We start from the raw sequence: 123,882 nt of genomic DNA, 5'->3' as shown, positions 1-123,882 counted from the left end.
AGAGAGGGCGAGCGAGAGAGAGGGCGAGTGAGAGAGGGCGAGCGAGAGGGCGAGCGAGAGAGAGGGCGAGCGAGAGAGAGGGCGAGCGAGAGAGAGAGAGAGCGAGAGAGAGCGAGAGCGAGAGAGAGCGAGAGAGAGGTGGGGTTTCAAGAGGCCGAGCGAGAGAGAGAGGGCGAGAGAGAGAGAGGGCGAGCGAGAGAGAGAGGGCGAGCGAGAGAGAGAGGGCGAGCGAGAGAGAGAGAGAGAGAGCGAGAGAGAGAGAGCGAGCGAGAGAGAGAGAAAGGGCGAGCGAGAGAGAGGGCGAGCGAGAGAGAGGGCGAGCGAGAGAGAGGGCGAGCGAGAGAGAGGGCGAGCGAGAGAGAGGGCGAGCGAGAGAGAGGGCGAGCGAGAGAGAGGGCGAGCGAGAGAGAGGGCGAGCGAGAGAGAGGGCGAGCGAGAGAGAGGGCGAGCGAGAGAGAGGGCGAGCGAGAGAGAGGGCGAGCGAGAGAGAGGGTGAGCGAGAGACGGTGAGAGAGAGAGCAAGAGAGAGAGAGGGAGGTTTTGGGGTGAGATATAGGCAGGTAGGAATACAGGCAGGCCAAGGGGTCTGACTACCTAATATCATGTACATGAACACAAGGGCATGCACGCAAGTCAAAGTTCACCTGGTTCAGTTTCTGTTTCTTCTTCTCCTCCTCATCCGAGTCGCTGCTGGCTGAGCCCTGCTTCTTCTTCTGCTTCTTCTTTTCTTTTAGCGTCTTCAAGTAGAGTCTTCGGCTCCTCCTCCTCAAATGGAACACAGGCTGAGGAGCTCTATACGGGGAGACACCTGTCAATCATCTCATCCCCCACAAAAAACAGTGCAAATCAATCCCAGAACAACAGCAAAGGACCTTGTAAAGATGCTGGAGGAAACAGTAAAACGAGTCCTATATCGACATAACCTGAAAGGCTGCTCAGCCAGGAAGCAGCCACTGCTCCAAAAACCGCCATAAAAAAGCCAGACTACGGTTTGCAACAGCACATGGGGACAAAGATCGTACTTTTTGGAGAAATGTCCTCTGGTCTGATGAAACAAAAATAGAACTGTTTGGCCATAATGAACATCGTTATGTTTGGAGGAAAAAGAGGGAGGCTTGCAAGCCGAAGAACACCATCCCAACCGTGAAGCACAGGGGTGGCAGCATCATGTTGTGGGGGTGCTTTGCTGCAGGAGGGACTGGTGCACTTCACAAAATAGATGGCATCATGAGGGAGGAAAATGATGTGGATATTTTGAAGCAACATCTCAAGACATCAGTCAGAAAGGTAAAGCTTGGTCGCAAATGGGTCTTCCAAATGGACAATGACCCCAAGTATACTTCCAAATTTGTGGAACAATGGCTTAAAGACAACAAAGTCAAGGTATTGATCCTATAGAACATTTGTGGGCAGAACTGAAAAAGCGTGTGCGAGCAACGAGGCCTACAAACCTGACTCAGTTACACCAGCTCTGTCAGGAGGAATGGGCCAAAATTCACCCAACTTATTGTGGGAAGCTTGTGGAAGGCTACATTTGACCCAAGCTAAACAATTTAAAAGGCAATTCTACCAAATACTAATTGAGTGTATGTAAACTTCTGACCCACTGGGAATGTGATGAAAGAAATAAAAGCTGAAATAAATCTATTACTATTATTCTGACGTTTCACATTCTTAAAATAAAGTGGTGATCCTAACTGACCTAACACAGGGAATTTTTACTAGGATTAATTGTCAGGAATTGTGAAAAACTGAGTTTAAATGTATTTGGCTAAGGTGTATGTAAACGTCCAACTTCAACTGTAACATGTATAACTGGACTCAGCTTAGCAATGTCTTCTCTGATATGCAGGAGGTGTTCAGAACAAGGTTAAGGGTAGAGAAAGCTTGTTGGACACTAAGAAAGCTTTGTTGTAGAGCATTTAACACAGAATTAGCAGAGGGGGCAGCTGAGTATAAGACTGTATCATCTGCATATAAATGGATGAGAGAGAGCTTCCTACTGCTTGAGCTATATTGTTGATGTAAATTGAGAAGAGCGTGGGGCCTAGGATTGAGCCTTGGGGTACTCCCTTGGTGACAGGCAGTGGCTGAGACAGCAGATTTTCTGACTTTATACACTGCACTGTTTGGGAGAGGTAGTTAGCAAATCAGGCCAAAGACCCCTCAGAGACACCATTACTCCTTAGCCGGCCCACAAGAATGGAATGGTCTACTGTATTAAAAGCTTCGGCCAAGTCAATAAAAAGAGGAAACCAAGTCTAGATTTAACTTAAGCCTGCAGCTTTGATATGTGCTGAGATAAGGACAGTGCACCGTCTTGCCATACTCCCAAGTACGTGTATGATGTGACTACCTCAAGCTCTAAACCCACATAGCTGGATGAGTCACCTAGCTACCATTAAACGAATACGTGGATTTCATTAAGTGCTACATATCCTTGTAGGGATATGTGGTTGATGGTGGAACTAGCTGGCTTGAAGTTATTGACAAAAACAAAAAGGTTGTTGGCAGGCTGGTTAGCTAACTTTGGCGACGAAGGTATGACGACAAAACTAGACCGTACAACTCACTCTAGATAAAATGCATGTTTTGCTTACCTTGACAGGATCACCAAAATTAGAAAACTTTAGAGACCTAGACTAGATTTCCTGGCTATCGACTTGTGTTTCCAACATGAACATCCCTATTTCACAAACCAGGAAGTGACGTCATATTAATTTCAACTTCAGGCAGACAGAAAGCGGAAGAGAGTCCCAACTCGGCGCAAAATCGGTCTCCCTCCATCAGTTGGCATTTTTTCGTTGTTTCGCCCACCATGCAAGGGTTTTTGTATGGAGGTAGAATTAGGTCAACAACAAAAAAAATCTGGATTATTTGCTACGTAAGGTTTATTTGATCCAATAGAAGTTTCGTAAGGCTTAAGTTCTTACGATTGTATTGATATAAGTAGGACACGTGATATTCCGGCAACTTTGATAAAAAACACTTTATATCGGCGATGTCTGGATGGCTATGCATATTCATGTCATTAGGCTCGTGGGATAGCGTACGTCGCCATTGAATACAGGCGGTTGACGTCAACACCCCTCATCAAATATTCATTAAAAAAGGAGACAGCGCTTTGTGGACAATAACTCCCATTGTTAGGGCGGAGAGACATGCATCTTGTCAGTATATCCATACTCTTTGCATATGACTTCTCCAAACCGCTGCGGTTGCGCTGAGCCAGATAGTTGTATGAAGTGTTCGCCACTGAGTCTAAAGTTTATAATGACACATTTGTCCTTTTAATAATAATAAATTTAATAATTTAAAATAAGTAAAATCAGCAAATATTTTCAGCTTATCTGCTTTTCTTTTTTCAAAAGGGAAGAAAAAGTGAGCCTTAAAAAAATTACAAAAACAAAATGTTCTATTGTGAAACTTTACTTAGAATATTTTTTTATACACAAAGGAGTACAGTTCAGTTCATGAGTCTTCTCAACATGGCAGCAATAAACATATCCCCTGTTTCTTCAGAAAATCTATTTCTGTTTCATCTCTCTAAAAAAAAAAAAAAAACAGGAGGGGCCAGAGAACTCTTCGAAGTAGACCCGTTGGCAAACATCATCATCACAAAACGGAAAGGAAAAAAAACTATATATGTTTGATACATACAAAACAAGCCAACCAAAACATATATATATTTCTCTGCCTGGATGTCAAGTCAAGAGTGAGGCAGAAATATTTGTTGACACATTATTAGGCAAGCCATGTAAAAATGGTAGTGCTTCTGTTAGGGAATTCAGTACATCATTTTGTCATTTAGTTGGTGTTGCACCCAATTGATTGTTTTAAAGGCTGAATATTCAGGGTTTTAAGGCCAATTGTCCAGTGATTCTCATGTTGACATTCTAAATTCTAAACATCAATTTAACCAAATTGTAGAATTCATGAAAATGTTCTAATATCATTTAAAAAGCATTAGTTGAGACTCATGGGAAGGTTTGTTATTTCATGGAATTTAACCATAACCAGCAACCAAACAAACTGGACCCGTGTGTTTTGTGCGTTGGAAGTGTGCTGCTACATGTTTGAATGCAGAACATATACAGCAGAACATTACACAAAATGTATGAACTGAAGGTCTCGGAACAACCTTTCTAGAATGTGGAGAAGTTTCAGAATGCTTCACAGCTTCATTGTGATGATAAACCATCTTGTTGGAAAAGCTGCCCGATGAATCAACATTAGTTATGACAGAAAACATGAGACATTCTGCTTGGCTCTTCAGTTAACCAACAGAGATGATAAACCATGTATTTTAGTGATGCAGACAACCAGCCTTCCAGTGAGACGGTGCAGTCTATATACTAAGGGGTTTGTGTTAAAATGTTTACAGCACCACAACAGTCAATTCAGAAGTATAAAACTCTACTTCTTAAAACTCAAAAACACTGTTCTTTAGGCCATGAGACAATACATGACAAGTATCGCTTGATTCTACAACAGCAGACAAGTGCGTGCACTCAAACATACACCACGTTCACTCACGATATAAACTTTCACATCACCTCCCAAACAGACAACACATTTTTCTGCCAGATGTGATCATTGAATGACCTATGATGATGGAGCATGGTGATGGAATCAAATAACTAGAATTTGTTCTAATTCTGTGGATGGAACGGTAACCTAAAGCCATAAAGTAAGGTCAAAACATTGATGTACACACAACTAACAGGAGTGATGTTCTGAACTCTTGGAATGTTTCTGTTTGTCCAGCCATAAGCATCTTAACATAATGAACAATCTGGGATCTTAATTATGGATTGAGAGTTTTATCATCATAATCTTTCGCTGTAGACAAAAAGTGTTTTCTTTACCGTTTACAAGAGATGCACTTTAGATTTCAAGATTGGGTTGATTTGTAACACAGTTATATATCCAAACCAGAAGTTGGTGATGCCGTTTTATAATCAGTGATCATTGAGAGCATATCGTTCATTATTCTTGATAACTGGTGTCAGGGAAATTGCAAGATTATGTTATAATGCTTGTATTTCATTATAATGGTTGTTTAATTCGACAGAATAGAGTGTTCTGTGAACTATTGTGTGTGTTCTACTGAGGGCCTCTGAGATAACACTGACGGAGGAGATTTACGATGTCTTTGGGTGATAAAACCTAAAGAGCATTCCAGATAACATGAGTTAATGTTTGTGCTCTATACCGTATCAGGAAGAGATGGTTCCAGTTTGGAGTAGGAGGGCCAGACACTGGTCTATACAATGAAAACTGTTGACACAGCAGATGCTGTCTGCTATGTATTATAGATATCTTTCATACAAATCTTAACCTTGTGACCATTCTATGTATCTGTTGTTCGTCATATAGGTTGAAAGCGGTGTATCTTGGCAATAAAAAATCTTTGCACTTTTGTTTTATCACTCTCAATGGATCATTAGAAATGGTGAATTGTTGAAAGTCATTGCAAAGCTCTTATTATTAAAGATGTAGTTTAAGTATAACTCTGACTTGTGTGATACGTTTGTCTCTCCTCATGTGATAGACGCGATCATGACATGCAGGTTAAAATAACAAAACCAACTGTGACCCAACTATATTCATTTTGGGACAGGTCAAAATACACATGAAACGTTCATGGACAATAAGTTGGATAGCTGTTGTTAGCTAGTTTGTCCTGGAAGATGAACAGTGGGTTGTTATTTTACCTTCTCATGCATGTGTGTTCCCATTCTTAGGTGGTCCTTTGGAGAACCTTGACCCAGGTCATACAACAATTGTGTGTATCTCCATTCCGGCGTAAGTTATCTTTGATTAATATCTCCAGGTTTCTCCTTTCAAGCAAACATGTAGGGTTGTATCGTCATGTAAATCAATAAGGAGACAGGAGACGTGAGATTTACAGCGTGTCTCAAATAGAACCAAGTTCTATTTCAGCGTTTGGCATCAAAGACATACAACAGGTGGACCAGAGGCTGACCAGAGCAGATACTAATAACATATCAACAGATGGACCAGAGGCTGACCAGAGCAGATACTAATAACATACAACAGGTGGACCAGAGGCTGACCAGAGCAGATACTAATAACATACAACAGGTGGACCAGAGGCTGACCAGAGCAGATACTAATAACATACAACAGGTGGACCAGAGGCTGACCAGAGCAGTCCTCCCAGCCCTTTAGCACCAGTTTATATCCTACACTGTGCTATGCTGGGCATAGGAAGGCAATGCAGTGCGAACACAAATGCAGCTTTGTATTTCGCTTGGCACCACCAGGACAATCTCTTTCTCATTGTCAGTCCATCAGAATGTCACTAGAGAGATGAGAGCTAGAGAAAAAGTATTTTCGTATAGATGGAAGAAGGAATGGAAGACAAGGTGGAGGGATGTAAACAGAGTTCATTTCTCTTCATCCTCCACCCTTCCCCACTCCTCCTCCTCTACCTCCCCCTCATCGTCTGGCTCCTCCTCCATGTAGTCCCCCCAGGTGTCATACACATCTCCCCCTTCCTCCTCTCCTAGTCTGCCCTCATACTGCTCATCTTCCTCCTCAACTACCTCCATCGCCTCTCCTTCCTCCTCGTCCTCTTCTTCATCCTCCTCTGCATCCTCTTCTAATCCATCCACCTGTCCGTCTTCCAGGTCTCCATCCTCCTCCTCCTCTTTCACGTCCTTGTAGGAGGGGGGAGAAGGAAGGGAGAAGTGCAGTATTTGACTATCAGACATGTAGGGACTGCTAGGGGGTCCGTAGGAGGAGGTATTGGAGTTCTGGGAGGTGTTGAGGAACAAGCTCCCTGTAGGGGGCAGTAGCGAGTCCTGGGTCAGGTCTGGGGCAACTGTGGAGGGGATAGAACCAGCAGTGGTGGAACCAGGCCTGGGTGGGACCAGACCCAGGGGGTGGGGGAGAGGCATGCCCCCAGGAGGTACGTACTCCCTGATCTCCCCTGGTTCCAGGGGCTCGGGTCCACAGGGGTCGTGATCGTTGCAGGCGAGCCGCCCATCTATCTTAGAGATGAAGAGCAAGCCCTCACGGTGCTGCGTGCAAAAGGAGCTGGGACACATCTCACAGAAGGAGGCCGCCTCATGACCGCAGATGTCACACTGGTGCCAGGGGCACTCCCAACGGCCTTAGAGTAGACACAGAATCAGTGTTACAACAGAGATCATCAGACACATTCCTGTACCACAGATCCTTACACTCTTTCAGGAAACTCAAGCTTTGAGGCTTGAACAAAAAGCAAAAACTACTAAAATGACTTCTTTCCTTCTCCGATGTACTAAATCAACTACAAATAGATAATACAATAGGCCTAGGGTTTCAAGCTCTGGTTGATTTCATATTTAATGATATTGAATTGTGTTTGGTTGTCAAAGCAACTAAATATGAACATTTAAAGGAGATGCATCTTCTGTTTGTATAATTCCATCTGTGCCAGTGACAGTCTGGCTTTAATTCCAGTTGGTCTACAAATTAATAAATGATATGTTGGATTCACGTTTCCATCTCAATCAAAAATCAAAGTTGAAAGAATTAAAGGCCAGACTAAAATCAGTGGTACAGATGGAACTATCCAAGCAGAAGAGACATGTCCTTCAAAATGTTGATATTTGGTTGCGTTGACAACTCAACACATTTCAAATTCACTTTTAAAATACAATAAATAGCCTATTAACTTCTCAACAAGTTACCAGATTATATGTTGGATTCATGTCTCCAACTCAATCATGAATGGGATAAAGCCAGCGGCTCAGATAAAACTTTCCAAAACGTAGATATATGTCCTTTAAAATGTTGATATTTGGTTGCATTGTCAACCAAACACAATTCAATATTAGTTAAAGACGGTACTTTGGCGACTAGTAAGTTTTTTTTTTTTTTTTAAACCTCACGCTTTGAGCTAGATGTGTCAATGTGTAGTTTATACATGCAAAATTACTGTTTTACCTGAATTAGCCACGAAATCCCTAGTTTGAATGCGACTGTTTTCTGAAATTCTCCCTACATTTACCCTCAGGTGGACCAGCACTCTAGCAATTTGAGTTTCAGACAATTAGCTCCAGCCCCTCACCATTTGAGTGACAGCCAGCAAGACGCACAAACAGTAGAGCGAGACAGCAATGGCACAGTAGAGCAATGACACAGTAGAGCAATGACACAGTAGAGCGAGAGAGCAATGGCACAGTAGAGCAATGACACAGTAGAGCAATGACACAGTAGAGCAATGACACAGTAGAGCAATGACACAGTAGAGCAATGACACAGTAGAGCGAGAGAGCAATGGCACAGTAGAGCAATGGCACAGTAGAGCAATGACACAGTAGAGCAATGACAGAGTAGAGCGAGAGAGCAATGGCACAGTAGAGCAATGACACAGTAAAGCAATGACACAGTAGAGCAATGACACAGTAGAGCGAGAGAGCAATGGCACAGTAGAGCAATGGCACAGTAGAGCAATGGCACAGTAGAGCGAGAGAGCAATGGCACAGTAGAGCAATGACACAGTAGAGCAATGACACAGTAGAGCAATGACACAGTAGAGCAATGACACAGTAGAGCGAGAGAGCAATGGCACAGTAGAGCAATGACAAAGTAGAGCGAGAGAGCAATGGCACAGTAGAGCAATGGCACAGTAGAGCAATGACACAGTAGAGCGAGAGAGCAATGGCACAGTAGAGCAATGACACAGTAGAGCGAGAGAGCAATGACACAGTAGAGCAATGACACAGTAGAGCGAGAGAGCAATGACACAGTAGAGCAATGACACAGTAGAGCGAGAGAGCAATGGCACAGTAGAGCGAGAGAGCAATGGCATGCTGGACTTTCAGAACTACTGACTAAACAGTATACAAAAGTACCAGAGAATATCTTTATGGCTATCTTACAAACTAAAAATGAGTAAAACATGTATGGCCACATTTTGAGAATACTGTAACGACATATTTATTGTTATGTAATCATATAAAGCTGGTTGAGCTTTGAGATGGTTGAAAGCATAGTGATAAACACATAGGAAATTCAACTACATTTTGGCTGTATTTTTGAGTGGGTGAATATAGGTTTTAATCTCATTGATCAACGTCTCAACCAAATATGACGTAATTATCCACATTGAAATGTGGTGGAGTGCCCAGTGGGAAGTTACACACCCCACCCCAAGTCCAAATCCCTTGCTGATGAGTTCTAATGACACAAAAATCTACAGACTACAACCTCTTAGGCAAGTCCCATACAAAATCACACACAATAGAACAGCCATTTTGTGTCAAAGAGTTTCCATGGGGGAGAAGGTTTCTCACCCCTTCACTCACCTGCAGGTCTCTTCGCCAGGTTGAGACAGTCTGCATGGTAGACCTTGGGACAACCTGGCTTCTTACAGGACACGATCTGTCCTCCGTCCCCACAGCTGAAACACCCGTCCTCCCTCTCCTTCGTCACCTCCAGCTGAGGCTTCTTCTTCACCAGAACCTTCTTCTTGCCCTCCTTTAGTTCCCTTCCTTCCCGTGCTTTAGACAGCTGGTTCTGGGAGACAGACACACGTACACACAGGCCATTACTTTAGACTGCTATATTCACCAGTCTGCCTTTAGGCTGCTATATTCACCAGTCTGCCTTTAGGCTGCTATATTCACCAGTCTGCCTTTAGGCTGCTATATTCACCAGTCTGCCTTTAGGCTGCTATATTCACCAGTCTGCCTTTAGGCTGCTATATTCACCAGTCTACCTTTAGGCTGCTATATTCACCAGTCTCCCTTTAGGCTGCTATATTCACCAGTCTCCCTTTAGGCTGCTATATTCACCAGTCTACCTTTAGGCTGCTATATTCACCAGTCTGCCTTTAGGCTGCTATATTCACCAGTCTGCCTTTAGGCTGCTATATTCACCAGTCTGCCTTTAGGCTGCTATATTCACCAGTCTACCTTTAGGCTGCTATATTCACCAGTCTACCTTTAGGCTGCTATATTCACCAGTCTCCCTTTAGGCTGCTATATTCACCAGTCTACCTTTAGGCTGCTATATTCACCAGTCTACCTTTAGGCTGCTATATTCACCAGTCTGCCTTTAGGCTGCTATATTCACCAGTCTGCCTTTAGGCTGCTATATTCACCAGTCTGCCTTTAGGCTGCTATATTCACCAGTCTACCTTTAGGCTGCTATATTAACCAGTCTACCTTTAGGCTGCTATATTCACCAGTCTACCTTTAGGCTGCTATATTCACCAGTCTGCCTTTAGGCTGCTATATTCACCAGTCTACCTTTAGGCTGCTATATTCACCAGTCTACCTTTAGGCTGCTATATTCACCAGTCTGCCTTTAGGCTGCTATATTCACCAGTCTACCTCTAGGCTGCTATATTCACCAGTCTCCCTTTACTCTTTATAGTATAACTCATCATCACACAGTAAACAACTAAAAGCAATTACTGTAGATCTCTTTAGATAAATACAAATGTTTTGTATGTTGACATTTGTCAGTGTCAGAGCCTTACCTTTGGTCGGACCCCCAGGAACCCGGAGCAGTTGGGCGCTCCACATTTACACACCGTCTTCCCGTTACCAAGACACTCCAGGTTGTAGTTGAAGGTCAGCTCCACACCTAGACACAAATAAAAACACACTGCCAGGTTCTGGACAGGTAGCTTTACAAATTACAAAGATACTTTTGGTCACAAGCCCTAGTGCCTGAGGAATGGAAATGGAACCGGGCCCCAGGAGTTAGTTACAGAAATGGAACCGGGCTCCGGGAGTTAGTTACAGAAATGGAACCGGGCTCCGGGAGTTAGTTACAGAAGTGGAACCGGGCTCCAGGAGTTAGTTACAGAAGTGGAACCGGGCCCCAGGAGTTAGTTACAGAAGTGGAACCGGGCCCCAGGAGTTAGTTACAGAAGTGGAACCGGGCTCCGGGAGTTAGTTACAGAAGTGGAACCGGGCTCCGGGAGTTAGTTACAGAAATGGAACCGGTCCCCAGGAGTTAGTTACAGAAGTGGAACCGGGCTCCAGGAGTTAGTTACAGAAGTGGAACCGGGCTCCGGGAGTTAGTTACAGAAATGGAACCGGTCCCCAGGAGTTAGTTACAGAAGTGGAACCGGGCTCCGGGAGGTAGTTACAGAAGTGGCACCGGGCTCCAGGAGTTAGTTACAGAAGTGGGACCGGGCTCCAGGAGTTAGTTACAGAAATGGAACCGGGCTCCGGGAGTTAGTTACAGAAATGGAACCGGGCTCCAGGAGTTAGTAACAGAAATGGAACCAGGCTCCGGGAGTTAGTTACAGAAATGGAACCGGGCTCCAGGAGTTAGTAACAGAAATGGAACCAGGCTCCGGGAGTTAGTTACAGAAATGGAACCGGGCTCCAGGAGTTAGTTACAGAAGTGGAACCAGGCTCCAGGAGTTAGTTACAGAAATGGAACCGGGCTCCAGGAGTTAGTTACAGAAGTGGAACCGGGCTCCAGTAGGTTTATTGGTACTTCTTCTGACCTTCGGGGATGTCCTCCAGGGCAAAGAGCCCCACCCTGGTGTCTCCGTTTACCGTCCACTTCTGGGTCTCACAGTTGGGCTGGCAGCAGTGATTCATGAACCTCGCCTGGTTCCCCTTGGGTCCAGCGTCTATGATCCGGTCCTTGTCCAGAGTGAGCATGTAGAAGTTACAGATGTCATTCTCTTGAGCATGTTTGATCCTGGCTCTGCACTCCTCCTCGTCTATCACCTCCCCCACGTACTCATTCACAAATGCACCCTGAGAGAGAGGGAGGAGAGCACAGACTCAGGTTATAATCGAGCTGATACACAACCCCATTTACACCAGACACAGCGGTATGGAGGCTAAATATACTACTGTATGTCCACATCTTAAAACAGGATATTCAAGGATAAGCAGGTAAAAAGAGCCTTGGAATTGAATTGAAAATACTTGATTTATCCCACAAGGGGGTAATTATGTAGGCAGCCATGCACAACTGTAGTGGGACAAGGTTCTCTAAACAAAACAAACACAAGGGGAACTGTTTTGTGTTGTAGTTTGATGCCCTAGTCTGTACCTTCTTGATGTCGGAGACGCCCCGTAGCCCCCAGCCTCGTGACAAGGTCCTGAAGATCTCCACCTGGGTGTACTGTCTCTTGGTGTAACTCTGGTTCAGACACCTCTCCCCTGCCAAACACACCTGAGGGTTGCACTCATACATCAACATGCGGTTGATACACTCTGAGTCAATGCCACACGGGTTCTCATCAGACGCCTTGCAGTTACAGCGCGGCACCTCCGATAGGTCCGCCGTAATGATCTGGACCTTGCCAATTGGTCGGTTCACCTGAAAAGAATAAGCACTTGAGATAAGCGGATGCAATTCAAACTTGTGTGTGAATTATGCATGGTGAAGGTTTAAAGGGGCGGTACCTTGATGTGTCTGTAGGGAGAAGGTTTAAAGGGACAGTACCTTGATGTGTCTGTAGGGAGAAGGTTTAAAGGGGCGGTACCTTGATGTGTCTGTAGGGAGAAGGTTTAAAGGGACAGTACCTTGATGTGTCTGTAGGGAGGAGGTTTAAAGGGGCGGTACCTTGATGTGTCTGTAGGGAGAAGGTTTAAAGGGACAGTACCTTGATGTGTCTGTAGGGAGGAGGTTTAAAGGGGCGGTACCTTGATGTGTCTGTAGGGAGAAGGTTTAAAGGGACAGTACCTTGATGTGTCTGTAGGGAGGAGGTTTAAAGGGACAGTACCTTGATGTGTCTGTAGGGAGAAGGTTTAAAGGGGCGGTACCTTGATGTGTCTGTAGGGAGAAGGTTTAAAGGGGCGGTACCTTGATGTGTCTGTAGGGAGAAGGTTTAAAGGGGCGGTACCTTGATGTGTCTGTAGGGAGAAGGTTTAAAGGGGCGGTACCTTGATGTGTCTGTAGGGAGGAGGTTTAAAGGGGCGGTACCTTGATATGTCTGTAGGGAGAAGGTTTAAAGGGGCGGTACCTTGCTGTGTCTGTAGGGTGAAGGTTTAAAGGGGCGGTACCTTGATATGTCTGTAGGGAGAAAGTTTAAAGGGGCGGTACCTTGATGTGTCTGTAGGGAGAATGTTTAAAGGGGCGGTACCTTGATGTGTCTGTAGGGAGAAGGTTTAAAGGGGCGGTACCTTGATGTGTCTGTAGGGAGAAGGTTTAAAGGGGCGGTACCTTGATGTGTCTGTAGGGAGAAGGTTTAAAGGGGCGGTACCTTGATGTGTCTGTAGGGAGGAGGTTTAAAGGGGCGGTACCTTGATGAGAATGTTTAAAGGGGCGGTACCTTGATGTGTCTGTAGGGAGAAGGTTTAAAGGGGCGGTACCTTGATGTGTCTGTAGGGAGGAGGTTTAAAGGGGCAGTACCTTGATGTGTCTGTAGGGAGGCGTTTTAAAGGGGCGGTACCTTGATGTGTCTGTAGGGAGGGGGTTTCTTGTCATTCCTCCTGTCCTCCTGAAGCTGTCTCATCTCCTTCTCAGCCTGAAGCGCTATAAACCGCTCAGCTGTTTCATTCAGAGCTGAAAGGAAACGGAAGTTAGATTTATCAGCTAGCTAATATATCTCAAATGGTAAGCTTTCAGCCCTGCCATGTGGTACCTGGAAACATCTCTGTTGTTTAAGACTTAGGAAAGGCTCTTTGGTTGTTCTTTCTAAAATGAAGTCTGTTGTTTGCCATATATTCTATAATAACCAGGTAAAGGAGGCTTCTTTCTAACCTTTCTTGTAGATGGCGTCACAACCCTTCCCCATCTTGTCCTTGTTGTTGGCATCTCCCTCCATGTAAGGGAAGACTCTGGCCTGATAGGTCCAGGCGTAGTCCTTAGAACCAAAGAACTGAACAGGGAACTCCCCCACCTCGTGTTTCATACGGAGGATTTTCTCTGGGATGTTCTTAGGAAGACACACTTCCGCAGGCCACCACCTGAACAAAGGAGAGGAGATTTTACATGATACATTGTGAATACAAAACATTAGGAACACCTGCTCCTTCCATGACATAGACTGACCAGGTGAATCAAGGTGAAAGCTATGATCCATTATTGATGTCACTTGTTAAATCCACTTCAATCAGTGCAGATGAAGGGGAGGAGACAGGTCAAAGAAGGATTTTTAAGCCTTGAGACAATTGAGACATGGATTGTGTATGTCTGCAATTCAGAGGGTGACTGGGCAAGACAAAATATTGAAGTGCCTTTGAACGTAGTATGGTAGCAGTTGCCAGGCGCACCGGTTTGTATCAAGAACTGCAACGCTGCTGGGTTTCACACTCAACAGTTTCTTGTGTTTATCAAGAATGGACCACCACCCAAAGGACATCCAGCCAACTTGACACAAGTGTGGGAAGCATTGGAGTCAACAAGGGCCAACATCCCTGTGGAACACTTTCAACTCCTTGTAGAGTCCATGCCCCGACGAATTGAGGCAGTTCTGAGGGCAAAAGAGGGGGGTGCTACAAGGGCTGTGGAAGTCATGACATTTTGTACACCGGTTATTGTCATGCTAAAGACTACCGGTCTCACTGTACTTTACCGTTAATTAACAAACATGTTTAGCATCTCCAGGCCTCCATGCATACAAGCCTCTGATGCGCACCTTTGGAATATCTACATTTAAATAAAGGTTAAATAATGTTTTTTATTTTTTTCAAGTCTAATAAATCTATTTAATATACACCATCACAATAATACAGTTAATGCCCCCTAAAGAAAATCCATGCCTTTTGTGGCTAGTGGCCGTTGAGCCTTTGGGCTGAATATAATAATTATAATTCCCTTCTCCCTGAGTGATGCGCGCTCCGAATCATCTCTCACTCACATGTCTCTCCATCAGGTGACCGGGTCTTTCTCACAGGCTACAAGTGAAGACAGACACATCGGGGATGCAACTGTGTGCGTCCTTATCCAATTCCGAGGTGCATATTGAAGATATTAGAAGAACTGTCCACATTTACTTTGTCAGCCAACAAGATGAGTAGACCTAACGGACAGCAACAGCATGAGCCTATGTCAATCTACTATGTTCCATAGTACAAAAGTCGACCCATTCTATGCTGTGCGAGAAATACATATTCCAAAAATAGTCTGGGACAGTTGTGGGATGCGATAGATCCCAAATGAATACAACTACTAGAATCAAAAAACTTTTTTTACGCAATGTTGATTAAGAATTAGGCTACTTCACATTATAAGCGCAGCAATGTGCACACGGCAGTAGTCTATAAGCATGAATTTTTCATTAGCGCGAAAAAACCATTATCAAAAGTGAAAGCAAATGCAATTATGCATGTAATGCTTTTATTATAAAAGGGGCATTTTTATGGTGAAAGTTAAGAGAATGCCAAGAGTGTGCAAAGCTGTCCTCAAGGCAAAGGGTGGCTACTTTGAAGAATGTCAAATATATTTTGATTAACACTTTTTTGGTTACTAGATGATTCCAAATGTGTTATTTCATAGTTTTGACGTCTTCACTATTATTCTACAATGTAGAAAAAAGTACAATTATGAAAAACCCTTGAATGAGTAGGTGCGTCTAAACCTTTGACTGGTACTGTATGTGTGAAAATTATTTTGACCTAGAATGGACCATTATCATGCACCTGTCTCGAAACAGGGACAGGGGAAAAATACATCTACGCATTTAAATAGCGAATGGAGGGCGTTTCTCCCGTGGTTTATTTTCATGCCAGCCAGGTAGGCTATAGTCCTGTTGTAAAGAGAAACAATGTGCTTAATATTAGTAAAGTTGAGAAATAAATATAGTAGGCCTAGCCTATAGAAAGCTGATGGGATCCTCCTCTTTTTAATAGAGGCCATCACTCTGTTTTCTCACGCAATTGCATAGCCTATAGAAATGTTGAGCAATAAGAGCTCATTGGCTCTCATGGTGTTTGATTAGATTTTCGGTTACATTTGCATTGATGTCAGAGTGATTAGAGGGACACTAATGCTGAGTACCTGGCAGTTAGCAAGTTTGGTAGGGTACTAATGACCATCAGCAGCATCAGAGCTTGGAGAAGCCTAATTACCATGACTCAACAGTCACGTGGAATTTGACTGACTTCATGACACTCAGGACCGCCGGTATGGTGGTAATAGGGTCACCAAAACAGCCCAAGCTGTGTTCTGTCAGAACACTCTGGGTGCTCCAATCAATGTACTGTGTTCTGTCAGAACACTCTGGGAGCTCCAATCAGTGTGCTGTGTTCTGTCAGAACACTCTGGGTGCTCCAATCAGTGTGCTGTGTTCTGTCAGAACACTCTGGGAGCTCCAATCAGTGTGCTGTGTTCTGTCAGAACACTCTGGGAGCTCCAATCAGTGTGCTGTGTTCTGTCAGAACACCCTGGGTGCTCCAATCAGTGTGCTGTGTTCTGTCAGAACACTCTGGGTGCTCCAATCAGTGTGCTGTGTTCTGTCAGAACACTCTGGGAGCTCCAATCAGTGTGCTGTGTTCTGTCAGAACACTCTGGGTGCTCCAATCAGTGTGCTGTGTTCTGTCAGAACACTCTGGGTGCTCCAATCAGTGTGCTGTGTTCTGTCAGAACACTCTGGGAGCTCCAATCAGTGTGCTGTGTTCTGTCAGAACACTCTGGGAGCTCCAATCAGTGTGCTGTGTTCTGTCAGAACACTCTGGGTGCTCCAATCAGTGTGCTGTGTTCTGTCAGAACACTCTGGGAGCTCCAATCAGTGTGCTGTGTTCTGTCAGAACACTCTGGGAGCTCCAATCAGTGTCGGGGTAATACGGCCACAATAAAAACACTAGCGGCAACTCAATATTAGAAAGTGTTCCTAATGTTTGGTGTACTCAGTGTAGATGAGGATTATACACACAGATTCTGATCAATAACAATATGACTGGATTTCAGGAACTGATCAAGATATTTTTTAATACGTTGACACGGGAGAAAAGTGTCACTCAGTTGATTCTGACCAAAAGTATGGATATTGTTTCTAGAGAACAGTGATTCTTACCTGAATCTTACCACTTTAACCCAGAGGATGTCCTTGAAGTGAGGTTTCTTCCCGGCCTTGCAGTCGTTGCAGAACCAGCTCCCCTCAGGCATCTCGATGTTTAGACACTCTTGATGGAAGGCAGCAGGACAGGCCTCGCAACACAGCAGACTGCCCCCTGCAGGGAGAAAGGAGGAGGTGCAGCTCAGACAACAAGTCACCCAGATGTGACCCAATGACCTCAGGATGGGGAGGCACAATGCTTCATTTCACTTCAACCTTTTTTACTCTGTGAGGAGCATAAGTCATCCACATATGATTTCCACCACACTCCTAATCAAATTATTACTCTACCTCTAATAATACCACCAACCCTTGCATAATGGACTCTTCAACACTGAAAACACCCAACCAATCAATCAACCATCCAAAAGCAACCCAACCAGTCACCAACCTAATGAGCAGACGAAGCACCAGCTGACGTTGATGTGTTCGTGGTTCTTGTAGTTCTTGCGGGGGGTGAAGTGGTTGGGACACAGGAAGCTGTTGTTGGCCAGGACTACGCTGCCTGCCGCCATGCAGTAGTCGTTTGCGTGGTACGCAACAGGGCAGCGCACGCAGCGGGTCAGACGACCTAGAAGAGGAACACAGGTCAAAAACCACACACACACACACCAAGCATCTCTACAGCCATGTTAGATCTGTATATAATGGAGACGGAGGGGATGGCTGACGTTTTACGGGCTCCTAACCAACTGTGCCATTGTGTTCGTTTGCATTGTTTGTAACTAATTTTGTACATATTGTTGCTGCTACCGTCTCTTATGATGGAAAAGAGCTTCTGGACATCAGAACAGCGATAACTCACCTCGAACTGGACAAAGCGTTTTTCCTTTAAGGATATACTCCTTTGTCAAGACATGGCGCAAATCCCCCTCAAAAGGCGTAGGAAAAGGGGGAGGCGGGCGCAGTGCCTGGTAAGAATTGCAGACGAGGAGGTAAACCACCACTTCGCTCCGTATTATTTGCCAACGCGCAATCATTGGAAAACAAACTGGACGATCTACGATTAAGACGATCCTACCAACGGAACATTAAAAACTGTAATATTTTATGTTTCAATGTGTCGTGCCTGAACAACGGTTTTATTTATTATTTCACCTTTATTTAACTAGGAAAGTCAGTTAAGAACACTCTTCTTATTTACAATTATGGCCTACCAAAACGCAAAAAGGTCACCTGTGGGGACGGGGGCTGGGACAAAAAAAATGTTGTTGAATAATTATAGGACAAAACACACATCATGACAAGAGAGACAACACTACATAAAGAGAGACCTAAGACAACAACATAGCAGCCACACATAACACAGCATGGTAGCAACACAATATAACAACAACATGGAAGCAACACAACACGGTAGCAGCACAAAACATGGTACAAACATTATTTGGCACAGCCAAGAGCACAAAGGACAAGAAGGTAGAGACAACAATACATCACACACAGCAGCCACAACTGTCAGTAAGAGTGTCCATGATTGAGTCTTTGAATGAAGAGATTGAGATAAAACTGTCCAGTTTGAGTGTTTTTCACAGCTCGTTCCAGTCTCTAGCTGCAGCGAACTGAAAATAACAGAGACCCAAGGTGTGTGTGCTTTGGGGACCTTTAACAGAATGTGACTGGCAGAACGGGTGTTGTATGTGGAGGATGAGGGCTGCAGTAGGTTGTGGAGATGTTCAGAACAGGTTAAAGGTAGAGAAAGCTTGTTGGACACTAAGAAAGCTTTGTTGTAGAGCATTTAACACATCATTTGCAGAGGGGCCAGCTGAGTATAAGACCAAGATCTGCATATAAATGGATGAGAGAGCTTCCTACTGCCTGAGCTATGTTGTTGATGTAAATTGAGAAGAGCGTGGGGTCTAGGATCGAGCCTTGGGGTACTCCCTTGGTGACAGGCAGTGACTGAGACAGCAGATTTTCTGACTTTATACACTGCACTGTTTGGGAGAGGTAGTTAGCAAACCAGGCCAAAGACCCCTCAGAGACACCAATACTCCCCACAAGAATGGAATGGTCTACCGTATCAAAAGCTTTGGCCAAGTTATTAAAAATAGCAGCATAACATTGCTTAGAATCAATGGCAATGGCAATGGAAACCAGATTGTATACCAGAGAGAATACTACAGACAGAATACTACAGACATCAAGAAAGCAAGTCAGTTGATTATTGACACGTTTTCCCAACACTTTAGAGAAACAGCGAAAAACAGAAATAGGCCTATAACAATTAGGATCGGCTTGATCTCCCCCTTTAAATTAAGGACAAACCGTGGCTGCCTTCCAAGCAATGTGAACCTCCCCAGAGAGGAGAGACAGGTTAAAAAGGTCAGAGATGGGCTTGGCAATGTTAGGGGCTGCAACCTTTAGGAAGAAAGGGTCTAAACCATCTGACCCAGATGGTTTTTTGGGGTCAAGTTTCAGGAGCTTCTTTAGCACCTCGGACTCAGTGACTGCCTGCAAGGAGAAACTTTGTTGCAGGGCAGGGGGAAAAAAGGGAGGAGCATTGGGGCTAATCGCATTAGAAGGGATGGGAGACGAGGACATGCTGGACCTGCAAAGAGGCATGGCGGAGTCAAATAGGAATCCTGACTTAATGAAGTGGTGATTTAAAGAGCTCAGCCTTGTGCTTCTTGTCAGAAATAACCACATCAACATTAAGGGACATGGGCAGCTGTGAGGAGGAGGGTTTATTCTCCAGGTCTTTAACCGTTTTCCAGAACTTCTTAGGGTTAGACCCACAGAGTGAACTGCTCCTTAAAGTTAAATGACATATCTTTACGACTACGCCCACAGAGATCCTATTGAGTTAATAGTGCACAAATGTTGGTGCAAGCATGCATATATAGGAGGTCTCGTACCGGGTAGAAATGAATTCTACTTTACCCCTGGTTCTATCAAACAGAGTGGAACTGGAACCTACTTTTGGAACTGCAGGGGTTGAGGGGGTTGGTGATGTGGCAGGACAGACAGACGTGGAGGGAGCAGCGAACCCCTTTATTCTGGGGCTGGGTGGGTGTGTGTTTCAGGATACACTCGTTGTGGTAGAACTTCCCACATACAGGCACCATGCACCTCTTCACACTGTCGCCAGACTTCTTACACACAAAGCATGTGTGAACCCCTGCAATGGAAAAGATACACTCTTAGCTTTGTGATACACCAAAGCAGCTTACATACATTGTGGGTATAGAAACAGAATACCTCTGTCAGATGCAGAGATAACGTCTATGAGCATGGCAGTATTACTGTACAGGTGTAAGAACTCAGTAGCAGTGTTAAGCCAAGGTGAATATGTGTATAGGTGAGGCTGCACCAGGTGTACATGGCTCCTGTAAGATTAGAATGGTGCCAGGTAGTCTAGCGGTGAAGAGCGTTAGACCAGTAACCGAAAAGTTGCTGGTTCGAATCCCCGAGCCGAATAGGTGAAAAATCTGTCGATGTGCCCTTGAGCAAGGCACTAAACCGTAAACCGCTCCTGTAGGTTGTTTTGGATAAGAGCGTCTGCTAAATGAGTCAAATGGAAATGGACAAACATGTGTACAGGGATAGGTAGAGACTCACCTTTAGTGCATTCACAACAGATGAACTTCCCTCTAGGGGTTTCTGATAGGCCGATACACTTCAGGTGGAACGCCCCACAGCACTGGCCCTCACACAGCAGCAGCTCACCTGTCCTCTCACACACCTGCAAGACACACACACACATTTTAGTCTTGTGTTACGATACTCCCAAATCTAATTCATCACTCGGCTATTGGGAACAGTTATTTCTGAACTAATGTGAGAAAGCCTGGAAATAAAACGTAAGAGCTATTTTGACTGTTCCTGCCTCTACAAAATAGAAAGGTTGTGGCATGTTGTTGGTTGACCTACCTGACAGACATTCTCCTTCATGGACGCAGCTCCTCCTTTCTCTCCTGTGTTCTTCTTAGTGCTGGAGACCAGGGACCCTTCGCCAGGTAGGGAGAAACTGTCATTCAGACCAGGAGAGAACACCTGGAGGAGAGGTGTTATTACACAGAAAATTGGTTACGGTGTAGGGGTTTAGCACCCTGTTTTATAGCACTGGTACAATTGTACCTCAGGTGAATGCTGACATCATAGCATGGAACTAGTCATCTTTTCACACAGGTTGAAAAAGGTGTTAATGCTGACCTCATGTTTGGGTGTTCTCTCTCCGTTGGTGTGGCTCTCTCCTCCCACCCCAGGACTGATCTTCTCGGTCTCTTCCTTGGGGGTGAGGAGCACCGTAGGGCTAGAGGGCCAGGCAGGGGAGGATGCCTGCAGAGAAACCATGCTCTCTGGAGTTGTCAAGCTGGATACAGGCACGTCTTTCTTCACAGACTTAACCTGTTATAAAAATGACAGAGTGTGCAAAGCTGTCATCAAGGCAAAGGGTGGCTACTTTGAAAAACCTCAAATATAACATATATTTTGATTTGTTTAACACTTTCTTGGTTACTACATGATTCCATATGTGTTATTTCATAGTTTTGATGTCTTCACTATTATTCTACAATCTCGAAAATAGTAAAAATAAAGAAAAACCCTGGAATGAGTAGGTGTGTCCAAACATTTGACTGGTACTGTAATTAGACCAGTTTCAGAGTGGTACTGTAGCAGTATAGATCTGTTAATATGGCTGTTGATTAGTTCATTCAGCCTTACCTGAGTGTCCCTGACTTCTGGTTTCACCTCTGTCTGTACACTCTGGTTCTTAAACTCCTTCTTCTTTGGAGGACTGACTGACACTTCTTCTATGGTGCATTCCAGGACCTTGTGAGACGGCTTCCTTGGCCTCTTCCTCTCCAGGGATACTGGGGCTGGGGAATGACCAGACATTTAAATACCCCAAATCTACTGTATCTGAAAATATGAGGAGTATTTTGTTTTCATTATCATAACAACTTTCCCCCAACGGAACTATACAAATTACTTCGACTAAGCTGTACCCCCGCACATTGACACGGTACCCCATGTATATAGCCTCGTTACTGTTTGGTATTTTCTTGCGTTACTTTTTTTCTACGTATATATTTTTTCCCACTTTAATTTATTGAGTTAATATTTCCTTAACTCTATTTATTGAACTACATTGTGGATTAAGGGCTTTAAGTAAGCATTTCACGGTAAGGTCTACACTTGTTGAATTCGGCGCATGTGACAAATAAAATTTGATTCGAATCTAGGATCCCATCCAAGACAAACAGACAATCTGCAGTAATGTTTGTAGATAACCTGTAATGTGATTGGAGGACCAAGATTTTCAGCCCACTTGATATGTTTCAATTCTACTGTAGCAATCGGTTTTCCATCCCATAAAAAAACATTACAATAAATCACACAAATCTAAATTGTGTCACATCCAATTCTAAACCTATAGCCTAGGTCTATTTCTATTGTGTCCAGGGGTGAAAGTAAGGGGGTCCGGTGTTGTGTCCCGGGAAAATAAACAGCGGGTACGCCGTACCAGTAAAACATGAGCCAATCACAATAGTCAAACAAAATGTCAAGAAAACTGTAGGCTATTACACCACGTGATCATTACCTCATGTCAACGGCATAAAAAAGACGAGCAAATGGACTAGAAAACGGGTGGTAGAGCCTACGCTCCAAAACGCAATGTGGTTCATCGAGAACACTCACATTATGCCAAGGCAAGAAATGAGTGGCCGACACAGAGACACGCGGACAGCAGTACAAACATAAATGCCGACCTAATGACAATCGCCAAATATTTTGTGTAACAGATGTCTATTTCCACTCACGGCAGCTTGGAGGCTGGAAACACTGAATGTTGTGAGTGAATGAACATGTGGGGGTAGCCTAGTAAAGGAGACCTTTGAAGTGATTGTTTGACAATCAGATGAAAACCTCGTGATTGGTTGTGTTTATGCCACAATAAAAGGGTAATACATTTTAAAAGTTAAATGACATATCTTTACGACTACGCCCACAGAGATCCTATTGAGTTAATAGTGCACAAATGTTGGTGCAAGCATGCATATAAAGAAGGTCTCGTACCGGGTAGAAATGAATTCTACTTAACCCCTGGTTCTATCAAACAGAGTGGAACTGGAACCTACTTTTGGAACTGCAGGGGTTGAGGGGGTTGGTGATGTGGCAGGGCAGACAGACGTGGAGGGAGCAGCGAACCCCTTTATTCTGGGGCTGGGTGGGTGTGTGTTTCAGGATACACTTGTTGTGGTAGAACTTCCCACATACAGGCACCATGCACCTCTTCACACTGTCGCTAGACTTCTTACACACAAAGCATGTGTGGACACCTGCAATGGAAAAGATACACTCTTAGCTTTGTGATACACCAAAGCAGCTTACATACATTTGAAGTTGGAAGTTTACATACACCTTAGCCAAATACATTTAAACTCAATTTTTCACAATTCCTGAAATGTAATCCTAGTAAAAATTCACTGTCTTATGTCAGTTTGGATCACCATTTCATTTTAAGAATGTGAAATGTCAGAAAAATAGTAGAGAGATTGATTTATTTCAGCTTTTATTTCTTTCATCACATTCCCAGTGGGTCAAAAGTTTACATACACTCAATTAGCATTTGGTAGCATTGCCTTTAAATTGTTTAACTTGGGTCAAACGTGTCGTGTAGCCTTCCACAAGCATCACGCAATAAGTTGGGTGAATTTTGGCCCATTCCTCCTGACAGAGCTGGTGTAACTGAGTCAGGTTTGTAGGCCTCCTTGCTCGCTCACGCTTTTTCAGTTCTGCCCACAAATGTTCTATAGGACTGAAGTCAGAGCTTTGTGATGGCCACTCCAATACCCTGACTTTGTTGTCCTTAAGCTATTTTGCCACAACTTTGGAAGTGTGCTTGGGGTCATTGTCCATTTGGAAGACCCATTTGCAACCAAGTTTTAACTTCCTGACTGATGTCTTGAGATGTTGCTTCAATATATGCACATAATTTTCCTTCCTCACGATGCCATCTATTGTGTGAAGTGCACCAGTCCCTCCTGCAGCAAAGCACCCCCACAACATGATGCTGCCACCCCCATACTTCACGGTTGGGATGGTGTTCTTCGGCTTGCAAGCATCCTCCTTTTCCTCCAAACATAACGATGGTCATTAAGGCCAAACAGTTCTATTTTTGTTTCATCAGACCAGAGGACATTTCTCCAAAAAAGTACGACCTTTGTCCCCATGTGCAGTTGCAAACCGTAGTCTGACATTTTTATGGCGGTTTTGGAGCAGTGGCTTCTTCCTTGCTGAGCGGCCTTTCAGATTATGTCAATATAGGACTCCTTTTACTGTGGATATAGATACTTTTGTACCCGTTTCCTGCAGCATCTTTACAAGGTCCTTTGCTGTTGTTCTGGGATTGATTTGCACTTTTCGCACCAAAGTACGTTAATCTCTAGGAGACAGAACGCATCTCCTTCCTGAGCGGTATGACAGCTGCGTGGTCCCATGGCGTTTATACTTGCGTACTATTGTTTGTACAGATGAACGTGGTACCTTCAGGCGTTTGGAAATTGCTCCCAAGGATGAACCAGACTTGCGAAGTTCTACAAGTTTATTTTCTGGGGTCTTGGCTGATTTCTTTTGGTTTTCCCATGATGTCAAGCATGAGTTTGAAGGTAGGCCTTGAAATAAATCCACAGGTACACCTCCAATTGACTCAAATTATGTCAATTAGCCTATCAGAAGCTTCTAAAGCCATGACAGAATTTTCTGGAATTTTCCAAGCTGTTTAAAGGCACAGTCAACTTAGTGTATGTAAACTTCTGACCCCCTCGAATTGTGATACAGTGAATTATAAGTGAAATAATCTGTCTGTAAACAGTTGTTGGAAAAATTACTTGTGTCATGCACAAAGTAGATGTCCTAACCGACTTGCCAAAACCATAGTTTGTTAACAAGAAATTTGTGGTGTAGTTGAAAAACGAGTTTTAATGACTCCAACCTAAGTGTATGTAAACTTCTGACTTCAACTGTACATTGTGGGTATAGAAACAGAATACCTCTGTCAGATGCAGAGATAACGTCTATGAGCATGGCAGTATCAAGTCACAGGTGTAAGAACTCAGTAGCAGTGTTACGCCAAGGTGAATATGTGTATAGGTGAGGCTGCACTAGGTGTACATGGCTCCTGTAAGATTAGAATGGTGCCAGGTAGTCTAGCGGTGAAGAGCGTTAGACCAGTAACCGAAAAGTTGCTGGTTCGAATCCCCGAGGCGAATAGGTGAAAAATCTGTCGATGTGCCCTTGAGCAAGGCACTAAACCGTAAACTGCTCCTGTAGGTTGTTTTGGATAAGAGCGTCTGCTAAAGTAGTCAAATGGAAAAGGACAGACATGTGTACAGGGATAGGTAGAGACTCACCTTTAGTGCATTCACAACAGATGAACTTCCCTCTAGGGGTTTCTGATAGGCCGATACACTGCAGGTGGAACGCCCTACAGCACTGGCCCTCACACAGCAGCAGCTCACCTGTCCTCTCACACACCTGCAAGACACACACACACACATTTTAGTCTTGTGTTACGATACTCCCAAATCTAATTCATCACTCGGCTATTGGGAACAGTTATTTCTGAACTAATGTGAGAAAGCCTGGAAATAAAACGTAAGAGCTATTTTGACTGTTCCTGCCTCTACAAAATAGAAAGGTTGTGGCATGTTGTTGGTTGACCTACCTGACAGACATTCTCCTTCATGGACGCAGCTCCTCCTTTCTCTCCTGTGTTCTTCTTAGTGCTGGAGACCAGGGACCCTTCGCCAGGTAGGGAGAAACTGTCATTCAGACCAGGAGAGAACACCTGGAGGAGAGGTGTTATTACACAGAAAATTGGTTACGGTGTAGGGGTTTAGCACCCTGTATTATAGCACTGGTACAATTGTACCTCAGGTGAATGCTGACATCATAGCATGGAACTAGTCATCTTTTCACACAGGTTGAAAAAGGTGTTAATGCTGACCTCATGTTTGGGTGTTCTCTCTCCGTTGGTGTGGCTCTCTCCTCCCACCCCAGGACTGATCTTCTCGGTCTCTTCCTTGGGGGTGAGGAGCACCGTAGGGCTAGAGGGCCAGGCAGGGGAGGATGCCTGCAGAGAAACCATGCTCTCTGGAGTTGTCAAGCTGGATACAGGCACGTCTTTCTTCACAGACTTAACCTGTTATAGAAATGACATAGCAGTCAAAAGTTTGGACACGCCTACTGATTCAAGGGTTTTTCTTTATTTTTACTATTTTCTACATTGTAGAATAATAGTGAAGACATCAAAACTATGAAATAACACATATGGAATCATGTAGTCACCAAATAAGGTGTTAAATCAAAATATATTTTATATTTGAGATTCTTCAAAGTAGCTACCCTCTGCTTAATGACAGCTTTGCACACTCTTGGCATTCTTTCAACCAGTTTCATCTGGAATGCTTTTCCAACTGTTTTGAAGGAGTTCCCACATATGATGAGCACTTGTTGGTTGCTTTTCCACTCTGCATTCCAACTCATCCCAAACCATGTCAATTGGGTTGAGGTCGGGTGATTGTGAAGGCCAGGTCATCTGATGCAGCACTCCATCACTCTCCTGCTTGGTCAAATAGCCCTTACACAGCCTGGAGGTTTGTTTTGGGTCATTGTCCTGTTGAAAAACAAATGATAGTCCCAATAAGCCCAAACCAGATGGGATGGTGTATTGCTGCAGAATGCTGTGGTAGCCATGCTGGTTAAGTGTGCCATGAACTCTAAATAAATCACTGACAGTGTCACCAGCAAAGCACCCCATACCATCACACCTCCTCCTCCATGCTTCACGGTGGGAACCACACATGCAGAGATCCGTTCACCTACTCTGCGTCTCACAAAAATATGGCGGTTGGAACCAAAAATCTCAAATTTGGACTCATCAGACCAAAGGACAGATTTCCACCGGTCCAATGTCCATTGCTCGTGTTTCTTGGCCCAAGCAAGTCTCTTCTTATTATTGGTGTCCTTTAGTAGTGGTTTCGTTGCAGCAATTTGACCTTACAACCTGGAATTAAAATATATTTTGGGGGGGGTTGTATCACTTGATTTACACAACATGCCTACCACTTAGAAGATGCAAAATAATATTTGTGAAACAAACAAGAAATAAGACAAAAAAACTGAAAACTTGAGCGTGCATAACTATTTACCCCACAAAGTCAATACTTTGTAGAGCCACCTTTTGCAGCAATTACAGCTGCAAGTCTCATGGGGTATGTCTCTATAAGCGTGGCACATCTAGACACAGGGATTTTTGCCCTTTAAATCAAGGCAAAACTGCTCCAGCTCCTTCAAGTTGGATGGGTTCCGCTGGTGTACTGCAATCTTTAAGTCATACCACAGATTCTCAATTGGATTAAGGTCTGGGCTAGGCCATTCCAAGACATTTAAATGTTTCCCCTTAAACCACTTGAGTGTTGCTTTAGCAGTATGCTTAGGGTCATTGTCCTGCCTTAAAGTGAACCTCTGTCCCAGTCTTAAATCTCTGGAAGACTGAAACAGGTTTCCCTCAAGAATTTCCCTGTATTTAGCCCCCTCCATCATTCCTTCAATTCTGACCAGTTTCCCAGTCCCTGCCGATGAAAAACGTCCCCACAGCATGATGCTGCCACCACGCTTCACTGTGGGGATGGTGTTCTCGGGGTGATGAGAGGTGGGTTTGCGCCAGACATAGCGTTTTCCTTGACGGACAAAAAGCTACATTTTAGTCTCATCTGACCAGAGTACCTTCTTCCATATGTTTGGGGAGCCCCTCCCATTTCTTTTGGCGAGCACCAAACGTGTTTGCTTATTTTTGTCTTTAAGCAATGGCTTTTTCTGGCCACTCTTCCGTAAAGCCCAGCTCTGTGGAGTGTACGGCTTAAAGTGGTCCTATGGACAGATACTCCAATTCCGCTGTGGAGCTTTGCAGCTCCTTCAGGGTTATCTTTGGTCTCTCTGTTGCCTCTCGGATTACCGCCCTCCTTGCCTGGTCCGTGAGTTTTGTTGGGCGGCTCTCTCTTGGCAGGTTTGTTGTGGTGCCATATTCTTTCCATTTTTTAATAATGGATTTAATGGTTCTCCGTGGGATGTTCAAAGTTTCTGATATTTTTTTTATAACCCAACCCTGATCTGTACTTCTCCACATCCTTGTCCTTGACCTGTTTGGAGAGCTCTTTGGTCTTCATAGTGCCCCTTGCATGGTGGTGTTGCAGACTCTGGGGCCTTTAAGAACAGGTGTATATATATTGAGATCACGTGACAGATCATGTGAGACTTAGACTGCACACAGGTGGACTATATTTAACTAATTATGTGACTTCTGAAGGTAATTGGTTGCACCAGATCTTATTTAGGGGCTTCATAGCAAAGGTGGTGAATAAATATGCACACACCACTTTTCCATTTTTTAGATTTTTTTTTAAATAAGTATTTTTTCCCCTTTCACTTCACCAATTTGGACTATTTTGTGTATGTCCATTACATGCAATCCAAATAAAAATCCATTTAAATTACTGGTTGTAATGCAACAAAATAGGAAAAACACCAAGGGGGGTGAATACTTTTGCAAGGCACTGTAACTCTGTGTTTTCCTTTCCTGTGGCGGTCCTCAGGAGAGCTAGTTTCATCATAGCGCTTGATGGTTTTTGGGATGGCACTTGAAGTGCCAAAGTTCATGAAATTTTCTGGATTGACTGACCTTCATGTCTTAAAGTAGTGATGGACTGTTGTTTCTCTTTGCTTATTTGAGCTTTTTCTTGACAGAATATGGACTTGGTCTTTTACCAAATAGGGCTATCTTCTGTATACCACCTTTACCTTGTCACAACAGATAGGCTCAAATGCAATTCGACGGAAAGAAATTCCACAAATTAACTTTTAACAAGGCACACCTGTTAATTGAAATGCATTACAGGTGACTACCTCATGAAGCTAGAGAATGCCAAGAGTGTGTAAAGTTGTCATCAAGGCAAAGGGTGGCTACTTTGAAGAACCTCAAATATAACATATATTTTGATTTGTTTAACACTTTCTTGGTTACTATATGTGTTATTTCATAGTTTTGATGTCTTCACTATTATTCTACAATCTAGAAAATAGTAAAAATAAAGAAAAACCCTGGAATGAGTAGGTGTGTCCAAACATTTGACTGGTACTGTAATTAGACCAGTTTCAGAGTGGTACTGTAGCAGTATAGATCTGTTAATATGGCTGTTGATTAGTTCATTCAGCCTTACCTGAGTGTCCCTGACTTCTGGTTTCACCTCTGTCTGTACACTCTGGTTCTTAAACTCCTTCTTCTTTGGAGGACTGACTGACACTTCTTCTATGGTGCATTCCAGGACCTTGTGAGACAGCTTCCTTGGCCTCTTCCTCTCCAGGGATACTGGGTCTGGGGAATGACCAGACATTTAAATACCCCAAATCTACCGTATCTGAAAATATGAGGAGGATTTGTTTTCATTATCATAACTACTATCCCCCAACGGGACTACTTTCCCCCAACGGAACTACTTTCCCCCATATAATATATCTCCCTCTTGCTTTACATAAGACAGCACTGCCGTATGAGAGATGTTTTTGGAGAAAATAAATATTTGACTGTCTGCTTACCAGAGGGCAGAGGAGGGTTTGTCCCATCGGATGATGAGTCAGTAGAGAAAGAGGTCACTGCTGGGGGTTGTTTGGATAATGATTCTATAACACGGTGGAGGACATCTTGAGACAGACTATGTTTCAGCCCTGCTAGGGCCTTGGTTTTGGCTGGCTCCCCAGAGGTAGGGCCAGGGGTGGGGCTGGCTGGCTCCCCAGAGGTAGGGCCAGGGGTGGGGCTGGCTGGCTCCCCAGAGGTAGGGTCAGGGGTGGGGCTGGCTGGCTTCCCAGAGGTAGGGCCAGGGGTGGGGCTGGCTGGCTCCCCAGAGGTAGGGCCAGGGGTGGGGCTGGCTGGCTCCCCAGAGGTAGGGCCAGGGGTGGGGCTGGCTGGCTCCCCAGAGGTAGGGCCAGGGGTGGGGCTGGCTGGCTCCCCAGAGGTAGGGCCAGGGGTGGGGCTGGCTGGCTCCCCAGAGGTTGGGCCAGGGGTGGGGCAGGCTGGCTCCCCAGAGGTAGGGCCAGGGGTGGGGCTGGGCGTAGAGGTGAACATTAGCAGTGCTGGGGCTGAAGAATGGCTCAGTGGGGTTTTGGAAGATTCCAGAGGTTTCTTTATTTTTTTATTCGGGGAAAAGAATTGTTCCTCCTCTGTGGATTCCAGCAGTCTTTTGCTGGGTTTCCTCAGCCGTTTGTTTTCAGAATGTGCTGTCGGAATAAATAATCGATAAATCAAATAAAGCTCTAAAAATAAAATAAAAAGCTAACATAAAACACTGCTGGTACTGAAACCCATTCAAGTCTTACCTGATGTGTCATCTTGCTTCTCCATCCCCAGGTTTAGACCAGGGGAGCTGATGGGGTCTGGTGTCCCTCCCTGGCTGTCTCTGTAGACCCCATTCACTTCCGCAAGCCCCTGCGGTGAGGCCACCCCACCCAGGATCCCTGGATCCTGCCCAGGCTTCACTGGCCCCTGCTGCGCAAACGTCTGCCAGCGCTTCTTAGGGGCCACTTTGGTACCCGGGCTCTTGTCGAGGTAGGATGAGGAGTCAGCAGCGGAGGGGACAGAAGGAAGAGGAGGGGGGCTGAGGCCAGGCTCAGCCAGGTCAGTGTGCCCAGAGACAAACCCCCTCCCCGAGGCTAGGTCGGCCAACTCGGGAGAGAGACCACCGATGGTTGCCCTGAGCTTGGCTGGTGGCCTCTGCTTCCTCCGCTGCTGCTTCTCCACTGCGTTCGCCACCATCTGAGCCAGCACCGTTTTCCCTTCAAGTTTGTATGTGTCGTTTTTCATGATGGGTTTAGTTTTGGACTTGGGTTTGGCCGGTGTGCTCTTGGGTGTTGGCGAGCTCGCATGCTGGCCGTTTTGGATTTTGGTCCCTGTTGGTGTCCAGTCCCCGCCAGCAGCAGTGTTCAGGGTGTCGTCTGGTGCTTGGACAGTGGCTATGACCATGGGTTCCTCCTGGATGAGGGCTTGTGAGGGAGGCATGGTCAGGGGCTTGCCCTCTTTCTCCCTGGTATCATGCATGTCCTTCAGGAGCATCAGGAAAGTACTGAACTTGTAATTAGGCTCAGGTTTAAAATTAGTGTTAGAGTCCCCGGAGTCGCTCTCCTCCTTCACTAGGGATTCGAACGACAGCTCCTTGATATCCTGGAAAGTGTCCATGGGAGAGAGAGAGGAGCTGGGGGAAGAACAGGAGGATATGTCTGAGACAATGTTCTCTTCCTTGACCTTAATAGGGGTTATGACAGGCTTACTGGACCCTGGAGTCACATCTTCTGAGTTTTTCCACGAGCCGTTGTGGAGGTGCTGCTTCCAATCAGACTCGGGCTGTTTTTTAGGAGAGCTAGCAGAGGATCTGGTTTTGTCTGGTGAAGAATCCCTGCTAGTAGACGACTCTGTTCTGATCTGAACAATATCGCTCACATCATCATCGTCAGAAGAATGCACATTAAGCCTATCCTTTGTCAGGTTTTGGCTTGAGGCCAGCAGAGCCTCTTTGAGATATGTCTCTTCCTCTGCTTTCAGGGCCCTGGTCATCACACGTCTGCTGGAAGGGAGTTGCAGAGAGGGCTTATCAAGAGCATTTTTATTCTTCAGTTCAGAAGAGCTGCCCAACTTCTGTTTTGACTGTAAAACATTTGTGGTTTTTGTAGTTCTGTGATTGAAAAGGGATTTGTTTACTAAAAAGTTTGGGGATGAGGATGGGGAGATGGGAACTACATGCCTAGGAACCACCATGACCACATGCCTGTCTTTGGCCTTTTCAGGAGTAGTAGCCTGCTCCTTATTGCCCCCTTTCTCTGCCTCCTCTTTTGAGGGTTCAAATGGTTTCTCTGTGTCTTCTTTAGCAGGTTTCTCAGACCGTTTGGGACGCACAATGGTTGGTACAGAATCCAGGTCTGCGTATGGAGAGTCCTTGGGATCTTCTTCTTTCAGTGGATCAGCTGAGGCAGCAGGCAATTGGTTGGCCAGGTCTAGGATGCTTAGTGACTCTGTGGGACTTCTAGTTATATGACCAAAGATCTCCGCCAGACCCTTCCTCTTCCTCTTCTTCTTCTGGCAGGGTTTCTTTTTGCTGCTATTGTCGTTCGCTACAGTCAGGTTGGCAGCAGGGGGATGTTTGTTTCTGTTGGGGGTAGGGCTGAGGGAGGGGGGTGCAGTGAGCATAGAGGAGGAACAAGAGGGTGCCTCGGATGGTTTTTCATCAGGCAGTGGAAAGGACACCCGCTCTTCACTGTTAGAGGGCATGGAAGAAGAGACAGCAGTATTCTTCAGCAGGTCAGGTAGGAGAAACTCAGCTTCCAGCACACTGACTTTCCACGACTCAAACAGACGCTTGGGTATCTACAGGGGAGAGATGATAGCCATCAGGAGAAAAGCGACCAACTGTCACAGACAGTTATTTCTAAATTATACGGAGTTTGTGGAATAGACAGTATTAGAGTATAATCTTCCAGATATGTTTTGTGAGACATGCAATGAAACTATTCTGCACCTTAACAACAACAAAAGCGATTTGGGACTTGAAACATGTCACTATTAACAGCAACACACAATGAGATCTAAATGAAAAGCAACAGAAGTTGACAGTTGTCTGTAGTTAGTTACTATGTATTTGTAGTCCTTTTCCCTCTGTTTCCCTCTACGTCTCAGCACAGGCAGGTCTGTAAACTGCTCTCCTCCTGTGAAGGGGTAGGTAACTTTCCCAGGTACCCAGGCATGTTCTGCCATCTCCCCCAGAGTCTCCACGTAATACATACGACACGGACGACGACTGGGGACTGGAACAACAGAAAACACAAAGGACAACTTGTTTCAACATTGATATAAATTTTATGAATGGTAAATTATGATATTAACTAGATCAAAAGAATGGGGCTCAAAAGATTCTAACTGTTGGCCATTACACAAAGATGAAGTAAGCTGTCAGGCTGAGAGCTGATACATTGAGTTGAAGGAGTTTATAGATAACTGTCTGAGGATGGCCCCCCATGCTATATACCACAAACTGTCAACTTTGGAGTGAAAATCAACAACATGTATAAGACCAAGGTGGTTCTCTCTTGCTGTTATATCCCCACAGAACCTAGAGGAGAGCTTCCCTTCTTTCCCCCACAGAACCCAGAGGAGAGCTTCCCTTCTTTCCCCCACAGAACCCAGAGAGCTTCCCTTCTTTCCCCCACAGAACCCAGAGGAGAGCTTCCCTTCTTTCCCCCACAGAACCCAGAGAAGAGCTTCCCTTCTTTCCCCCACAGAACCCAGAGAGCTTCCCTTCTTTCCCCCACAGAACCCAGAGGAGAGCTTCCCTTCTTTCCCCCACAGAACCCAGAGGAGAGCTTCCCTTCTTTCCCCCACATAACCCAGAGGAGAGCTTCCCTTCTTTCCCCCACAGAACCCAGAGGAGAGCTTCCCTTCTTTCCCCCACAGAACCCAGAGGAGAGCTTCCCTTCTTTCCCCCACAGAACCCAGAGGAGAGCTTCCCTTCCGTCCCCCACAGATCCAGAGGAGATCTTCCCTTCCTTCCCCCACAGATCCAGAGGAGAGCTTCCCTTCCTTCCCCCACAGATCCAGAGGAGAGCTTCCCTTCCTTCCCCCACAGAACCCAGAGGAGAGCTTACCTTTCTTCCCACTTTTAAAATCAATGCTTTATGCCCTGACATAATAATACACCCATCCTGTGATACGTTTAGATCTAACACCAATAACACAACTTCCCACCTTTCATGTGTGTGTATATCCCCTCCAGTGGATCTATGGTAACTCTACAGGGCCACCAGGGGCGGCGGTTGAACTTGGCCCACACCAGATCTCCCTCCAAGTACTGCACTGCTGGGAGGGGCTTCTTCTTTGGGCTGTTGGGCTGAACAAAAACAAAGACGTTACTACATGTATAGGATCATCCCTTTGACAGTTCAAAACTTTTTAGAATCTAAAATTCCAAATGTGAAACATGGTCGATCGGCATATAGTGTATGCAAAATCTAAACGATAAAATAAGAATGGCTCCTTGACAAATACTGTTCCGGGAAGATTACACAGTATTTACAGAACTGTAGATAACGTCAGATAAGATCAGATATCTTTTGAGAGCCACCCAGGATGCATCTGCCCCAAGGGTTATTATTATTATTATTATTATTACGATTATCAGTAAGAGAGGGAACTCACATTAGAGTTGGTTCCAACAGGTGAGATGAGACCATTGTCAAGTGTGTCTCCTGTCATCTCACTGTCACTGTCAGAGTCCTGGTCCATACTCCAGCCATCCCCCATGGACATGTCAGGCAGAGCACTGGGGCTCAGAGTAGGGTCCAGTTCAGATAGACTCTTGGACATCAGGTTGAGAACAGAGGGTTTGTATGTGCTGTTATGGCCTACCCCTGAACCAGAAGTGGTGTTAGAGTCTGTGACCGTTCTGTCTCTTGCAGACTTAGAAGAGTGTTGTTGAAAAGGTACCAACTCTTCCTCCTCCTCCTCCTCCCTGTCCCCACTGTCAAACAAGGTGGACTCGAAATGCAGGTCTCCATTGGGGATGGGAGAGCAGCGCTCCAAACTATCAGAACTAACAGGAGAGAAACCGTTCTGATCCCGCATGGAATCCTCGCAGGGTTCTGTCTCCTCGTTACCGGGAGAGGGGGACAGTCGGACCAGGGGAGCCCCAAAACTAGAGCCTCCCACTGGGCTGTGAGAGTGCAAATGGTTCCTGGCGTCGAGATCCTTAGGCTGGGGCCCGTTTCCCAGGTCAGACCCAGGTCTGTGTACCATAGTGGAGAGGTCCTGGAGCCTCAGCAGAGGACTGTAGCAGTGTGGCCTCTCCTTCTCTGCCTGGTTATACACGTAGCTAGGTGCCTGTTTGAGGGAGGAGGTTGACAGTTGCATGGCCACCAACGGTTGGTCTGTTGAACCATGCTTGGTGCTGCTGTTACAGTGGTTTCCATAGGAAGTGGCAGAAACTGAGAGGCCATTGGGGGGCCTCAGCTCTGGCTGGCCTGAGTTGTACACTGTGGCTGATGCTGAGCAGCCCCGAACAGCCCTTCTGTATGACCGATTCATGTTGTCATGGCTCCTTCCTGTCATAGTAAAAGGAAATGCACGTTAGGGTGGTCGAGGTTACAAAAAAGTAAGTCTTCTAGTAAACAACCACGTTTTACCTATCCAGCTACAGTGTGGTCAATTCATATGATTCAGGCTCATCCACTGTTTGAAATTGCTACAATGTTACAAAACAAGTGTTAAAAAACGCAAGAATTTACATAAACCATACTGTCTGTCTGTAAATAACAACTCACATTCCACGCGACAATAACAGAAAGAAAGACTACCGCCGTGCACCGCATAGCCTACACTAATAAGACGACATTGCATGGCTTCCCCTCTGAAGGCCGTCCGTAGTTGCAGCAGAGAAGACAAAAAGATCAGAAAAACACAGCGAACGACCGGTGTGCTCTGCCCCGTTCACAACATCGAATCATATCTACTCGTTCTGTTTTTGTTATCAAAATAGAACGATCGCGAACACAAAAATGATAGAAGTGTGCAACATTGTTCACGCTGACAGCCTGCCTCACTGTAGGGGAGTCAATACAGTCAAAGCCATCATACAGAATGGTTCACACAGAGCCTACACAGAGCCTATAAACCGACATAGGAAGCATCCATTCTAACTCACAAAAGGGCGGTTCAAAACGTTTAAAAACATCGTCTGAATTAAAAAACGCAAGAATCTTACCATTTGGAGATCGGTCACAATAAAACCAATTGCGGGTCTTTCAGATTGGGACATGAAGCGTATGTTTTTTTCGTTTTGTGAAAGCGGATCTGCACAATCCCAGCAGTAGTAGGCCAAGAAAGACCCACAGCTCTCATTCTCTCCCCTTCACCTCCTGTACTATCTCATCAGCGTCGGCCTTAACAAAACAGACTCACCAATGGACAAAATAGAATTAAAGCCTTCCATTTTGTGTATCAAAAGTCAGTGTAGCCTATACCACCTTGGTACCTAGCAATTACAATTTCATATTTACTACATGATTGTTTTGCGGGCTGTCGAATTGTGCCTCTGGTTATGTTAAAACAAACCCTGCTCGACTAACTGGCTGTGTTGGCGAGCAGAGCTGAGCAACCAATGGGCACAGCCACCCAACCCCCCCGTCCGCGTAGCCGCGGATCCGATCACAGCTCACAGCACATCGGGCCGGGTACTCTCTCACCCTATCAGTCCTCAGTCACCAGAGCACACTACTCTACAGTCACGCTGACAAATCCAGGTGCACCATCTCAAATAAAAGCGGGGGCTATGATGTAGGCTACTATATCCCCTCATGTGTTTTAGCCAACATACATGAAACCCTCGGCTAGATAATATAAGATTATTTATTATGGGTTTATGTGAGGGGAAGGTATGCCACACTGATAAACCATTGCGCTATTGGTTTCCTTATCCCAACAAAGGCGTAACTTGTTTCCTCCATTTTGGATAGCAGAAAGATAGAGACGAATCTGTGGCCACAACGAATACGGATCAATAGTTCGAATGTGCTCGACGGGAAAACGGCGCACGCGGATGAGGCCTGGTCAACGTTTAAAAATAGACTATGCGCCATATTGCCTGACAGCAGAGAAAATAGGTCATGGCGCGTCAAAAACATGTCGGCGGCAATAAACATGTCAATGGTGAGGGCAAAGCCCCAAATTAAGTCGAACCCCTTGACATCATGCTGTCAATAAAGTGCAATGTAATAGAATATTGTTATTTAGGCTAAATGCCTATCAGTTTTCCCCACGTATCGTGCAATAAATTCGCATTGAAATAACAGCAGCATATAAGGAGAATGCGCTTTGCATAGTGCCACACAAAAGGTTCGCCATACTTGCAGTGGTGGCCTACCGCAACTGTAATAAACTCGCTTTGCACAATGCACACAACTGCTAGATCGAAATGACAGTTGTCAAATAGGCTACAGACATTATTTTATAGCCAATTCTAATGAATCATATTACCTGATAGGCAAGCTGCTCTTCATTGATGACCAATCTGCCGATTTGTAACCTTGCGAGGCCGTCACTCAGGAGACCGTAGAGCGAAGAAAAGGCACATGCAATGTCAGGGGCCCAGACAATAAGAACATTTGATTGGATTTTTTCCCCCAAAGTGGCCCAATGTTTTTATGTTGAATTTATATGAAATGTCTTGTTCTTTTTTTCCTCATTCAATACTGGTTTCTCAGTTCTATGAGATTCATATGCCATATGTAATTCTAGGCCCATGTAATACACTATACCCATGTTTATGTACATATGTCTTCCAAGAAACATTATGGGATGTGAATGTCAGGATTAAAACAGAATTCCTTATATTTATCTTGAAGGGTAGTTGGACATGCAATCAGTGTTTTATAAAGGTGGGGTCCACTGGCCCATAGTGGGACCTGGATCCCATGAAATGATAAGATGTACATAGGTCTTTGTCTGTAATTTACAAACACAATTGTCTATACTATTGTCAATACACTATACACCATTAAAATATCAGTCAAGACAATATGATCATTTTGGAATGACCATTTCATTTTTTTGGGGGGGGGGGGGGGGGGGGGGGTCATACATACATTACAATATCGTTACACATACTCCACCACATAGCATTTTCTCTCTAAAATTATAGCTCCTACTCAACAGCATAACAACATTTCATTCTGGGTTTGCGTTTATCAAGTGATAGTTACCGTGTAAGAACAAATAATAATACATTACATTGAGAAGACAAAACTATTGATATTCACAAAGTGGTAGAAATAACAATTGCTATGTCGTCAAAGAAGTATGATGAGAGGTTTCCAGATGCACAGTTCAAGCGAAAATGACAGAAACGGTGTTATAACAATGTTATATATCGCATTGAATCCAGCCCCATGTCTCATAATGCTGCATATAAACACAAATTAAATACATGTCATACCAGACAACACAGCCACATGCACTCTGGGAGAAGCTTAAGATTCACGTTTTGCTAGTTTGTTTTGTGTTGTTTTCTACTCCGATGCATTTTTCAATGTGGAAAACATCAGAAGGACAAGAAGACTACTACTAATAAAGCACATTATACGAGAGCATAACGTAAACAGATGAATAAAACAAATCAGATATTTAAACATTTGAACAAAACAACAGCCCTTCTCCAGACAGCTAGCAATTTGAACAGATTATGACAATAGTAGGATATTTCTCTCATTCCTGTTTAGCTAAAGTATATTGATTGTATTTATTATATGTCTCATCATGCAATCTCTGTAAAATAAGATAACAAACTTATTGAGAAAAAAAAAGAGAGCGATTTCAGTCTTTGGATAGGGACAGATTAAATGGTGAAGATGTCAGCAGAGTACATGGAAGAGAGGAGGCGCCATTCGTAGGTAGCCAGTGCCAGACCTATCCAAAAGTCAAACCATATTTTGGCTACATGAGTCCCTTCTGGTCATCAACATCCTTTAGGACAAGCACTCAAATATGAGTTCTAGGCAATAGATAGAGACGCAGGCATAACTACTCGTTAGTTTCCTCCACTTTGCCAGTAGGCTCACGCAAGCCTCGTTTCTGCATCAGGGTGTAAGGGAAAGGTGCCACTTCGCAGCTGGCATAGTCCAGTTTCTTGGCTCCGCCGCCGCAGTTACTGAAGTCTAGTTTCTTGGTACCATCACAGCTCCCATACTCCAGTTTCTTCAGCCGAGCCAGAGTCTTGATGCTACCAGGAGGCCTGCCAGGGCTAACCTTGTAGCCCGCCGCTTTGGTCGTACCCAGAGGCCTGCCGGGACTGGTCTTGAACCCCGCAGCTTTCGTGGTCCCCAACGGACGTCCGGTGCTTGTCCGGTAACCGGCTGACTTAGTGGTCCCCGAGGGTCTCCCTCTACGGCCGGACTTGACGACACTTCCTTTCTTTTTCTTGGAGCTCTCTGGCCCAGTTGGAGCCTCACCGGGCCCTCGGATCCTCACTGTCTGAGCATGGAACTCATTCTGGGTCTCTTGTTGCATTTGACACGGCATGGGTTTGTGCATGCCCTGTGGAAGAGGGGGTAGGTTAGGGCGAGGCAGCTGCAGAGTAGGGGGTGGGGGCGAAGGGTAGAATTTGTTGGATTGCGAGCTACATAAGTCAAAGTGGCTGGTTGGGTGTTGACATTCTTCTGCAAGGCCACTCATGCAATAGTCATTGCTGCTGCTAGTGACTTGGTGCATCATTTTCTGTTGAGGGGTAGACATGAAAGGTAAACAGGTTCAGCATTGGTATGTGTGACACAGAATTACGCGCATGCACATAAACACACACACACATAAACAAAATAACAACCTAATTTGGTGATGCACATCACAACACTATGTGATAAATGTTATAAAGTATCTATTCTATTTGCTAACATCTAGTGCAATTCGAACAGGCTATTGTGTTGCAAAACCATATCCGGTGCTAACGCAATATGCAACATACAGTAAGTAGTGTCTCGCTATTATGCGTTTACAAACCCCAAAATACAACAGCTGTATAATGAGGCAATGGGCGCTACTACAATGCAATACACGAATAAGACTGCTGCATTTGCAAGTACATTTTGAGAACATAAAAACGAGAAAATCACAAACCTAATTTGTAGGCGGATCATAGAATGCAATGGGTTAAATATGAAACGGGGATAGATTTTCCATTCTTGACCGCCACAACATCACGATACAAACGGATGCATTCTACGCCCTATAGTCCATGGATATTGACTTGATCCTGGTTTACATTATGCGTCGGGTATTTCATCTTTATTTAATCTTCCAGGACAGAGGTTTAAATGAGAAAGGTAGCCATTTTCGTCCGATTTTATTTATTTTTATAAAAAAGAAGGGAATCAAAGCGCATGCGCGCGGGACTTCAAGGAAACGAAGCCCTATAAAGGAATTCACAATAATAATACACAAAAGATGTTATCCTGCCATAATGCGATCAAAAATATGGAATATTATGCATTTCGTTCGTAATCCTGGTTTTGAAATCGTGGACATTGTGTCCAGGAAATGAACGCAGATGTTTAAGAAACGGTCGTCACTAGTTACCACAGCTACAGTCATAAACCCCGCCTATTTCTACAATTTATCTTCTTAAAATGTTAACCACATTGCTTAACATTAACCACTTTGCTAACTTTATGCCTAACCCCAACCTTATATTAAGACCAAAAAGCGAATTTGTGTTTTCATTCATTTTTACGATATAGGCCATTTTGACTTTGTGGTGGTGGTAACTAGTGGAAACCTTTAGAACCAGAGGTTTATGAATACTGTACTTTCAGTAGGTGATAGCATAACAATGATTCATTTAAATACAGGATTAAAAACTTGCTTAATCTACTAAACCGTGTAATCTAACTAGAATTGACCTGACGTTATTGGGAAAGCAATCTAATTTACAGAACCCAGATCAGTTTTTCCTGTAAAGTATCATACATTTGGACTGATCATAATTTTAGGTAGGCTAATTAACGTGTGAAGTTTATTATGTGAGCTTACTCAGAAACACTTTAATAAGCTAGTATAGACCTACTATTTATTGATTTTATCTCAGACTTTTACAGCCTACTGGACTCATAGAGTGCTATTCTCTCAAGATATCTTGTTGGTGTGGGTGACTCTTTGAACTTACAATTGCTAGCCCCAAGTCATTATATTTTTTTCTTGTGCTTTATTCTATTTGTCTCATGACTCCTGCGTGCTTTGTTGACTATCAACTTGCTTGTTTACCCAACCGTGGAACAGACTATGTTTGTTACCACACTCGGGAATTTGACTCTCTATTGATAACACAGACTTCCCATCCTATTCTAACAACCTCTCGCCGGCTTTGTATTCATGTTACCGGATGAAATTGCTGTACAATATGATCTTGTTGCCATCTGATGCACAATTCAAATGTCATAAAAAATCAACACTGCAGAGCTCTCCCTTTCCTCTGCCGTGCCCTGATTGTATTACTGCTGATGATATCTGGAAATGTGCATGTACACCCTGGCCCATCTACTGTTGCTAGCCCCAATTTTGACTTGTGCACTGATATCTACTTCACTGATTTCTGCTCTCGTAAAAGCCTGGGTTTTCTGAATGTTAACACTAGAAGTTTATTACCTAAAATTGATCAATTGAAAGTCTGGGTTCACAGCTCCAATCCAGACGTGTTGGTCATTACTGCCGGGGCGGCAGGTAGCCTAGTGGTTAGAGCGTCGGGTCAGTAACCGAAAGGTTGGCAGATTGAATACCCGAGCTGTTCTGCCCCTGAACAAGGCAGCGAACCCACTGTTCCTAGGCCGTCATTGTAAAAAAATATTTGTTCTTAACTGACTTGCCTAGTTAAATAAAGGTTAAATAAAAAATCGAATTACTAAGACGTGGTGAAGGAAGAGTGTTTTGAACACTGATGTTAACCTTTCTGGTTATAACCTTTTTCGGAAAGACAGAACTTCCAAAGGTGGTGGAGTGGCAATCTTTAGCAAGGATCACCTTCAGTGCTCAGTTGTCTCCGCCAAGTCTGTCCCCAAACAATTTGATTTGCTGGTTTAAAGCATTAAACTTTCAAATAGCTCTTTGTTGACTGTTTCTGGGTGTTACCACCATCAGCACCGGCCTATACCCTACCTGCCTGAAGCTCTCTCCTGGCCCCTTACACTAAATCTGAATTTGTCCTGCTAGGTGACCTAAACTGGGACATGCTTAAACCACCTGACCAAGTCCTAAAGCAATGGGACTCCCTAAATCTTTCTCAGATTATTACCAATCCCACAAGGTATGACCCCAAACACCCAGAAAATGCTACTCTTCTTGATGTTATCCACACAAATAATCCTGATAGGTATCAGTCTGGTGTTTCTGTAATAACCTTAGTGATCATGGTTTTACAGTGTGTGTTCGTAATGGCTGCTCAGTGAAATGACCTGTGCGGATTTGTCATAGACGCTTGCTAAAAAACTTTAATGAGCAAGCCTTCCTTCATGAACTGGCCTCTGTAAATTGGTTTAGAATCAGCTTGATCTCCTCTGTCGAAAACAACTGGACCTTCTTTTTTAATATTTTCAGTGGTTAACAACTGTTAACAAACACGCCCCCATAAAGAAAATGAGAATTAAAAACAGGTTCAGCCCCTGGTTCGACCGTGGTCTTGCAGAGTTACACCACCTCAAGTATTGCATTTGGCGAAAGGCTCGACACATGCATACTCAGGCTGACTGGCTCTCGTTCAGGCAAATGAAAAATAAGTGCACTCAGGCTATCCAGAAGGCCAAAGTTAGTTCATTTAAAGTTTAACCCCAAGAAATTCTGGAAAATGGTTAAAGACCTGGAGAATAAAAACTCCTCCGCACAGCTGCCCATGTCCCTTAATGTTGATGATGTTGTTGTTACTGACAAGGAGCACATGGCTGAGCTCTTTAATCACTACTTCATTAAGTCCGGATTCCTATTTGACTCCGCCATGCCTTCTTGCCCGTCCAACATTTCCTCATCTCCCATCCCTTCTAATGCAACTAGACCCGATGCTCCTCCCTCTATTTCCCCTGCCCTGCTACAAAGTTTCTCCCTGCAAGTGGTCACTGAGTCCGAGGTGCTAAAGGAGGTCCTTAAACTTGACCCCCAAAAACCATCTGGGTCAGACCCTTGGTTTAGACCCTTTCTTCTTTAAGGTTGCAGCCCCTAACATGCCCAAGCCCATCTCTGACCTTTTTAGCCTGTCTCTCCTCTCTGGGAAAGTTCCCATTGGTTGGAAGGCAGCCACGGTGGGTCCTTTCTTTAAAAGGGGAGATCAAGCTGATCCTAACTGTTCTAGGCCTATTTCTATTTTGCCCTGTTTATCAAAACTGTTGGGAAAACGTGTCAATAATCAACTGATTGTATTTCTTGATGTCTATAGTATTCTCTCTGGTATACAATCTGGTTTCCGCTCAGGTTATGGATGTGTCACTGCAACCTTAAAGGTCCTAAATGATGTCACCATTGCCATTGATTCTAAGCAATGTTATGCTGCTATTTTTAATAACTTGGCCAAAGCTTTTAATACGGTAGACCATTCCATTCTTGTGGGAGTATTGGTGTCTCTGAGGGGTCTTTGGCCTGGTTTGCTAACTACCTCTCTCAAAGACTGCAGTGTATAAAGTCAGAACATCTGCTGTCTAAGCGACTGCCTGTCACCAAGGGAGAACCCCAAGGCTCGATCCTAGGCCCCATGCTCAACAATATAGCTCAGGCAGTAGGAGGCTCTCTCATCCACTTATATGCAGATGATACAGTCTTATACTCAGCTGGCCCCTCCCTGGATTTTGTGTTAAATGCTCTACAACAAAGATTTCTTAGTGTCCAACAAGCTTTCTCTGCCCTTATAACCTTGTTCAGAACACCTGCAAAAGAAAGGTAATGTGGTTTGGTAAGAAGAATGCCCCTCTCTCCACCAGTGTGATTACTACCTCTGAGGGTTTAGAGCTTGAGGTAGTCACCTCATACAAGTACTTGGGAGTATGGCTAGACAGTACACTGTCCTTCTCTCAGCACATATCAAAGCTGCAGGCTAAAGTTAAATCTAGACTTGGTTTCCTCTATCGAAATCGCTCCTCTTTCACACCAGCTTGTTGTTGCGCTGCCATGTTGTGTTGCTGCCGTGTTGTTGACATGTTGCTACCATGTTATTGTCATTGTTTGTTGCCATGCTGTTGTTGTTGTCTTAGTTCTCTCTTTATGCAGTGTAGTGGTGTCTCTGTCGTGATGTGTGTTTTGTCCTATTTTTAATTTTTTAATCCCAGCCCCAGTAGGAGGCATTTTGTTGCCTTTTGGTAGGACGTCATTGTAAATAAGAATTTGTTCTTAACTGACTTGCCTAGTTAAATAAAGGTGAAATAAAATACAAATATTCAAGAAGTCAAGATGGTGCTGATAGACATGGCTGCCTTGTTTCAGGCTCCTAAGCAACTTTGAAGTATTTTATATTTTTTACGTTATTTTGTCACGTTATTAGCCCAGAATGTTCTTTGCATTATTACATACAGCCGGAAATAACTTTTGGATATCTGGACTTCGACATTGCTCTTCTAAATATTTATACATTTTTTAATTCCATTATTTTACTTTTAAATGTGTGTTACTGCACCGTTGGAGCTAGGAACACAAGCATTTCGCAATAATGTCGCTAAACATGTGTATGCGACCACTCTGGCTTTACGAGGCTACAATTCAACTAGCCTCACTCTGGCTTTGCAAATCAACACCAAACAAATCCAGCGATTTTTATAATACATCATATTTAATATGAACATGACAACAGAAAGACTTGCTTTATAATAATAATTTGTACTGTTAAGATCAAAGGTGGCAAGCAATAACATACAGTGCATTCGGAAAGTATTCAGACCCCTTGATTTCTCCACATTTTGTTACGTTACAGATTTATTCTGAAATTGATTTTAAAAAATTCTTCCCCTCTTCAATCTATACACAACACCCCATAATGACATCATAATACCCCATAATGACATAGCAAAAACAGGTTTTTAGAAAATTTTGCAAATGTTTTAAAGATAAAAAACAGAAATATCATACTTATTTACATAAGTATTCAGACCATTTGCTCAGTACTTTGTTGAAGCAACTTTGACAGGGATTACAGCATCAAGTCTTCTTGGGTATGATGCTACAAGCTTGGCACACCTGTATTTGGGGAGTTTCTCCCATTCTTCTTCGCAGATCCTCTCAAGCTCTGTCAGGTTGCATGGGGAGTGTTGCTGCACAGCTATTTTCAGGTCTCTCCAGAGATGTTCGATCGGGTTCAAGTTCGGCCTCTGGCTGGGCCACTCAAGGACATTCAGAGACTTGTCCCAAAGCCATTCCTGCATTGTCTTGGCTATGTGCTTAGGGTCATTGTCCTGTTGGAAGGTGAACCTCGCCCCAGTCTGAGGTCCTGAGCGCTCTGGATCAGGTGTCATCAAGGATCTCTCTGTACTTTGCTCCGTTCATCTTTCCCTTGACCCTGACTGGTATCCCAGTCCCTGCCGCTGAAAAACATCCCCACAGCATGATGCTGCCACCACCATGCTTCACAGTAGGGATGGTGCCAGGTTTCCTCCAGACGTGACGCTTGAGTCCAAAGAGATCATTCTTGGTTTCATCAGACCAGAGAATCTTGTTTCTCATGGTCTGAGAGTCCTTTAGGTGCCTCCAAGAGGGCTGTGCCTCATGTGCCTTTTACTGAGGAGTGGCTTCTGTCTGGCCACTCTACCATAAAGGCCTGATTGGTGGAGTGCTGTAGAGATGGTTTTCCTTCTGGGAGGTTCTCCCATGCTTCTACACCTGCATTGCTTGCTGTTTGGGGTTTTAGGCTGGGTTTCTGTACAACACTGTACATCAGCTGATGTAAGAAGGGCTCTATAAATACATTTGATTGATTGATCTCCAAAGAGGAACTCTGGAGCTCTATCAGAGTGACCATTGGGTTCTTGGTCACCTCCCTGACTAAGGCTCTTTTCCCCCGATTGCTCAGTTTGGCCGAGCTGCCAGCTCTAGGAAGAGTCTTGGCGGTTCCAAACTTCTTCTGTTTAAGAATGATGGCCACTGTGTTCTTGGGGACCTTCAATGCTGCAGACATTTTTTGGTACCCTTCCCCAGATCTGTGCCTCGACGCAATCCTGTCTCGGAGCTGTAGACAATTCCTTCTACCTCATGGCTTGGTTTTTGCTCTGACATGCACTGTCAACTGTGGGACCTTATATAGACAGGTGTATGCCTTTCCAAATCATAACCAATCAATTGAATTTACCACAGGTGGACTCCAATCAAGTTGTAGAAACATCTCAAGGATGATCAATGGAAACAGGATGCACCTGATCTCAATTTAGTCTCATAACAAAGGGTCTGAATACTTATGTCAATAAGGTATGTTTTGTATTTTTAATACATATGCAAAAATATCTAAAAACCTGTTTTCGCTTTGTCATTATGGGATATTGTGTGTAGATTGATGAGGAACATGTTTTATTTAATCTATTTTAGAATAAGACTAACATAACAAAATTTGGAAAAAGTCAAGGGGTCTGAATACTTTCCGAATGCACTGTACATAAGCATTTCCCATTAACATTGTTCCACTACCCATTCATTCCCTATTGAGTCCATAGGAATTAGTTCCAGTTGAGTATGCATAAATGTAAAAAAATAAAAATAAATACCAAATGGCATCCTATTCCCTCAGCCTGGTCTCAGACATTTACATTTTGGTCATTTAGCAGACCCTCTAATCCAGAGCGATTTACAGGTGCAATTAGGGTTACGTGCATTGCTTAAGGGCACATTGACAGATTGATCACCTATTCGGCTCGGGGATTCGAACCAGCGACCTTTCCGTTATTGGCCCAACGCTCTTAACCGCTAGTGTCACGACCTCCGTCACGACGTCACCGACCTTCTATCCATCGCTGATCCATTTTTCATTTTCCATTGGTTTTGTCTTGTCTTCCATCACACCTGGTTCCAATCCCATCAATTACATGTTGTGTATTTAATCCTCTGTTTCCCCTCGTGTCCTTGTCGGTGATTGTTTATTGTAAGTGTATGTGTACGTCTGTACTGGTGTCCGTCGGGTTATGTTACCCGTTGATTTTTATTATTATGTTTTCCGGTGGGTTTTTGTAATAAACTGCGCCGTTGGAAACACAGTTATGTCTCTCCTGCATCTGACTTCTCTGCCACCAGTTAAACACCCTTACAGAATTACCGGCCTACTATGGAGTTAGCAGGAAACGGTACCCCGGTCATAGGAGTGGAGGAGCGCGTCCAGGAGCATGCAGCAATACTACACCATCTTAGCACCACCATGGACCGCATTGTCCAGACAATGGACCGCTGGGAGAGACAGGGAGTTCTTCCAGCGCCTCCACCAGCACAACCGGGGTCTCCCCTGAGCGCCCCTTTCCCGCCTGAACCCAGTGGGATTCGTCTCTGCTTGCCCCAGGAGTACGACGGGAGGGCTGCAAACTGCCAGGGGTTCTTGTTACAATTAGACCTCTATCTGGCCACCGTCCACCCAGCTCCGTCGGGGCGTGAGAGGGTTTCTGCCCTCGTCTTGTGCCTCACCGGGAAAGCCTTGGAGTGGGTCAACGCCGTGTGGAGAGAGGGAGATGCGGTGTTGGACCAGTTTGAGGAGTTCACACGCCGTTTCCGGGCAGTCTTCGACCACCCGCCCGAGGGTAGAGCGGTGGGTGAACGCCTCTACCATCTGAGGCAGGAGACGAGGAGCGTCCAGGAGTTCGCACTAGAGTTTAGGACCCTGGCTGCCGGCGTGGGATGGAACAACAGGGCCCTGATCGACCATTACCGCTGCAGTCTGCACGAGGACGTCCGTCGGGAGCTGGCCTGCAGAGACACCACCCTCACATTCGACCAGCTGGTGGACCTGTCCATCCGGCTGGACAACCTGCTGGCTACTCGCGGACGTCCAGATCGGGGTCTGGTGGTTCCATCCTCTCCGATACCCATGGAGATGGGAAGGACAGTGCGAAGGGAGACCGGAGGGGGTTCCCACTCTTGCACCATCTGTGGCCGCAGAGGTCACACTGCCGGTCGGTGCCGGGTTGGTTCCTCTGTGAATCGAGGCAGCAGGCAGGGCGCTCTGGCGTCACCCCAGGTGAGCCGGCACCATTCTCACCCAGAGTCCTCTGTTGCACATATGCTTGTGTCTGTCACTTTTCCTGAGTTTCCCCCGCATTCCCAGCATAAGGCGCTTGTAGATTCAGGTGCGGCTTGGAATTTCATTTATAGAGTGTTAGCTCATAGTTTAGGGACCCCCATTGTTCCCGTGGATGTGCCCTTGCCCGTTCACGCCTTAGATAGTCGACCATTAGAGTCAGGGTTAATTAGGGAGGTCACCGCTCCTTTGGGCATGGTGACCAGGGGAGTCACAAGGAGAGAATAAGTATTTTCCTTATTGACTTTCCTGTGTTTCCTGTGGTGCTGGGCCTACCCTGGTTAGCTTGTCACAACCCCACTGTTTCTTAGCCACAGAGGGCTCTCGCGGGGTGGTCGCGAGAGTGCTTAGGTAGGTGTTTATAGGTTTCCGTTCGTACTACTACGGTGGAGAGTCCAGACCAGGTCTCCACCGTGCGCATTCGCCCCGAATATGCCGATTTGGCTCTCGCCTTCTCCAAAAAGAAGGCGACTCAATTACCACCTCACCGACGGGGCGATTGTGCAATAGATCTCCTGGTAGAGGCTGCACTTCCCAGGAGTCACGTGTATCCCCTCTCACAGGCGGAGACGGAGGATATGGAAACATATGTCTTTGAATCCCTGCGTCAGGGGTACATTCGGTCCTCCACTTCACCAGCCTCCTCGAGTTTCTTTTTTGTGAAGAAAAAGGAGGGAGGTCTGCACCCGTGTATTGACTATCGGGGTCTTAATCAGATGACTGTTAGGTACAGTTACCCGCTACCGCTCATATGCACAGCGATAGAGTCAATGCACGGGGTGCGCTTCTTCACTAAACTAGATCTCAGGAGCGCTTACAACCTGTTGCGTATCCGAGAAGGAGATGAGTGGAAGACGGCTTTTAGTACCACCTCAGGGCACTATGAGTACCTCGTCATGCCGTACGGGTTGAAGAATGCGCGATCAGTCTTCCAAGCCTTTGTAGACAAGATTTTCAGGGGCCTGCACGGGCAGGTTGTGGTGGTGTATATTGATGACATTTTGATATACTCCGCTACACGCGCTGAGCATGTGTCCCTGGTGCACAAAGTGCTTGGTCGCCTGTTGGAGCTTGACCTGTACATCAAGGCTGAGAAATGCCTGTTCTTCCAACAGTCCATCTCCTTCCTAGGGTATTGCATTTCCACCTCAGGGGTGGAGATGGAGAGTGACCGCATTGCAGCCGTGCGTAATTGGCCGACTCCCACAACGGTAAAGGAGGTGCAGCGGTTCTTGGGGTTTGCCAATTACTACCGGAGGTTTATCTGGGGTTTTGGTCAGGTAGCGGCTCCCATTACCAGACTGCTGAAGGGGGACCCAGTGTGCTTGCAGTGGACAGCTGAGGCGGACATGGCTTTTAGTCACCTGAGGGCTCTGTTTACCTCGGCTACCGTGCTGGCCCATCCGGATCCCTCTTTGGCGTTCATAGTGGAGGTGGACGCGTCTGAGGCTGGGATAGGAGCTGTGCTCTCTCAGCGCTCGGGTACGCCACCAAAGCTCCGTCCCTGTGCCTTCTTCTCTAAGAAGCTCAGCCCGGCGGAGCGAAACTATGATGTGGGGGACCGGGAGCTGTTGGCTGTCGTCAAGGCCTTGAAGGCATGGAGACATTGGCTTGAGGGGGCTAGACACCCTTTTCTCATCTGGACTGACCACCGCAATCTGGAGTACATCCGGGCAGCGAGGAGACTGAACCCTCGCCAGACAAGGTGGGCCATGTTTTTCACCCGTTTTGTGTTTTCCCTTTCCTACAGACCAGGCTCCCAGAACGTTAAGGCAGACGCATTATCCCAGCTCTATGACACAGAGGAGCGGCCCATGGATCCCACTCCCATACTCCCCGCCTCCTGCCTGGTGGCGCCGGTAGTGTGGGAGCTGGACGCGGACATTGAGCAGGCGTTACGTGCAGAGCCCGCTCCCCTCCAGTGTCCAGCTGGGCGTCTGTACCATCCGTCTGCTGTCCGCGACCGTCTGATCTATTGGGCCCACACGTCACCCTCCTCTGGTCATCCTGGAATAGGTCGGACGGTGCGCTGTCTTAGTGGGAAGTACTGGTGGCCCACTTTGGCTAAGGATGTGAGGGTTTATGTTTCCTCCTGCTCGGTGTGCACCCAGTGTAGGGCTCCTAGGCACCTGCCCAGAGGTAAGTTACAACCCTTACCCGTTCCACAACGGCCGTGGTCGCATCTGTCAGTAGATTTCCTTACCGATCTTCCTCCCTCACAGGGTAACACCACGATCGTGGTCGTTGTGGATCGTTTTTCTAAATCTTGTCATCTCCTCCAGTTGCCCGGTCTCCCTACGGCCCGACAGACTGCGGAGGCCTTGTCTTCCGGCACTACGGGGTGCCTGAGGATATAGTGTCTGATAGGGGTCCCCAGTTCACGTCGAGGGTCTGGAGGACCGTCTTGGAACGTCTTGGGATCTCGGTCAGCCTTACCTCGGGTTTTCACCCCGAGAGTAACAGGCATGTGGAGAGAGTTAACCTGGATGTGGGTAGGTTTCTGAGGTCCTATTGCCAGGACCGGCCGGGGAAGTGGGCAGCGTTCGTGCCCTGGGCAGAGATGTCCCAGAACTCGCTCCGCCACTCCTCCACTGGCCTTTCTCGCCTCCTCTGTGAGTTCCTAGTTCCTACCTTAGTCTCCAGCTTGAGCATCTCTCCTTTGGCCAGGAAGCCATTCAGAGCAACTCTCAGGTCTATGAGGTTGGCAGCATCCAGAGGCTGTGAAAGATACACAGGATTAGGAACATGTCAAATAAATGAAAACAATTAATCTGCAAATTATTAAGTTCTGTAAATGTAAACAACATGTCAAATACATTTTAGTGTGGATTAATGTACATCTTGAGTTGTCTGATCTGGGATTAGATTAAATATGTGTAATGATGGTGTGTGTGTGTGTGTGTCAGTTCATACCTGTGTGGTGGTGACAGTACAGAGGACCTCTCCATGGTGAGCACTCATCATCTTGCTGAAGGCTGAGATGATGTCAGAGATCAGCGTCCGACGGTCGTTATCAGCCATAACATCTGAGGAATGGAAGTAAAGATATTCAATTCAATTCAATACAAATGTAGTTATCTCCTGCGATGGGACATTTTATGTTTGTGCTTATCTAATAACCTATTTCTGTGTTCATGCAAGTGACTGATTGAACGAATCCTCACTATCAGTATCTGCAATTGGGCAGTACGCAAGGATATCTCAGTTAAGGTCTCAGCTTGGAGGGAAGAAGCCTAGTGAGGTATTGGTCTGTCACATGCATGAACCAAATGTTAGTGATGAATTAATTCTGAATGGTGAATAAGCTAAATCATGCCAATATAACCTGTCTGTATATAAGAGAACTAACGGGACTGACCCGGTGGAGCTCCTGATCGACATGTGTACATGGTGCATTGAGTTGGTTAGAACCTCTCCAGCTTGCTGTTAATAAACAATGATTCATTTAAAATTTACTTTGAGTGTCCCTGTGTAGAATTTCCACGACACTACTTAGGGCAATTACTGTTAGGGCTACATCAGGGCCTCAGACACAGGTACATAAACACCACACAAGACAACTATTACACATTACTCGGTTATTACACACAACTTTTGTAACACCATCTGTCTTTCACCTGTCTGTCGAGACAGGTGACATAAGGCTGGCTACCCACTGAGGAGGTTGATGATGATGATGGTCATGACATCAGTGAAGGTGTGTTCTTTGATACCGCGTTTAACATGGGGATTCACCATGATGCCAGATAGCTTGGGGTCCTTGACTAGGGCCCGGAGGAACAGAAATAATGCCTGTTTAGTATAGCTATGGGGCAGTAGCTGGATACCAGTCTGAAACCGGGTCGTCTGAAAGAGAAAGGCATCCAGGTTCATGGGACAGATGACAGTCAGGGGTTCCCGTGTGTGTGTGTGTGTGTGTGTGTCGGAAATGAATGGAACTGACTTACAGACACTGTGACCAGCTCCTTCTCCACTTGCTACGGTCTGCCCTGCTGGCTGGCTGCTGAGAAGAGAGCATAGGCATAGCGCCACTCATCTCCATACACCTGGATGGGAGGCCAAATTAAGAGGGATAAACAGGTTGCAGAGAGGGTAAATCATTGTACCCATTAGAAGTTTCAGGATTATATTGAGATATTTTGCTTATTTTTGACTGTGACGGCTATATCTTTAGACTAGACGCCTGTGTTTCATAATATCGTTCTCAAGTCATCAGTCGTCATTGCATAATTGTTGTGGAATGTTGAGCCCTTCCAATAGCTTGTAAGTTCTGCTTTGCTTACCGTGACCAGAACTTGCCTGGTCAGTGAAGTGCAGAACTGACGGCCCTGGGAGAAGAGAGAGAGCATTGCTTGGATAAAACTGGCGTTGATTTAGCTACCGGTGACAGCGAGTGAGAAACTAGGGTGGAAACCCAGTAACTGTAGAAGTGTTGGTTGTTACCAGTGTGGGCGAGTAGTGAACTACAAATAGTTCAACTAGTAATATCATTACATTTTGCATTAGCTTGGTGTTGGTTGAACCAAATTCAAATCTTGGTAGTGTTTTCAGTAGTTAATCACTTTTTTTGCAATGTAGCAGTGTAGCTAACTACTGGAACTACACACTACTTTTTTTGCTAAAATCAAATCAAATATGGCTGAAGTAGGCAAGAGATTCATTTTTTTCTGGTGTTGTGCCAAAAATCTCTTTCTGCCAGAATTCTCACCCCCCTTCGCGTGAACTCACACACACACAATACTTAATTGCTGCAACTTGCTTGCTAGTTGGAATTTCTGCTCTTCACTCCATTGTCGGTTTAACCTACAACTGACTGATCTTAGAAGCTGAAATAATTTTTTATTTGTTTCCTTCAAGGCAGCTGTCAACGATCACGTTAGGCTACGTTTCATTTCAGCAAGGACAATTTCTTGAGAGCCGAAACCCCCCATCAGGATAAGCAAATGAAATTAATAATTAATGTATGCGTGTTATATTAAACATAGAGGGGGGAGTAAAATGTAGGCAAGCAATACACATTTCAGAACAACTACTAGTCGAATAAGACATGGAAGAGATTACGAATTTTGGCAGAGATTTATTTATAGACTAATACACTTGAAACAAATAGCCAAACCGAAAACTGTAGACATTACTAGCACCTTCCCCGCAATCAAACCGCCATAAAAAAAAAAAAATGAAACGCAGCCTAACGTGATCATTGACAGCTGCCTTTTCTTTAGTGTAGCTGTTCTTCTTCCAGTGTGAAGTAATTGGTAGCTTGGTAAACTAGATTTTAAGACTGGTAGGAAGTCATACAAACACTGAGGAAGACAAGACAAAACCTTTGTGTATTGTGCTGTAGGATAGTAACTTAAAGTAACTTATTGCAGTAAACTATATTTTCTTAAGGGGAGCTTAACTTCTTCCAGTTTGAAGTAATTGATGGGTTAGTAAACTATATTTTCAGAGTAACTTCCCTAACACTGGTTGTTACTTTGCATCAAGTTTCCTCATCCATTCAATTAATGTTGGTACTGCTACATTGTATCAGACACGTCTGTCAAAACTAATGACTGGTCAAAACACAAGTAATCGTGGACGCGAACTGCACTCAGTGCCTATGTACCTAGGGTTTAGGTGAAGAGGTTCAACTAACTATGTTATTTTACAACAGAAAATAAACGTTAAACACTTAATGTCTTACCTGATGTCATCCATGCCTCGAAGATTCTGCCATTTTCTCATGGTTAGTGGTATATGGAATCCTTGGGACGTCCATACCATAAACCTTAACCCATACACTTACCTTAAACCTTACCTTAACCATTTTAAATGTCAACTTCAATAAGGTAACGTCAGGGTTGGGATGTCCCAAGGAACCAATATTGCACAAACCATGATCTCCTGCTGCTGTCTGGGATGAAACTCAATGCGCATGCGTGTGTCTTAAACCTGAGGCGCTGCCTCAAATTCTGTATAGTTGTTCTTGAATCCAGCCAGTCCATTGTATTTTTTCACTGTGAATGCACAGTAGTCCTAAGCATTTGATTAGCAGTATATCTATTTACATTATTTTCCACAATATTCATGGGATTTATTTTGATAGGTTTATTATTTTGATACCGAGAGCACTATGTAGTTCCCATTCGCAACCACACGGTGGCAGAAAAGCCCAGATTAAAGGGGCCAATGAAGTCCGTCGGCCAATGAAGTAAACGCAGCAAAACCAGGGTGGTTCGTTTAATTCAATTTAATTCAATTCAATTCAAGGGGCTTTATTGGCATGGGAAACATGTGTTAACATTGCCAAAGCAAGTGAGGTAGATAATATACAAAAGTTAATGTGAGCCAGGTAGGTGCCCAGCTCTGGCCGACGGAGAAGTCGGATCAAAACAAAAGTGACGTAATTAACTACTCTCCCGGGTGGCGCAGCGGTTCTAAGGCACTGCATCTCAGTGGTTCGATCGCGGGGTGTGTCACAACCGGTTATGAGCGGGAATCCCATAGGGCGGCGCACTATTTGCCCAGCGTTGTAGGCCGTCGTTGTAAAATAAGACTTAACTCACTTGCCTAGTTAAATAAATGTGATGAGTATGATTCCGTGTTTCCACATGCAAAGATGATTGGTTTTGATTAAAAAAGCTTTATCTGACGTCCCAATCCTAGTTTGAAAATTCAAACATGTATTTATGGAAAATAAATGTATGTTTCTGGACGATTCTGGCAACATGACAAAGCGGCGCAGATTACAGTTTGATTTGAGATGGGCGCTCCTCCCGATAACGTGAGGGACCATTGCCCGGTTCAACCTGAGCCAGTGTAATAGAACTCCCTCATTGATTGTCGCTCGGGAAAGAAGCTGGGTTGGGTCCACGAAATTTCATACAGAGCCAGTTTTCTGCAACTGCACCACGCATTTCTTTAGCTTTTTCATATTAACATAAGCTTGAGGTACATGCATCGCTTATTCTTAACAAGTAGTTAGCTAGTGCCGAGGGTTTGAACCAATTTAAAACAGAGTCGGTAACCTAGCAAGATCGTGCATTCATTTTCGACGAAAGCAAAACGAGTGCGAATGACGAGAACGCATTCGCTAAACTAGTTTTCGATAGGTTTTCAACCTAACTAGCTAGCTGAAATATAAGCAGACATGGACGACAAGTCATTCACTAAGGAATTGGATGGGTGGATTGAGCAACTCGGCGAATGCAAGCAGCTCTCGGAAAACCAAGTCAAAGCCCTTTGCGAGAAGGTAATTTTAACACATTTAATTTGTGTGATCCTGCAAACCCTTAGCTAAGCTAGTTTGCCAGCTATGTTAGACAGCGAGCATTAGCTAACTGTTAAACAACTATTTTAATTTTATCATTGGTCCGAGCACGGTACATTTCTCCACTGACTGTTGTATGCTCTAGTTAGCTACAATATTCTGAAAATGGCGGCGGAGCTGCATATTGCCATTGCATTCACTGTGGAGTTGTCAGACATACATTGACAGTGCTGTAGTTTAATTGCAGGATGTAAGGAACATTGATGATGTTTTATAGAAATGTTTTTGGAAATGTCAGTTTGATATCCTTGCTGTTCTTACATTCCGCTCTGGCTTGTTGCAGTTGAATTCCAAAGTGTGCCGCTTGGGTATCAGCCACTATAGCTGAGGATCGAACTCTGATTTTCAATTTTCGCCTAAAATGACATACCCAAATCTAACTCAGGACCTTGAAACAATGATATACATATTCTTGATATAATTTGAAAGGAAACACTTTGAAGTTTGTGGAAATGTGAAATTAATATAGGAGAATATAACATTAGATCTGGTAAAAGATAATACAAATGAAAAAAAACATGCGTGTTTTGTTACATCTTTTGGAATGCAAGAGAAAAGCCGCAATGTATTATTCCAGTGTTGACGCAATTTACATTTTGGCCACTAGATGGGAGCAGTGTATGTGCAACATTTTATACTGATCCAATGAACCATTGCATTCCTCTTCAAAATAGTTGTATCAAGTCTGCCCAAATGTGCCTAATTGGTTTATTGATACATTTTCAAGTTCATAACTGCACTCTCAAACAATAGCATGATATTATTTCACTGTAATAGTTACTGTAAATTGGACAGTGCAGTTAGATTAACAAGAATTTAGGCTTTCTGCCCATATCAGACATGTCTATGTCCTGGAACATGTTCATGTTATTTACAATCTCATGCTAATCACATTAGCACACGTTAGCTCAACCGTTCCGTGGGGGGGGGGGGGGGGGTCACCGAATCTGTAGAGGTTAAAAATTATAAATACTCAAACAAGAAATAATATCCGAACTCCTGCTCCGTATCCCAGATTTCCCCCATCCTCTAACTAAATCCCTAACCCCAAACTCTTTTCTCGTCTCCTCCTTTCCAGGCCAAAGAGATCCTGACGAAGGAGTCTAATGTGCAGGAGGTGAGATGTCCAGTCACCGTGTGCGGGGATGTCCATGGCCAGTTCCATGACTTGGTGGAGCTGTTTAAAATCGGAGGGAAGTCTCCGGACACCAACTACCTCTTCATGGGAGACTACGTGGACAGGGGCTACTACTCTGTAGAGACAGTCAGCCTCCTGGTATCTCTCAAGGTAAACATAGACAAATGTTTTAGAGCAGGGATGGGCAATCCAAATTCATCACGAGGGGCCGCAGTGGCCTTGCCTGACGACTCAAACAGAATTATTTCGCTGCCATAATTGAAGTCGTTTGTGGTGAGGTCAAAATGAGAAGTGTTGTATAAAACTAAGTAATCAGCGATTGGATCATCTCTAACCAATCAGAGTAGCAAAACCAATGATGAATTTTCAAACCTCCACTTTACCCACTTGTGTTCTGGTTCTGGCCCAACCCATCGGTTTCTGGGACCAATTAGAACAGTTAGAATGTTTTGTCCGTTCTAGAAATCGTTGTAGAAGTACTCGGACCCATTGCAGAGGAAAACTCTCATCCGTGGGCATAGCGTTTGGGTAGCCAGGCAAGCAGTGGTTTGCAGGTCTTTGTATACCCACATCCATAGCCACACATGCGGTCAGAAAAAAACAGCCTTTCGGGGACCCTAAGTAACATATTAAGAGCAAAACATTTTAGCGGCTCCCCTCTTGACAATGGAGAGACATTTCCTGCAATTCTACACTTTACGTGTAGAGAAAATGTTGCCGTTTTAAACTAAGTTTGCTGCAATTCTACACATTTTCCCATGGAGAAAAGATTTAGCAATTTTCTAATTAATTTCATGCTATTCTATTCAGTTTGCCATGAGGCAGAGAGAATCATTAGCAGTTTTGCAGCCAACTTCCTGCAAATCTACACATTTTGCCATAGGGTGGACAGAAATGTTTGCAGTTTTCGCTATATCTGAGTGATAGTGACTAACAAAATCAATGTTACCCGTCGGTAATTCGACCGTGATTACTGCAAGTTTAGATAGCCTAGCCAGCTAACTTATCGATCTAAACATTTGTAGCTGACGTGGGTTAATTGAGTGACTGTCAGTGACTGACCTAACTAGAGAGAAACTGCTGATGCACAACCATATTTAGAAGAGACACCTTGTTTATTTTACCATTTGTAATTCTCAACAGTAAGTTGAGACCCCGACTCAAATCCTTTAAAAAACATTAAAAAAAAAAAGTGTTTACATTTTATGGGGGGGGATTGATCAACGGGCTAACAAAATGCCCATAGGCTGCCAGCTGCCCATCCCTGTGTTAGAGTATACTCTGAAGTAGCTTTGGCCGATTCCTCTCTGATATGGCTTAATTAATTTATTTTGAGAGTGGAAAAACAGGAGCAAGGTTAAACTCAAACGGGTAGAGGAGGTCAGTAGGTTTACATGGAGGACAGGACAGCCTACTGATATAACACAGGATAAGATTTATTGCTGCTACTGTAAATGTCATTATCAACCTTAAACCATCTCTGGTTGCCTCGAAAACAGAATGTGCAGTCACTGTGAATGTAATGTGTGTTATCTCTGGATGGGACAACAAGCACATGTGTTAATCATTTTTGTTTATCAGGTTAGGTACCGTGAGCGAATCACAATCCTTCGAGGGAACCACGAGAGCAGACAGATCACCCAGGTGTACGGCTTCTACGACGAGTGTTTAAGGAAATACGGAAATGCCAACGTCTGGAAGTACTTCACAGACTTATTTGACTATCTGCCCCTCACTGCCCTGGTAGATAACCAGGTGAGATATTAGTTGTTAAAGGTGCATTATGCAGAAATAGCTCCGTCATTTCCTGGTTGCTAAAATTCTAGTAGTTTCAGTTTATAATTTCAGTTTATTTGACACAACCAGCAGTCATTGTGTAGAGAATCATTGTACCATCTAAACCACTGTGAAATATATTTTCCATAACCAAAAATATTTTATTTTCAGCTGTTTGATGCTGGTGTACAAAACCAAAGTTTTTTTATTTATTTAACCTTTATTTAACCAGGTAGGCTAGTTGAGAACGAGTTCTCATTCACAACTGCGACCTGGCCAAAATGTTAGATGGAAATGTAAACCTAAATGATTGCTTTGTTTATACCAATCGCACACGTTTTTAGATGGAAATGTCCTAATTGACTTGTTGTTCCTCTGCAGATCTTCTGTCTCCACGGTGGACTGTCCCCCTCAATAGACACATTGGAACACATCAGAGCGCTGGATCGCTTACAGGAAGTTCCTCATGAGGTCAGCTCACTTCCACGTTCCTAGAAACGACGTCCAATCTTCATATTACCATGCTAGTTAGAATGCATGCCCAGTATGTTGTTTCATAGTATTGACTTGACTTAAACCGCTTGGTCCCTTGGGAGCATAGGGGCGTCCACCCTGCTCTCCACCTCACTCACTGCTGTGTGAGGGCTTTTGCCTCTGGCCAGGAGATCCCTGTTTTGTTCATGTTGAGAGAAGCGTTTCCAGTTGTTTAGCGTGTCATAGTATGCTAGTGTGGATATTGATCATCCACTGGAGTCTGTAAGCCCTGACCACTGTATATCAGATAGTTCATCTATCAACCAGTCACTACTCATCTCAGTTGTAATATGCACACACAAAACGCCTTCGACATCACATCGTGCGGTGACGCTCCAAGTGTTGCAGCCTGACCTCACCAATATGGCCACCTTATTCACATCATATAGTGACTCTGTGTTGCAGCCTGACCTCACCAATATGGCCACCTTATTCACATCATATAGTGACTCTGTGTTGCAGCCTGACCTCACCAATATGGCCACCTTATTCACATCATGTAGTGACTCTGTGTTGCAGCCTGACCTCACCAATATGGCCACCTTATTCACATCATGTAGTGACTCTGTGTTGCAGCCTGACCTCACCAATATGGCCACCTTATTCACATCATGTAGTGACTCTGTGTTGCAGCCTGACCTCACCAATATGGCCACCTTATTCACATCATGTAGTGACTCTGTGTTGCAGCCTGACCTCACCAATATGGCCACCTTAGTCACATCATGTAGTGTTCACAGTAATTTTGACCTTACTAGCATGGCCACCGTCTCCCTCCTCCAGGGTCCGATGTGTGACCTGCTGTGGTCAGACCCTGATGACCGTGGCGGCTGGGGCATCTCTCCCCGCGGTGCCGGCTACACCTTTGGACAAGACATCTCAGAGACCTTCAACCATGCGAACGGACTCACCCTGGTCTCCAGAGCTCACCAGCTCGTCATGGAGGTACAGTGGCACATTTCATCCTGTAAGGACTTATTAAATGCCATGTAAAATGTACACCAGTTTGTCTGATGAGGAGGGTCGTGGTCGACTCATTGCTACGTTTAAACAGAAAAACCAGTGTGCTGGTATTCTCCTGTTTCTTCATAATGAATTGTGACAATATGTCCAATCCTTTCAGTGCAAAGTGCAAGGTAATTTATCAAGCCGTGCATTCAAAGATCCACAGCATAACTGTTTTGACTAGCCTTGTCCCAAGATGTCTATTCTTCTTTAAAATACTGCGAATTCTATATAAAAATGTTTTTAACCAAAATGCATACTTTGTCCTGTTTGCATGATGTAATGTGTTTTAGTTTCGCAAGACTTGCACTTTGGGTCTTGTTCCTAGATTTACTGAGTGTTTGTTTTTGGCAGGGTTATAACTGGTGCCATGACCGTAACGTAGTGACTATCTTCAGTGCACCCAATTACTGCTATCGCTGTGGAAACCAGGCCGCCATCATGGAGCTGGATGACACACTCAAGTACTCTTTGTAAGTATTCACTTCAGAATAAAACTATTCACTTCAGAATAAAATTCCGTGTTAAAAATGCTTTACTTGTAGCTTTATTGTTAAACTCCAAACATTGGAAATTGTTATGCGTATATAAATGAGTTAGGAAGCTTCCTTGTCTTGAAATAATAAAAACAAACCCTCTATTAGATCTAAAATGGCTCCAAGGCGTCATATCAGATATAAATGTGACTGTCTTTGTTTCCGGTCCAGCCTTCAGTTTGATCCCGCCCCTCGCAGAGGAGAGCCCCATGTGACCCGCCGCACTCCTGACTACTTCCTGTAAAAGATCCCAATGCTTGTAAAGCATTGCTGTAGAATCTTCTTAGTCAACGTGAAGGAGAAGGTGGGGAAAAGGGAGCAACTGACCATCGGTATAGAGTTGTGACAAATTAAGCATCCATGGACCAAAATGTGTGCCATAACTTCACAATGCAAAAATGGGGGGGGGGAGAATCTGATTAAACTTTAAAGAAGACCACACAACCTACACCCACCACAGTCCACTTCCTACTCTCTCTGCATGTTGTATTTATGTCTCTGAAAATGATTCTTCATTATAAAGACTACAGTGGCTGTGTAGTGCACTATATATAGTTAAAAGGGTGCCATTTTGGAAGGAGACAGTCTCACAGTACCTGCTGGTTTTGTCAGGTAAAAGATCTACTTTGAATGAATGCATCTGCTGAGATTAATGCTTAAATGTAACCCTTGTGTTAGGACTGTAATTAAGATATAGAATGGTTCGCCAGAACTAAACTCATCATGACCTCAAACTGGAAGGTTGTGGTAAACACGTTGCGATTTTTTTTTAGAACAAATTCAATGGCTTTTTTTGTGCGTGTGAATTGAAATCGTTGTTTTCAGGGTTGGTTGGGTGGAATTGAATTCTTTGTTTGCACTTTTGTATTTAATTTTTATCACATGACACTGACAAACTACTACATTCTGTTTTATATTTCACCCCCAGAAAAATAGCTTTTCTGTCACGTGAGTGACATCTATTTCAGTTAGGAACACCTGTACAAAATGATATCCCTTGTTATACACTGAACAAAAATATAAACGCAACATGTAAAGTGCTGGTCCCATGTTTCATGAGTTGAAATAAATTATACCAGAAATGTTCCATACGCACAAAAACCTTTTCTCAAAAATGTTGTGCAAAAATCTGTGAGCATTTTTTCCATCAAGATAATCCATCCACCTGACAGGTGTGGCATATCAAGAAGCTGATTAAACAGCATGATCATTACACAGATGCACCTTGTGCTGGGGACAATAGAAGGCCACTCTAAAATGGGCAGTTTTGTCACACAACACAATGCCACAGACGTCTCGAATTTGGCAGTACGTCCAACCGGCCTACAACCACAAACCACGTGTAACAACTCCGGTCCAGGACCTCCACATCCGGCTTCTTCACCTGCGGGATTGTCAGGTGGGATGGGTGCTGAGGAGTATTTCTGTCTAATAAATCACTTTTGTGGGGGAAAAACACTCTGATAGGCTGAACATGGCTCCCAAGTGGGTGGACCTATGCCCTCCCAGGCCCACTCATGTCTGCATCCCTGAACAGTCGTGAAATCCATAGATTAGGGCCTAATTATTTCAATCGACTGATTTCCTTATATGAACTGTAACTCAGCGAAATCTTTAAAATTGTTGCATGTTGCCTTTATATATTTGTTTAGTATAGATACGTCTCTGCTATACAATAAAGAATGAAGTTGCTCCTTTGCTTTGTCCTGTGTGGTTTTATTTCCTGATTTACAGGCATTCTTTTTGATCTGACTTCTGCATGGCTGAAACTGTGACCCTCGACTCTCAGAATTTATCCCTTGATCCCTAGGTGTTTTATTTAACTAGGCAGGTCAGTTAAGAACAAAATCTTATTTACAATGATGGCCTACACCGGCCAAACCCAGACAACGCTGGGCCAATTTGTGCGCCGCCCTATTGGACTCACAATCGCGGCTGGATGTGATGCGGCCTGCATTATGAACCAGGTACGGCAGTGACGCCTCTTGCACTGAGATGCAGTGTCCTAAACCACTACGCCACTTAGGAGTCCCTATGAATGCAGGGGAAGAGAGAATACATGTTTTTGTGTATTTGAACAGGGCCCAGATTCTCTCATGCAAAATTGTCTGCCCTGTGATGTTCCATAAATGTTGCACTAATTTGTATAATTGTGCTTTCAAGACAACTGGGATCTCGGTTGTCCACACTCCAGTCCAGTTGGTGGTGGTAATGCACCTTAAAGTTGGTTGCCAACCGCCATATAAAGTACAAAGAAGAAGAACCCTGAAGGAGGAGAGAATACTAGAAACAAACTCAGTTGACCCTTTTATCTGTGGATTAATAAATCAAATGTTTACTGCTTTTTCGACCTGTCCTCAAATTAATATAGTTGGTTCAGAGTGAGTTTTGATAATTCAACCTGTGTGTCCTGATTGCGTCTGGTTTGGGTGGACAAAATCAACATGCACGCGAGGTGGACAGACGTGCGCGAGAGGTCTGGTCAGCATGTAATGTCACTTCTATAGAGTACCACAGTATGAGTCATAATACCCATAACCCACCTAGCATACAAACAAGGAAATGGTTCCAATTGATTTTCCACCATTCATTTTTCCCATAGGGGATTTTAGAATCATAAGGGCTGTGTTACATGTAGGCTTACCCTGGGGTGATGTTTTGATAACTGTGTAAATCTCGCTAGGACAGAGGTGACTTATCAACAAATATCAATATATTCGCCTGTATTTAACCCCCCCCCCCCCCCCCCCCCAAAAAAAACGAAACGCTAATTAGCTACTAATGTGGCTATCATAAAGAACTACAAATACCATGATCTGGATAAAACTGTGAATCGAAGCAAAGGTAAGAATCTCTGGATTCTAATGTTAGCTAAATTTAGTAATTAATAAATTGGCTTCATTTCCTTAAATGGACAATTCTGAACTGTCATGTGCAAGTTTTAAATTGGCACAATAGCTGTTAACAAAGGTGTCAGCTAAAGATGATGTGCAGGAGCTTGCAGGGATTTGTAGTCTTGCATTTTTAAGTCATTTAAGTCTTGCATGATGTCTACTTTGATGCTAATTAGCATTTTCGAATCTGAGAGTATATACAGCCGAATATACTGATAAAAGTCACCTTGTCCGAGAGAGATTTATAAGGTTATCAAAACGGGACGCCAGGATAAGCCTACACGAAACATAGCCCTTATTTTAAGAATTTCTAAAATTCTAATTTCCCTGTTTGACCGCTAGGTTTTATGGGTATCATGACACCTCCACTGTGAGGCTCTATTACAAATGACTAACCAGCTGACGCTTTGTTCTACTTCTGAGTGAGAATGAGTCACATGTACTCCCAAAATGGACCACTAGATGGCAGTAAAAGTCCTTAAATTGAACTGTTTTGTGTTGCACTACCTTTACACTATAGTCTAATATCCAGTAGATAGGCCTAAGATTTGAATGGCTGTAAAAATTGGGTGGATAAATTACAATGTGGATAGGTTTATTAGAGGGCATTTTACATATGATTGATAATATGTTAGTTCATGTGTATTTATGGTTCCATTTAATTTGTATTTTGTCAAATCAAAGGCCCAGTGTACAGCAGCCTACAACTGATTTACAACTGCACAATCCATTAGCTATGAGTTAAAAGAGCTGACTATTGGAAAACCAGCTTTCCTTCCGCTGCCCTTGAAGTTGAACATTACCCCTCCCCCCATTGTCTGAGCCAAAAGTGAAACATTCATGGCAAATTTCACCTACAAGCCAAGTAATACAAGCAGCCATGAGCTCTAGCAAACCGTATCAGACCGTTATGGGCCATATAAGGATGCGTTTAGACAGGCAGCTCAACTCTGATCATTTTTTCACTCATTTGTATTTTGACCAATCAGATCAGCTCTGAAAAAGAGCTGATGTAAAATGATCTGATGTGATTGGTCAAAAGACCAATTAGTGGAACAAATATCAGAATTGGGCTACCTGTGTAAACGCAGCCTGAGAGCTTTTTGTTGGCTTTGTAGTGTTTCCTCTTCTACAGAAGGAGCAAGCCACAGTCTTGTGTAATCAGTGCACTTTTATATTGCTTCAAATATAGGAAGGCTATTGATGATGTGTTTAATACAGTGATTCTGCTTCTGATATCCACTAAAGCAAGCTTATGGAGATAGGCCTAAACATTTCAAAGGGAAAAAGGCGAATGACTTTCAAAGTTATATTGTATTATTGTCATCAATTATACCGAACAAAAGTATAAATGCAACAATTTCAAAGATTTTGGTGAGTTACAGTTTATATAAGGAAAACAGTCAATTGAAATAAATGAATTAGGCCCTAATCTATGGATTTCACGTGACTGGGCAGGGGCGCAGCAGACAGAAAAACCTCAAAAATAATTTGCTAATAAAAGTCTTTGTCTGAGGAAGAAAAGTATTAGCTGACATTGACTTTTAATTTATGATAAACCTGGCCATGAAAATGTTTGGGGTTAGATCAAGAATATATTATATTTATATGATTTGGACTCCAATAAAAATCGAGATATTTATATTATTTTGGTCTGTTTATTTGCATTTATTTAATGTTGGGATTTTATTGTGAAAGGAACTCCGTGCCCGCTGCTGTGTATCTATTGGTGCTGAGTAGCCGCTGCATACTTGTCAAATTAGCTTCGTTGAGCTAGCTCGCTATTCAGGGACGTCTCTGGCAGAAGACTGCTGTGACTGTGGCAGACGAGGATCGGAGCTTTAGTCCAGTAAGTGGCTGGATACCTTTATAACACGTCTTTCCGCATGTTGGAATTTGATACCACTTATGTTATAGTCGTGCATCTGGTTTGGATGGTTAACAGGGGATAGAGGGATAGCTCTAGTGGGCAACTAGACGACTGAACCTGAGGATGTGGCAGGCAGAAATCTAGGGCTGTAGTTGAAACAGATGCTTTGAATAATAGGCTATTAGCGGAGATATGACATTTATTTTGGCGTTTGCACGGTTTTGGACGTTGACTTGGTATCCAGATGTAACGGTCTACATGCAGTGATTAGCTACAGATCAAGCTGGTCTGCTTCGGTTGATCAATTTATCCGATCCAGCCAATGGTAATATTGTTCGCCCGGATCCATTTGCACGGTCGGTTCATCTGACAAAATGGTGAGAAATATTGTAGGCTATATTTCACGGAGCCTCTCTCAAACCAGAGCTGGCTGGTTCTTGCACAATGTTATGCAGCTGTGTGGCTGTCTATGCTTTGGGAACAACCATTGTAGTATAAGAAAAACGTTACAATGTAGCTAATATAGGTTAACAAGTAGCCATGAAGGCCAGTGATTTGGTTAAAACGTGGCGCTGGAAGAGAGGTCTTTAGATCAAAGGCCACTTAACGCAGCAGGCGTTAAGAGAAACCGCCCCTTGTCAGAGTTCAGATTTTATAGTGGCATAACAAATATGATCAAATCAACACGGCCTTTGTATTAGGCCTTCAGCCTATTGTTGCAAAGGATTTGACCCACAGGAAGTCTGACTGGTTGACATTTTGTCAGAGGAAGTTAGATTTATAACAACTGTTTGTTGTTTGTGTGTAACAGCAGCCTTCCCTCTCTTCACTAGAAGAGAGGGTGAAACAGGGATCGGACCAACACGCAGCGTAGCCAGTGCTCAACATGTTTAATTAAACCAAAACAGTGAACACTTACAACGAACAAAATAACAAAATGTGGCAAACCGAAAGAGTCGTATCTGGTGCAGAACACAAACACAGAGACAGGAAATAACCACCCACAATCCCCAACACAAAACAAGCCACCTATATATGATTCTCAATCAGGGACAACGATTGACAGCTGCCTCTGATTGAGAACCATATTAGGCTGGACACAGAAACAGACGAACTAGACACACAACATAGAATTCCCACCCAGCTCACGTCCTGACCAACACTAAACAAGCAAAACACATAAGAACTCTGGTCAGGACGTTACATTGTGAGTGACCGACAAGTCATATTTGCAACAGACTGATGTGTGTGTGTCTGTGTAACGGGTTACAGACAGAGACATGCGTTTCAAAATGTCCCCTGTTACATCTGCAGCAAGCTGGAACTGGATGGATACAACACCTGATACATTGTAACAATGGGTTAATAGAATCTAGTTCAGACTGGGTTACATTGTAACAACGGGTTAATAGAATCCGGTTCAGACTGGGTTACATTGTAACAACGGGTTAATAGAATCCAGTTCAGACTGGGTTACATTGTAACAACGGGTTAATAGAATCCAGTTCAGACTGGGTTACATTGTAACAACGGGTTAATAGAATCCGGTTCAGACTGGGTTACATTGTAACAACGGGTTAATAGAATCCGGTTCAGACTGGGTTACATTGTAACAACGGGTTAATAGAATCCAGTTCAGACTGGGTTACATTGTAACAACGGGTTAATAGAATCCAGTTCAGACTGGGTTACATTGTAACAACGGGTTAATAGAATCCGGTTCAGACTGGGTTACATTGTAACAACGGGTTAATAGAATCCAGTTCAGACTGGGTTACATTGTAACAACGGGTTAATAGAATCCAGTTCAGACTGGGTTACATTGTAACAACGGGTTAATAGAATCCGGTTCAGACTGGGTTACATTGTAACAACGGGTTAATAGAATCCAGTTCAGACTGGGTTACATTGTAACAACGGGTTAATAGAATCCAGTTCAGACTGGGTTACATTGTAACAACGGGTTAATAGAATCCGGTTCAGACTGGGTTACATTGTAACAACGGGTTAATAGAATCCAGTTCAGACTGGGTTACATTGTAACAACGGGTTAATAGAATCCAGTTCAGACTGGGTTACATTGTAACAACGGGTTAATAGAATCCAGTTCAGACTGGGTTACATTGTAACAACGGGTTAATAGAATCCAGTTCAGACTGGGTTACATTGTAACAACGGGTTAATAGAATCCAGTTCAGACTGGGTTACATTGTAACAACGGGTTAATAGAATCCAGTTCAGACTGGGTTACATTGTAACAACGGGTTAATAGAATCCAGTTCAGACTGGGTTACATTGTAACAACGGGTTAATAGAATCCAGTTCAGACTGGGTTACATTGTAACAACGGGTTAATAGAATCCAGTTCAGACTGGGTTACATTGTAACAACGGGTTAATAGAATCCATTTCAGACTGGGTTACATTGTAACAACGGGTTAATAGAATCCAGTTCAGACTGGGTACATTGTAACAACGGGTTAATAGAATCCAGTTCAGACTGGGTTACAGTGTAACAACAGGTTAATAGAATCTAGTTCAGGCTAGGTTACATTGTAACAATGGGTTAATAGAATCTAGTTCAGGCTAGGTTACATTGTAACAATGGGTTAATAGAATCCAGTTCAGACTGGGTTACAGTGTAACAACGGGTTAATAGAATCCGGTTCAGACTGGGTTATATTGTAACAACGGGTTAATAGAATCCAGTTCAGACTGGGTTACATTGTAACAACGGGTTAATAGAATCCAGTTCAGACTGGGTTACAGTGTAACAACGGGTTAATAGAATCCAGTTCAGACTGGGTTACATTGTAACAACGGGTTAATAGAATCCAGTTCAGACTGGGTTACAGTGTAACAACGGGTTAATAGAATCCAGTTCAGACTGGGTTACATTGTAACAACTGGCGGGGTTGTGAGGTTCAGTACAATTTAGCTCTTCAAAACCCGTGTCAGGTCAGCCAGGCCTGTTTCTATAGGAACATTATACTGGATCAGTTGTCTGATATACTGTTGTCCTGCTAAATTAATCCTGAGAAGAACTTATCACAGTGATTTCTGGGTTTTTCATTCCTCTCAGGTGCCGGCAATTGTGACATGATTTCGTGGTAACATAAGAGACGTTATCTAGAAAGGAGTGATTTCTGGCTGATGTGTAAAGTAATATACCGTGCATTCGGAAAGTATTCAGACCCTTTCCCTTTTTTTGTAGAAATGTCTAAAAACCTGTTTTTACTCAACTCTAGTCTCAGAATGAAATAGAGTAACTGGAATGCTGTTTCAGGGTTAGTTTTGTCCCAGGTTATACAATAGTCAAGGCCTTTTGTTGAGCTTTTTGGGATTTGTGTTGCATTATTCCCCTTGTCTCTAAGTCTGGGACTGGGGAAGTCTGGGACTGGGGAAGTCTGGGTAAGTCTGGGACTGGGGAAGTCTGGGACTGGGGAAGTCTGGGACTGGGGAAGTCTGAGACTGGGGAAGTCTGAGACTGGGGAAGCCTGGGGAAGTCTGGGACTGGGGAATTCTGGGACTGGGGAAGTCTGGGGAAGTCTGAGACTGGGGAAGTCTGGGACTGGGGAAGTCTGGGGAAGTCTGGGACTGGGGAAGTCTGGGACTGGGGAAGTCTGGGGAAGTCTGGGACTGGGGAAGTCTGGGACTGGGGAAGTCTGGGGAAGTCTGGGACTGGGGAAGTCTGAGACTGGGGAAGTCTGAGACTGGGGAAGTCTGGGACTGGGGAAGTCTGGGACTGGGGAAGGCTGGGACTGGGGAAGGCTGGGACTGGGGAAGGCTGGGAGTGGGGACCCAGATGCCATTGACTTAATGGTGTTTAGAACTGTTCCTGTGAGTGCCACACTTTGTGGGAACTAATCTTGTGGGAACTAATCTTGTGGGAACTAATCTTGTGGGAAGAAACTTAACACAGGGACACCTTATTACAGTTTTTACAAAGCTTTTATTCAGGAGGATGTTATGAATTTCACCTCCTCTGACAGTAGCTAGGCTAATTTAGGAATTTTAGTCGAGCGCCGGTAGATAACTCATCTGGGACAATAAAACTTGTCTGTGTTGTGAATGTTTTACAAGGTGGACAAAATAATTGATATTTGCTATTGCAATGTTGTTGTGTTCTTTCAGATAACCATGACGACAGAAATCTCCACCTCCATAAACATCAAGGAGCCTCGATGGGACCAAGGGACGTTTATGGGCCGGGCCAAACACTTCTTCACCGTTACCGACCCCCGCAACGTCCTGCTCACCAACGAACAACTAGAGAATGCACACAAAGTCATCAGTGACTACCGGTAGTTTATTCTGAACCTGGTTCTCCCTAGTTGTCCTTGGTTCTGGTTCTTCCTGGTTCACCCTAGTTAACATTGGTTCTGGTTCCTCTTGGTTCTCCCTAGTTGTCATTGGTTCCGGTTCCTCCTGGTTCACATTGGTTCCGGTTCGACCTGGTTCATCTTATTTGTCCTTGGTTCAGGTTCCTCCTCGTTCTCCTTAGTTGTCCTTGGTTCTGGTTCCTCCTGGTTCTCCTTAGTTGTCCTTGGTTCTGGCTCTCCCTAGTTCACATTGGTTCTGGTTCCTCCTGGTTCTCCCTAGTTGTCCTTGGTTCTGGTTCTCCCTAGTTGTCCTTGGTTCTGGTTCTCCCTAGTTGTCCTTGGTTCTGGTTCCTCCTGGTTTTACCTAGTTGTCCTTGATTCTGGTTCTCCATAGTTGTCCTTGGTTCTGGTTCTCCATAGTTGTCCTTGGTTCTGGTTCCTCCTGGTTCTCCATAGTTCTCGTTGGTTCTGGTTCCTCCTGGCTATCCCTAATTCATGTTGGTTCTGGTTCCTCTTGGTTGGGCCTAGTTCTCCTGGGTTATTGGTTCTCCTTAGTTGTCCTTGCTTCTGGTTCCTTCTGGTTCTCCCTAGTTGTCCTTGGTTCTGGTTCTCCATAGTTGTCCTTGGTTCTGGTTCTCCATAGTTGTTCTTGGTTCTGGTTGCTTCTGGTTCTCCATAGTTGTCCTTGGTTCTGGTTCTCCCTAGTTGTCCTTAGTTCTGGTTCCTCCTGGTTCTCCCTAGTTGTCCTTGGTTCTCCATAGTTGTCCTTGGTTCTGGTTCCTCCTGGTTCTCCATAGTTGTCCTTGGTTCTGGTTCCTCCTGGTTCTCCATAGTTGTCCTTGGTTCTGGTTCTCCATAGTTGTCCTTGGTTCTGGTTCTCCATAGTTGTCCTTGGTTCTGGTTCCTCCTGGTTCTCCATAGTTGCCCTTGGTTCTGGTTCTCCATAGTTGCCCTTGGTTCTGGTTCTCCATAGTTGTCCTTGGTTCTGGTTCTCCATAGTTGTCCTTGGTTCTGGTTCCTCCTGGTTCCCCATAGTTGCCCTTGGTTCTGGTTCTCCATAGTTGCCCTTGGTTCTGGTTCTCCCTAGTTGTCCTTGGTTCTGGTTCCTCTTGGTTCTCCTGGGTTATGGTTTCTCCTGGGATCTGGTTCCTCCTGGTTCTGCTGTATAGAAACAACCTATAACTGAGCTGAGAGCTCCTGATAGAATTGACCTCAGGCTTATTGGCATAGATCTAGGATCAGTTTACCCTTAATTAACAATTGATTAACCAGAAAGGCAACACATGGTTGCATTCTATGATGCAACATTGAATACACAGAGCAGTGTTGCTAGGTAAGAGATTGAAGGCTTCTACACTGTTACATTTGGGACAATGTTGATCAAATACAGGTGTGCAGCCAACAGGGTTTTGTTTAAACTTGTGTAGCTACTAAGTAAACAGGCTCAGCTAATCACTTGTTATTTGTCTTTGAACCCCCCCTTCTCCCCCAGGCAAGGTGTGATGTCCCCCGGGCTGACAGAGGACGAGCTATGGCGAGCCAAGTATATCTTTGACTCAGCCTTCCACCCAGACACCGGAGAGAAGATGATCCTGATTGGCCGCATGTCGGCTCAGGTCCCCATGAACATGACCATCACTGGCTGTATGATGACCTTCTACAAGTGAGCAGCAGTGTTCTATTAGAATGACGGTGTTACGTGACTGTTCTATTAGAATGACAGTGTTATACGACTGTTCTATTAGAATGACGGTGTTACGTGACTGTTCTATTAGAATGACGGCGTTACGGACTGTTCTATTAGAATGACAGTGTTACGTGACTGTTCTATTAGAATGACAGTGTTGCGTGACTGTTCTATTAGAATGACAGTGTTATACGACTGTTCTATTAGAATGGCGGTGTTATACGCCCGTACTATTAGAATGACAGTGTTACGTGACTGTTCTATTAGAATGACAGTGTTACGTGACTGTTCTATTAGAATGACAGTGTTACGTGACTGTTCTATTAGAATGACAGTGTTGCGTGACTGTTCTATTAGAATGACAGTGTTATACGACCGTTCTATTAGAATGACAGTGTTACGTGACTGTTCTATTAGAATGACAGTGTTACGTGACTGTTCTATTAGAATGACAGTGTTACGTGACTGTTCTATTAGAATGACAGTGTTACGTGACTGTTCTATTAGAAGGACAGTGTTACGTGACTGTTCTATTAGAATGACAGTGTTATACGACTGTTCTATTAGAATGACAGTGTTACGTGACTGTTCTATTAGAATGACAGTGTTACGTGACTGTTCTATTAGAATGACAGTGTTACGTGACTGTTCTATTAGAAGGACAGTGTTACGTGACTGTTCTATTAGAAGGACAGTGTTATACGACCGTTCTATTAGAATGACAGTGTTATACGACTGTTCTATTAGAATGACAGTGTTACGTGACTGTTCTATTAGAATGACAGTGTTACGTGACTGTTCTATTAGAAGGACAGTGTTACGTGACTGTTCTATTAGAATGACAGTGTTGCGTGACTGTTCTATTAGAATGACAGTGTTATACGACCGTTCTATTAGAATGACAGTGTTACGTGACTGTTCTATTAGAATGACAGTGTTACGTGACTGTTCTATTAGAATGACAGTGTTACGTGACTGTTCTATTAGAATGACAGTGTTACGTGACTGTTCTATTAGAAGGACAGTGTTACGTGACTGTTCTATTAGAATGACAGTGTTATACGACTGTTCTATTAGAATGACAGTGTTACGTGACTGTTCTATTAGAATGACAGTGTTACGTGACTGTTCTATTAGAATGACAGTGTTACGTGACTGTTCTATTAGAAGGACAGTGTTACGTGACTGTTCTATTAGAAGGACAGTGTTATACGACCGTTCTATTAGAATGACAGTGTTATACGACTGTTCTATTAGAATGACAGTGTTACGTGACTGTTCTATTAGAATGACAGTGTTACGTGACTGTTCTATTAGAAGGACAGTGTTACGTGACTGTTCTATTAGAATGACAGTGTTACGTGACTGTTCTATTAGAATGACAGTGTTACGTGACTGTTCTATTAGAATGACAGTGTTATACGACCGTTCTATTAGAATGACAGTGTTACGTGACTGTTCTATTAGAATGACAGTGTTACGTGACTGTTCTATTAGAATGACGGTGTTACGTGACTGTTCTATTAGAATGACAGTGTTACGTGACTGTTCTATTAGAATGACAGTGTTACGTGACTGTTCTATTAGAATGACGGTGTTACGGACTGTTCTATTAGAATGACAGTGTTACGTGACTGTTCTATTAGAATGACGGTGTTACGGACTGTTCTATTAGAATGACAGTGTTACGTGACTGTTCTATTAGAATGACGGTGTTACGTGACTGTTCTATTAGAATGACAGTGTTACGTGACTGTTCTATTAGAATGACAGTGTTATACGACTGTTCTATTAGAATGACAGTGTTATACGACTGTTCTATTAGAATGACAGTGTTATACGACCGTTCTATTAGAATGACGGTGTTACGGACTGTTCTATTAGAAGGACAGTGTTACGTGACTGTTCTATTAGAATGACGGTGTTACGGACTGTTCTATTAGAATGACAGTGTTACGTGACTGTTCTATTAGAAGGACAGTGTTATACGACTGTTCTATTAGAATGACAGTGTTATACGACTGTTCTATTAGAATGACAGTGTTACGTGACTGTTCTATTAGAATGACAGTGTTACGTGACTGTTCTATTAGAATGACAGTGTTATACGACCGTTCTATTAGAATGACGGTGTTGCGTGACTGTTCTATTAGAATGACAGTGTTACGTGACTGTTCTATTAGAATGACGGTGTTACGTGACTGTTCTATTAGAATGACAGTGTTATACGACTGTTCTATTAGAATGACAGTGTTACGGACTGTTCTATTAGAATGACAGTGTTACGGACTGTTCTATTAGAATGACAGTGTTATACGACTGTTCTATTAGAATGACAGTGTTATACGAACGTTCTATTAGAATGACAGTGTTATACGACTGTTCTATTAGAATGACAGTGTTATACGACTGTTCTATTAGAATGACAGTGTTGCCAGACTGTTCTATTAGAATGACAGTGTTATACGACTGTTCTATTAGAATGACAGTGTTGCCAGACTGTTCTATTAGAATGACAGTGTTATACGACCGTTCTATTAGAATGACAGTGTTATACGACTGTTCTATTAGAATGACGGTGTTACGTGACTGTTCTATTAGAATGACAGTGTTACGTGACTGTTCTATTAGAATGACGGTGTTATACGACTGTTCTATTAGAATGACGGTGTTACGTGACTGTTCTATTAGAATGACAGTGTTACGGACTGTTCTATTAGAATGACAGTGTTATACGACTGTTCTATTAGAATGACAGTGTTATACGACTGTTCTATTAGAATGACAGTGTTATACGACTGTTCTATTAGAATGACAGTGTTACGTGACTGTTCTATTAGAATGACAGTGTTACGTGACTGTTCTATTAGAATGACAGTGTTACGTGACTGTTCTATTAGAATGACAGTGTTACGTGACTGTTCTATTAGAAGGACAGTGTTACGTGACTGTTCTATTAGAATGACAGTGTTACGTGACTGTTCTATTAGAAGGACAGTGTTACGTGACTGTTCTATTAGAATGACAGTGTTATACGACTGTTCTATTAGAATGACAGTGTTATACGACTGTTCTATTAGAATGACAGTGTTACGTGACTGTTCTATTAGAATGACAGTGTTGCCAGACTGTTCTATTAGAATGACAGTGTTACGTGACTGTTCTATTAGAATGACAGTGTTATACGACTGTTCTATTAGAATGACAGTGTTACGTGACTGTTCTATTAGAATGACAGTGTTGCCAGACTGTTCTATTAGAATGACGGTGTTATACGACTGTTCTATTAGAATGACAGTGTTGCCAGACTGTTCTATTAGAATGACAGTGTTACGTGACCGTTCTATTAGAATGACGGTGTTACGTGACTGTTCTATTAGAATGACAGTGTTGCCAGACTGTTCTATTAGAATGACAGTGTTATACGACTGTTCTATTAGAATGACAGTGTTACGTGACTGTTCTATTAGAATGACAGTGTTACGTGACTGTTCTATTAGAATGACAGTGTTACGTGACTGTTCTATTAGAATGACAGTGTTACGTGACTGTTCTATTAGAATGACAGTGTTACGTGACTGTTCTATTAGAATGACAGCGTTACGTGACTGTTCTATTAGAATGACAGTGTTGCGTGACTGTTCTATTAGAATGACAGTGTTATACGACCGTTCTATTAGAATGACAGTGTTACGTGACTGTTCTATTAGAATGACAGTGTTACGTGACTGTTCTATTAGAATGACGGTGTTACGTGACTGTTCTATTAGAATGACGGTGTTACGTGACTGTTCTATTAGAATGACAGTGTTATACGACTGTTCTATTAGAATGACAGTGTTACGTGACTGTTCTATTAGAATGACAGTGTTACGTGACTGTTCTATTAGAAGGACAGTGTTACGTGACTGTTCTATTAGAAGGACAGTGTTATACGACTGTTCTATTAGAATGACAGTGTTATACGACTGTTCTATTAGAAGGACAGTGTTACGTGACTGTTCTATTAGAATGACAGTGTTACGTGACTGTTCTATTAGAATGACGGTGTTACGTGACTGTTCTATTAGAATGACGGTGTTACGGACTGTTCTATTAGAATGACAGTGTTATACGACTGTTCTATTAGAATGACAGTGTTATACGACCGTTCTATTAGAATGACAGTGTTACGTGACTGTTCTATTAGAATGACAGTGTTACGTGACTGTTCTATTAGAATGACAGTGTTACGTGACTGTTCTATTAGAATGACAGTGTTACGTGACTGTTCTATTAGAATGACGGTGTTACGGACTGTTCTATTAGAATGACAGTGTTACGTGACTGTTCTATTAGAATGACGGTGTTACGTGACTGTTCTATTAGAATGACAGTGTTATACGACCGTTCTATTAGAATGACGGTGTTACGGACTGTTCTATTAGAAGGACAGTGTTACGTGACTGTTCTATTAGAATGACGGTGTTACGGACTGTTCTATTAGAATGACAGTGTTACGTGACTGTTCTATTAGAAGGACAGTGTTATACGACTGTTCTATTAGAATGACAGTGTTATACGACTGTTCTATTAGAATGACAGTGTTACGTGACTGTTCTATTAGAATGACAGTGTTACGTGACTGTTCTATTAGAATGACAGTGTTATACGACCGTTCTATTAGAATGACGGTGTTGCGTGACTGTTCTATTAGAATGACAGTGTTACGTGACTGTTCTATTAGAATGACGGTGTTACGTGACTGTTCTATTAGAATGACAGTGTTATACGACTGTTCTATTAGAATGACGGTGTTACGGACTGTTCTATTAGAATGACGGTGTTACGGACTGTTCTATTAGAATGACAGTGTTACGTGACTGTTCTATTAGAATGACAGTGTTACGTGACTGTTCTATTAGAAGGACAGTGTTACGTGACTGTTCTATTAGAATGACAGTGTTATACGACTGTTCTATTAGAATGACAGTGTTATACGACTGTTCTATTAGAATGACAGTGTTACGTGACTGTTCTATTAGAATGACAGTGTTGCCAGACTGTTCTATTAGAATGACAGTGTTACGTGACTGTTCTATTAGAATGACAGTGTTATACGACTGTTCTATTAGAATGACAGTGTTACGTGACTGTTCTATTAGAATGACAGTGTTGCCAGACTGTTCTATTAGAATGACAGTGTTATACGACTGTTCTATTAGAATGACAGTGTTGCCAGACTGTTCTATTAGAATGACGGTGTTACGGACTGTTCTATTAGAATGACGGTGTTACGGACTGTTCTATTAGAATGACAGTGTTACGTGACTGTTCTATTAGAATGACAGTGTTATACGACCGTTCTATTAGAATGACAGTGTTACGTGACCGTTCTATTAGAATGACAGTGTTATACGACTGTTCTATTAGAATGACAGTGTTACGTGACTGTTCTATTAGAATGACAGTGTTACGTGACTGTTCTATTAGAAGGACAGTGTTACGTGACTGTTCTATTAGAATGACAGTGTTACGTGACTGTTCTATTAGAATGACGGTGTTACGTGACTGTTCTATTAGAATGACGGTGTTACGTGACTGTTCTATTAGAATGACAGTGTTATACGACTGTTCTATTAGAATGACAGTGTTACGTGACTGTTCTATTAGAATGACAGTGTTACGTGACTGTTCTATTAGAAGGACAGTGTTACGTGACTGTTCTATTAGAAGGACAGTGTTATACGACTGTTCTATTAGAATGACAGTGTTATACGACTGTTCTATTAGAAGGACAGTGTTACGTGACTGTTCTATTAGAATGACAGTGTTACGTGACTGTTCTATTAGAATGACGGTGTTACGTGACTGTTCTATTAGAATGACGGTGTTACGGACTGTTCTATTAGAATGACAGTGTTATACGACTGTTCTATTAGAATGACAGTGTTATACGACCGTTCTATTAGAATGACAGTGTTACGTGACTGTTCTATTAGAATGACAGTGTTACGTGACTGTTCTATTAGAATGACAGTGTTACGTGACTGTTCTATTAGAATGACAGTGTTACGTGACTGTTCTATTAGAATGACAGTGTTATACGACCGTTCTATTAGAATGACAGTGTTACGTGACTGTTCTATTAGAATGACAGTGTTACGTGACTGTTCTATTAGAATGACGGTGTTACGTGACTGTTCTATTAGAATGACAGTGTTATACGACTGTTCTATTAGAATGACAGTGTTACGTGACTGTTCTATTAGAATGACAGTGTTATACGACCGTTCTATTAGAATGACAGTGTTATACGACTGTTCTATTAGAATGACAGTGTTACGTGACTGTTCTATTAGAATGACAGTGTTACGTGACTGTTCTATTAGAAGGACAGTGTTACGTGACTGTTCTATTAGAAGGACAGTGTTACATGACTGTTCTATTAGAATGACGGTGTTACGGACTGTTCTATTAGAAGGACAGTGTTACGTGACTGTTCTATTAGAATGACGGTGTTACGGACTGTTCTATTAGAATGACAGTGTTACGTGACTGTTCTATTAGAAGGACAGTGTTACGTGACTGTTCTATTAGAATGACAGTGTTATACGACTGTTCTATTAGAATGACAGTGTTATACGACTGTTCTATTAGAATGACAGTGTTACGTGACTGTTCTATTAGAATGACAGTGTTACGTGACTGTTCTATTAGAATGACAGTGTTATACGACTGTTCTATTAGAATGACAGTGTTACGTGACTGTTCTATTAGAATGACGGTGTTACGTGACTGTTCTATTAGAATGACAGTGTTATACGACTGTTCTATTAGAATGACAGTGTTACGGACTGTTCTATTAGAATGACAGTGTTATACGACTGTTCTATTAGAATGACAGTGTTATACGACTGTTCTATTAGAATGACAGTGTTACGTGACTGTTCTATTAGAATGACAGTGTTATACGACTGTTCTATTAGAATGACGGTGTTACGTGACTGTTCTATTAGAATGACAGTGTTATACGACTGTTCTATTAGAATGACAGTGTTACGGACTGTTCTATTAGAATGACAGTGTTATACGACTGTTCTATTAGAATGACAGTGTTATACGACTGTTCTATTAGAATGACAGTGTTACGTGACTGTTCTATTAGAATGACAGTGTTATACGACTGTTCTATTAGAATGACAGTGTTATACGATCGTTCTATTAGAATGACAGTGTTATACGACTGTTCTATTAGAATGACAGTGTTATACGACCGTTCTATTAGAATGACAGTGTTATACGACTGTTCTATTAGAATGACAGTGTTATACGACTGTTCTATTAGAATGACAGTGTTACGTGACTGTTCTATTAGAATGACAGTGTTATGTGACTGTTCTATTAGAATGACAGTGTTATACGACTGTTCTATTAGAATGACAGTGTTATACGACTGTTCTATTAGAATGACGGTGTTACGTGACTGTTCTATTAGAATGACAGTGTTACGTGACTGTTCTATTAGAATGACAGTGTTACGTGACTGTTCTATTAGAAGGACAGTGTTACGTGACTGTTCTATTAGAATGACAGTGTTACGTGACTGTTCTATTAGAAGGACAGTGTTACGTGACTGTTCTATTAGAATGACAGTGTTATACGACTGTTCTATTAGAATGACAGTGTTACGTGACTGTTCTATTAGAATGACAGTGTTGCCAGACTGTTCTATTAGAATGACAGTGTTACGTGACTGTTCTATTAGAATGACAGTGTTACGTGACTGTTCTATTAGAATGACAGTGTTACGTGACTGTTCTATTAGAATGACAGTGTTACGTGACTGTTCTATTAGAATGACAGTGTTATACGACTGTTCTATTAGAATGACAGTGTTACGTGACTGTTCTATTAGAATGACAGTGTTACGTGACTGTTCTATTAGAATGACAGTGTTACGTGACTGTTCTATTAGAATGACGGTGTTACGTGACTGTTCTATTAGAATGACAGTGTTACGTGACTGTTCTATTAGAATGACAGTGTTATACGACTGTTCTATTAGAAGGACAGTGTTACGTGACTGTTCTATTAGAATGACGGTGTTATAACAAGACACTTCAAATGCCATATGTCTATATACAGTGTTGTAACAATGTGCAAATAGTTAAAGTACAAAAGGGAAAATATATAAACATAAATATGGGTTGTATTTACAATGGTGTTTGTTCTTCACTGGTTGCCCTTTTCTTGTTGCAACAGGTCACAAATCTTGCTGTTGTGATGGAACACTGTGATATTTCACCCAATAGATATGGGAGTTTATCAAAATTGGATTTGTATTTGAATTCTTTGTGGGTCTGTGTAATCTGAGGGAAATTTGTGTCTCTAATATGGTCATACATTTGGCAGGAGGTTAGGAGGTGCAGCTCAGTTTCCACCTCATTTGTGGGCAGTGTGCACATAGCCTGTCTTCTCTTGAGAGCCAGGTCTGCCTACAGCGGCCTTTCTCAATAGCAAGGCTATGCTCACTGAGTCTGTACATAGTCTTTCCTTAATTTTAGGTCAGTCACTGTGGTTAGGTATTCTGCCACTGTGTACTCTCTGTTTAGGGCCAAATAGCATTCTAGTTTTTTCTGTTTTCTTGTTAATTCTTTCCAATGTGTCAAGTAATTATCATTTTGTTTTCTCATGATTTGTTTGGGTCTAATTGTGTTGCTGTCCTGGGGCTCTGTCGATTCTGTTTGTGAACAGAACCCCAGGACCAGCTTGCTTAGGGGACTTTCCAGGTTAATTTCTCTGTAGGTGATGGCTTTGTTATGGAAGGTTTGGAAATCACTTCCTTTTAGATGTTTGGGGTTTCACGTTCTATACAGAGGTTATTTCTTGCAGAATTCTGCATGCAGAGTCTCAATTTGATGTTTGTCCCATTTTGTGAATTCTTGGTTGGTGAGCGGACCCCAGACCTCACAACCATAAAGGGCAATGGGCTCTAACTGATTCAAGTATTTTTAGCCAGATCCTAATTTGTACGTCAAATTTTATGTTCCTTTTGATGGCATAGAAGGCCCTTCTTACCTTGTCTCAGATCGTTCACAGCTTTGTGGAAGTTACGTGTGGCACTGATGTTTAGGCAGAGGTATGTATAGTTTTTTGTGTGCTCTAGGGCAACGGTGTCTAGATGGAATTTTTATATTCGTGGTCCTGGCAACTGGACCTTTTTTTAACACCCATTATTTTGTCTTATTGAGATTTACTGCCAGGGCCCAGGTCTGACAGAATCTGTGCAGAATATCTAGGTGATGCTGTAGGACCTTCTTGGTTGTGGACAGAAGAACCAGATCATCAGCAAACAGTAGACATTTCACTTCAGATTCTAGTAGGGTGAGGCCGGGTGCTGCAGACTGTTCTAGTGCCCTCGCTAATTCGTTGTTAAATATGTTGAAGAGGGTGGGGCTTAAGCTGCATCCCTGTCTCACTCCATGGCCTTGCGGAAGGAAATGTGTTTTTTGCCAATTTTAACTGCACACTTGTTTTTTTGTATACATGTATTTTATAATGTTGTATGTTTTTTCCCCCAACACCACTTTCCATCAATTTGTATAGCAGACCCTCATGCCAAATTTAGTCAGCAAAGCATGAGAAGACTTTGCCTTTGTTTTGGTTTGTTTGTTTGTCAATTAATAGTGTGAAGGGTGAATACGTGGTCTGTCGTATGGTAATTTGGTAAAATGCCAATTTGACACAGTAAATTGTTTTCACTGAGGAAATGTACAAGTCTGTGGAAGATGCCAGAGCTAAGGATGATGCTAAAGAGTATAAGTATAGCCAATTGGAATTTGTGGTCTGTATATTTTATCATTTCATATAGGATACCATCAACACCACAGGCCTTTTTGGGTTGGAGGGTTTGTATTTTGTCCTGTAGTTCATTCAATGTAATTGGAGAATCCAGTGGGTTCTGGTAGTCTTTTATAGCCAATTATAAGATTTGTAATTCATCATGTGTATGTTTTTGCTGTTTGTTCTTTGTTATAGAGCCGAAAAGATTGGAGAAGTGGTTTATCCATACATCTCCATTTGGATAGATAACTCTTCGTGTTTGTTTAGAGTTTTCCTATTTTCCCAGAAGTGGTTTGATTCTTCTATGGATTCTTCAGTTACATTGAGCTAATTTCTGACGTGCTGTTCCTTCTTTTTCCGTAGTGTATTTCTGTATTGTTTTAGTGATTCACCATAGTGAAGGCTCAGGTTTTCTGTATTGTTTTAGTGATTCACCATAGTGAAGGCTCAGGTTTTCTGTATTGTTTTAGTGATTCACCATAGTGAAGGCTCAGGTTTTCTGTATTGTTTTAGTGATTCACCATAGTGAAGGCTCAGGTTTTCTGTATTGTTTTAGTGATTCACCATAGTGAAGGCTCAGGTTTTCTGTATTGTTTTAATGATTCACTATAGTGAAGGTGTAGACTCAGGTTTTCTGGGTCTCTATATTTTTGGTTGGATAGGTTTCTCAATTTCTTTCTTAGGTTTTTGCATTCTCCATCAAACCATTTGCCACTGTTGTTAATTTTCTTAGGTTGTCTGCTTGATATTTTTAGATTTGATAGGGAAGCTGAAAGGTCAAATATACTGTTTAGGTTTTATACTTCAAGTTTACACCTTCACTATTACAGTGAAATGTTTGTCCAGGAAGTTGTCTAAAAGGGATTTAATTTGCCTAATAGTTTTTTGGTAAGTTTCTACACTACTTTCCTTCTATCTATAGCATTTCTTAATACTGTGAAGTTCCTCTGGCTTTGATGCCTCATGATTGAGCATAGCTCTGTTCAAGTAGAGTGTGATTTTGCTGTGGTCTGATAGGGGTGTCAGAGGACTGACTGTGAACGCTGTAAGAGACTCAGTTGAGGTTAGCGATTAAGTAATCTACAGTATTTTTTATATATATATATTTTTTAACCTTTTTTTAACTAAGCAAGTCAGTTAAGATCAAATTATTATTTACAATGACGGCCTACATCGGCCAAACCCGGACGACGCTGGGCCAATTGTGCGCCACCCTATGGGAATCCCAATCACGGCCGGTTGTGATACAGCCTGGAATCTAACCAGGGTGTCTGTAGTGACGCCTCAAGCACTGAGATGCAGTGCCACTCGGGAGCCCAGTACTACTGCCAAGGGATAAGCTGTAGGTGTAGTTACCATAGGAGTCTCCTCGAAGCCTACCATTGACTATGTACAGACCCAGCGTGCGACAGGGCCGCAGGAGTTGTGACCCATCTTTGTTGGTTGTTTTGTCATAGTTGTGTCTAGGGAGGCATATTTTAAGGGAGGGAATACTGTCACCTCTACATAGGTGTTTGTCCTCCTGTGTGCTGAGAGTGTCAGGTTCTTGTCCAGTTCTGGTATTTAGGTCGCCACAGACTAGTACATGTCCCTGGGCCTGGAAATTGTTGATCTCCCCCTCTAGGATGTAGAAGCTGTCTTCATTAAAGTATAGGGATTCTATTGGGGGGATATAGGTAGCACACATGAGGACATTTTTTATCTGAGATCATTTCCTTATTAATTTCTTGCCAGATGTAAAATGTTCCTGTTTTGACTAATATACTAGAGTGGGTTAGGTCTACTCTATGCCAAATTAGCATACCCCCTGAGTCTCTTCCCTGTGTCACACCTGGTAGTTTTGTGGATGGGACTACCAGCTCTCTGTAACCTAGAGGGCAACCAGTGGGTCCATCTCCTTTATACCATGTTTCTTGTAGGATGACAATGTCTGTATTTCTAATTTATTTGATGAAGTCTGAGTTCCTGCTCTTTAGGCCAAAGGCAGATGACCTCAGACCTTGTATATTCCAGGATGAGATAGTAAACGCTTTGTGTTCCATAGTGTCTCTTCCTCTCACCCCTCTCAGGACAACTCCAGCTGTAGTCTTATGGCAGTGGATCAATCAGTCCTTCAATGCAATAGTCAACTACACCAATAGGAGTGGAGATGCTCCTCTCTCAGTCAAGTAAGTTGGTTTTATAGTTTCTATATCAGGGATATTCAACTACTTTTATATTCTTACAGGGGCCAGATGTGTGTAAAAAAACAAACAGAGTTTGATTGCAGGGGGGCTGGACATTTTCCATGTGTGATTATTCTTCTGTATATATATATAAAAAGCCAAGCACACACCAATACATAACTTGTCTTAAAATGAAATGTTGCTAAAAGTAATTAGGAAAGAGGTGGAGGGTTCTCAACCAGCTAGAGTCGAGGTGGCAACCAAAACATTTGAATAGGAAACAACGCCCTCTCACCTTTTTATTTATTTATTAAATGTCTCTTAAAAGTAATTAGGTCATTTGAAAATCATCTGAATACTGAGCATCTCAGTAATTTAATATAACGATACACTACATGACCAAAAGTATATGGACACCTGCTCGTTGAACATTGGCATCAATATGGAGTTCCCCCCCCCCCCTTTGTTTATGGAGTTGCCGCCCCCCCCCTCCCCCTTTCTTCCATTCAGCCTCGAGCATTTGTGAGATCGGGTGCTGATGTTGGTCGATTTAGACCTGGCTCGCAGTCGGCGATCCAATTCATCCCAATGGTGTTCGATGGGGGTTGAGGTCATTGCGCATGGTGATCTTAGGCTTGTGTGCGGCTGCTTACCCGTGGAAACCCATTTCACGAAGCTCCTAACGAACAGTTCTTGTGCTGACGTTGCTTCCAGAGGGAATTTGGAACTCGGCAGTGAGTGTTACAACCGAGGACAGACAATTTTTATGAGCTACGGCCTTCAGCACTTGGCGGTCCCGTTCTGTGAGCTTGTGTGGCCTACCACTTTGCGGCTGAGAAGTTGTTGCTCCTTGATGTTTCCACTTCACAATAAAAGCACGCACAGTTCACCGGGGCAGCTCTAGCAGGGCAGAAATGTTACGAACTGACTTGTTGGAAATTTGGCCTCCTATGACAGTGCCATGTTGAAAGTCATTGAGCTCTTCATTCTACTGCCAATGTTTGTCTATGGAGATTGCATGGCTGGGTGCTTGATTTTATACACCCGTCAACCGACTCAACTAATTTGAAGGGGTGTCCACATACTTTTGTAGCTTAAATTGTTCAAACATTAGAGCCAAATTCATATGAAGAAAAAATCAACATGCCACATTGTGCTAGAAACCACATTATAGACATCCACCATAGTGATAGAAACCACACTATAGACATCCACCATAGTGATAGAAACCACACTATAGACATCCACCGTAGTGATGGAAACCACACTATAGACATCCACCATAGTGATAGAAACCACACTATAGACATCCACCGGAGTGATGGAAACCAGACTATAGACATCCACCATAGTGATAGAAACCACACTATAGACATCCACCGGAGTGATAGAAACCACACTATAGACATCCACACTATAGACATCCACCATAGTGATAGAAACCACACTATAGACATCCACCATAGTGATAGAAACCACACTATAGACATTCACCATAGTGCTAGAAACCAGACTATGGACATTCACCATAGTGATGGAAACCACACTATAGACATCCACCATAGTGATAGAAACCACACTATAGACATCCACCATAGTGATAGAAACCACACTATAGACATCCACCGGAGTGATAGAAACCACACTATAGACATCCACCGTAGTGATAGAAACCACACTATAGACATCCACCGGAGTGATGGAAACCACACTATAGACATCCACCGGAGTGATAGAAACCACACTATAGACATCCACCGTAGTGATAGAAACCACACTATAGACATCCACCGTAGTGATAGAAACCACACTATAGACATCCACCATAGTGATAGAAACCACACTATAGACATCCACCATAGTGATGGAAACCACACTATAGACATCCACCGTAGTGATAGAAACCACACTATAGACATCCACCATAGTGATAGAAACCACACTATAGACATCCACCGGAGTGATGGAAACCACACTATAGACATCCACCGGAGTGATAGAAACCACACTATAGACATCCACCGGAGTGATAGAAACCACACTATAGACATCCACACTATAGACATCCACCATAGTGATAGAAACCACACTATAGACATCCACCATAGTGATAGAAACCACACTATAGACATCCACCGGAGTGATGGAAACCACACTATAGACATCCACCATAGTGATAGAAACCACACTATAGACATCCACCATAGTGATAGAAACCACACTATAGACATCCACCGGAGTGATGGAAACCACACTATAGACATCCACCGGAGTGCTTGTCATTTTGGCACAGAACGTCGGATTCTGACGGGGATTTATTTTCAGATCTTTTACTAATGATCAGGTTTGATCAAAGGGCCAGTCTAAATGAATAAACGGGCCGGATCTGGCCCACGGCCGCTAGTCTAAATGAATAAACGGGCCGGATCTGGCCCACGGCCGCCAGTCTAAATGAATAAACGGGCCGGATCTGGCCCACGGCCGCCAGTCTAAATGAATAAACGGGCCGGATCTGGCCCACGGCCGCCAGTCTAAATGAATAAACGGGCCGGATCTGGCCCACGGCCGCCAGTCTAAATGAATAAACGGGCCGGATCTGGCCCACGGCCGCCAGTCTAAATGAATAAACGGGCCGGATCTGGCCCACGGCCGCCAGTCTAAATGAATAAACGGGCCGGATCTGGCCCACGGCCGCCAGTCTAAATTAATAAATGGGCCGGATCTGGCCCACGGCCGCCAGTCTAAATGAATAAACGGGACGGATCTGGCCCACGGCCGCCAGTCTAAATGAATAAACGGGCCGGATCTGGCCCACGGCCGACAGTTGGACAGCCCTGTTCTATATATTTTTTAGCTGATGTTGCTCTGGAAGTTTTTTGTCTGGTGTGTTTCTGATACCTATTTAACCCTGTAATATTTTGTGGTTTGGATAATATGACTATGTGAATTTATGAATGCATCTCTCGTTTGCAGTCAGCTTGGCACAGCCTATGTATCTGCTACCACAGGGGCAGTAGCCACGGCTCTAGGACTAAATGCACTAACAAAGGTATTAACCCACTGAAACACTGTTCTCAGTCATTCATTTACCATCAACCACATCGCATGGGAGTGTTATTAAACGTAGCTACTCACAAGCTACTCACAAGCTACTCACAAGTCATATCATGAGTAGTTATCATGTCCAAAATAGTGAATAGAGGTACATAGTAACCACAAATAATAGTGAATAGTAGTGAATAGGAACCACGAATAGAAGTCATCTTGTCACGATCGTGTGGGGGATTGACGGACCAAAACGCAGCATTTGGAAAATAAGCCATCTTCCTTTTATTGATGACGAAGGCAAAACGAAACAAAAACACTTACACACTAACAAAACAATAAAACGACCGTGAAGCTAATAAACGTTGTGCACATACACAAGCTACAAACGTTCAGACATAGACAATTACCCACATCAAACGAAAGCCTATGGCTACCCTAAATATGGCTCCCAATCAGAGACAACAGAAATCAGCTGTCTCTAATTGGGAACCCATTCAGGCAACCATAGACTCTCCTAGACAACTACACCCAACATAGACACAGCTAGACACATACACTCAACACAAACCCATACACTACACCCAACACCCCCTTTACCATATAACCACCCAAAACCGATAAAACACAAACATTCCCCATGTCACACCCTGACCTAACTAAAATAATAAAGAAAACAAAGAATACTAAGGCCAGGGCGTGACACGTCTACATATTTTGCCTGCTGCCTGCTTTGCTGGTTAGTCAATGTGTTGAAAGAGAGAGAAAATGTTGTGTATTTCATACGGTATTCCCATTGTGGAAACAAATGTCACTCATCAATAACCATCGTGACATGCACAAAGACCTTTAAAGCTTCGGCAAGATATTAGAATGTATAGATCAATTCAACTCCTGTCTGTCTGTTTAACTCCACCCCTTTGTTGTCGTTGTGTAGCACATATCTCCCCTCGTAGGGAGGTTAGTTCCCTTCGCCGCTGTTGCTGCTGCTAACTGCATCAACATCCCTCTCATGAGGCAACGGTAAGAACAACCCAGCCTGTACCTCCTTCTGTTTGAAAATACGGCTTTGCAAATATGCATTCAGCGTTTTAAAGTGTTTTTTCTTCTAAATTCTCTACTAATATGTCGTGTTAAATGTTTGAAATGTTGATTAGGTATCTCTACAATGCTCAATTCTCTCCTTTTTAATTTTTTTTTTTTTAAAGCATATATCACTCACTGCTTATTTACATTTTTCTTTCCACAACTTGGACAATGTCTTTCAACAGAAAGGGTCTTTATCATCAATGCCAGTTTCTATAAGGTCTTTCAACAGAAAGGGTCTTTATCATCAACGCCAGTTTCTATAAGGTCTTTCAACAGAAAGGGTCTTTATCATCAACGCCAGTTTCTATAAGGTCTTTCAACAGAAAGGGTCTTTTATCATCAATGCCAGTTTCTATAAGGTCTTTCAACAGAAAGGGTCTTTTATCATCAATGCCAGTTTCTATAAGGTCTTTCAACTGAAAGATAATAGTTTAATAGACATTTACTTCTCTTCTACTTTTGTCCAGGGAACTGAAACACGGCATTCCGATAACCGACGAGAACGATAACCGGTTAGGAGAGTCAAGCACCGCCGCTAAGCAGGCTATCTCCCAGGTGGTGGTGTCTAGAATCCTCATGGCCTCTCCTGGAATGGGTACGTATTACGTAATAGGCTTTAGGACCAATCTGGCAACCCATGCGATCTGTGACTCCAACCGGGCAACTCCATGTGATACACTGGAAATGATAAAAGCTTGAAATCCACCATGTTATCAGGTGAAGGATAATGTTTGTATAGGTTGATTATGATGTATGAATAAACATTTATAAAAGATTAACATTTTATTTCACTATTTTGTTTTTCAGCTATCCCTCCATTTTTAATGAACACCTTGGAAAAGAAAGCCTTCCTGAAGGTATTATTCACATCATTTAGCATTTTGTTTGTTCACGTATGATCACGTTGCATATTTACTTACTTTCTCATATCTGTGATGGCAGTCAGCCTTACTTTCTCGTATCTGTGATGGCAGTCAGCCTTACCTTCTCATAGCTGTGATGGCAGTCAGCCTTACCTTCTCATAGCTGGGATGGCAGTCAGACTTACTTTCTCATATCTGTGATGGCAGTCAGCCTTACTTTCTCATATCTGTGATGGCAGTCAGCCTTACCTTCTCATAGCTGGAATGGCAGTCAGCCTTACCTTCTCATAGCTGGGATGGCAGTCAGACTTACTTTCTCGTATCTGTGATGGCATTCAGCATTACTTTCTCGTATCTGTGATGGCAGTCAGCCTTACTTTCTCGTATCTGTGATGGCAGTCAGCCTTACTTTCTCGTATCTGTGATGGCAGTCAGCCTTACTTTCTCGTATCTGTGATGGCAGTCAGCCTTACCTTCTCGTATCTGTGATGGCAGTCAGCCTTACCTTCTCGTATCTGTGATGGCAGTCAGCCTTACCTTCTCGTATCTGTGATGGCAGTCAGCCTTACTTTCTCTTATCTGTGATGGCAGTCAGCCTTACTTTCTCGTATCTGTGATGGCTTTCAGCATTATTTTCTCGTATCTGTGATGGCAGTCAGCCTTACCTTCTCGTATCTGTGATGGCAGTCAGCCTTACCTTCTCGTATCTGTGATGGCAGTCAGCCTTACTTTCTCGTATCTGTGATGGCAGTCAGCCTTACTTTCTCATAGCTGTGATGGCAGTCAGCCTTACCTTCTCGTAGCTGTGATGGCAGTCAGCCTTACTTTCTCATAGCTGTGATGGCAGTCAGCATTACTTTCTCGTATCTGTGATGGCAGTCAGCCTTACTTTCTCGTATCTGTGATGGCAGTCAGCCTTACTTTCTCGTATCTGTGATGGCAGTCAGCCTTACTTTCTCGTATCTGTGATGGCAGTCAGCCTTACTTTCTCATATCTGTGATGGCAGTCAGCCTTTTGATAAGTGGCTAGAGACAGTGTAATGTATATATAATGGCCTGTCGCTGTGATGTGTGAGCCTTCGAGTCCCTCCGTAGCAATCTTCTAGACACGATCAGCAGGCTAAATCCAAACGCTCTATTTCCTCATCCTGATTCAAACTAACTGGATAGGTAGAAACAAAATGGTGCCTACTAAGCTATAGCCTTCAGGCATATTGCCTATAGCACTCTAGCCCTTTCAGTGATCAGTGAGTGTGAGGAAATAGGACAGAGGAATCCATTTCAGAGGAGTGGAATGTAATCCCTTTGTTTGTCTCATTGTTTTCTGGTCTTTTCAGAAGTTCCCGTGGATGAGTGCACCTATTCAAGTGGTCTTGGTGGGATTCTGGTAAGTGGCCAGCAATGGACTGTTGATAAACCGCCATTTGGGCTGTTGATAAACCGCCTTTTGGGCTGTTTATAAACCGCCTTTTGGGCTGTTGATAAACCGCCTTTTGGGCTGTTGATAAACCGCCTTTTGGGCTGTTGATAAACCGCCTTTTGGGCTGTTGATAAACCGCCTTTTGGGCTGTTGATAAACCGCCTTTTGGGCTGTTGATAAACCGCCTTTTGGGCTGTTGATAAACCGCCATTTGGGCTGTTGATAAACCGCCATTTGGGCTGTTGATAAACCGCCATTTGGGCTGTTGATAAACCGCCATTTGGACTGTTGATAAACCGCCATTTGGACTGTTGATAAACCGCCATTTGGACTGTTGATAAACCGCCATTTGGACTGTTGATAAACCGCCATTTGGACTGTTGATAAACCGCCTTTTGGGCTGTTGATAAACCGCCATTTGGGCTGTTGATAAACCGCCTTTTGGGCTGTTGATAAACCGCCATTTGGACTGTTGATAAACCGCCATAAACCGCCATTTGGACTGTTGATAAACCACCATTTGGACTGTTGATAAACCACCATTTGGACTGTTGATAAACCACCATTTGGACTGTTGATAAACCACCATTTGGACTGTTGATAAACCACCATTTGGACTGTTGATAAACCACCATTTGGACTGTTGATAAACCGCCTTTTGGACTGTTGATAAACCGCCATTTGGACTGTTGATAAACCGCCTTTTGGGCTGTTGATAAACCGCCTTTTGGGCTGTTGATAAACCGCCATTTGAGCTGTTGATAAACCGCCATTTGGACTGTTGATAATCCGCCATTTGGACTGTTGATAAACCGCCATTTGGGCTGTTGATAAACCGCCTTTTGGGCTGTTGATAAACCGCCATTTGGGCTGTTGATAAACCGCCTTTTGGGCTGTTGATAAACCGCCTTTTGGGCTGTTGATAAACCGCCTTTTGGGCTGTTGATAAACCGCCTTTTGGGCTGTTGATAAACCGCCATTTGAGCTGTTGATAAACCGCCATTTGAACTGTTGATAAACCGCCTTTTGGGCTGTTGATAAACCGCCTTTTGGGCTGTTGATAAACCGCCATTTGGGCTGTTGATAAACCGCCTTTTGGGCTGTTGATAAACTGCCTTTTGGGCTGTTGATAAACTGCCTTTTGGGCTGTTGATAAACTACCATTTGAACTGTTGATAAACCGCCTTTTGGGCTGTTGATAAACCACCATTTGGGCTGTTGATAAACCGCCATTTGGGCTGTTGATAAACCGCCTTTTGGGCTGTTGATAAACCGCCTTTTGGGCTGTTGATAAACTACCATTTGAACTGTTGATAAACCGCCATTTGAACTGTTGATAAACCGCCTTTTGGACTGTTGATAAACCGCCATTTGGACTGTTGATAAACCGCCATTTGGACTGTTGATAAACCGCCATTTGGACTGTTGATAAACCGCCATTTGGACTGTTGATAAACCGCCATTTGGACTGTTGATAAACCGCCATTTGGACTGTTGATAAACCGCCATTTGGACTGTTGATAAACAAACGCTGTGAAGCAACCGTGACATAACTATCAAGTAAACATAAGTACAGTGTCGTTTAGATATCACAACAGCTGTTTTAAAGCAACATTGTGTCTTGGAAAGGGTCCGGAATTATAGCTATGGTATCTAATCTACTGTCTAGCTCTATATAGTAGATGTGTTGCTGACCCTTATGTGTGCTTGTCTTTCAGCCTGGTGTTCGCCACGCCACTGTGCTGTGCATTGTTCCCCCAGAAGAGGTAAGTGAACCATCATTGCTAGCTGTGTTGATCAGCTGTGTTGATCAGGAATGGTGCATAACTTTGTATTGTCTCCCCATCTCTCTTTTTCTCTCTGGTCATCGCTCGCTCTCTCATCTCTCTTGTCCCTCTCTCTCTCCTCCAGCTCTATGTCAGTTAGCCGATTGGAGCCAGAGCTTCAGGAGAAGATCCGGGTGAGCCACCCCGGTGTGGAGAGGGTCTACTTCAATAAAGGACTATGAGTGTCCAGCCCAACAGTAGCCTTCCTCAGAGCAGCTCTACTGGCAGACACCACACCCTCCTCATTCTGTGTGCCAAAGTTCACTTCTGCTTCTCATCCTCTCCTCTTTTCTCTCCTCTGCTCCTCAGACAGAATCCCTTGATTCTCTCCCCTCTGTCTCCCTCCGCCCGCTCTCTTGTTCCATCTCCCCTCTGTCTCCTCTCCCTCCTTTCCTCTTCTCTCTTTCTTCTCTCTCCCTCTTCTGTCTCCCGTCTCCCTCTTCTGTCTCCCTCTCTCTTTCTTCTCTCTCCCTCTTTCTTCTGTCTCTGTCTCTCTTTCTTCTCTCTGTCTCTCTTTCTTCTGTCTCTGTCTCTCTTTCTTCTGTCTCTGTCTCTCTTTCTTCTGTCTCTGTCTCTCTTTCTTCTGTCTCTGTCTCTCTTTCTTCTGTCTCTGTCTCTCTTTCTTCTGTCTCTGTCTCTCTTTCTTCTGTCTCTGTCTCTCTTTCTTCTGTCTCTGTCTCTCTTTCTTCTGTCTCTGTCTCTCTTTCTTCTGTCTCTGTCTCTCTGCTCTCTCCCTCTCTCTCCCCCTCCTCCCTCAGTCTTTTTGAGATGTTTGCCTTGTCACTGTTATGTTATGAAAGATATTGTGGAGCTGTGATGATGGTGGTTTATAGTGGGTCTGTGTACAGTAAGAGGAGAGGCTTCTAAGATAGATGTTTGTTTGTTTTTCTATTCCCATCGTTTTTTTGTCAGATTTTTTTTTTTTTGGGGGGGGGGGGGGGGGCTGCCAGAACATTTTCATATTAAAAACAGTTGTTTGTGTTCAGTGGAGAACCAGGTAAAATAACAGGGTCTGTATTCCTGTATTAGTAACTATAGCAGTAATCAGTATTAGTCACTCTTAATCTAACTATAATGCCTACTCCAATATTCAGTTCAAGTATTTGCCAAATCTCAACAATGGTTTGTGAGACCTCAACAATACACAACCTCTAGTAATATATTAAACCTCTAGTAATATATTAAACCTCTAGTAATATATTAAACCTCTAGTAATATATTAAACCTCTAGTAATATGTGTCATTTCAGAGGATAACAATATGACGTCCAGTTCATTTGAACTAATTCATATTTTGCCAAATGAGTGAACTTCGCCAGGTCTGCGTCCCAAATGGCATCCGATTCCCATAAATCCCCTGGCCAAAAGTAGTGCACTATGTAGGGAATAATAGGGTGCCAAAAGTAGTGCACTATGTAAGGAATAATAGGGTGCCAAAAGTAGTGCACTATGTAGGGAATAATAGGGTGCCAAAAGTAGTGCACTATGTAGGGAATAATAGGCTGCCAAAAGTAGTGCACTATGTAGGGAATAATAGGGTGCCAAAAGTAGTGCACTATGTAGGGAATAATAGGGTGCCAAAAGTAGTGCACTATGTAAGGAATAATAGGGTGCCAAAAGTAGTGCACTATGTAGGGAATAATAGGGTGCCAAAAGTAGTGCACTATGTAGGGAATAATAGGGTGCCAAAAGTAGTGCACTATGTAGGGAATAATAGGGTGCCAAAAGTAGTGCACTATGTAGGGAATAATAGGGTGCCAAAAGTAGTGCACTATGTAGGGAATAATAGGGTGCCAAAAGTAGTGCACTATGTAGGGAATAATAGGGTGCCAAAAGTAGTGCACTATGTAGGGAATAATAGGGTGCCAAAAGTAGTGCACTATGTAGGGAATAATAGGGTGCCAAAAGTAGTGCACTATGTAGGGAATATAAGGGTTCCAAAAGTAGTGCACTATGTAGGGAATAATAGGGTGCCGTTTGGGATGGTGTCTGTATTGGTTCCATGACGAGGGTTTACTCCCTCTAACAATGTGAGATCTTATATTGGTTTACAATGGCCATTGTTCCGTATATTACTGGTGCTTTTGAGGCAATATCTTCATATAGTTGATGTTTATTCCAGACTATTTACTCTGCTTCCCAAACCATGCATGAACAAACCACTCCTCATCAGTGTGATAGTACGGCATATGGCTGGTTACAGGTGTGTTTCAGACCCGAGTCAACTAGTCTGTATTGTCACTTCAGGGCTACATTCGGGGTGGCATCCACAGCAGCTGTGTTTTAAAAAACGATGACAAAATCTTCTGTTCAACAGATACTGTCTACAGTTTGATATGTGAGGGAGGGGGGCAAATCGCTTTGTTAAAGAGCAAAACCTTGCGGTTCTGAATGCAACCCGGTCACGAGGCTCCCACAGACCTTGCCGAACGATGTGCCAAAGAGCTGATGAAATGTTTTATGGTGATACTCTGCTGTCTCAGGCTAGGTAGACCATCTCTCAGGCTAGCTAGACCATCTCTCAGGCTAGATACAAGCACAGCATGTCTTGTGCATATTTGTCAATCCCTCATTTTAAAAATCTATATGACAGTGACATTTAAGGAATAGTGAATGATGTGATCTGCTGGAAGATTCACTCAAATGCACATGATGTTAAACTCTGGACTACAGACATATCAGTGTAGCAAAAGCCTACTGGTGGCGGTACCGTCAGACAAAACCAACTCTGGATAATAGCAGTACCTTTAAAAAAAATAAAAAATAAAGTGATGTATACACAGAAACAATAGAGAAATTGATAGTTTCAATGCCGTTTATTCCAGAGTTTGTCCGAAAATAAAATAGAAGTATATAATTTTTTGAAAAAATGTTTTAAATAATTATTGTGAACATTCCGTTTGGTTGATAAAAGTATCGTCCTTGGTTCATCGCATTATGTGGTTTTTGTAAGGTGTTTTTAAATGTTTTAAGTATGGAAAAATATATATCTACAGTATTGACTTAATATGGTTCTATATATATATAAGTCTTTTCAAAGAGAATCCTGCTATAGAAGTTCTTTCAGATAGTAGGAAGCGATGGATGTTTCTGTGTATTTCAGTAGTTGAACGTATCATCGGCAGATCTATGCCGTGATTTAACCTAAGCCGTGTTATAGAGTCAGTGGCATTGGACTGACAATGCACCTTTTTTTAGATTTTTTTTTTTTTATAGCAATTTCTCTGACGTTCCACCGAGATCACATTAAAACATTGCACACGTTGGCTCAAGTGTAAAGGACGTTAAAGTGTGCTGCTCTATAACACGCCTCGGATTGAATCACGGTCTCACCATCTGTTGTTCATTGCTTGGTGTTTCTCATATGTAAAACATTGAATGCTATGTTTGGGAAAATACAACATGGAAAAAGCACAATATTGTGCTTGATGGTTGATCTGAGATACTGCACATTTATAAGTCTCAGTATTTCAAACTTAAAGTCCTATACATTTATTTAAGCACATTCATTAATCAAATAGATGAATGTAACTTTAAAAAGCAACAATTAGCGAGAGATAAGCACAATGGATTCTAATAGCTGAATATTTTTCAACCATGTGTGTCTCTTCACCTTAGTCTTTAACTTGATGTATTAAACCCCAAGAACAAACCTTAATTATTACAAAATACAATTAATTATTAGACTGAAGGCCATTTATTGTTATTTACCTATCTGCCAAATCAAACTGCTTTAATGTCAATCTAGCCAAAGTGATACAAATCCACTGGAAGGAATAAGTCATGACAGTTTACTGTAATATAAATGAAATGGGTATTTTTAAGAAAGGGTATTATGAAATACTGTTAATAATAGTAGTTCATTGTTTTTTTTTTGCGATAAATTTGGGATGTTGTAATGTCTAGACAAAACTGGATGAAATAAAACAAATGAAATCTCAAAAGAGTTGTACTGTGTTTTTTATTAGTAAAACTAAGATAATTGGTCGCGTACAGATTTGCAGATTTTATCGCAGGCGCAGAAACATAAGCATTTTGCTATCTCCAACACTTCGCTACTGTGGTCTATTTATTGCCTTACCTCCTCACGCCCTTTGCACACACTGTATATAGACTCTATTTGTTCTATTGTGTTATTGACTGTACTCTTGTTTATTCCATGTGTAACTCTGTGAGGTTGTTTGTGTCGCACTGCTTTGCTTTATCTTGGCCAGGTCGCAGTTGTAAATGAGAACTTGTTCTCAACTAGCCTACCTGGTTAAATAAAGGTGAAATATAATAAATAAAAACAGTGCAGTAATATCTAGCAACACAACAACACATCATCCATACGTTAATATCTAGCAACACAATAACACTACATCATCCACACGTTAATATCTAGCAACACAATAACAATACATCATCCATACGTTAATATCTAGCAACACAATAACAATACATCATCCATACGTTAATATCTAGCAACACAATAACAATACATCATCCATACGTTAATATCTAGCAACACAATAACACTACATCATCCACACGTTAATATCTAGCAACACAATAACAACACATCATCCATACGTTAATATCTAGCAACACAATAACAATACATCATCCATACGTTAATATCTAGCAACACAATAACAATACATCATCCATACGTTAATATCTAGCAACACAATAACACTACATCATCCACACGTTAATATCTAGCAACACAATAACAATACATCATCCATATGTTAATATCTAGCAACACAACAATACGTCATCCATACGTTAATATCTAGCAACACAACAATACATCATCCATACGTTAATATCTAGCAACACAACAATACATCATCCATACGTTAATATCTAGCAACACAATAACAATACATCATCCATACGTTAATATCTAGCAACACATCATCCACACGTTAATATCTAGCAACACAATAACAATATGTCATCCATACGTTAATATCTAGCAACACAACATTACGTCATCCATACGTTAATATCTAGCAACACAACAATACGTCATCCACACGTTAATATCTAGCAACACAACATTACGTCATCCACACGTTAATATCTAGCAACACAATAACAATATGTCATCCATACGTTAATATCTAGCAACACAACATTACGTCATCCATACGTTAATATCTAGCAACACAACAATACATCATCCATACGTTAATATCTAGCAACACATCATCCATACGCTAATATCTAGCAACACAATAACAATACATCATCCACACGTTAATATCTAGCAACACATCATCCACACGTTAATATCTAGCAACACATCATCCACACGTTAATATCTAGCAACACAACAACAATACATCATCCATATGTTAATATCTGGCAACACATCGTCCACACGTTAATATCTAGCAACACAATAACAATACATCATCCATACGTTAATATCTAGCAACACAATAACAATACATCATTCACACGTTAACATCTAGCAACACATCATCCACACGTTAATATCTAGCAACACAATAACAACACATCATCCATACGTTAATATCTAGCAACACAATAACAATACATCATCCATACGTTAATATCTAGCAACACAATAACAATACATCATTCACACGTTAACATCTAGCAACACATCATCCACACGTTAATATCTAGCAACACAATAACAATACATCATCCATACGTTAATATCTAGCAACACAATAACAATACATCATCCATTCGTTAATCTAGCAACACAACAATACACACAGAGTACAACAAATAAAATAAACATGAAATGAAGAAATATCTTTATAAATGGTGTGCATAGACAGTATAGACACTATATGAATAGAAGAGTTGTGTACAGCAGTAGTTATATTGGATGAACCTTGACTAGAATTAAGCAATAAGGCCTGAGGGGGTGTGGTATATGACCAATATACCACGGCTAAGGACTGTTCTTAATCACGACACAACGGGGAGTGCCTGGACATAGCCCTTAGCCGTGGTCGCTATGCCAATTGTGCGTCGCCCCACGGACCTCCCGGTTGCGGCCGGCTGCGACAGAGCCTGGGCGCGAACCCAGCCCAGCCTGGGCGCGAACCCAGAGACTCTGGTGGCGCAGCTAGCACTGCGATGCAGTGCCCTAGACCACTGCGCCACCCGGGAGGCCTACTACTTCCCTACTACTACTACATCTACTGGTCAAGGTTGGACAACAGCAGAGGCCTTTTTCCACCACAGTGAATTTTACTACAATAAGAATGTTTTAACCATTTAAAAAGCTAATCAACTGGGTTTGACGTGACAAAATGATCCTGTGTTTCTCAAATAAAAATAATAAAACAGAAAAACAATGTCAAAGCAGTTTATTCCAAGAAGAATATACATACAATCACTAATGGTTTCCTCACACAACCCTCTCCCGGATGGCTTCCACACACACAACCCTCTCCCGGATGGCTTCCACACACACACAACCCTCTCCCGGATGGCTTCCTCACACAACCCTCTCCCGGATGGCTTCCACACACACAACCCTCTCCCGGATGGCTTCCACACACACACAACCCTCTCCCGGATGGCTTCCTCACACAACCCTCTCCCGGATGGCTTCCACACACACAACCCTCTCCCGGATGGCTTCCACACACACAACCCTCTCCCGGATGGCTTCCACACACACAACCCTCTCCCGGATGGCTTCCCTCACACAACCCTCTCCCGGATGGCTTCCCTCACACAACCCTCTCCCGGATGGCTTCCTCACACAACCCTCTCTCGGATGTTTTCCATACACAACCCCCTCCCGAATGGCTTCCACACACAACCCTCTCCCGGATGGCTTCCACACACAACCCTCTCACTAATGGCTTCCATACAACCCTCTCCCGGATGGCTTCCACACACAACCCTCTCACTAATGGCTTCCATACAACCCTCTCACTAATGGCTTCCATACAACCCTCTCCCGGATGGCTTCCACACACAACCCTCTCACTAATGGCTTCCATACAACCCTCTCCCAGATGGCTTCCTCACACAACCCTCTCCCGGATGGCTTCCTCACACAACCCTCTCTCGGATGGCTTCCTCACACAACCCTCTCTCGGATGGCTTCCTCACACAACCCTCTCTCGGATGGCTTCCCTCACACAACCCTCTCCCAGATGGCTTCCCTCACACAACCCTCTCCCGGATGTCTTCCTCACACAACCCTCTCTCGGATGGCTTCCTCACACAACCCTCTCCCGGATGGCTTCCTCACACAACCCTCTCTCGGATGGCTTCCTCACACAACCCTCTCCCGGTTGGCTTCCCTCACACACAACCCTCTCCCGGATGGCTTCCCTCACACACAACCCTCTCCCGGATGGCTTCCCTCACACACAACCCTCTCCCGGATGGCTTCCCTCACACAACCCTCTCCCGGATGACTTCCCTCACACAACCCTCTCCCAGATGGCTAGATGTACGTGCTGACTGCCACTATGGTATGCATATAAGAGCACAATGAAACTGGCATCTAATGTGGAGGAACCAGTATGTGTCTACATCGTGTTGCATGATGACATCATTCACAGTGAAAGTGCAGCAACTCAGATGAATGTAACACATGACAAGCCACTACTAGTTCAACTAACAAGCAGCCTTCTGGCATGATCAAACATGACCGCCATATGAATGAAGAGGACTTACAATCTACTATCCTTCTAGTCCTGCTAGCTTCACATTTGGGTGTTTCATAGTGTCTCTAGCAAGTCTTCTTGGTGCCCTCTGAGACCCAGGTGTTACTGACCCAAGTCTTCTTGGTGCCCTCTGAGACCCAGTTGTTACTGACCCAAGTCTTCTTGGTGCCCTCTGAGACCCAGTTGTTACTGACCCATGTCTTATTGGTGCCCTCTGAGACCCAGGTGTTAATGACCCAAGTCTTCTTGGTGCCCTCTGAGACCCAGGTGTTACTGACCCAAGTCTTCTTGGTGCCCTCTGAGACCCAGTTGTTACTGACCCATGTCTTATTGGTGCCCTCTGAGACCCAGTACCATGACATCCATCAGATTGAAATAACCAAGAGGAAGGAAGGATTGTGTTGCAGGAAATATGCTCCAGACAAGGAGAATGGCTCTGCTTTCTTGCCAACTTGCAGATTTTCTTATTTGACAAAAGTTTTCAAAATGTCCCATCACACACAATCATATACTTCTTCCACCATGTAACACATGTTGTTTCATTCACAGCGAAGAATGTACTTTTAATAACTGACCATTGGCTGTTTAACTCAGCCGCTGTTACTAATCCAATCAATTACGGAGTTCAACTGAAATTCCAAATTCTTCTTCGTTGCTGTTCTATGAGAAACTCAGTCAATACATGACTGTGGTAAATCAGACTTGTCAATCAACTAGACAAGTCTCAGAGTTGGAGTGGTGATCTAGGATCAGTTTAACCTTTCAGATTATAATGAATCAGATATGGATGGGGGGGGGGGGGGGGGCTGACCCTAGATCACAGTGGTGGAAAAAGGACCCAAATGTCATACTTGAGTAAAAGTAAAGATATCCTTAATAGAAAATGACTAAAAGTAAAAGTGAAAGTCACCCAGTAAAATACTACTTGAGTAAAAGTCTAAAAGTATTTGGTTTTAAATATACTTAAGTATCAAAAGTACATTTAATTGCTATAGTATACTTAAGTATCAAAAGTAAAAGTATTAATAATTTCAAATTCCTTATATTATTAAGCAAAGAGGACAACACCATGTTCTTGTTTTTAAAATGTCCGGATAGCCAGGGGCACCTTCCGATACTCCGACACCCCGACACCCCGACATTGACACCCCGACACTCCGACACCCCGACATTGACACCCCGACACTCCGACACCCCGACATTGACACTCCGACACCCCGACATTGACACCCCGACATTGACACCCCGACACTCCGACACCCCGACATTGACACCCCGACATTGACACCCCGACACCCCGACATTGACACCCCGACATTGACACCCCGACACTCCGACACCCCGACATTGACACCCCGACACTCCGACACCCCGACATTGACACTCCGACACCCCGACATTGACACCCCGACATTGACACCCCGACACTCCGACACCCCGACATTGACACCCCGACACTCCGACACCCCGACATTGACACCCCGACACTCCGACACCCCGACATTGACACCCCGACACTCCGACACCCCGACATTGACACCCCGACACTCCGACACCCCGACATTGACACTCCGACACCCCGACATTGACACCCCGACACTCCGACACCCCGACACTCCGACACCCCGACATTGACACCTCGACACTCCGACACCCCGACACTCCGACACCTCGACACTCCGACACCCCGACACTCCGACACCCCGACATTGACACCCCGATACTCCGACACCCCGACACCCCGACATTGACACCCCGACATTGACACCCCGACACTCCGACACCCCGACATTGACACCCCGACACTCCGACACCCCGACATTGACACTCCGACACCCCGACATTGACACCCCGACATTGACACCCCGACACTCCGACACCCCGACATTGACACCCCGACATTGACACCCCGACACTCCGACACCCCGACATTGACACCCCGACATTGACACCCCGACACTCCGACACCCCGACATTGACACCCCGACACTCCGACACCCCGACATTGACACTCCGACACCCCGACATTGACACCCCGACATTGACACCCCGACACTCCGACACCCCGACATTGACACCCCGACACTCCGACACCCCGACATTGACACCCCGACACTCCGACACCCCGACATTGACACCCCGACACTCCGACACCCCGACATTGACACCCCGACACTCCGACACCCCGACATTGACACTCCGACACCCCGACATTGACACCCCGACACTCCGACACCCCGACACTCCGACACCCCGACATTGACACCTCGACACTCCGACACCCCGACACTCCGACACCTCGACACTCCGACACCCCGACACTCCGACACTCCGACACCCCGACATTGACACCCCGACACTCCGACACTCCGACACCCCGACACTCCGACACCCCGACATTGACACCCCGACACTCCGACACCCCGACATTGACACTCCGACACCCCGACATTGACACCCCGACACTCCGACACCCCGACACTCCGACACCCCGACATTGACACCTCGACACTCCGACACCCCGACACTCCGACACCTCGACACTCCGACACCCCGACACTCCGACACCCCGACACCCCGACACTCCGACACCCCGACATTGACACTCCGACACCCCGACATTGACACCTCGACACTCCGACACCCCGACACTCCGACACCCCGACATTGACACCTCGACATTGACACCCCGACATTGACACCTCGACATTGACACCCCGACATTGACACCCCGACATTGACACCTCGACACTCCGACACCCCGACACTCCGACACCCCGACATTGACACCCCGACACTCCGACACCCCGACACTCCGACACCCCGACATTGACACCCCGACACTCCGACACCCCGACACTCCGACACCCCGACACTCCGACACCCCGACATTGACACCCTGACACTCCGACACCCCGACATTGACACTCCGACACCCCGACATTGACACCCCGACACTCCGACACCCCGACACTCCGACACCCCGACATTGACACTCCGACACCCCGACATTGACACCTCGACACTCCGACACCCCGACACCCGACACTCCGACACCCCGACACTCCGACACCCCGACATTGACACTCCGACACCCCGACATTGACACCCCGACACTCCGACACCCCGACACTCCGACACCCCGACATTGACACTCCGACACCCCGACATTGACACCCCGACACTCCGACACCCCGACACTCCGACACCCCGACATTGACACTCCGACACCCCGACATTGACACCTCGACACTCCGACACTCCGACACCCCGACACCTCGACACTCCGACACCCCGACACTCCGACACCCCGACATTGACACCACGACACTCCGACACCCCGACATTGACACCTCGACACCCCGACACTCCGACACCCCGACACTCCGACACCCCGACACTCCGACACCCCGACATTGACACCTCGACACTCCGACACCCCGACACCACGACACCCCGCGACACTCCGACACCCCGACATTGACACCCCGACACTCCGACACCCCGACATTGACACTCCGACACCCCGACATTGACACCCCGACACTCCGACACCCCGACACTCCGACACCCCGACATTGACACCTCGACACTCCGACACCCCGACACTCCGACACCTCGACACTCCGACACCCCGACACTCCGACACTCCGACACCCCGACACTCCGACACCCCGACATTGACACTCCGACACCCCGACATTGACACCTCGACACTCCGACACCCCGACACCTCGACACTCCGACACCCCGACACTCCGACACCCCGACATTGACACCACGACACTCCGACACCCCGACATTGACACCTCGACACCCCGACACTCCGACACCCCGACACTCCGACACCCCGACACTCCGACACCCCGACATTGACACCCCGACACTCCGACACCCCGACACTCCGACACCCCGACACTCCGACACCCCGACATTGACACCCCGACACTCCGACACCCCGACATTGACACTCCGACACCCCGACATTGACACCCCGACACTCCGACACCCCGACACTCCGACACCCCGACATTGACACCTCGACACTCCGACACCCCGACACTCCGACACCTCGACACTCCGACACCCCGACACTCCGACACCCCGACACCCCGACACTCCGACACCCCGACATTGACACTCCGACACCCCGACATTGACACCTCGACACTCCGACACCCCGACACTCCGACACCCCGACATTGACACCTCGACATTGACACCCCGACATTGACACCTCGACATTGACACCCCGACATTGACACCCCGACATTGACACCTCGACACTCCGACACCCCGACACTCCGACACCCCGACATTGACACCCCGACACTCCGACACCCCGACACTCCGACACCCCGACATTGACACCCCGACACTCCGACACCCCGACACTCCGACACCCCGACACTCCGACACCCCGACATTGACACCCTGACACTCCGACACCCCGACATTGACACTCCGACACCCCGACATTGACACCCCGACACTCCGACACCCCGACACTCCGACACCCCGACATTGACACTCCGACACCCCGACATTGACACCTCGACACTCCGACACCCCGACACCCCGACACTCCGACACCCCGACACTCCGACACCCCGACATTGACACTCCGACACCCCGACATTGACACCCCGACACTCCGACACCCCGACACTCCGACACCCCGACATTGACACTCCGACACCCCGACATTGACACCCCGACACTCCGACACCCCGACACTCCGACACCCCGACATTGACACTCCGACACCCCGACATTGACACCTCGACACTCCGACACCCCGACACCTCGACACTCCGACACCCCGACACTCCGACACCCCGACATTGACACCACGACACTCCGACACCCCGACACTCCGACACCCCGACACTCCGACACCCCGACACTCCGACACCCCGACATTGACACCTCGACACTCCGACACCCCGACACCCCGACACCCCGCGACACTCCGACACCTCGACACTCCGACACCTCGACACTCCGACACTCCGACACCTCGACACTCCGACACTCCGACACTCCGACACTCAGACATTCAGACACTCAGACACTCAGACACTCAGACACTCAGACACTCAGACACTCAGACACTCCGACATTGACACCTCGACACCCCGACACCCCGACACCCAGACACCCAGACACCCAGACACCCAGACACTCAGACACTCAGACACTCAGACACTCAGACACTCAGACACTCAGACACTCAGACACTCAGACACTCAGACACTCCGACACTCCGACACTCCGACACTCCGACATTATTTACAAAAGATCACACCTGTTTAGTGAGTCCGCCAGATCAGAGGCAGTAGGCATGCCCACGTGTTCTCTTGATAAGTGTGTTAATTTCACAAGTTTTCTGTTTTGATAACTATTCAAAATGTAACGAGTACTTTGGATTGTCAGGGAAAATGTATGGAGTAAAAAGTACAATATTTTCTTTAGGAATGAAGTGAAGTAAAAGTTGTCCAAAATATAAATAGTAAAGTACAGTTACCCCAAATAACTACTTAAGTAGTACTTTAAAGTATTTTTACCTGAGTACTTTACACCACTGCTAGATCAGCACTGGTATAGCAGACTGTCAGTGATTGTACAGGCAGGATTTGGACCACTTCAGCATAGTAGTCTACCAATCAGTGTCCTTATCACCGTACACATTCAGTACAAATAACCCTGGTCCTCCTGCAGACGCCTGCTCAGTGCGGCATTGTACTTTGAGAGCGAGAGAGAGCGAGAGAGAGCGAGAGAAAGAGAGAGAGAGAGAAAGAGAGAGAGAAAGCGAGAGAGAGAGAGAGCGAGAGAAAGAGAGAGAGAGAGAGAAAGCGAGACTACAATTGGCACTTGGAGTAACATTTACTGGTACACATGGTTCCATAAGTGTTCTGTAGTAAGAGATCCTTAGAGTTTATACTTCATACTGTACATTCTTAAAATGATTGCTCACATACAGTATATATTTCCTGATTTGAGAAAACAATGTTTACGTTGGAAACATATAGACGACAAATGACATTAGTATATGCTCCACAACATTCCTTTGTTTTCCAAGGAAAATATATGACAAAGTACAAATAAGTACTGTGATAATTGTTTTTAGTTTTGAAATAAGGCTAATATAAATACTCTTATATAATCACAATATACAACAGCAATAATTATTACACTTCTGCTCCCTCAGAAGGAAAAAGGTTTTGAAAAAGGCACTCACATTAAGTACACTTTAACATGGGGCACCATTTTAGAGTGTCTTTGGATAGATGTCAAAGATAGTCTATGCAAACCTACATATTATAAACACATAGAAAAAGACAGCTCATCTTCCTAGCGGCTTACACCTGCATCGTCTTTCAACAGACACTCTCAAACCCCTGGACAAAGAGAGCCAGAGATCCTATAAAACCTAGTGTAAGATCCCTTCCCCTGTAGCCATTGACAAAAGACATTTTGGCAGCGGTAGTGAACATGAAGCCCTCCCAGGCATCCATTGCAGTGCACACTGTCAGTCAGACAGAGGGTGAGGGGCAACAGAAAGGCTTTTTCAAGTCAAAAGATGCTGCCCTGGGGGCACCTGTATAGATGGATGGGAAAATTAACCTATGTAACCCACTTAGTTAGCATGGGCTAGATTTCGCTACCTTAAGTTAGCTTAGCTTAGCATATAATAGCTAAAACAAGCTTAAGTTAGCATAGACTAACCTAGCCTCAGACAAACTCCTCCTCGCAGTGGGCCTCCCCCACCAACAATGAGTATTTGTCGGGTTCGCTGAGGGCCATGCAGTTGAGGGAGTGCTTTGATTGGAAGTTGGCGACGCGGTCAAATAAGCTCAACTTGGGGGAGGGGCGGCGCAGCTCGCTCATGCCGATGTGGACGCTGACATCTGATAGGCTTGCAGCATGTCTCTTCTGACTGCCCAGACGAGACTTCAGTAGCTTAGCGCTGGGCCTAGTGTAACTACAAACAGATAGAGAGAGGAGAGTAAGTGTAACTACAAACAGAGAGAGAGAGGAGAGTTAGTGTAACTACAAACAGAGAGAGATGAGAGTTAGTGTAACTACAAACAGAGAGAGAGGAGAGTTAGTGTAACTACAAACAGAGAGAGAGAGGAGAGTTAGTGTAACTACAAACAGAGAGAGAGAGGAGAGTTAGTGTAACTACAAACAGAGAGAGAGAGGAGAGTTAGTGTAACTACAAACAGAGAGAGAGAGGAGAGTTAGTGTAACTACAAACAGAGAGAGAGAGGAGAGTTAGTGTAACTACAAACAGAGAGAGAGAGGAGAGTTAGTGTAACTACAAACAGAGAGAGAGAGGAGAGTTAGTGTAACTACAAACAGAGAGAGAGAGGAGAGTTAGTGAAACTACAAACAGAGAGAGAGGAGAGTTAGTGAAACTACAAACAGAGAGAGAGGAGAGTTAGTGAAACTACAAACAGAGAGAGGAGAGAGGTAGTGTAACTACAAACAGAGAGAGGAGAGAGGTAGTGTAACTACAAAGAGAGAGAGAGAGGACAGTTAGTGTAACTACAAACAGAGAGAGAGGAGAGTTAGTGTAACTACAAACAGAGAGAGGAGAGAGGTAGTGTAACTACAAACAGAGAGAGAGGAGAGTTAGTGAAACTACAAACAGAGAGAGAGGAGAGTTAGTGAAACTACAAACAGAGAGAGGAGAGAGGTAGTGTAACTACAAACAGAGAGAGAGGAGAGTTAGTGAAACTACAAACAGAGAGAGGAGAGAGGTAGTGTAACTACAAACAGAGAGAGAGCGGAGAGGCAGTGAAACTACAAACAGAGAGAGGAGAGAGGTAGTGTAACTACAAACAGAGAGAGAGGAGAGGTAGTGAAACTACAAACAGAGAGAGAGGAGAGTTAGTGAAACTACAAACAGAGAGAGAGGAGAGTTAGTGAAACTACAAACAGAGAGAGAGAGGAGAGTTAGTGTAACTACAAACAGAGAGAGAAGAGGAGAGTTAGTGTAACTACAAACAGAGAGAGAGAGGAGAGTTAGTGTAACTACAAACAGAGAGAGAGAGGAGAGTTAGTGTAACTACAAACAGAGAGAGAGGAGAGTTAGTGTAACTACAAACAGAGAGAGAGGAGAGTTAGTGTAACTACAAACAGAGAGAGAGAGGAGAGTTAGTGTAACTACAAACAGAGAGAGAGGAGAGTTAGTGTAACTACAAATAGAGAGAGAGAGGAGAGTTAGTGAAACTACAAACAGAGAGAGAGAGGAGAGTTAGTGTAACTACAAACAGAGAGAAAGAGGAGAGTAAGTGTAACTACAAACAGAGAGAGAGAGGAGAGTTAGTGTAACTACAAACAGAGAGAGAGGAGAGTTAGTGTAACTACAAACAGAGAGAAAGAGGAGAGTTAGTGTAACTACAAACAGAGAGAAAGAGGAGAGTAAGTGTAACTACAAACAGAGAGAGAGAGGAGAGTTAGTGTAACTACAAACAGAGAGAGAGGAGAGTTAGTGTAACTACAAACAGAGAGAGAGAGGAGAGTTAGTGTAACTACAAACAGAGAGAGAGGAGAGTCAGTGTAACTACAAATAGAGAGAGAGAGGAGAGTTAGTGAAACTACAAACAGAGAGAGAGAGGAGAGTTAGTGTAACTACAAATAGAGAGAGAGAGGAGAGTTAGTGAAACTACAAACAGAGAGAGAGAGGAGAGTTAGTGAAACTACAAACAGAGAGAGAGAGGAGAGTTAGTGTAACTACAAACAGAGAGAGAGAGGAGAGTTAGTGTAACTACAAACAGAGAGAAAGAGGAGAGTTAGTGTAACTACAAACAGAGAGAAAGAGGAGAGTTAGTGTAACTACAAACAGAGAGAGAGAGGAGAGTTAGTGAAACTACAAACAGAGAGAGAGAGGAGAGTTAGTGTAACTACAAACAGATAGAGAGAGGAGAGTAAGTGTAACTACAAACAGAGAGAGAGAGGAGAGTTAGTGTAACTACAAACAGAGAGAGAGAGGAGAGTATGTGTAACTACAAACAGATAGAGAGAGGAGAGTAAGTGTAACTACAAACAGAGAGAGAGAGGAGAGTAAGTGTAACTACAAACAGAGAGAGAGAGGAGAGTTAGTGTAACTACAAACAGAGAGAGAGAGGAGAGTAAGTGTAACTACAAACAGAGAGAGAGAGGAGAGTTAGTGTAACTACAAACAGAGAGAGAGAGGAGAGTAAGTGTAACTACAAACAGATAGAGAGAGGAGAGTAAGTGTAACTACAAACAGAGAGAGAGAGGAGAGTAAGTGTAACTACAAACAGATAGAGAGAGGAGAGTAAGTGTAACTACAAACAGAGAGAGAGAGGAGAGTTAGTGAAACTACAAACAGAGAGAGTGAGGAGAGTTAGTGTAACTAAAAACAGAGAGAGAGAGGAGAGTTAGTGTAACTACAAACAGAGAGAGAGAGGAGAGTTAGTGTAACTACAAACAGAGAGAGAGAGGAGAGTTAGTGAAACTACAAACAGAGAGAGAGAGGAGAGTTAGTGAAACTACAAACAGAGAGAGAGGAGAGTTAGTGTAACTACAAACAGAGAGAGAGGAGAGTTAGTGAAACTACAAACAGAGAGAGTGAGGAGAGTTAGTGTAACTACAAACAGAGAGAGAGAGGAGAGTTAGTGTAACTACAAACAGAGAGAGAGAGGAGAGTTAGTGTAACTACAAACAGAGAGAGAGAGGAGAGTTAGTGAAACTACAAACAGAGAGAGAGGAGAGTTAGTGAAACTACAAACAGAGAGAGAGGAGAGTTAGTGAAACTACAAACAGAGAGAGGAGAGAGGTAGTGTAACTACAAACAGAGAGAGTGAGGAGAGTTAGTGTAACTACAAACACAGAGAGAGGAGAGGTAGTGTAACTACAAACAGAGAGAGAGAGGAGAGTTAGTGTAACTACAAACAGAGAGAGAGAGGAGAGTAAGTGTAACTACAAACAGATAGAGAGATGAGAGTTAGTGTAACTACAAACAGAGAGAGAGAGGAGAGTTAGTGTAACTACAAACAGAGAGAGAGAGGAGAGTTAGTGTAACTACAAACAGAGAGAGAGAGGAGAGTTAGTGTAACTAAAAACAGAGAGAGAGAGGAGAGTTAGTGAAACTACAAACAGATAGAGAGAGGAGAGAGGTAGTGTAACTACAAACAGAGAGAGTGAGGAGAGTTAGTGAAACTACAAACAGAGAGAGTGAGGAGAGTTAGTGTAACTACAAACACAGAGAGAGGAGAGGTAGTGTAACTACAAACAGAGAGAGAGAGGAGAGTTAGTGTAACTACAAACAGAGAGAGAGAGGAGAGTTAGTGTAACTACAAACAGAGAGAGAGAGGAGAGTTAGTGTAACTACAAACAGAGAGAGAGGAGAGTTAGTGTAACTACAAACAGAGAGAGAGAGGAGAGTTAGTGAAACTACAAACAGATAGAGAGAGGAGAGAGGTAGTGTAACTACAAACAGAGAGAGAGGAGAGAGGTAGTGTAACTACAAACAGAGAGAGAGAGAGGACAGTTAGTGTAACTACAAACAGAGAGAGAGGAGAGTTAGTGAAACTACAAACAGAGAGAGAGGAGAGTTAGTGAAACTACAAACAGAGAGAGAGGAGATTTAGTGAAACTACAAACAGAGAGAGGAGAGAGGTAGTGTAACTACAAACAGAGAGAGGAGAGAGGTAGTGTAACTACAAACAGAGAGAGAGGAGAGTTAGTGTAACTACAAACAGAGAGAGAGAGGAGAGTTAGTGTAACTACAAACAGAGAGAGAGAGGAGAGTTAGTGTAACTACAAACAGAGAGAGAGGACAGTTAGTGTAACTACAAACAGAGAGAGAGAGGAGAGTTAGTGTAACTACAAACAGAGAGAGAGAGGAGAGTTAGTGTAACTACAAACAGAGAAAGAGAGGAGAGTTAGTGTAACTACAAACATAGAGAGAGAGGAGAGTTAGTGTAACTAAAAACAGAGAGAGAGGACAGTTAGTGTAACTACAAACAGATAGAGAGAGGAGAGTTAGTGTAACTACAAACAGAGAGAGAGAGGAGAGTTAGTGTAACTACAAACAGAGAAAGAGAGGAGAGTTAGTGTAACTACAAACATAGAGAGAGAGGAGAGTTAGTGTAACTACAAACAGAGAGAGTGAGGAGAGTTAGTGAAACTACAAACAGAGAGAGTGAGGAGAGTTAGTGTAACTACAAACACAGAGAGAGGAGAGGTAGTGTAACTACAAACAGAGAGAGAGAGGAGAGTTAGTGTAACTACAAACAGAGAGAGAGAGGAGAGTTAGTGTAACTACAAACAGAGAGAGAGAGGAGAGTTAGTGTAACTACAAACAGAGAGAGGAGAGTTAGTGTAACTACAAACAGAGAGAGAGAGGAGAGTTAGTGAAACTACAAACAGATAGAGAGGGGAGAGAGGTAGTGTAACTACAAACAGAGAGAGTGAGGAGAGTTAGTGAAACTACAAACAGAGAGAGAGAGGAGAGTTAGTGTAACTACAAACAGAGAGAGAGAGGAGAGTTAGTGTAACTACAAACAGAGAGAGAGGAGAGTTAGTGTAACTACAAACAGAGAGAGAGAGGAGAGTTAGTGAAACTACAAACAGATAGAGAGAGGAGAGAGGTAGTGTAACTACAAACAGAGAGAGAGGAGAGAGGTAGTGTAACTACAAACAGAGAGAGAGAGAGGACAGTTAGTGTAACTACAAACAGAGAGAGAGGAGAGTTAGTGAAACTACAAACAGAGAGAGAGGAGAGTTAGTGAAACTACAAACAGATAGAGAGGAGAGTTAGTGAAACTACAAACAGAGAGAGGAGAGAGGTAGTGTAACTACAAACAGAGAGAGGAGAGAGGTAGTGTAACTACAAACAGAGAGAGAGGAGAGTTAGTGTAACTACAAACAGAGAGAGAGAGGAGAGTTAGTGTAACTACAAACAGAGAGAGAGAGGAGAGTTAGTGTAACTACAAACAAAGAGAGAGAGGAGAGTTAGTGAAACTACAAACAGAGAGAGAGAGGAGAGTTAGTGAAACTCCAAACAGAGAGAGAGAGGAGAGTTAGTGTAACTACAAACAGAGAGAGTGAGGAGAGTTAGTGTAACTACAAACAGAGAGAGAGAGGAGAGTTAGTGTAACTACAAACAGAGAGAGAGAGGAGAGTTAGTGTAACTACAAACAGAGAGAGAGAGGAGAGTTAGTGTAACTAAAAACAGAGAGAGAGAGGAGAGTTAGTGAAACTACAAACAGATAGAGAGAGGAGAGAGGTAGTGTAACTACAAACAGAGAGAGTGAGGAGAGTTAGTGAAACTACAAACAGAGAGAGTGAGGAGAGTTAGTGTAACTACAAACACAGAGAGAGGAGAGGTAGTGTAACTACAAAAAGAGAGAGAGAGAGGAGAGTTAGTGTAACTACAAACAGAGAGAGAGAGGAGAGTTAGTGTAACTACAAACAGAGAGAGAGAGGAGAGTTAGTGTAACTACAAACAGAGAGAGAGGAGAGTTAGTGTAACTACAAACAGAGAGAGAGAGGAGAGTTAGTGAAACTACAAACAGATAGAGAGAGGAGAGAGGTAGTGTAACTACAAACAGAGAGAGAGGAGAGAGGTAGTGTAACTACAAACAGAGAGAGAGAGAGGACAGTTAGTGTAACTACAAACAGAGAGAGAGGAGAGTTAGTGAAACTACAAACAGAGAGAGAGGAGAGTTAGTGAAACTACAAACAGAGAGAGAGGAGAGTTAGTGAAACTACAAACAGAGAGAGGAGAGAGGTAGTGTAACTACAAACAGAGAGAGGAGAGAGGTAGTGTAACTACAAACAGAGAGAGAGAGGAGAGTTAGTGTAACTACAAACAGAGAGAGGAGAGTTAGTGTAACTACAAACAGAGAGAGAGAGGAGAGTTAGTGTAACTACAAACAGAGAGAGAGAGGAGAGTTAGTGTAACTACAAACAGAGAGAGAGAGGAGAGTTAGTGTAACTACAAACAGAGAGAGAGGAGAGTTAGTGTAACTACAAACAGAGAGAGAGGAGAGTTAGTGAAACTACAAACAGATAGAGAGAGGAGAGAGGTAGTGTAACTACAAACAGAGAGAGAGGAGAGAGGTAGTGTAACTACAAACAGAGAGAGAGAGAGGACAGTTAGTATAACTACAAACAAAGAGAGAGGAGAGTTAGTGAAACTACAAACAGAGAGAGAGGAGAGTTAGTGAAACTACAAACAGAGAGAGAGGAGAGTTAGTGAAACTACAAACAGAGAGAGGAGAGAGGTAGTGTAACTACAAACAGAGAGAGGAGAGAGGTAGTGTAACTACAAACAGAGAGAGAGAGAGGAGAGTTAGTGTAACTACAAACAGAGAGAGAGGAGAGTTAGTGTAACTACAAACAGAGAGAGAGAGGAGAGTTAGTGTAACTACAAACAGAGAGAGAGAGGAGAGTTAGTGTAACTACAAACAAAGAGAGAGAGGAGAGTTAGTGAAACTACAAACAGAGAGAGAGAGGAGAGTTAGTGAAACTCCAAACAGAGAGAGAGAGGAGAGTTAGTGTAACTACAAACAGAAAGAGTGAGGAGAGTTAGTGTAACTACAAACAGAGAGAGAGAGGAGAGTTAGTGTAACTACAAACAGAGAGAGAGAGGAGAGTTAGTGTAACTACAAACAGAGAGAGAGAGGAGAGTTAGTGTAACTAAAAACAGAGAGAGAGAGGAGAGTTAGTGAAACTACAAACAGATAGAGAGAGGAGAGAGGTAGTGTAACTACAAACAGAGAGAGTGAGGAGAGTTAGTGAAACTACAAACAGAGAGAGTGAGGAGAGTTAGTGTAACTACAAACACAGAGAGAGGAGAGGTAGTGTAACTACAAAAAGAGAGAGAGAGAGGAGAGTTAGTGTAACTACAAACAGAGAGAGAGAGGAGAGTTAGTGTAACTACAAACAGAGAGAGAGAGGAGAGTTAGTGTAACTACAAACAGAGAGAGAGGAGAGTTAGTGTAACTACAAACAGAGAGAGAGAGGAGAGTTAGTGAAACTACAAACAGATAGAGAGAGGAGAGAGGTAGTGTAACTACAAACAGAGAGAGAGGAGAGAGGTAGTGTAACTACAAACAGAGAGAGAGAGAGGACAGTTAGTGTAACTACAAACAGAGAGAGAGGAGAGTTAGTGAAACTACAAACAGAGAGAGAGGAGAGTTAGTGAAACTACAAACAGAGAGAGAGGAGAGTTAGTGAAACTACAAACAGAGAGAGGAGAGAGGTAGTGTAACTACAAACAGAGAGAGGAGAGAGGTAGTGTAACTACAAACAGAGAGAGAGAGGAGAGTTAGTGTAACTACAAACAGAGAGAGGAGAGTTAGTGTAACTACAAACAGAGAGAGAGAGGAGAGTTAGTGTAACTACAAACAGAGAGAGAGAGGAGAGTTAGTGTAACTACAAACAGAGAGAGAGAGGAGAGTTAGTGTAACTACAAACAGAGAGAGAGGAGAGTTAGTGTAACTACAAACAGAGAGAGAGGAGAGTTAGTGAAACTACAAACAGATAGAGAGAGGAGAGAGGTAGTGTAACTACAAACAGAGAGAGAGGAGAGAGGTAGTGTAACTACAAACAGAGAGAGAGAGAGGACAGTTAGTGTAACTACAAACAGAGAGAGAGGAGAGTTAGTGAAACTACAAACAGAGAGAGAGGAGAGTTAGTGAAACTACAAACAGAGAGAGAGGAGAGTTAGTGAAACTACAAACAGAGAGAGGAGAGAGGTAGTGTAACTACAAACAGAGAGAGGAGAGAGGTAGTGTAACTACAAACAGAGAGAGAGGAGAGTTAGTGTAACTACAAACAGAGAGAGAGAGGAGAGTTAGTGTAACTACAAACAGAGAGAGAGAGGAGAGTTAGTGTAACTACAAACAGAGAGAGAGGACAGTTAGTGTAACTACAAACAGAGAGAGAGAGGAGAGTTAGTGTAACTACAAACAGAGAGAGAGAGGAGAGTTAGTGTAACTACAAACAGAGAGAGAGAGGAGAGTTAGTGAAACTACAAACAGAGAGAGAGAGGAGAGTTAGTGAAACTACAAACAGAGAGAGAGAGGAGAGTTAGTGTAACTACAAACAGAGAGAGTGAGGAGAGTTAGTGTAACTACAAACAGAGAGAGAGAGGAGAGTTAGTGTAACTACAAACAGAGAGAGAGAGGAGAGTTAGTGTAACTACAAACAGAGAGAGAGAGGAGAGTTAGTGTAACTACAAACAGAGAGAGAGAGGAGAGTTAGTGTAACTACAAACAGAGATAGAGAGGAGAGTTAGTGTAACTACAAACAGATAGAGAGAGGAAAGTTAGTGAAACTACAAACAGAGAGAGAGGAGAGAGGTAGTGTAACTACAAACAGAGAGAGGAGAGAGGTAGTGTAACTACAAACATAGAGAGTGAGGAGAGTTAGTGTAACTACAAACAGAGAGAGAGAGGAGAGTTAGTGTAACTACAAACAGAGAGAGAGAGGAGAGTTAGTGTAACTACAAACAGAGAGAGGAGAGAGGTAGTGTAACTACAAACATAGAGAGTGAGGAGAGTTAGTGTAACTACAAACAGAGAGAGAGAGGAGAGTTAGTGTAACTACAAACAGAGAGAGAGAGGAGAGTTAGTGTAACTACAAACAGAGAGAGAGAGAGGAGAGTTAGTGTAACTACAAACAGAGAGAGAGGAGAGAGGTAGTGTAACTACAAACAGAGAGAGAGAGGAGAGTTAGTGTAACTACAAACAGAGAGAGAGAGGAGAGTTAGTGTAACTACAAACAGAGAGAGTGAGGAGAGTTAGTGTAACTACAAACAGAGAGAGAGAGGAGAGTTAGTGTAACTACAAACATAGAGAGAGAGGAGAGTTAGTGTAACTACAAACAGAGAGAGAGAGGAGAGTTAGTGTAACTACAAACATAGAGAGAGAGGAGAGTTAGTGTAACTACAAACAGAGAGAGAGAGGAGAGTTAGTGTAACTACAAACAGAGAGAGAGAGGAGAGTTAGTGTAACTACAAACAGAGAGAGAGGAGAGTTCGTGTAACTACAAACAGAGAGAGAGAGGAGAGTTAGTGTAACTACAAACAGAGAGAGAGAGGAGAGTTAGTGAAACTACAAACAGAGAGAGAGAGGAGAGTTAGTGAAACTACAAACAGAGAGAGAGAGGAGAGTTAGTGTAACTACAAACAGAGAGAGAGAGGAGAGTTAGTGTAACTACAAACAGAGAGAGAGAGGAGAGTTAGTGTAACTACAATCAGAGAGAGAGAGGAGAGTTAGTGAAACTACAAACAGAGAGAGAGAGGAGAGTTAGTGAAACTACAAACAGAGAGAGAGAGGAGAGTTAGTGTAACTACAAACAGAGAGAGAGAGGAGAGTTAGTGTAACTACAAACAGAGAGAGAGAGGAGAGTTAGTGAAACTACAAACAGAGAGAGAGGAGAGTTAGTCAAACTACAAACAGAGAGAGAGGAGAGTTAGTGAAACTACAAACTGAGAGAGGAGAGAGGTAGTGTAACTACAAACAGAGAGAGTGAGGAGAGTTAGTGTAACTACAAACACAGAGAGAGGAGAGGTAGTGTAACTACAAACAGAGAGAGAGAGGAGAGTTAGTGTAACTACAAACAGAGAGAGAGAGGAGAGTTAGTGTAACTACAAACAGAGAGAGAGAGGAGAGTTAGTGTAACTACAAACAGAGAGAGAGAGGAGAGTTAGTGTAACTAAAAACAGAGAGAGAGAGGAGAGTTAGTGAAACTACAAACAGATAGAGAGAGGAGAGAGGTAGTGTAACTACAAACAGAGAGAGTGAGGAGAGTTAGTGAAACTACAAACAGAGAGAGTGAGGAGAGTTAGTGTAACTACAAACACAGAGAGAGGAGAGTTAGTGTAACTACAAACAGAGAGAGAGAGGAGAGTTAGTGTAACTACAAACAGAGAGAGAGAGGAGAGTTAGTGTAACTACAAACAGAGAGAGAGAGGAGAGTTAGTGTAACTACAAACAGAGAGAGAGAGGAGAGTTAGTGTAACTACAAACAGAGAGAGAGAGGAGAGTTAGTGTAACTACAAACAGAGAGAGAGAGGAGAGTTAGTGTAACTACAAACAGAGGGAGAGAGGAGAGTTAGTGAAACTACAAACAGATAGAGAGAGGAGAGAGGTAGTGTAACTACAAACAGAGAGAGAGGAGAGAGGTAGTGTAACTACAAACAGAGAGAGAGAGAGGACAGTTAGTGTAACTACAAACAGAGAGAGAGGAGAGTTAGTGAAACTACAAACAGAGAGAGAGGAGAGTTAGTGAAACTACAAACAGAGAGAGAGGAGAGTTAGTGAAACTACAAACAGAGAGAGGAGAAAGGTAGTGTAACTACAAACAGAGAGAGGAGAGAGGTAGTGTAACTACAAACAGAGAGAGAGGAGAGTTAGTGAAACTACAAACAGAGAGAGGAGAGAGGTAGTGTAACTACAAACAGAGAGAGAGAGCAGAGGTAGTGTAACTACAAACAGAGAGAGATGAGAGTTAGTGAAACTACAAACAGAGAGAGGAGAGAGGTAGTGTAACTACAAACGGAGAGAGAGAGCAGAGGTAGTGTAACTACAAACAGAGAGAGAGAGGAGAGTTAGTGAAACTACAAACAGAGAGAGAGGAGAGTTAGTGAAACTACAAACAAAGAGAGAGGAGAGTTAGTGAAACTACAAACAGAGAGAGAGAGGAGAGTTAGTGAAACTACAAACAGAGAGAGAGGAGAGTTAGTGAAACTACAAACAAAGAGAGAGGAGAGTTAGTGTAACTACAAACAGAGAGAGGAGAGAGGTAGTGTAACTACAAACAGAGAGAGAGAGCAGAGGTAGTGTAACTACAAACAGAGAGAGATGAGAGTTAGTGAAACTACAAACAGAGAGAGGAGAGAGGTAGTGTAACTACAAACGGAGAGAGAGAGCAGAGGTAGTGTAACTACAAACAGAGAGAGAGGAGAGTTAGTGAAACTACAAACAGAGAGAGGAGAGAGGTAGTGTAACTACAAACAGAGAGAGAGGAGAGTTAGTGAAACTACAAACAGAGAGAGAGGAGAGTTAGTGAAACTACAAACAGAGAGAGAGGAGAGAGGTAGTGTAACTACAAACAGAGAGAGAGAGGAGAGTTAGTGAAACTACAAACAGAGAGAGAGGAGAGAGGTAGTGTAACTACAAACAGAGAGAGAAGATGAGAGTTAGTGTAACTACAAACAGAGAGAGAAGAGGAGAGTTAGTGTAACTACAAACAGAGAGAGAGGAGAGTTAGTGTAACTACAAACAGAGAGAGAGAGGAGAGTTAGTGAAACTACAAACAAAGAGAGAGGAGAGTTAGTGTAACTACAAACAGAGAGAGAGGAGAGTTAGTGTAACTACAAACAGAGAGAGAGGAGAGTTAGTGAAACTACAAACAGAGAGAGAGAGGAGAGTTAGTGTAACTACAAACATAGAGAGAGAGGAGAGTTAGTGAAACTACAAACAGAGAGAGAGGAGAGTTAGTGTAACTACAAACATAGAGAGAGAGGAGAGTTAGTGTAACTACAAACAGAGAGAGAGAGAGGAGAGTTAGTGTAACTACAAACAGAGAGAGAGAGGAGAGTTAGTGTAACTACAAACAGAGAGAGAGGAGAGTTAGTGTAACTACAAACATAGAGAGAGAGGAGAGTTAGTGTAACTACAAACAGAGAGAGAGAGAGGAGAGTTAGTGTAACTACAAACAGAGAGAGAGAGGAGAGTTAGTGTAACTACAAACAGAGAGAGAGAGGAGAGTTAGTGTAACTACAAACAGAGAGAGAAAGGAGAGTTAGTGTAACTACAAACAGAGAGAGAGGAGAGTTAGTGTAACTACAAACAGAGAGAGAGAGGAGAGTTAGTGTAACTACAAACAGATAGAGAGAGGAAAGTTAGTGAAACTACAAACAGAGAGAGAGGAGAGAGGTAGTGTAACTACAAACAGAGAGAGAGAGAGGACAGTTAGTGTAACTACAAACAGAGAGAGAGGAGAGTTAGTGTAACTACAAACAGAGAGAGGAGAGTTAGTGAAACTACAAACAAAGAGAGAGGAGAGTTAGTGTAACTACAAACAGAGAGAGGGGAGAGTTAGTGTAACTACAAACAGAGAGAGAGAGGAGAGTTAGTGTAACTACAAACAGAGAGAGAGAGGACAGTTAGTGTAACTACAAACATAGAGAGAGAGGAGAGTTAGTGTAACTACAAACAGAGAGAGAGGAGAGTTAGTGTAACTACAAACAGAGAGAGGAGAGTTAGTGAAACTACAAACAAAGAGAGAGGAGAGTTAGTGTAACTACAAACAGAGAGAGAGAGGAGAGTTAGTGTAACTACAAACAGAGAGAGGAGAGTTAGTGTAACTACAAACAGAGAGAGAGGAGAGTTAGTGTAACTACAAACATAGAGAGAGAGGAGAGTTAGTGTAACTACAAACAGAGAGAGAGAGGAGAGTTAGTGTAACTACAAACATAGAGAGAGAGGAGAGTTAGTGTAACTACAAACAGAGAGAGAGAGGAGAGTTAGTGAAACTACAAACAGAGAGAGAGAGGAGAGTTAGTGTAACTACAAACAGAGAGAGAGAGGAGAGTTAGTGTAACTACAAACAGAGAGAGAGAGGAGAGTTAGTGAAACTACAAACAGAGAGAGGAGAGTTAGTCAAACTACAAACATAGAGAGTGAGGAGAGTTAGTGTAACTACAAACAGAGAGAGAGAGGAGAGTTAGTGTAACTACAAACAGAGAGAGAGAGGAGAGTTAGTGTAACTACAAATAGAGAGAGAGAGGAGAGTTAGTGAAACTACAAACAGAGAGAGGAGAGAGGTAGTGTAACTACAAACATAGAGAGTGAGGAGAGTTAGTGTAACTACAAACACAGAGAGAGGAGAGGTAGTGTAACTACAAACAGAGAGAGAGAGGAGAGTTAGTGTAACTACAAACAGAGAGAGAGAGGAGAGTTAGTGTAACTACAAACAGAGAGAGAGAGGAGAGTTAGTGTAACTACAAACAGAGAGAGAGAGGAGAGTTAGTGTAACTAAAAACAGAGAGAGAGAGGAGAGTTAGTGAAACTACAAACAGAGAGAGAGAGGAGAGAGGTAGTGTAACTACAAACAGAGAGAGTGAGGAGAGTTAGTGAAACTACAAACAGAGAGAGTGAGGAGAGTTAGTGTAACTACAAACACAGAGAGAGGAGAGTTAGTGTAACTACAAACAGAGAGAGAGAGGAGAGTTAGTGTAACTACAAACAGAGAGAGAAGAGGAGAGTTAGTGTAACTACAAACAGAGAGAGAGGAGAGTTAGTGTAACTACAAACAGAGAGAGAGAGGAGAGTTAGTGAAACTACAAACAAAGAGAGAGGAGAGTTAGTGTAACTACAAACAGAGAGAGAGGAGAGTTAGTGTAACTACAAACAGAGAGAGAGGAGAGTTAGTGAAACTACAAACAGAGAGAGAGAGGAGAGTTAGTGTAACTACAAACAGAGAGAGAGAGGAGAGTTAGTGAAACTACAAACAGAGAGAGAGGAGAGTTAGTGTAACTACAAACATAGAGAGAGAGGAGAGTTAGTGTAACTACAAACAGAGAGAGAGAGAGGAGAGTTAGTGTAACTACAAACAGAGAGAGAGAGGAGAGTTAGTGTAACTACAAACAGAGAGAGAGGAGAGTTAGTGTAACTACAAACATAGAGAGAGAGGAGAGTTAGTGTAACTACAAACAGAGAGAGAGAGAGGAGAGTTAGTGTAACTACAAACAGAGAGAGAGAGGAGAGTTAGTGTAACTACAAACAGAGAGAGAGAGGAGAGTTAGTGTAACTACAAACAGAGAGAGAAAGGAGAGTTAGTGTAACTACAAACAGAGAGAGAGGAGAGTTAGTGTAACTACAAACAGAGAGAGAGAGGAGAGTTAGTGTAACTACAAACAGATAGAGAGAGGAAAGTTAGTGAAACTACAAACAGAGAGAGAGGAGAGAGGTAGTGTAACTACAAACAGAGAGAGAGAGAGGACAGTTAGTGTAACTACAAACAGAGAGAGAGGAGAGTTAGTGTAACTACAAACAGAGAGAGGAGAGTTAGTGAAACTACAAACAAAGAGAGAGGAGAGTTAGTGTAACTACAAACAGAGAGAGGGGAGAGTTAGTGTAACTACAAACAGAGAGAGAGAGGAGAGTTAGTGTAACTACAAACAGAGAGAGAGAGGACAGTTAGTGTAACTACAAACATAGAGAGAGAGGAGAGTTAGTGTAACTACAAACAGAGAGAGAGGAGAGTTAGTGTAACTACAAACAGAGAGAGGAGAGTTAGTGAAACTACAAACAAAGAGAGAGGAGAGTTAGTGTAACTACAAACAGAGAGAGAGAGGAGAGTTAGTGTAACTACAAACAGAGAGAGGAGAGTTAGTGTAACTACAAACAGAGAGAGAGGAGAGTTAGTGTAACTACAAACATAGAGAGAGAGGAGAGTTAGTGTAACTACAAACAGAGAGAGAGAGGAGAGTTAGTGTAACTACAAACATAGAGAGAGAGGAGAGTTAGTGTAACTACAAACAGAGAGAGAGAGGAGAGTTAGTGTAACTACAAACAGAGAGAGAGAGGAGAGTTAGTGAAACTACAAACAGAGAGAGAGAGGAGAGTTAGTGTAACTACAAACAGAGAGAGAGAGGAGAGTTAGTGAAACTACAAACAGAGAGAGAGAGGAGAGTTAGTGAAACTACAAACATAGAGAGTGAGGAGAGTTAGTCAAACTACAAACAGAGAGAGAGAGGAGAGTTAGTGTAACTACAAACAGAGAGAGAGAGGAGAGTTAGTGTAACTACAAATAGAGAGAGAGAGGAGAGTTAGTGAAACTACAAACAGAGAGAGGAGAGAGGTAGTGTAACTACAAACATAGAGAGTGAGGAGAGTTAGTGTAACTACAAACACAGAGAGAGGAGAGGTAGTGTAACTACAAACAGAGAGAGAGAGGAGAGTTAGTGTAACTACAAACAGAGAGAGAGAGGAGAGTTAGTGTAACTACAAACAGAGAGAGAGAGGAGAGTTAGTGTAACTACAAACAGAGAGAGAGAGGAGAGTTAGTGTAACTAAAAACAGAGAGAGAGAGGAGAGTTAGTGAAACTACAAACAGAGAGAGAGAGGAGAGAGGTAGTGTAACTACAAACAGAGAGAGTGAGGAGAGTTAGTGAAACTACAAACAGAGAGAGTGAGGAGAGTTAGTGTAACTACAAACACAGAGAGAGGAGAGTTAGTGTAACTACAAACAGAGAGAGAGAGGAGAGTTAGTGTAACTACAAACAGAGAGAGAGAGGAGAGTTAGTGTAACTACAAACATAGAGAGAGAGGAGAGTTAGTGTAACTACAAACAGAGAGAGAGGAGAGTTAGTGTAAATACAAACAGAGAGAGAGAGGAGAGTTAGTGTAACTACAAACAGAGAGAGAGAGGAGAGTTAGTGAAACTACAAACAGAGAGAGGAGAGAGGTAGTGTAACTACAAACAGAGAGAGAGGAGAGTTAGTGAAACTACAAACAGAGAGAGAGGAGAGTTAGTGAAACTACAAACAGAGAGAGAGCAGAGAGGTAGTGTAACTACAAACAGAGAGAGAGAGGAGAGTTAGTGAAACTACAAACAGAGAGAGAGGAGAGAGGTAGTGTAACTACAAACAGAGAGAGAAGATGAGAGTTAGTGTAACTACAAACAGAGAGAGAAGAGGAGAGTTAGTGTAACTACAAACAGAGAGAGAGGAGAGTTAGTGTAACTACAAACAGAGAGAGAGAGGAGAGTTAGTGAAACTACAAACAAAGAGAGAGGAGAGTTAGTGTAACTACAAACAGAAAGAGAGGAGAGTTAGTGTAACTACAAACAGAGAGAGAGGAGAGTTAGTGAAACTACAAACAGAGAGAGAGAGGAGAGTTAGTGTAACTACAAACATAGAGAGAGAGGAGAGTTAGTGAAACTACAAACAGAGAGAGAGGAGAGTTAGTGTAACTACAAACATAGAGAGAGAGGAGAGTTAGTGTAACTACAAACAGAGAGAGAGAGAGGAGAGTTAGTGTAACTACAAACAGAGAGAGAGAGGAGAGTTAGTGTAACTACAAACAGAGAGAGAGGAGAGTTAGTGTAACTACAAACATAGAGAGAGAGGAGAGTTAGTGTAACTACAAACAGAGAGAGAGAGAGGAGAGTTAGTGTAACTACAAACAGAGAGAGAGAGGAGAGTTAGTGTAACTACAAACAGAGAGAGAGAGGAGAGTTAGTGTAACTACAAACAGAGAGAGAGAGGAGAGTTAGTGTAACTACAAACAGAGAGAGAAAGGAGAGTTAGTGTAACTACAAACAGAGAGAGAGGAGAGTTAGTGTAACTACAAACAGAGAGAGAGATGAGAGTTAGTGTAACTACAAACAGATAGAGAGAGGAAAGTTAGTGAAACTACAAACAGAGAGAGAGGAGAGAGGTAGTGTAACTACAAACAGAGAGAGAGAGAGGACAGTTAGTGTAACTACAAACAAAGAGAGAGGAGAGTTAGTGTAACTACAAACAGAGAGAGGGGAGAGTTAGTGTAACTACAAACAGAGAGAGAGAGGAGAGTTAGTGTAACTACAAACAGAGAGAGAGAGGACAGTTAGTGTAACTACAAACATAGAGAGAGAGGAGAGTTAGTGTAACTACAAACAGAGAGAGAGGAGAGTTAGTGTAACTACAAACAGAGAGAGGAGAGTTAGTGAAACTACAAACAAAGAGAGAGGAGAGTTAGTGTAACTACAAACAGAGAGAGAGAGGAGAGTTAGTGTAACTACAAACAGAGAGAGGAGAGTTAGTGTAACTACAAACAGAGAGAGAGGAGAGTTAGTGTAACTACAAACATAGAGAGAGAGGAGAGTTAGTGTAACTACAAACAGAGAGAGAGAGGAGAGTTAGTGTAACTACAAACATAGAGAGAGAGGAGAGTTAGTGTAACTACAAACAGAGAGAGAGAGAGGAGAGTTAGTGTAACTACAAAAAGAGAGAGAGAGGAGAGTTAGTGTAACTACAAACAGAGAGAGAGAGGAGAGTTATTGTAACTACAAACAGAGAGAGAGAGGAGAGTTAGTGAAACTACAAACAGAGAGAGAGAGGAGAGTTAGTGTAACTACAAACAGAGAGAGAGAGGAGAGTTAGTGTAACTACAAACAGAGAGAGAGAGGAGAGTTAGTGAAACTACAAACAGAGAGAGGAGAGTTAGTCAAACTACAAACAGAGAGAGAGGAGAGTTAGTGAAACTACAAACAGAGAGAGGAGAGAGGTAGTGTAACTACAAACAGAGAGAGTGAGGAGAGTTAGTGTAACTACAAACACAGAGAGAGGAGAGGTAGTGTAACTACAAACAGAGAGAGAGAGGAGAGTTAGTGTAACTACAAACAGAGAGAGAGAGGAGAGTTAGTGTAACTACAAACAGAGAGAGAGAGGAGAGTTAGTGTAACTACAAACAGAGAGAGAGAGGAGAGTTAGTGTAACTAAAAACAGAGAGAGAGAGGAGAGTTAGTGAAACTACAAACAGAGAGAGAGAGGAGAGTTAGTGAAACTACAAACAGAGAGAGAGGAGAGAGGTAGTGTAACTACAAACAGAGAGAGAAGATGAGAGTTAGTGTAACTACAAACAGAGAGAGAAGAGGAGAGTTAGTGTAACTACAAACAGAGAGAGAGGAGAGTTAGTGTAACTACAAACAGAGAGAGAGAGGAGAGTTAGTGAAACTACAAACAAAGAGAGAGGAGAGTTAGTGTAACTACAAACAGAGAGAGAGGAGAGTTAGTGAAACTACAAACAGAGAGAGAGGAGAGTTAGTGAAACTACAAACAGAGAGAGAGAGGAGAGTTAGTGTAACTACAAACATAGAGAGAGAGGAGAGTTAGTGAAACTACAAACAGAGAGAGAGGAGAGTTAGTGTAACTACAAACATAGAGAGAGAGGAGAGTTAGTGTAACTACAAACAGAGAGAGAGAGAGGAGAGTTAGTGTAACTACAAACAGAGAGAGAGAGGAGAGTTAGTGTAACTACAAACAGAGAGAGAGGAGAGTTAGTGTAACTACAAACATAGAGAGAGAGGAGAGTTAGTGTAACTACAAACAGAGAGAGAGAGAGGA

The 123,882-nt window shown here is 43.5% G+C and overlaps 5 protein-coding genes across 8 annotated transcripts in view; 2 read left to right on the top strand and 3 right to left on the bottom strand.

The window, feature by feature from the left end:
• Positions 1 to 3,413: 3,413 nt before the first annotated feature.
• Positions 3,414 to 37,179, bottom strand: LOC129827422 (histone-lysine N-methyltransferase, H3 lysine-36 specific-like). Of its 3 annotated transcripts, none has more exons than XM_055888261.1 (25): positions 37,071 to 37,179; positions 34,239 to 35,140; positions 33,789 to 33,930; positions 32,679 to 32,851; positions 30,377 to 32,414; positions 29,600 to 30,277; positions 29,224 to 29,378; positions 25,953 to 26,147; positions 25,671 to 25,793; positions 25,357 to 25,480; positions 23,083 to 23,283; positions 21,665 to 21,819; positions 21,152 to 21,346; positions 20,870 to 20,992; positions 20,558 to 20,681; positions 19,917 to 20,117; positions 17,388 to 17,567; positions 16,955 to 17,111; positions 13,702 to 13,907; positions 13,391 to 13,503; positions 12,046 to 12,315; positions 11,486 to 11,744; positions 10,502 to 10,608; positions 9,324 to 9,534; positions 3,414 to 7,141 (listed from the first exon to the last, which is right to left on the bottom strand). In XM_055888261.1, the coding sequence occupies exons 2-25, from the start codon at positions 35,121 to 35,123 to the stop codon at positions 6,414 to 6,416; spliced, it is 7,743 nt and encodes a 2,580-aa protein (XP_055744236.1). In that variant the 5' UTR covers positions 35,124 to 35,140; positions 37,071 to 37,179; the 3' UTR covers positions 3,414 to 6,413. The 3 variants fall into 3 exon arrangements, with proteins under 3 accessions (XP_055744236.1, XP_055744235.1, XP_055744237.1); XM_055888260.1 differs by lacking the exon at positions 37,071 to 37,179 and adding an exon at positions 35,800 to 36,287; XM_055888262.1 differs by lacking the exon at positions 37,071 to 37,179 and adding an exon at positions 35,360 to 35,658.
• Positions 37,180 to 37,758: 579 nt separating this feature from the next.
• On the bottom strand, positions 37,759 to 50,847 carry LOC129827424 (UPF0461 protein C5orf24 homolog). 2 transcript variants are annotated; one of them, XM_055888264.1, is made up of 3 exons: positions 50,725 to 50,847; positions 50,443 to 50,529; positions 37,759 to 39,125 (listed from the first exon to the last, which is right to left on the bottom strand). In XM_055888264.1, the coding sequence occupies exons 1-3, from the start codon at positions 50,830 to 50,832 to the stop codon at positions 38,613 to 38,615; spliced, it is 708 nt and encodes a 235-aa protein (XP_055744239.1). In that variant the 5' UTR covers positions 50,833 to 50,847; the 3' UTR covers positions 37,759 to 38,612. The 2 variants fall into 2 exon arrangements, with proteins under 2 accessions (XP_055744239.1, XP_055744240.1); XM_055888265.1 differs by lacking the exons at positions 50,443 to 50,529; positions 50,725 to 50,847 and adding an exon at positions 39,702 to 40,166 and having other exon boundaries at positions 37,759 to 39,305.
• A 3,759-nt stretch (positions 50,848 to 54,606) lies between these two features.
• On the top strand, positions 54,607 to 61,809 carry LOC129827423 (serine/threonine-protein phosphatase 2A catalytic subunit alpha isoform-like). Its single transcript, XM_055888263.1, has 7 exons — positions 54,607 to 55,045; positions 56,202 to 56,411; positions 57,843 to 58,016; positions 58,419 to 58,508; positions 59,355 to 59,516; positions 59,931 to 60,049; positions 60,284 to 61,809. The coding sequence occupies exons 1-7, from the start codon at positions 54,944 to 54,946 to the stop codon at positions 60,354 to 60,356; spliced, it is 930 nt and encodes a 309-aa protein (XP_055744238.1). The 5' UTR covers positions 54,607 to 54,943; the 3' UTR covers positions 60,357 to 61,809.
• A 2,931-nt stretch (positions 61,810 to 64,740) lies between these two features.
• Positions 64,741 to 95,060, top strand: LOC129827421 (sideroflexin-1). Its single transcript, XM_055888259.1, has 11 exons — positions 64,741 to 64,855; positions 69,010 to 69,179; positions 70,690 to 70,860; positions 82,779 to 82,877; positions 85,848 to 85,923; positions 86,857 to 86,942; positions 87,476 to 87,603; positions 87,816 to 87,865; positions 89,209 to 89,258; positions 91,010 to 91,057; positions 91,203 to 95,060. Exons 2-11 carry the CDS (start codon positions 69,016 to 69,018, stop codon positions 91,297 to 91,299), a joined length of 969 nt encoding a protein of 322 aa, XP_055744234.1. The 5' UTR covers positions 64,741 to 64,855; positions 69,010 to 69,015; the 3' UTR covers positions 91,300 to 95,060.
• An 8,807-nt stretch (positions 95,061 to 103,867) lies between these two features.
• The window catches only part of LOC129827213 (copper-transporting ATPase 1-like), a 140,481-nt gene continuing 120,466 nt past the window's right edge, over positions 103,868 to 123,882 (bottom strand). The window contains 1 exon segment of the mRNA XM_055887950.1: positions 103,868 to 105,762. Within this exon segment, the coding sequence (XP_055743925.1) occupies positions 105,513 to 105,762 (250 nt within the window). The 3' untranslated portion in view covers positions 103,868 to 105,512.

The sequence above is a fragment of the Salvelinus fontinalis genome, chromosome 29 (assembly GCF_029448725.1).
Source record: "Salvelinus fontinalis isolate EN_2023a chromosome 29, ASM2944872v1, whole genome shotgun sequence".
NCBI lineage: Eukaryota > Metazoa > Chordata > Actinopteri > Salmoniformes > Salmonidae > Salvelinus > Salvelinus fontinalis.
The sequence above is the reverse complement of the archived record's forward strand: the minus strand, read 5'-3'. Positions and strand labels throughout refer to the sequence as shown.

Bases quoted from the DNA above. Each gene is read 5' to 3' on its own strand.
- LOC129827423 (XM_055888263.1), top strand. From the start codon at position 54,944: ATGGACGACAAGTCATTCACTAAGGAATTGGATGGGTGGATTGAGCAA. The intron at 56,412-57,842 runs GTAAACATAGAC...TTTGTTTATCAG, and splicing joins GCCTCCTGGTATCTCTCAAG to GTTAGGTACCGTGAGCGAAT. The intron at 59,517-59,930 runs GTACAGTGGCAC...TGTTTTTGGCAG, and splicing joins CTCACCAGCTCGTCATGGAG to GGTTATAACTGGTGCCATGA.
- LOC129827421 (XM_055888259.1), top strand. From the start codon at position 69,016: ATGACGACAGAAATCTCCACCTCCATAAACATCAAGGAGCCTCGATGG. The intron at 69,180-70,689 runs GTAGTTTATTCT...CTTCTCCCCCAG, and splicing joins AAAGTCATCAGTGACTACCG to GCAAGGTGTGATGTCCCCCG. The intron at 89,259-91,009 runs GTAAGTGGCCAG...CTTGTCTTTCAG, and splicing joins GTGGTCTTGGTGGGATTCTG to CCTGGTGTTCGCCACGCCAC.
- LOC129827424 (XM_055888264.1), bottom strand. From the start codon at position 50,832: ATGGCTGATAACGACCGTCGGACGCTGATCTCTGACATCATCTCAGCC. The intron at 50,530-50,724 runs GTATGAACTGAC...TATCTTTCACAG, and splicing joins GTACTGTCACCACCACACAG to CCTCTGGATGCTGCCAACCT. The intron at 39,126-50,442 runs GTAGGAACTAGG...CCTCTTCCACAG, and splicing joins TGCTCAAGCTGGAGACTAAG to GGCATGCACAAACCCATGCC.
- LOC129827422 (XM_055888261.1), bottom strand. From the start codon at position 35,123: ATGAATCGGTCATACAGAAGGGCTGTTCGGGGCTGCTCAGCATCAGCC. The intron at 25,794-25,952 runs GTCAGCATTAAC...CCTCTCCTCCAG, and splicing joins AGAGAACACCCAAACATGAG to GTGTTCTCTCCTGGTCTGAA. The intron at 21,820-23,082 runs GTAGGTTCCAGT...GTCATTCCCCAG, and splicing joins CAACCCCTGCAGTTCCAAAA to CCCCAGTATCCCTGGAGAGG.